General features: G+C 36.4%; 1 protein-coding gene across 4 annotated transcripts; it reads left to right on the top strand.

Moving 5' to 3' along the window:
- The first annotated feature begins 18,568 nt into the window (after nt 1–18,568).
- On the top strand, nt 18,569–101,470 carry LOC144977189 (alanine aminotransferase 2-like). 4 transcript variants are annotated; one of them, XM_078922126.1, is made up of 15 exons: nt 18,651–18,720; nt 24,271–24,513; nt 33,094–33,183; nt 43,802–43,910; nt 51,425–51,555; nt 52,436–52,552; nt 72,508–72,637; nt 75,070–75,149; nt 80,163–80,296; nt 82,893–83,001; nt 83,321–83,386; nt 89,270–89,425; nt 90,526–90,638; nt 97,643–97,698; nt 101,257–101,327. In XM_078922126.1, the coding sequence occupies exons 2-14, from the start codon at nt 24,322–24,324 to the stop codon at nt 97,677–97,679; spliced, it is 1,464 nt and encodes a 487-aa protein (XP_078778252.1). In that variant the 5' UTR covers nt 18,651–18,720; nt 24,271–24,321; the 3' UTR covers nt 97,680–97,698; nt 101,257–101,327. The 4 variants fall into 4 exon arrangements, with proteins under 4 accessions (XP_078778250.1, XP_078778252.1, XP_078778249.1 ...); XM_078922124.1 differs by lacking the exons at nt 18,651–18,720; nt 97,643–97,698 and adding an exon at nt 18,569–18,645 and having other exon boundaries at nt 101,257–101,470; XM_078922123.1 differs by lacking the exon at nt 97,643–97,698 and having other exon boundaries at nt 101,257–101,470.
- The last annotated feature ends 16,595 nt before the right edge of the window (nt 101,471–118,065 follow it).

The following is a 118,065-nucleotide window of genomic DNA, read 5'->3' as shown; positions in this document are numbered from 1 at the left end:
CCCCCCCCCCCCCCCCCCCCCCCCCCCCACAGACTATGGAGCAGACCACACAACAGCCACTTTTTAGTGGCTAATCGTCCCTGGTTGCAAACTATTGCATAACATAAAAAAGAAATGGCGGCGCTCGACCTCTAGTGTTCAGATTCTTTGAGTTCCCTATATGGCCATGTCAATCGTGTAGACATCCTTTGATGTCTGCAGTCGCCTTTTCGTTTTCTACGGTCACTCATGGCTAAACAGCCGTCAACAATGAACTGAACCATCGTTGAAACACTGGAGGACGCTCATGGCATAGTTGCGTCACAATCACCACGTTGCTGAATATATTATCCAGGCACGGTTGATAGGTAAAAAAGACAAATTATGTTCTAGTTACATTTGAAACAAACAAAGTATATCACTGATCTCGTCTCATTGAGATATAAACAATGATATAAAAATCAAGAAAATCGGCCGATAAATAAAAAAGTTGCTAAAAAAGCTAAAATAAACAAAAGCAATTTTTAAAATCAAATTTATTCGTAAAACAGTTGGTTTTCAACCGATTTTTTCTGAAATAAGGACCAATGTTCTTCTTTTTTCAAGCTGATTTCAACAATGTGACTTTCAAATTCCTCAGAATTATATTTTTTACTTTTAGATTTTAGCTTTTAGGCCTACTCAAAAAGGTGTTATATTCCTTGCGTAACAATAGCGTAATACATCGACGGTGAGATTCACAATTCTACACGAATGGACGGTGGCGGCATATCAAAGAGGTGTACCAAATTTATTTACCAACTACTTTTCTTAGTGCTAAAATTACAAAGTAATAATTTCGCGTCAGAAAAAATAACTCTCAAGTTCCTATCTCTTTAATACAATAAAATTGATACCACGAATGACAAAATCGCCCCACAAATAAGGGAGTTATAAATTATTCATAATTTTTTTTAAAAGTTATTAATATAAACCCGATCATTGGAGCCAAGTCTAAATGTACAAGTAAAAGTGTAGTTTAATATGTCTAATTTGGTTTATCATCATAAACCTGGCCTTTTTTTTCTATTTTCCGTCCACAAATCAAGGCTAATCGAGCTCAGTCAAAGACATTCGTATAGAGATTAAATTGCACAGCGTCCCTGGTTTCATATAAAAGAAAATGGCGGCCCTCGACCTCTCACTAGCCACTTTTGATGACGTTTTCCTACCTGTTGTCCCCTCTCGTCCTGTATCCTCTATGCCCCCCCCCCGCCCCCCTTATTTTTTTTCTTTTCTTTCACTATCCTTGTCCTTTGGCTTGTAGGGCTGGTCTATTGTTCATTGTCTATCATGTCTTGTAAAACTATAATTTTTTGACTGGTATCCCATTTCTTCCTTTCTGCTCGCCCTATCGATCTCTCTCTCTCTCTCTCTCTCTCTCTCTCTCTCTCTCTCTCTCTCTCTCTCTCTCTCTCTCTCTCTCTCTCTCTCTCTCTCTCTCTGATGCTCCTTCAAACATATTCAGGACTCTATAACTATAAAGTTGTTCTTTCTTTCTTTTTTCTTTTTTTTTTGTTTGTTTGTTTGTTTTTGCTTTTGTGTTGTTTGTTCGCTTTTGTTTCGTTTTTCTCCTGACTCATATTGTTACGTACAAGGAATGCACAAAACAATAAGTTTTGACGTCTCATTGTGTTCTAGATTAAAATAATAATATTAAAAGTGAGTAAAAGTAAATAAATAAAAAATGTTAAATGTCGTTCAAACGTCTCAAGTCACATGGAGCGGGACTATGGTAGTCTCAGACTATAGCAAAGTCTGAGACTTTGTAGTCTAAGACTTTGGGAAGTCAGAGACTACGGAAGGTAAGCTATTCATGGAGTCAGACTTCGTCTCTGACTACGCTTGCGAAGTCTCAGACTACAGAGGTCAATCTATTTTTAACTGGGGATTCCTCGGAAACGTACCACATTACGTCATAGAAATGTGTTACTTTTCCAGCTGCGCATGCGTCATACGAAGTGGCACAGAACTCATATCTATTTCTTCTTCGTGTTTGTTTTGATCGTTTTTTTTTTTTGTTTGTTTTGTTGTTGTTTTTTCCCCACAAATAAAAATAGTGTGAGCCAAGTTTAGGGGTGTAAAAATTGTTTGAGAATGTGTGTGTGTGTGTAATGTTTTTAGTAAATATAAATAACGATGGCACTTAAATGATTCTTATCCACTGTGTAGCATTGTTCTAAGTAGATAGCGGTGGGCGCTGCCTGAAGCATGGGGTTCCGAAAATACTAACGAAAGAGTGATGATGGAGAGGAATCGGTGGAAACAATACAGACAATGGGCGTTTCGGGTACAAACCCTTCGTCGGCAAAACAATAAACAAATAAACGTTGAAAACAAATAAGATGAAATGCAGTATAAATTGCATCGTCTGTACTCAACGATGGTTGGAGTGTGAACGAATCGTTAGCGCGGTGTGATAAAAATGATAAGGCCAGTGAGAGACCTGAAATGTCTAGAAAATAATGGACGATAAAAGACATAAAAGAAATGTAGTAGTTGTAGTAGTAGTAGTAGTAGTAGTAGTAGTAGTAGTAGTAGTAGTAGTAGTAGTAGTAGTAGTAGTAGTAGTAGTATGGTAGTAGTTGTAATAGTAGAGTAGTAGTAGTAGTAGTAGTAGTAGTAGTAGTAGTAGTAGTGAACCTAGTAGTAGTGCTAGTAGTCAGCAGTAGTAGTAGTAGTAGTAGTAGTAGTAGTAGAAGTAGTAGTAGTGGTAGTAGTAGTTGTAGTAGTAGTAGGAGTAATGATAATAGTGAAAGTAGCAGCAGCAACAGTAGTAGTAGTAGTAGTAGTAGTAGTAGTAGTAGTAGTAGTAGTAGTAGTAGTAGTAGAAGTAGTAGTAGTAGTAGTAGTAGTAGTAGTAGTAGTAGTAGTAGTAGTAGTATAGTAGTAGTAGTAGTAGTAGTAGTAGTAGTAGTAGTAGTAGTAGTTGTTGTTGTTGTTGTAGAAGTTGTAGTAGTAGTAGCAGCAGTAGTAGTAGTAGTAGTAGAAGTAGTAGTAGTGGTAGTAGTAGTTGTAGTAGTAGTAGGAGTAATGATAATAGTGAAAGTAGCAGCAGCAACAGTAGTAGTAGTAGTGGTAGTAGTAGTAGTAGTAGTAGTAGTAGTAGTAGTAGTAGTAGTAGTAGTAGTAGTAGTAGTAGTAATAGTAGTAGTAGTAGTAGGAGGAGGAGGAGGAGGAGGAGGAGGTAGTTACTATGAAACTGTGTGTTGGGGGGGGGGGGGGGGGGGGGGAGGAGGAGTCCCTGCAGAGTGTTTTGAATGGGCAAGATGAGGAGTGTATGTGCGATTGTCGAATCTTCGAGAAAAGGAAAGAAAATAAAATAAACAAAACCAAAAAATAAATAAATAAACAAATAAATAGATAAATATAAAATCAAAAACTGTCGGGTATTCTTGTTCTAATCGCTGTACAATTACTTCCCTCAGCGTAGAGGACATATTAGGCCCTATGATTTTGAAATTTAGTCTCAGCTACGATATTTACACCTGCTAAATCGCGGGTGTAAATTTCACCCGTTTAGTCCCTCGTTTAGTCTAAGACTTCGCGTAGTCCGGCTTCATGAATATCTTACAACGCCTTTTAGTCTGAGACAACGGATTTAGTCTAGGACTATCGTCGTAGTCCTGCTCCATGAATCAGAGCCCACAGGGCTCTAATTCATGGAGCGGGACTATGACGATAGTCTAGACTAATCGGAGTCTCTGACTAAAGGCGTAGTAAGTATTCATGAAGCCGGACTACGCGAAGTCTGAGACTAAACGATGGACTAAACGGTGAAATTTACACCGCGATTTAGCGGTGTAAATATCGTAGTCTGAGACTAAATTTCAAAATCATATGTCCCACGCTGGGGAAGTAATTGTACAGCGATTAGAACAAGAATACCCGACAGTTTTTTATTTTATTTATTTATTATTTATTATTTATTTATTTATTTATTTATTTATTTATTTTATTGGTTTTGTTCATTTTCTTTTCTTTACTTTTCTCGAAGATTCGACAATCGCACATACACTCCTCATCTTGCCCATTCAAAACACTCTGCAGGGACTCCTCCCCCCCCCCCCCCCCCAACACACAGTTTCATAGTAACTTCCTCCTCCTCCTCCTCCTCCTCCTACTACTACTACTACTACTACTACTACTACTACTACTACTACTACAACTACTACTACTACTACTACTGTTGCTGCTGCTACTTTCACTATTATCATTACTCCTACTACTACTACAACTACTACTACTACCACTACTACTACTTCTACTACTATTACTACTACTACTACTACTACTACTACTACTACTACTACTACTACTACTACTACTACTACTACTACTACTACTACTACTGCTGCTGCTGCTGCTGCTATTACAACTACAACTTCTACAACAACAACAAAAACTACTACTACTACTACTACTACTACTACTACTACTACTACTACTACTACTACTACTACTACTACTACTACTACTACTACTACTACTACTACTTCTAGTACTACTACTACTACTACTACTACTACTACTAACTACTACTACTACTACTACTACTACTATACTACTATACTAACTACTACTTTACTAATACTACTATTACAACTACTACCTACTACTACTACTACTACTATACTACTACTACTACTCTACTACTACTACTACTACTACTACTATACTATACTACTACTACTACTACATACTACTACTACTACTACTACTACTACTACTACTACTACTATACATTTCTTTTTATGTCTTTTAAGGTCCATTATTTTCTAGAAATTTCACGTCTCTCACTGGCCTTATCATTTCTATCACACCGCGCTAACGATTCGTTCACACTCTAACCATCGTTGAGTACAGACGATGCAATTTATACTGCATTGTCATCATAAGGCGCTGGCTTCCGGCGACAACAGACGTGTTGTGAATGTTTACATATTTTCTACACATATTTTTATTCATTTATCATTCAATCGTCGGAATTTAAGCCTAATTTTTTATTCAAAATGGATGTGAAGTATATATTGTTCCTGATTTTTATATTTATTAGTATATTTATAAGCATAAATGGTGTTTTAGCCTGTGATTTTGCTGCCAAAATAAGCCTATCGATAACTTATACTCCAGAGACTCTCCGATCCCTCCAACCCGTGTCACCCCCACCACCCACTATTGACACATCGTTATTAAAGTAAGAAAGAGGGGGAGAAAAGGAGGAATAAAAACAAAATTTAACAGACGGCCTTTTCGTCCATTTTTACCCTGTGTTGTGACAGGTAATGTAAGATCACTGAAAAATAAAATTGATGAACTGTTTTCACTGTGTCGTTTTAATAGTGACTATCGTCAAGCCTCCATAATAGCGTTAACAGAGACTTGGCTATCTCCTCACATACCATCATCATGTTTTAATATTGAACAATATTCGCTATTTCGAGGAGATCGGACTAATGTAAATAAACGAACTGGGGGTGGGGTGTGCACATATATTAACAACAAATGGTGCCACCCCAATAACTGTCAGATAAAGAAAATGTATTGTGACGATTATATTGAATTTATTACTGTTTCGTCACGACCATATTATCTACCCGGGAATATACTCATGTCATCATCATCAACGTCTACATTCCACCATCATCAGACAACACCACAGCGAAAATATTTTGAGGAAAGAAATACAGGACATTCAAATTAAGTCACCCGATGCCGTATTGATGGTCACTGGCGATTTTAACCAATGTAACGATTTTACTCTCCCGGGACTTCATCAATACGTGGACTGCGAGACAAGGGACAAAAAAACATTAGATTTATTCCTGTGTAATATTAAAAATAGTTATAAATGTTTACCCCGTGCCCCATTAGGTTTATCTGACCACTGCATGCTCTTGCTACTCCCCACCTACCGCCCTGTTTTTAAACGTGTAAAACCAGTAAAGAAAAGTGTACAGATCTGGAACGGAAGTGTGTGTGAAGATTTGCGTGGTTGTTTTGAATGCACTGACTGGAATGTTTTTATCGAATCATGTGATAGTGTGGATGAGCTGAATGGCTGTGTGAGTGAGTATTTAAAATTCTGTGAACAGCTAGTGTCTTGTAAAAAAGAAATAAAATATTATCCTAACAACAAGCCTTGGGTAACAAAAGATCTAAAACTTTTATTGAACCAAAAGAAAACTCTCTATACTAGTGGAAACAAAAAAGATCTGAAAACAAAACAAAAGAGATAAAGAGGGTAATATATAGTTGTAGAGACAAGTACAAAAATAAAATTGAAAAATGCTTTTCTTCTGGGGATATACGGGACACGTGGCGGGGGCTTAAAACTGCTGTGAACTATAATCCAAAGCCCACGATTATATCAGAAGATATCGAAATTGAAACTTTAAATAAATTTTATTCACTTTTGACACAGCAAACAAATTTGATATTGAAAATGAAAAACATAAATTAGACAGGGCTTTGGAAGATGAAATGACTATTGAGGTCAGTGAAGAGGAAACGAGATTCGTATTTTCGAAACTAAACGAGAGGAAGGCTGCTGGGCCGGATGGATTGAAAGGAAAACTATTAAAAGAATGTGCCCAACAGCTTTCCCCATTTATACACATATTTTTAACTGGTCCCTCCAATGCGTTTCGATCCCTGAAATTTGGAAAACTTCAAAAATTATTCCTGTTCCAAAAAAAGAAAAACTTGAAACTATGAACGATCTCAGACCTGTTGCACTGACTTCAATAGTCATGAAATCTTTAGAAAAACTTGTTCTTGTTAAAATTAGGAATCAGTTTATGCCATTGAGTGATAGTCATCAATTTGCTTACAAACCAGGACGTGGCGTAGAAGATGCCATTTTGCTGTTTACAAACAACATCTTACAGGCATCTAGATCACGCTAGGAGCTATTGCAGATTGCTTTTTGCAGATTTTTCTTCAGCGTTCAATACAATGCAACCTCAGTTGGTTGTTCAAAAATTGACTAGTCTGAATTTAAACAAGTATATAATTGCTTGGGTGCTCGAATTTCTTACGGAGAGAGCACAATTGTTCAATTAGGACAAAACAAATCTTCCTGTATAAATACAAATACTGGTGCTCCTCAAGGTTGTGTATTGTCCCTGTATTATTCACAATATACACGAATGACTGTAGAAGTCAAAACCTGAGTGTACCTTTAATAAAGTTTGCAGATGACACCGCTCTTCAAGTAAGGCCTCATAACAAATGGCAACGAAGTGGCTTATAGGCAAGAAATTGATAGATTTGTGTCTTGGTGTGATGCCCACCACCTAGAGCTTAACATAAGCAAGACAAAGGAGCTAGTGATTGACATTAGGAGAGTGAAGGAACCGATAGAACCGTTAAAATTAAAGGACCAATTCGTCCAGCGAGTTCCTCACTACAAATACCTTGGTGTAACGATTGATGAATGGCTCAAGTGGGATGAAGACTTGAAAATAATTAGGCATAAGATGTGCAGACGTACATATATTTTATCAAAACTCTCTCAGTTTAGAATAGATAAAACCCTCTGCACATTATTTTATAGAGCAGTAATCGAAAGTGTTTTGTCATTTTGTATAACAGCTTGGGAGGCGATTGCTTAGCAGTGGAAAGGAACAAATAAATTCAAATATTAAAAAATCCATTAAACGCTATATAAATGATGTTGACGATGTAGATCTTTTATACGAGAAATATTGTATAAATAAAATAACTAAAATATTAAATGACCAGTATCATCCACTAAGACCATCAATTATTATGTCAGAAAGAAGTGGTCGTCCTTCTCTATTTCAACGAAAACAGAGAGACACCGAAAATCTTTTCTGCCGTCCAGTATTAGGCTTTATAACAACAAGCAATAATCATTTTATATAATTATTTCTCATTTTTACTTTAAAAAAATATAAATATTAATTTATTAATTTATTTGTTTTGCAATCTTTTCAATTTTCAATTTATAGTGACAGTTTAACTATTTTACAGTGTTGAAATTATTCATATCATAAAGCGCAGCTCTGGTTATAGAGCTGCTCCTTTTTTATATATATACATCCTATTTCCATTGTATTTTATCTTATGTGTAAATTATAACACGTCTGTACAAAAAAAATCCTTTTTGGGATGCAATAAAGTATTATTATTATTATTATTATTATTATTATTATTATTATTATTATTATTATTATTATTATTATTATTATTATTATTATTATTATTATTATTATTTGTTTTCAACGTTTATTTGTTATTGTTGTGCCGACGAAGGGTTTGTACCCGAAACGCCCATTGTCTGTATTGTTTCCACCGATTCCTCTCCATCATCACTCTTTCGTTAGTATTTTCGGGACCCCATGCTTCAGGCAGCGCCCACCGCTCTCTACTTAGAACAATGCTACACCGTGGATAAGAATCATTTAAGTGCCATTGTTATTTATATTTACTAAAAACATTACACAAACACACATTCTCAAACAATTTCTACACCCCTAAACTTGTCTCACACTATTTTTATTTGTGGGGAAAAAAACAACAACAAAACAAACAACAAACAAAACGATCAAAACAAACACGAAGAAGAAATAGATATGATTTCTGTGCCACTTCGTATGACGCATGCGCAGCTGGAAAAGTAACACATTTCTATGACGTTTTGTGATACGTTTCCGAGGAATCCTCAGTTAAAAATAGATTGACCTCTGTAATCTGAGACTTCGCAAGCGTAGTCAGAGACTTGATAGTCAGGGACGAAGTCTGACTCCATGAATAGCTTACTTTCCGTAGTCTCTGACTTCCCAAAGTCTTAGACTACAAAGTCTCAGACTTTGCTATAGTCTGAGACTACCATAGTCCCGCTCCATGAATCAGACCCCAGACGAATTGCATTGGCCAAGAGTAAATTTTCAAAAATGCATTCCCTAATCACATCCCACGACCTATCACTTACCACAAAAACACGTCTGGCAAAATGCTACATTTGGTCAACACTACTATATGGATGTGAAACATGGTCTCTGACAAAGACACTAGAAAAAAGACTCAGAGCATTTGAGATGTGGACCTATAGAAGAATTGCAAGGGTATCCTGGAAGGAAAAGAAAACAAATCAAGTACTCCAAACTTTAGGAATAACATCAACAACGATCATTTCAACAATTAGAAAGAGGATAACCCGATATTTCGGCCACATCAGAAGGCACGACTCACTACAGAAGACCATTGCAGAGGGAAAGATAGAAGGCAAGCGTGGTCGAGGACGAAGAAGGACAAGCTGGCTTGGAAATGTCGCAGCGTACGTAGGAAGCCCCATAAATCAATGTGCGAATCTCGCAGATGAGAGAGAGAGAGCTGGCGAACCATGATCTCCAACGTCGTGTCCGACATGGAACATCGGTAAAGGTAAATATGTGCTATACGCTGGTGGGAGTAATTGTACTGCGATTAGAACAAGGCTACCCGACAGTTTTTGATTTTATTTTGATTGATTGATTGATTTATTTATTTTTTTGTATTTTTTTTGGTTTTGTTTTATTTTATTTTATTTTCTCGAAGATTCAACAATCGCACATACACTCCTCATCTTGTCCATTCCAAACACTTTCCAGGTACACATACTGTTTCATAGTAACTTACTACTACTACTACTACTACTACTACTACTACTACTACTACTACTACTACTACTACTACTACTACTACTACTACTACTACTACTACTACTACTACTACTACTTCTACTACTACTACTACTACTTTCACTATTATCACTACCGCTACTACTACTACTACTACTACTACTACTACTACTACTACTACTACTACTACTACTACTACTACTACTACTACTACTACTACTACTACTACTACTACTACTACTACTACTACTACTACTACTACTACTACTACTACTACTACTACTACATTTCTATTATGTCTTTTATCGTCCATTATTTTCTAGAAATTTCACGTCTCTCACTGGCCTCATCATTTCTATCACACCACGCTAACGATTCGTTCACACTCCAACCATCATTGAGTACAGACGATGCAATTTATACTGCATTTCTTCTTATTTGTTTTCAACGTTTATTTGTTTATTGTTGTCCCGACGAAGGGTTTGTACCCGAAACGCCCATTGACTCTATTGTTTCCACCGATTCCTATCCATCTTCACTCTTTATAGTATTTTCGGGACACCATGCTTCAGGCAGCGCCCACCACTCTCTACTTAGAACAATGCTACACCGTTGATAAGAATCATTTAAGTGCCATCGTTATTTATATTTACTAAAAACATTACACACACACACATTCTCAAACAAGTTTTACACCTCTAAACTTGTCTCACACCATTTTTATTTGTGGGGCAAAAAAAACAAAACAACAACAACAAAAAAAAAAACAACGATCAAAACAAACACGAAGAAGAAATAGATATGATTTCTTTGCCACTTCGTATGACGCATGCGCAGCTTGAAAAGTAACACATTTCTATGACGTTTTGTTCAGAAAAGTGAGTGGAGCAGGCACTTATGTTGGTAACAACAAGATATGAAGTGAGTAGAAAAGTGCCAGAAGACAATAGAGAATAAAAAATTTTTTATTCTCTATTGTCTTCTGGCACTTTTCTACTCACTTCATATCTTGTTGTTACCAACATAAGTGCCTGCTCCACTCACTTTTCTGAATTAAAAATTCACCCCATACACCGGAGCATACTCAATGTCTCAATCGTTTCTATGTTATATGTTTGTGATGAGAATATTGGCTATTAAGCTTAACTGCTGGTCAAAATTACTTCGCGATGATGGCGAACGAATCGGCGATCTCAAGAAGTGGGTGAGAGAGGGATCTAGAAATGACTTTGGGTTTGAAACGAATATTTTTGTGTTCGTGGATAGCTCACACGGTAGAGCCACGCTCTCACCTGCCAGGCGGAGTTGTCGTACCAATAAGGTCGCAGGTTCAAACCCCACCACCGCCGCGAAAAATTTTTTATTCTCTATTGTCTTCTGGCACTTTTCTACTCACTTCATATCTTGTTGTTACCAACATAAGTGCCTGCTCCACTCACTTTTCTGAATTAAAAATTCACCCCATACACCGGAGCATACTCAATGTCTCAATCGTTTCTATGTTATATGTTTGTGATGAGAATATTGGCTATTAAGCTTAACTGCTGGTCAAAATTACTTCGCGATGATGGCGAACGAATCGGCGATCTCAAGAAGTGGGTGAGAGAGGGATCTAGAAATGACTTTGGGTTTGAAACGAATATTTTTGTGTTCGTGGATAGCTCACACGGTAGAGCCACGCTCTCACCTGCCAGGCGGAGTTGTCGTACCAATAAGGTCGCAGGTTCAAACCCCACCACCGCCGCGAAAAAAATTTTTTATTCTCTATTGTCTTCTGGCACTTTTCTACTCACTTCATATCTTGTTGTTACCAACATAAGTGCCTGCTCCACTCACTTTTCTGAATTAAAAATTCACCCCATACACCGGAGCATACTCAATGTCTCAATCGTTTCTATGTTATATGTTTGTGATGAGAATATTGGCTATTAAGCTTAACTGCTGGTCAAAATTACTTCGCGATGATGGCGAACGAATCGGCGATCTCAAGAAGTGGGTGAGAGAGGGATCTAGAAATGACTTTGGGTTTGAAACGAATATTTTTGTGTTCGTGGATAGCTCACACGGTAGAGCCACGCTCTCACCTGCCAGGCGGAGTTGTCGTACCAATAAGGTCGCAGGTTCAAACCCCACCACCGCCGCGAAAAAATTTTTTATTCTCTATTGTCTTCTGGCACTTTTCTACTCACTTCATATCTTGTTGTTACCAACATAAGTGCCTGCTCCACTCACTTTTCTGAATTAAAAATTCACCCCATACACCGGAGCATACTCAATGTCTCAATCGTTTCTATGTTATATGTTTGTGATGAGAATATTGGCTATTAAGCTTAACTGCTGGTCAAAATTACTTCGCGATGATGGCGAACGAATCGGCGATCTCAAGAAGTGGGTGAGAGAGGGATCTAGAAATGACTTTGGGTTTGAAACGAATATTTTTGTGTTCGTGGATAGCTCACACGGTAGAGCCACGCTCTCACCTGCCAGGCGGAGTTGTCGTACCAATAAGGTCGCAGGTTCAAACCCCACCACCGCCGCGAAAAAATTTTTTATTCTCTATTGTCTTCTGGCACTTTTCTACTCACTTCATATCTTGTTATGACGTTTTGTGATACGTTTCCGAGGAATCCCAGTTAAAAATAGATTGACCTCTGTAGTCTGAGACTTCGCAAGCGTAGTCAGTGACTTGATAGTCAGGGACGAAGTCTGACTCCATGAATAGCTTACTTTCCGTAGTCTCTGACTTCCCAAAGTCTTAGACCACAAAGTCTCAGACTTTGCTATAGTCTGAGACTACCATAGTCTCGCTCCATGAATCAGACCCCAGGGCTCTAATTCATGGAGCGGGACTACGACGATAGTCCTAGACTAAATCCGTAGTCTCAGACTAAAAGGCGTTGTAAGCTATTCATGAAGCCGGACTACGCGAAGTCTTAAAGGCTCCATAGACGCAAGGTTTTGATCGTGTTTCGGGCGCCGATCAGGCAAACTGGGGTGAAAATGCAATGTGTGTGGCCAAATACCTGGCCGATAAGCAGAGGGACGTCGATCGCTCGCAAAGCCCGCCTTGCTTAATATTTTTCGAGGCGATCGGCGATCGGGGGCGTGGCAGTATAAAAAATTGGACAATTTTTTTTCGGATTTTCGCTGTTTTGACGTCAGATTCGTGATCACCGTCAAATTTACAATAGGTTTGATACCAAGAACTATGTTTTTACTCCAAAAATTGATGAAATTAGAAATAAATTTTAATTAATATTGAGGCTATGTGGCCGACAGAACAGTGCCCCTCCCTGTTTTGTGATGGATCAAGTGGTATGACTCTCGCTTTCGGATCGGAAGGTTCAGGTTTCGAGACCCGCTCTGAGTGGCGCAGAGTTGAGTCCTTGGAAAAGGCTCTTTACTCACATTCTCTCACCGTCCTCAGGTGTAAAATGAGTACATGGCCGTTCGTTGTCTTTGTTGGGAGAAATTGTCACATCTCCTGACAGGCGTCATGACTCGTCTTTCAAGTTTAATATTGCTGTTGCCTTGGGACCCCTTGTAAAGCGCTTTTAGCACGTGGATATTGCGCCAAATAACTGCTGTGTTATTATTTTTTTAAATAATATTTTTATAAATGTTGCGCCAGGAAGAGGTAGATGGCAAAAGTTTCGTTCTTGATCATCGTAAAATTTATAAAGGATTTCATACAAAATAAAAAATAGTTTTCATAATTATCAATGTAATGATATAATAATATGGCAATCACGGTCGACCTTGACACAGACATTTGGGATTGGCAGATGCCAAAAAGCCTTGACTACGTGATGACAGGGGTGGGCATTGTAACCTTGAATTATAATCTACAAACAACGCCCCCCCCCTCAAAAAAAAAAAAAGAGCTGTGTGCATGTGTGTGGTGGTGGGGGGGGGGGGGGGGTGGGGGGGGGGGGTGCAAATGCGAGTAGTCCCGAGGAGTACCCGTTTAACCTTCCACGGGAGCGCAGTCGATTTGTTTTATAAATAATAATAATAATAATAATGATAATGATAATAATAATAATAATAATAATAATAATAATAATAATAATAATAATAATAATAATAATAATAATAATAATAATAATAATAATAATAATGACGATAAATAACAAATCTTTATTGTCCACAAAATGGAAAAATTTCGGTGGTCTACGTTGCTTTTAAACTTAAATCGGATTGCAAATGTATTGATGTTATGCGTATTGGAAAAATACTCACGACACCTCCATCGGGGTATAACATATTATTAACACACAAAACTGCAAACTCGAACGTTCATAGTCTGATTGATATAACTTAGTGATAAGTTAATTATAAAAATGGCAATAACAACGGGTTGACTAACGTCAAATTAATTCCTTCTATTGATGCTCTGTGTTAAATTAAAATACTCACAAAGTCCGCCAGCCAGAAATATCACTTCTGCCCAAAAATCTACATGGAACCTTGAACGTTATAGTCTGATATATTTTAATGACAACTTATCATAAAAATGGGTGTCTAAAAACAATTACGATGAGATGAGTGACATCAATTTGGTTCCTTCTATAAATATCCAAGAAGTTTACTCACTCCATCCGCTCTCTCCTCCTTCAATACATATGAATCTATTCTCTCATCACTTTTTTGTGCGGCTATGCATGTGGTCTTGTGAAATGACACTCGCCTTTGGATCGGACGGTACTGGATTCGAGTCCCACTCTGAGGGGCGCATAATTGAGTCCTTGGAAAAGGCTCTTTACTCGCATTCTCTCACCTTGTTCACTGTTAAAATGAGTACCTCGCTGTTTACAGCGTCGTCTCTGTCGGGAAACAATTGCAATATTGCTTAACAGTCATGTCACGTCTAACATGTTTTTATGTTGGCCAAGGACCCTTATAAAGTCATTTGAGCACCTTTATTGAATATAGCGGTATAAATAGCGCAAGTAAATTGTTCTCTCTCTCTCTCTCTCTCTCTCTCTCTCTCTCTCTCTCTCTATCTCTCTCTCTCTCTCTCTCTCTCTCTCCCTCCTCTCTCCTCTCTCTCTCTCTCTCTCTCTCTCTCTCTCTCTCTCTCTCTCTCTCCCCTCTCTCTCTCTCTCTCTCTCTCTCTCTCTCTCTCTCTCTCGACATGTTAGATTATTATAGCTATTGCTACATATGATGCGAATATCTTGGACGGTTATTGATGTTATGAGTTTAGGTAAAATGCTCACAACATCCACCAGTCGTAAATAACGTACCGTCACTAAAAACTACGAGTGACCTTGAACGTTAAAAGTCTGATTGATATAATTTAGTGAGAACTAATTACCAAAATGACTGCCTTAATACAATAACCAAGAGTGGAATGATGTCAATTTCGTTCCTTCAACGGTCTAATTGATATAATTTAGTGAGAAGTAATCACTATTGTGCGCAAGACGAAAGATGGAATAACAGACAATAACTGGGATCGGTTCTGTCGGCCACATAGCCTCACTATTAATTAAAATTTATTTCTAATTTCACCCATTTTTTGGAGTAAACACACAGTTCTTAGTATCAAACCTAATGTAAATTTGACGCTGATCACGAATCCGACGTGAAAACAGCGATAATCCGGGGGAAAAAATTTCCACTTTTTTTATACTGCCACGCCCCCGATCGCCGATCGCCTCAAAAAATATCTCCCCGTGTTTGGGCAAAAATCATCTGCGATTAACGCAGGATCGGGTCACAGCGACTCAGCAATGCCTGTTCGGCGATCATCCCGCGATGAGATCTCTCCGTCTATGGGGGGCTTTAGACTAAACGAGGGACTAAACGGGTGAAATTTACACTATTATTTGGTTTATCGTCATACACCTGGCCTTTTTTTTCTATTTTCCGTCCTCAAATCAAGGTTAATCGAGCTCAGTCAAAGTCATTCATATAGAGATTAAATCGCACAGAGTCCCTGGTTGCATACAAAAGAAAATGGCGGCGCTCGGCCTCTCACTAGCCAATTTTGATGACGTTTTCTTACCTGTTGTCATATCTAGTCCTGTATTCTCTATGACGCAGACGGCTCTCTTTTTCTTGTTCCAACGAGAATTGAGATGACATGCGACAATGAGGTTAGGGTGGGGTATGGGGGCTCCCTATGAGCGAACAGTCAAATGACCGTCCTACTATTTTAAATGCTCCATACACGCACAGTTCTCATCGGGGGATGGATCGCCGATCAGGGAAACCGGAGTGAAAACGCAATGTGTGTGGCCAAATACCTGGCCGACGAGCAGAGGGACGGTCGATCGCTCGCAAAGCCCGCCTTGCTTAATATTTTTCGAGGCGATCGGCGATCGGGGGCGTGGCAGTATAAAAAATTGGACAATTTTTTTTCGGATTTTCGCTGTTTTGACGTCGGATTCGTGATCAGCGTCAAATTTACAATAGGTTTGATACCAAGAACTATGTTTTTACTCCAAAAATTGATGAAATTAGAAATGAATTTTAATTAATTGAGAGGCTATGTGGTCGACAGAACAGTGCCCCTCCCTGTTCTGTGATGGGGTCTAGTGGTATGACTCTCGCTTTCGGATCGGAAGGTCCAGGTTTCAAGACCCGCTCTGAGTGGCGCAGAGTTGAGTCTTTGGAAAAGGCTCTTTACTCACATTTTCTCACCGTACTCATTTGTAATATCGCCTGACAGGCGTCATGTCTCGTCCTTCATATCAGTATTGCTGTTGGCTCGGGACCCCTTGTAAAGCGCTTTGAGCACGTCTAGTGGATATTCCGCCAAATATATGCTGTGTTATTATTTTAAAAAAATAATATTTTTATAAATTTTGAGTCAGGAAGAGGTAGATGAACAAAAGGTTTCGTTCTTGATCACCGTAAAATTTATAATAGATTTCATACAAAATAAAACAGTTTTCCGACTTTCGTAATTTCCAATGTAATTTCATAATATTATGACAGTTATTATCATTATTAACCTTTTTATTTTTAATTTTTTTTTTGGTTGTACTTCTTTTTTTTTTTTTTTTATAGATCCGATGCTGCATACCGCTTGAGAGTCTTCACTATCCAGATCTCGTTCATGGTCACGTGAGAAGGCTATATCCGTTCGGGTTCGGCGTTCGGCGTCTCGTTCGGCCCGATTTCGTTAAAAGCCTAATTATTCGTGGCTCGGCGCTCGAGCGTTGTTCACTACCATAGAAATCGAAAGGACGTGGACTCACACAGTTCTGTAAAAGTGGCCCTCGCATGGGACCGGACACGGCAATGATGAAGTGGTTAGAAAGCAACGGGCATGCCTAGTGATTACCTGCGCGTGCAGTAGCGCGCAATAAGAATTTAAGTAATTATGTTCGTCATTGGCTTTATTTATGAGTTATTATCAGTGTAATTGCCAGAGCAGAAGAATTCGCTATATAATACCCAATGTGAAATATTTACAATTAATAAATTGATATTACTATAAACCTTCATTAATAAGTGTCCGTTTGGAGTAACTGAAAACTTTGCACTTTACAAACATTACCCAATTTGAATGTTTTTTTTTCTTCTGAATTTTCAGAACTTTAATCAGCCAAATTCGACTCAGCTGTAAATGTGTACTTAGCACAACGTAGTGACGCTATTCTAAGAATGCTACATGATGATTTACAAAAAGGTGTTAGACGGGAAACGTCTATCTCCATATCTGTCTATCTATTCATCCATTTATCCACCCATCTATCTATCCGTCAATCCATCCATCTATCTATCTATTTATATTATATTATATTATATTATATTATATTATATTATATTATATTATATTATATTATATTATATTATATTATATATATATTATATATATATATATATATATATATATATATATATATATATATATATATATATATATATATATATATATATATGTGTGTGTATACGTAGTGTTTTATATATATTATTTTAATATTTACCACAATGTTGGAGTCAGTCAAACTGACTCCAACATTGTGGTAAATATTACAATAATAATTCGCTCCATTGCTACATGTCGAGCACTGTTCGTACCATATTTGTATCCAACACGATTCAATATATATATATATATATATATATATATATATATATATATATATATATATATATATATATATATATATATATATTTGTGTGTGTATGCGTTTGTGTGTGTATGAGTGTATGTGTGTGTTAAGTTTCATGTCTACTTATAATCTCTTTTAAAATGCTTAGTTATTGCATGAAAAAAAGTAATACGGTATACACTGTTAAAAACAACTTATTGACATTTTTTTCCTCTCAAATATCAAATGTAAGCCTTTTTGTATATTTTGATATTAATAATTGTAATTTTTTAAAAGGATTAATATTAGCCATACCTTTGATCAACACAATGATTATACAAAAAATAAATAAATAAATAAACAAACAAAAAACAACGAATTATTTTGTACAGGCAGTAGTGAGCGCGGATGCACTTTGTGCCCTCTTGACGAACGTAGCGCCTGTTGCTCTATTGCAGCCACATTCAAGAAGACCATCTTATATCCAGGGTTGCCAGTTTGGCATTTTAAATGCCAGATTCCAAAAATCTGGCATTTTTGAAAACCGTTTGGCATTAGAAAAATCATTTGGCATTTGGCATTTTCATTTGGCATTTTCTTTTCTTGTATATTATACTTCAAATGACACCTTTTCTTAATAAAAAAATTACCCCAACAGGAAATTTAGTATAATTCAAAAAAAAAAGAAAAAAAAAGAAAAGAAAACACGCAAGCCACCAGGATATGATAGTAAATTGTCTATCAAAAGTGAGTAGTTTTCTTAGTGGGGGTGGGAGTCAACAGACTTTGGCATTTTTTTTGAGTATTTTGGCATTTTTTGAGTCTTCCCCTGGCATTTTGTTGAAAAATAATCTGGCAACCCTGCTTATATCTTGTTTTCACATATCGTTGGTAGCTACTCATAAGGACACTGAAACTGAAAGTTATTGGTAAGCAATTTTTTGTTGACACTCGTTTTGCTACCTGGTTGCATCATTACAAAGACTGCCTTTACAGTTTCAGTTGTAAGACTATCTACAAAATCCAGTATTCGAAATATTATTCGTAGACATTTCAGATACACGTTCGATAAACAAATTTTTCGTTGACTCGAAATAAACAATGACAATATTTTTCTTTGAAGAATTATAATTAGAATTGCTTCACTAACAGACTTTCTTAATTTAGAACTCACCTTGGCCTAGACGACTAGAGATCTAAGACATCTGGCCTCGACGATTTTGGGTAATATCTAAATATTATAAAAATAAAAGTTACCAAACAAACTTAGCTCGGGCTCAGGCGCTCGATACAACTCCACCATTTTATTAGGGTAATTATTCTTTGATTTTGATTTTTAAAGTTGTTATTTATGTAAAGAGTTGTAAGTGCTATAGATCTCCACTTAATTTTATAAGTATTGATTCTCAAAGGCTTAACTATTTTGCTTTTGAAATATGAACAAAACTTCTTCACTTTTTTTTTTTGGACAATATTCAATGAAAAAATATTTTTTGCCCCAAAACTATTCAATAAAAACAAAATCAAAGTAGCCAACTATTTGTGTAGTAGGGACTAGTCTAACATATTAATATCAATATCATCTACTATTTTAGTTCCAAATTTCAAAGCTCAAGTCTAGCATTAAAATGTTAAAAATGGTCAAGTCCCAATAAATGTTTACGGTGAGGAGAAAAACGCAATATTTATTAGATTTTTAGCCCAATATCTTTGGGTAGGGGTTTTTAATAGCATTTTTTGATTTTTTTAAACAATTCATTCAGCAAATTTATGGGTTGAAATGAAATAAGTAAATAAGGAATTAATATATTGAGCAAAAACAGTCACTTCCAAAAATTGTTAATTTTCACCCAAACTGACCCCAATCGCGAGCCCCCTGAACTTGGCTTTGTACAAGTTGTGCCTATCATCTCTCGGGAGGACTTCTGTAGTTTCACAGCACTTTTATTATAGTCTGCGGCTATTCAGACTCGAGTCTGAATAGTCTCCCATGGCTATTTGGACTCAAATTCCAATGCGCATGTACAATCAAACGATTATTCAGACTCAGTCTGAATAGTCTCCCTTGGCAGTATAGTTAAACAATTTTTATTATTATTATTATTATTTTTTGTCTGTTTCTTTTTTGTTTAAAAAAAAAAAAAATTTGATTATTGATAATTAAATAAAATACTACATAAGATTAACGCAAATCAAAATTACGATTTTAGTAACTATCAACTGGTAATCTAATCCGCTATATTTCACGAGAAAGACAAAATCAAAGATTAATTGAGTCCAGATAGAAATTAAAAAGAAAAGAGTTAAAACTCTTCAAAAGTAACAACAAAAGTCAATCAAAGTAACCGTGGTATAAATGAAAAGCTTTTCTAAAGACATAACACGATGTCCAAATAAAATCAGGACCAAGAAAAACATTGTGATTGTGTGAGACAAGCAACAATCCTTCTACAGTCCAAAGTAGGGGTATGAGCTGAGTCAGTGTGATATGGGTAAAACAGGATTTAAGTCCACAGCTATAAGATTGATATATAAGTAATCCGTACCCTCATTCACACAGTATTTTCCGCTAAATATGATTCGAAGTGTTGATCATGATAGCATGCCTAGTTCTGAGTGATAACTGAGAGAAAGGCAGAGTTTACGTGTATTTTTATTAAATCTAAAAATGCTTGGAGCTGAGTCCATCCCAGAAGCCAGTGATATTCCTGGATTTGTTGGTTCCAGATTTTTACTGGTCATCTAGTCGGATCTAATCACATGTCAATTTTTTTAATGCAAGTCCTGGCTGGTCGGTCAGGTAATAAATGACGGCGTCATGTGTAATTTTAGGATAATTTTACTGCCGCCTTGATCTAGGCTTGCCATCAACAGGTATTAATTATGCCGGCATCTGGCGCCATTCTCGTCTCTCAGCTGGTCGTTAAATAATTCAGTGTTTTACATCAGCGTCCTTGTAATTGGGTAGGTTGTCAAATTATGTAGGGGATGCTGGGGTTATAAAATTATGTAGGCAATGCTGTGGTGAGCAAAATATGTATGAGTTATTTAAAATCCTGAGAAACTTCGGAGGAATTTTGAAATAAATCACTACACTGAGTTTGAATTCAGAGTTGTCTCTCTCCTAAATTGACTGCCTGTCATGGCTCACGAGCTACCCGGGATGCATCTCTTTCAATTAGTATATTCACCGTGGATCTTTTGCCAGGTGTTTATTTATTCAATTTGTCAAAAAAGCATTTCTTGGGACGAAATTGTTTTTATTATATGTGTTGGAATTGTGAACTTACGGATGATAATTTCTTGTGAATGTACAGGGTTGTTTTTTAAAATATTGTTGTAAAATTACTGCTGTTTTGTTGGAATGTACTGTTCTGTGGAGAAGTTGGAAGTGTTTTTCTTTCTGCCTACTCTCCAGTGTTTTCCACTGCAACAATTTCAGGGCCTCAGTAACACATCCTGGTTCACGCAAGTAATTGTTGGTGACAAACCTTGAAGCTACCCTTTGAACTTGTTCGATTTTCTTGATGTGATCTTGCTGATAAGGATCCCTTGCGTATTCTAATACAGGTCTGACTAAATCATTGTATGCCTGTTCTTTCACCTTTGGGGTGCAGTGGTACAGGTTCTGCCTCAGGAAGCCAAGGGTACGATTTGCTTTTGCCACAATGTTATCAATATGTTGGTCCCATTTCAGAGATTTGTTTAGTTGGATTCCAAGTAGGTTATTGTGTCCGCGTGTTTTAATAACTGACCACTTAAATGGTAGTCATAATTAATTTGCTGTTTTTAGTTTGTTATTGACATTACAAAGCATTTCTCAGGGTGGAATTTCATCTGCCAGGTTTATGCCCATGATAGATGTGAGTCAAGATTATTCTGTAATATGTCTGCGTTGTTCTGGATGTCATTGACTCCAAATAAGAGGCTGTCATCTGTGAAAAGTTTGATCGTATTAAGAGTTGATATGTTTCTTCCAAAGTCGTTAATGAATGTTGGAAAGCAGACAGTTTCTTGAGGTACCCCCGATAAAACGTTGCATTTCTTACTTCTACTTCTATGTACATCCAGGACCACTTCCTGAGTTCTATTGCAGAGCCAGTCTTCAAGCCAATGAAGTAGCTCTTGTTCCTTCTGTTTTGAGTCGTTGTCTTCATCAATGGTGTTCCAGTTTTCTGAGGATTCGTCAATGTGGCACACATCAAATGTCTTCAAAAATTCTAAAACAAGTTGATCTATTTGTTTTCTACTGTCTAATGCCTTTCCTATTTCTTCTATGGTGTTTACGAACTGGCTTTCACAAGATCTATGTTTTCGGTACCCATGTTGGTAATCAACTAGCACATAATGTCTTTTTTAGTGCTCCATTATTGAATGAAACACAATGTGCTCAAGTACTCAACATGTGACAGACGTCAGCAACACTGGTTTATAGATCGAAGCATTAACTCGTTTCCCTTTTTTGTATGTGAACAATGCATGCTTCCAGTCTTTGGGCTCATGGCCTGTATCGAGTAACTGTTGGAAAATAATGCATAAATAGGGAGCTATTTCTTTTGCGCATTCTTTGGGGATCCTGGTGGGTATCTGATCTGGGCCACTTGCTTTGGGAGGATTTAGACTCTGGAGCTGTGCGGTTATGCCGGTTTGGGTAATGGTTATACTTGAGGAATGTTGTTTCCGTTTATAGTAGGCAACCTCGTGTTTTCTTTTGTGAATGTGTTTTTGTACTGACTGTGTGTTAAGGATGTTTGCTTTCTCTGTGGTGTCAGTAATTTCCATTCCATCTGGTTTTTGTAAAACTGCTATGCCTGATGTATCCCTGCTTTTAAATTTGATGTATTTCCAGAAGCGATTTGTGAAGCCACTGTTTAGGTTTATATTAGAATTGGAGTCAGCTTTGAGCATGTCAGTGATGTATTATTCATGCTCTTTTTTAAGTTGTGTGTTTATTTCCTTATTATGAAGAGCTCTAAATTTGTCCCAGTCCTGTTTTTTGTTGGACCATTTTGCTAAGTTGTAGCGACGTTGTTTTTGTCGAATTAGTCGCTTGATGTTTCGTGTCATCCAAGGCAAGTGTTGTTTTCTAGTTAAGATTTTGCTCGGGATGTGCCTATTGACTGATTCCATGATGGTTGTCTGGAAACTCTCCCAATTTTTATTTTATATTATTTAAATTTGCTTGGTTCTCACTTCAAAGTTGTCTTTAAGGTCATTCATTATCTCGTTCATGTTTCCTTTTGAGTATACGAATGCTTTTCTTGATGGTTTTCATCTTATTTGTAGTCATGGTCACTCATTCCTGGAAGAACTTGTATGTTTTGGATGCAGTCAGGATGTGTGCTGAGGATGATGTCATGTGTGTTACTATTTGGATCATGTTGAATCCTGGATGATTTGAAGTGTCTTTACTTATTTTTGTTTGCCATATTGTGGATTTGGTTTGATGCTTAGGTTTTCCCAGTTGATATCAGGGAGGTTGAAGTCTCCAGCAAGTACTATATGTGGTGAAGTTTTCGTATAGTTGTTCCATTACAGTTATTCTGCTGGACAATTGTCTATAAAAGCCATTGAAGAGGATTTCTCCTCCAGACAATGAAATCTTTGTCCAGATAATTTCGCAATTATTGTCAGCATTTCACTCAACCGATGTTATATTACTTTCCACCACTGTTAAGACGTCTCCTTCACCTAGTCTACAGTCCTTTGGTAGGGTGGTGGGTCGAGGTAGTTGTCATTAAATATGGACTTGATGTCAATATCAATATCTTTGTTAAAGTGTGTTTCTGTTGTAATTAGAACACTGAGACGGTGGGTTTGTATTAGTTGTTCCAGTTTAAACTTTTTACTTAAGCTTATTAAAATACAACAATTCAGGTTAATAACCATGATTGTGTTTCTTGTATTTGTTCCTCTACTTTGATTGCTGGGCTGATCTCAATTGTCTGTGTGTTTATTTAATTGTGTGTTCATAGCCATCATTTCTGTAGGCTGGCACAATCGTTTTAATTTATGATTAATTATGGATGTAAGAAAATGGCGACGTTTATTAGTGAGTTGTGATCGACATAATTTGGGATTAGGTTTCAATTTTGTCACGTCGTGAACATTGGTAAGCACTTTTACGTGGCGAATAATAATAATAATAAATATTACGTTCTGATGATGTAAGGTTGGCATTTAGTAGGTTCCCAAAATAGCTGATAAAATGTTGTAAAATAAATTGTATCCATTGTGTTGAAATGTAAAAAGTCATAATATACTAAAAAATCTAATTTTTAAAATTATTATAAATTGCATGAGGAGATTCTACAGACAATCACACACAAGTTGATATAAAATTCCAGTGATAAAACAAGGGATAAACACATAAAAATCACAATAATATCCAGAGCTCACGACAGCAGTCTTAAAAAAAAAAAAGGAGGGGGGGGGGGTGGAGTTCAGGGTCTCCCCCTGTTAACTGATAAAAAATCCCCTCTTTAGATATGCTGTGAAACTACGGTAGTCCTTCCCTTCTTTCATTCTCATCCAATCTCTTTAAATGTTTGCAGAGTTATTTTGCAAAGGTTAAGACTAAGTCGAGAACAGAAGTGCCAGCCACCATGTTTAAAGGCCTGAGGAAAACCTTGAGTTCAACTCATAACATTTGTAGAAGTGTTACATGCAGAGAACCAATAAAAAGATGCAAGGTCTTGACATTGGATTCCATGAATCCTCATGTGCGCAATATTGAGTATGCTGTCCGTGGACCCATAGTGATTCGAGCTGGTGAAATTGAGAGGGAGCTAAAAGAGGTTGGTGAACTGATTGAGAACTCTATTTCCAATGTTATACTATACTTATGCGAGCGACTGGGTCCATGTATAATGAATAAGAGATAACCTTATTAGTACCTGGGCTTAATAATTTGAATCATAGACATATATGCAGTGATGCCAAAACTCCGGTCTGGAGCAAAAAATTCCGGGTTCCGGGCAACTTCCGTCAAATTCCGGGTGAGGTCAAGTTGTTCCAAGGATACCCCCCATCCAACCACCACATCATCATCACTGCCACTAGTATTACAACCACCACCACCACATCATCATCAGTACCACAACTACTACTACAACCACCACCATGCGGGTGGTTGGATGGGAGCATCACCCTTGAATCATATACCTATGATGTTCGCATGGGTGTACGATCCGATAGTGATGTCGTTTCTTCTTCTCTTTACTAGCCTATCCTGCTTCTTTGGTTTGTGATTGTATTTTTGACAGTTGATATTTTTTTTTTTCTGTAAATCTTCTGCCTGTTTGTTCTTGGTTATTTATAATTTAGCTTATGATATCTTATGGTTATGATTTTGATTTACATTTGTACTATTTTTGTTAGATTGCTTGTTTTTTTGTTTCAGCGGTCTCTCATATAACCTCAATTGTGTTGGAAGAGACCTAAAGCAACAAACAAACAAACAAACAACCACCACCGTCACATCATCAGCACTACCACTACCACAACTACCATCACTATTAAAACCACCACCACCACCACATCATCACTACCACTACTACTACAACCACCACCACATCATCATCACTACCATGACTATTACAACCACGACACCACATTATCACTACCATTACAACTACACCACCACCACCACATCATCATCACTACCACTACTACTACAACTACCACCACCACATCATCATCACTACTACTACAACCATCGCAACCACATCGTCATCACTACCACTACTACTGCAACCACCACTACCACATCATCATCATCAATACCACTACTACTACAACCACCAGCATCACATCATCACTACCACTACTACTACAACCACCACTACATCACCATCAGGACCTCTACTACTACAACCACCACCACATCATCATCACTACCACTACTACTACTACCACCACCACATCATCATTACCACTAAAACTACTACAACCACCACCACATCGTCATCACTACCACTACTACTACAACCACCACCACCACCACCACATCATCATTACCACTACTACTACAACCACCACCACATCATCATCACTACCACTAAAACTAGTACAACCACCACCACATCATCACTACCACTACTACTACAACCACCACTACCACATCATCATCACTACCACTGCTACTACAACCACCACCACCACATCATCATAACTACCACTACTACTACAACCACCATCACCACAACTACTACTACTACTACTACAACAACCACCACTACAACATCATCATCATCATCACTACCATTACTACTACAACCATCAGCACCACATCATCATCACGACCACTACTACTACAACCACTACCACCACATCATCACTACAACAACCACCACCACCACCACCACCACATCTTCATCACTACTACTACTACAACCACCACTACAACATCATCATCACTACCATTTGTACTACAACCACCATCACCACCACATCAATAACACTACCAGCTATACTATAGCAATGACTATGGAAAATGTTTTTTTCTCTTTTTGAGGAAAATTTTTGTCTGAAATCAAAGCCCTATCTCCACTGAGTAAAATTGTTTTTGAATTTTGAAAATCCATTCATAAATAAACAAGTTATGCAGTTTCAAAGGTGTCATTTATTTGGATGACCTGCAAAGAGGAAAAAAACGCGAAATTATGCGACACTTTCGGCATTTTTTTCGACCTTTGGGCGTATCTTGCTTAATACGTGGATTAAAAGATTGAAATTTGGAAATTTTTTGGCAAATTTGATAGAGAAAATGATGAAAACATTAGAAGAGTTCTAACTTATACAATTTTAGAGCTGGATGGTATATAACACACACACACACACACACACAGAGCGAGAGAGAGAGAGAGAGAGAGAGAGAGAGAGAGAGAGAGAGAGAGAGAGAGAGAGAGAGATTAGTATAACACACACACACAGAAATATATTAAGAAATGAGTGTATAACACACACACACACACACACACACACAGAGAGACACACACAGAGAGAGAGAGAGAGAGAGAGAGAGAGAGAGAGAGATAAGTATAACACACACACACAGAAATATATTAAGAAATGAGTGTATAACACACACACACACACACACACACACACACACAGAGGAAGAGAGAGAGAGAGAGAGAGAGATTGCGTACATAAACGAAAGAAATATAGAAGGAAAAGAGAAATTGGACAAGGGGACAAAGGTTACTGGTGGAACGTGACTTGGAACACAATAATTAAACCCATGCTGAGATTGTAGATCATATTGCAATAGAAAACTTTTAACATTATAATTTCTTAAATTTTTGTAAATTAAACAGTCAAATTATCAGCTGTTTATTGAACCCAAACGCAATGGCAGATGATAAACACCCCTCTGCCAGTGAGACCGTGCAGACATTTTGACTAGTCATGAACTTTAAAACGAGGTCAACCAATCAGAAAGCGCTTTGCCACGACGCGCTCAGCTGTCAGTTTGGTGCCAAATCGTTTTAAACTTGTGATTCGGGCTGTAGGGGGCAAAATGGCTTTGTCTTTTATGAATGAAGAGCAAATTAGGATGGTGTTTTGTAAATTACGGGAAAAATACTCGTCATATTCATATGAAATTTTACAACCAAAAAGAAGAAATGTTCATGTATCACCTTAGCGACAAAACCTACACGCCCGGTAGTTTTAGAAATATTTTACTCCAAATAGTAAAAATCTATTTTTAACGGTCTTCTGGTAATCGCACGAGTTTTGCCGCTTGACATAATAATCTAAAATGACCTTTTTTCTAACTGTGTGCCAACTTTCAGTCATATTTATCGATAAACAGCGTCGTAATTAATTTTTAAAAATAGCATATACGAAATGGCTTCGTCCCATATTTTGTCGCGAATTTGGGCACTTCGTGAGCGAAAAAGAGGCCCAAAGATTTGTGCGGGATAGTCATTGCTATATACTACAACCACCACCACATTATTATCATCACGACCACAACTACTACAACCACTATACCACCACCACATCATCATCACTACAACTACTACTTCAACCACCACCACCATCATATCATCATCACTACCAATACTACAACAACAACAACCACTATCACATCTTCATCATCACTAGTACTGTTACTACAACCACCAACACCACATCATCCTCACTACCACCAGTACTACAATCTCTATCATTAGGTTTTGGCGCTTTACTTCATTTGAAATAAGGAAACTTTGGGATTGTATTTGGCAATGTGTTTATGTATCATAATATAATTCTAATCAGTTATCTATTTAGAACTATATAATATGTAAACACAATGTCAATTACCATTCCAATTCCTTTTTCTTTTGTGCGGAAATTCCTCTTTCAGCATTGAAATTCCTCCGAGTGGTGTCTGAAACTCCTGTGAGCCAAATTTAAAGCTGGCGTCTCTGTATATATGGCTTATTCTTCCGGTATTGTTTACGCTAGTACAGACTGTTTTCAAATGACAAATACACAAAGCCAAAATCAAATTTTATAATTCAATGTATGCAATTGTATAGCAAAAATGATTTAAAAACTCAGTTGGGCTTGGCATACTGATTGAATGCTTTATGCACACATTTCTGGATCCTGAAACTGAAAGCTTATAATGAGGCAATTTTCTCCTGTTTTCATAACACAAAAATATGGTAGACTCCAAGCAAGCAAAGAAAGACACAAAAGAAAAGAACATTTATTCATTACTTGGTGCTGATGAATTGTGTGAAATAACATTAATAAAGAGAAAGAGGAGAATTGATTATTCAGCTCTTTGTGTAAGGAACATTACTGCCTTTCGTCCACATTTAATGCTATTTTCAAAAGCAAAATAACAACAAACTAGAAATTTTATAAACAGATGGAAACAAAACATGTTCCATGTTGATGAAGCAATAGAAGTAGAAGTGATATAATGCTGTAACAAAGAGTTTAATTTGTGCCCGAGTCACACCTTTGAAAGATTTGTCCATTTTTAAACGTTCCTAATGAATTAGTTACTTTCATGTCATTTAACTTTTTCACTTCGCATTCTGTATTTGTTTTTATCTGTATCACCACCTTCCGATTTTCACTCCAACTTTTCATTTCGCATCATGGCCTCAGCTGGATCAAATGTGAAACCGAGTTTGTCCACTGAGAAATATGATGAAACGAATTTTGTCAGAGGTAACGTTACTTACAACAAATTTGCATTTTTTCACTTGTTACGATTCTTTGAAGTATCTTTAAAAATTCTATTATGATGTTAAGTTAGAAAATTGCAAACAAAGGTATTCAAAAAGAATCTTATTTCGTTTTTGGAGTAATGAAGAGAGCTGTTTTGGGATGATTTTGTTGAGTTCTGACGAAATTTATTTTATTTGTCCATGGTAACAATCTTCACATGCTTTTGTTAATGGAAATAAATGTGTGAGGAGTTTGTTTGTGTTTTATTATCTTTGTGATTCTTTGATAGTCAATGTGTTTATTGCAGCATAATTTTTTTATATTTGGTTTGATTTTATTTTGGGGTTCGTCCTTCCAGTGCTTTATACTTTGGATATTCATTATGATTTAATCAATGTTTTCTTTATTTGAGGGTTACGTTTGAATTATTGTTGTCCTGTAACATTCCTCACGTTTATGTTACTGAATAAACATTTTTATATGATAAGTTGACACTTATGAGCAGCTCATAATGCAATGCTCAGTAATTTTTGGGCTTTAAAATAACCTTTTTGGTTTTTCGTAACATTCCTTTCCATCACTACCTAACAGACTTTAATGATCAACAATCAAAAACTGAGAAGTGCCTTAGGTCTGGAATTTCCCAAGATGATGTAGTATGCTTTGCTCCACCTTTGGAGCAAATTTAATTTGTTTGTGATTATTTTGTAATTTTAAGCCCAATGTTATATATTGTAAACAATACTGGGAGAATGAATCATATCTTTTAAATATTCTTGTATCGATTTACAATTCAAAATATTCATCAAAGGCTCTTCATCAATACGTCAAATGTATTTAGATAATTAAATATGTGAAGTAAGCAGTCAATGTATGGAATAAGTAAATTGGTTCATCGTGAGCCACAGAATTGGATAATCATTGTTATGTTGGTTATAATTATTTTCAATCGAAGATTGAATAATTATTAATAAGCTATGTTTAGATCTCTGATTGTTATGCTTGGATGTCATATTTTATAGTGACCCGATGTTTAGGTCAGAGTTTCCCCTTCAACCTTATTATTAAACGCTTGTCAAATGGCACAACATAGACCTCTGATTCAAAAAGGAAAGGTCAATTTTCTTTTAAAAACAAAAAAAAAACAAAAAACTTATTAAAAGTCATGCATTGGAAGAGAATAGACCAAGAAATTAACCTCCAGGCTAATGTTATTTCCAGTACCAAACATATCTGTCAATAAGAGATTTTCTAATTTACAGACACCTTCCCAGATGAATTGTACACAAAATACCAAACAAGTCATGGGAAAAAGCCTAAGGATCTGGAAAATTGTCAATTGCATTTGTGCAAAACAGTAAAAATTATGATTTTTTTAAATTTAAGAAAAAAAATGAGATTTCAAATCCATTTGTTTTCATGCCAAATGAAATTAAAAAATAGCTTCAGTAAAATCCTAATCTATCTTTTTGGTATGTAATTTAGCACTAAAAACGTCTAACTGGCATTTCTGCCTTTTTCCAATCATTTAAGAGATTGTTATCAGTCTGTTGTTTACCCAATGTTGAACATTGTCTGCAATGTCTCTACTCCCGATTGGTGGAAAAATGGACAAATTTCCATATACACTTCAATGACTGTTAGTAAATTAACTTAGTTGCTCACCTTTTATTTATCCAAAGAAAGAAACAAGTTGACCTCTATCAAGCCACTAAAACAAGTTTTCATTGTTTTCATGGTTGAAAATTTTTCAGTTGAGCAAAAGTTGTGCTGTCATTTGGCTAGTTATCAGCTGTGCCCTGAGTCCCGGCATTCCAACTTTAACAAAATCAAGATTGATTGTAGACGCAAAATTTACTTATTTTTAATCTTACCAGTCCAGTTTCTTTATATAAATAAAACTTTAATTTGAACTCCAGGTGAGCAACTCAGTATATTTTCTAAATAGTTGTTGAAGTGGTGTATGCGTATGGAATTTCTTCTGGAAATATATTCAGCAGATATATTAAGTTAACTGATATTTAGATCTGTTGTATAGACAAGTGGATTAGACTGTTAAGTTTTTTATTTCCACTATTTTGCTACATGGGTTCAAACCCACCACGCCATTACGTTTCATTTACTTTTTCTTTTATGAACACGTGTTATGTTTACGAGAATTTGGGTTTCTTTTTCTGTTTATTTTTTCTGGTCTATTTAAATTTGTTCTGTTTTCTGTGTAGAATTTGTTTTGGCTATGACTATCTGTTCTGCTTTTTTGTTTGTTTTTGTTTTGGGTTGTAAATACAGTGCAACCCCTGGATAATGACCTCGCGTGGGACTGGAAAATTATGTCGCTATAGGGAATGAGATTAGCGGAAGAGTAGCGTCACTTGATTGGACGTCTTCTTACAGAGAGAACGTCAATTTGATTTTGCGCATGCGTCTCTCTCGTCCTCGCTTTCGGTGAAGTGTCTCAAGCCGCTTTCACCGGAAGCGAGGACAAGAGATGCACGCGCACAACCAACATGACTTTCTCTCTCTAATAACTTTTCCGCCGGTGACGTCCAATCAAGGGACGCTACTCTTCCGCTAATCTCATTCCCTATCCAGGAGTGTCGTTATTCTGGAGTTTTCAAGTTGGCGGAAAATTCATGGACCAGTGCTTTTATAAGAGACACTTACAGACTTATAGAACGTGTATTTTCCACTTCACAGACAATAGTAGCATCAACTGTAGACTTGTCACAGGTTACTTTAAAGACAATGCCGTAAGGCTGTTTAAATCTATCAAGCCAATTATTGCTCCCTTGAAAATCGGCCACTCCAAGATTGTGCACATTGATTTACATCTGTTTACGGATGATGGGGCCAGAAGTCGGTGCATTTATAGCTCTTGTTTGCTTAAATGAACCACGTCAGCTCAGCTTTGTCGATCACAGCATTAGTTTCAAGTCAAGGTTTCTTCCTTTGTGGTCTATGGCTGTTCATTTTGACTTTGTCCTGGTGCTTGACTATTGTTGAAAAACTGTTTTGGGGAATCCCCTACTTCGCTATGATTTTTTTTCTTTGTCATCATCTTTTTGTCGATATCTTTTTAAATTAGTTCTTTAGTCAGTCGGAAATGGGGTGATTTATTTGGCTAGAGTTTTTTTTATCAAGGCGTTGGTGTCAACTGCCTATTATCGCTATATCGATGTTGATAAACAGGGGTTTTACTAGAATGTATGTTTCTATTTGGAGTTCTTATTACTAATGATATATAGCACAAAATTCAGGACCAGAGGTCAATGTCACAATCCAGGAGTTGTTGTTATTCATGGATGTCATTATCCAGAGGTTGCACTGTATTTGTTTTGTTTCCGAGAGAGATTTTTTTTTACTCTGAATATTTATGTCCCATGTGAGTTTTATTTTCTCTGAGTATTTTGTTTAGGAAGGAGACTTTTTTTTTCCTTTCTTTTTTATAAAGCTCTAATTATTTGTCATGTTCAAAATGAGATTTATAAAAAAAGAACTTAAGAAAATCTTTTCAAGTTTCTAAACTTCGATATTCATATCAATACGTTTGTTAATCAAGCTAACAAGACAATTGGCATTATTTATAGAAGTTTTGTCACTCTTGATATTATTATTTTCTTGTTTTTGTTTAACTTGTTCAACTCATTCTTGAGTATGGCAAGACGATTTGTTCCCTATATTCAAAGACAGTCAAATATATAAACACATATACTTTTCAATATTTGATTTATACATTCATAAATGACATAAGAGATGATTTTCAAGGAGAAAAAAATCACTGCAACATTATACACTCTATAACTGTCTTTTATGAGATAAAATAATTTTGCACTGATTTTATTTTTCGTTTCTTTTTGGCTGAAATCGAAACACAATGACTGACCATCTCCTGTGTAGTGCATTCTGGGACAAAACTTTCGACGTCACTTACTGTACATGGACTGAGTTGTTTAGTACACAAAGGGTGATTGGAAATCCTGAGTTGGGGATCACAGCATTTCATAGGAGAAAAACCACTATTATCATGCATTTAAAAAAATAAATTAATATGCATTGAGCATGATGTGATCAAGATGCAGCACTAAACAAATGTTCACATTCAATTTGCAATAGTTTTCATATTTACGAAATGCATGTGATCTTATTGACTATTTCTTGTTTCTCACAAAATCATTTCATACTTTTTCTCAAATCAGGGTGCCAAGAAAGACTTCTCTGCTGTTATTCGTGCCAATATTGGTGACTGTCATGCCGTTGGCCAAGAACCCTTGACTTTTTTAAGACAGGTGATGTGATAGAAATAAATGGACTCACTTTTTTAAACTCTTAATTAGAGTAACTTCTAATATTTATCAAAGACTTAACCATTTTTTCTAAAAGAAAACAGTAATTCTGGTTTCCTAGTAAGTATATTCAGTTTATGTGAAAATGGTTGGATAATATTAAAAGCATGTAAAATCGAAATCAAGCCCCAACTGTAAAAATTTAGGAATTGGATTAGAGGGAATAAATATGTACTAATCTATGTGTTCTTTTTTTCAAATCTGATATACAAACAAGTTAATTGATCATGGATTTAGTAATTGTTTTATGAGTAATTTATTGTGCTGTATTAGAGATTTTCCAATAGATCTACAACAATGAGATGATAATTTGGGTAATCAGATGTAAGTCATAAAAGATGAACAGATGAATAGATAGGTTACTTCCTCCTCTTTGGTGACTTCTGTCTTCCGCCAGGTTCTGAACCTCACCCCCAGGTCCAACTGAAGGATGTCATTTCTCTTTCCACCGATCTTCTCCAAGTCCCAATTGGTCTTCCCCTTTTGCGATTACCTTTCGGTGTCCATCTGAGCGCTGTTTTCGGGATTGCTCCCTCCTTCATCCAACAAACATGGCCAATCCATCCCCATCTTCTTGATTTGAATGTTTCAGAAATAGGGGTCATGTCAGGTTTTTGTAGATGTTCATAAGTTGTTATTTTGTTGGGCCAAAAAATGTTGGAAGATTTTCTCGGACATATGTTTTGGAAAATATCTAATTTGCAGCAAACTGTTTTTGTTGGTTCCCTAGATTCTGCTCCTTATAAAAGATCTGATATGTGCATCTTTGTTTTTGTCGAAATTTTCTTTGCATTCCAAAGTTTGTTTAGGGTGCCAAAATTTTTACAGGCTTTTCAGACATTTTAGCTCCAGATAGCAAAAATCGTCCAAGTTTTCTATCTCATCTCGCAATGGTTTGATGGGTCCTTTTTGTTTTGCATATATTCTCATTGTTTTTGTTTTGGCTATGTTTATCTTTAAGCTTACTTTCAGGGCTTTGCGGTTGATCCTCTGTGATTTTGTTTCCATGTCCTGAAATTTTTGTGACAATAGAACATTGTCATCTGCAAAATCCAGATCCATCAACATCTTGAAAAAGTCCATCTGATTCCTGTTTTGGTCCCATTCATCGATTCTTTCATCACCCAATTGAATGCCAATAGGAAGAGAAATGGAGATAACTCACAGCCCTGTTTTCCACCAGTCTCTCTGGGTGGGGATCCTGACCTCCCATAGCGGGCAGGGAGGTACATTCTGTGTCTTCTATCCCCTCATATCTTATCCAACAAGCTTTCTGTCTTGGAATGAGATTAGGGTACTTGGTTATTTCCTGGCCCTCGTCGGAGTCCTGGCTGAGAGGGAAACAGTCAAATGCATAGTTATTGTTTTGGGAGATGATATATTTTTCCTTGTAAATCATCTCTCTGTTATGTATTATAATATTTGTTATTTTTAATGTATAATGTAAGCATTTGAGTGTATTCCTCTTTGTTGGATTTTGTGCTTATGTCCGGATGAGACTTATGGGTGATCTCAAACTAAGTACATTGGTGGTATGCTCTTGGAATCTACATCTGATCCCTATCTGTTCCCATTCCCCTTTGTCTTACTTTCTCTTGGGTGCTTTAATTGTAATTCTAGAACTTTTTACTATCCCATTTTCTTCCTTTTTACTGGCGCTGATATAACCTAAATGTGTTGCAAGCGCTGTAAAACCCTTAAGAACAGACCACCAGTCTCTATTTGAAAGTTTTCTGAGAGTCCTAGTTTGCAAATTACTTTTGCCTTGAAGTCAGTATATAGCATTTTTACAATGTTTACTATCTTTGGGGCAGACCCCTGTGTCTCATGATGTTCCATAAAGCCTGGTGATGAATGCTGTCAAATGCTTTTTTCAAAGTCTAAGAAATTTGCATATAAAAGATTGTGTTCCACACGGTGGAAAATAGCTTGCATTTTAGTTGTAGAGTACATTGCTCTCACCGACAGTCGGTCACGAGGTCATACTACCTGGTGAGCAGGGGTCAACGAGCTACTGCCAGTACCGTCAAAATTCCATCAAAATGATCAAATGTAATCATTTGTAATTCATTTGCGTTATAATCTTTAACTATTGTTATGTATTATATTATTTCTCTGACACTTCATCTTTATTCTCATATGATTTCTGTTTCTATGGGATAGATGTACGTCATGTTACAATGAAAACAAAAGACCTCATATTTCAAATACTCATAAGTACACATAGACCAAATTGAATCAAGAAATAATACATTTATACAAACACCACCCCCCTCTAAATCCATACATAATACAGGGATAATACTGAACTTTTCACCCAACAAAAATCTTCAGTGCGATTTTTCTGAAACTCATGCAATGTGGTTTTGATTAACAACTTGTCAGGTCAAATTCCCCACCAACCAGTAGAATAACAAGTCTCTTCACAGTGCTGACCACTGTTATCATACTAAAATCTGAGAAAGTCATCAAGTAATCATCACGATACTTCACGCTGTTGGTAACAACACAAATAATACGATGCAGGCAATGTTATAGCCATATTTCTGTCATACTCTGAAAAAAATGCCATTTTAACAAATTTGGCCAGAAAACTTGTCCTTCAAATATTGATCAACTAAAATAACCCTCACGTTGTCAAAAACTCAAAACCTGAGACTTCCTTGCGGTTTTAAGTTTGAGAGTTTTAGTTAAGATGAAGTCTCAGGTTTTAGAGTTTTTGACAAGATGAGGATCATTTTATCCGATTGATATTCATTGAAGAACGAGTTTTCTGGCCAAAATTTAATTATTTTTCACAGAGTACAGAAGAGTTGAAGAGATGCAAACATTAAGAACATCGTGGGATTGAGATCCATTTATATCGTAATACAGTATGTGTATTCACACAACCAATGACCAGTACAATGTAGTAATGATAATATAATAGTATAGTGCAGTCGAATGCTAGTACAGGGACTATAATAATATTATAGTATTATAATATTATGTGTGGCCAACTTTCATGACCAGCCCAGTTTATACAGACATTTTTCACTCTCTGATTTTAGCCAGTTTTTTCTTAATGTGAGGATAGTTTTAATGTGGTGGATAGCGACATTTTGGTTGACGGTAGATGATGCTGGCGGTGGTGATAGCAATAACGTATGTGATGCTGGTGGTTTAGGGACGGTAGCAGTACTGGTGCTGCTGAAAATTATGGTGATGCTGTCGTCGGGGCTAATACTTGTGACCATTATCATCTATTAGAGATGTTAATGCTTGTGACGTATTCGGAAAAACCCCCGACACGTTTCATTTTTTTAAATTTGGCCAGAAAACTCGTCCTTTAAGTATCGATCATTTAATTAATGACCCTGTTCAATCCAACTTCAGGTTAGAGAGTTTTTGATGTGATGAGAACACGTTTTCTGGCCAAATTTTTAAAAATGTGTGTGTGTTTTTTTAATGTACGGGCTGTGTGATCGTGTTGTTGACGTATGGTGTAGTGTATGGGTTGGAGCGATAGTGACGTCAGTAGTAGTAGTGATAGAGGCACGGGGATTGGGGGTGGTGATGGTGACGATACTAGTTGTACGGGGGATGGTGGTGCTGGTGGTGGTCATGATAAAGACGACAGTGGGCCTCAATAACACAGTGAGGTTAAATGATCGGGAACACCACATTGTGAATTTAAAGTACATTAGAACTAATGTATGTCCTTCAATCTTCATTTGATAATGACTGGTGTCAATGACTTTCTACTATATTAAAACAACTATATTCATGGCATCACCATTTAAAACCTATAATAATCGAAATCTTCAAACTTACTCATAATGAAGTTTATTATTTGTATGTAATCATACCACAATTTTTAAGCAAATTATCTTTGACGAACATTTCGCAGTAATTAAATTAAAAATTACGTATGCCAATCACTGGTACTCAGTCGAGCCACTCTACGAAACGAAACTAAACTATGTGTTATAATAATCGCATGACCTAGCAATTTTAACAGTTAATGGAGTTGTGGTTAGAATTTACAATTCTTTTTATTCTATGTCTGTGGGTATATTAGATGACGTGTAACAATGGAGAGAAAATGAGGGAAAAGAACAATCATAAGTCACTCATTACGTTTGTTCGCCGGCAGTGACTTTAACCTCGCTGACCCCTGGTCTGGCACTGTGCGGCGTGATGAATCACGCAGGTAGCATGAAAACTAAAAGGAACGATATGTGGTAAAACGAACAGCCGTGTCCATTCATTGATCTGTTCAATGATTTGCCTTAATGAGAAAATATGGTCAGAGCAAGACTGTCCTCAGGGATGCTACTTTTCCGGTTTTAGCTGGAAATCCGGCTTTTTGGCAATTTGACCGGTTCCTCTGGCTTCTCCAGTTGTAATGTATCCTTTGATAAAAATGCATACAATTAGAAAAGTGGCCAATCTATCCTCATGCTAGCATATGAGTTCACTTCGTACCATTTATAGAACTGGTAGAAATAAAAATTAAAATAATAATAATAATATTAATAATAATAATAATAATAATAATAATAATAATAATATTAATAATAATAATAATAATAATAATAATAATAATAATGATAATAATAATAATAGTAATAATAATAATATTATTATTAATAATAATAATATTATTATTAATAATAATAATATTATTATTAATAATAATAATATTAATAACAATAATAATAATAATAATAATAATAATAATAATAATAATAATAATAATAATAATAATAATAATAATAATAATAATAATAATAATAATAATAATAATAACAATAATAATAATAATATTAAATAATGGTTAAATTATTTGCATGAGTTCTCTATAATTTCCAATTTTTAGACGTTTAGCTAAGTACTTTTTCCTTTGGAGATCTAAACACCAACTCATCTACCAGCAAACTTCTCCCCTTCCACCACTCCCATCACCAACTTTTACACACATGGCTCGCTGCCGGTCGCAAGACATTTGGTTGACATGACAAGCCCATTAATGGCAGGGGGTGATAGGATACTTGTGACATCGCCTGGTTGTAATAAAGTAAACGCATTTTTTAAAAATTCATTTTTTGGAGTAAACGCATTTTTAAAATATGCATTTACACCAAAAAAAAAAAAAGTTTTTCTGTTACCCTATTCATATTGTTTAAATATGGACTAAATTGTGGAAAATACTCTGGAATTCAGGAATTTTCAAATGATATCCTATACCACCCTTTCTCATTAAATCGAAATGGACTCGCCCAGTTTCTAAGAATTGGATTGATACTATTGATCACAATCATCTCCTCAAACGTCTTGAAATTACTTATGGCGTGTCAGGTGCAGCACTTGATTGGTTTAGGTCATATTTGTTAAATCATAAACAGATTATTACGGTGGATAAATATAGATCTGAGGAAATCATTTTTGATTGTGGGGTTCCCCAGGGTTCACTACTTGGACCCGTTCTTTTTGTTCTGTACATTGGCCCTCTGTCTAAAATCATCAGAAGTTTCGGTCTGTCTTACCATCAATACGCAATTGTACTGCGTGTCCGATACGAGAAATTTACAAGTATCAGCTGATAGTAAAAATTGTATCCAAAGTGTTAAGAAATCAGTGATGATACTTTTCCGCGGATCCGCGGAAATCCGCGGTTTTCTTTCCTTTCCTCGGTTTTCCTCCTCAGATCCTCGATCCGCGGATATTTCCTTCATTTCCTCCTTTTACTTTTTTTTTTTATATAATAAATCTTTAAAAAATACCTCCCTTAAAAAAAATATATATATATATAAAATTTCCTCCTTTTACTGGACTCCGGGTGTTTTAAAATTGTACTCAAAAGAAGTCATGCTGCCTACTTTCCTGTGGTGCAAGAATGTTCTAGGTGAGTTTTTCGTTTTTCCGAGACTTTTCCTCCTTTTTGACTTTTTGTGAGTATCATCACTGAGAAATGGATGATTGAGAACAGACTGAAACTCAATGATGGTAAGACAGAGGTGCTGTATGTGGGGAACATGAAGTGGAAAAGTGAAACAGATTTGAAGCTGGGGGATGCCTCCATTCCAATTGTTGACAAAGTGAAAAACCTTGGCACATTCTTAAACCCTGGACTATCGATGGAGCATCAGGTTAATAATTTGGTTAGATCTCTCTTTTTCCAACTAAAAAAGATTGCTTCCATTAGACGGTTCATATCTGAGGATGTGACCAAACACCTGGTTGTTTCCCTCTTACTATCGAAATTGGATTATTGCAATGCTCTGTTGTTTGGCATTTTTCATTATAATCTGAGATGTCTTCAGATTGTCCAGAGCAGCGCTGCCAGACTAGTATTCATGAAGCTTAGGTGTGATTCTGCCAGACCTCTGCTTCATGACCTGCATTGCCTGCCTGTTGAGAAAAGGATTTAATTCAAAGCTTGTGCTTTAGTGTATCGTGTCTTGAAAGTACTGCCCCTTCCTACCTTTCAGAACTATTTGAAAGATATTCAAAACCCTGCCCCTTACGTGGGACCAGTGATTCCACTTAGCTAGTTGTCCCTCAAATATGGAAAAATGCTGGAATGAGATCCTTTTCTCATTTTGGACCCTCTGTTTGGAACACCTTACCAGAGAGCATTCGTGGAAAAGAATCTTTGTCTATTTTTAAACATACGCTTAAAACATATATATCGATTTTAGTAGATATGAGAAGTAAGATAGGTCTGGTTTGTGTTGTGTGTGTGTGTGTGTATGTGTGTGTGTGTGTGTGTGGTGTGTGTGTGTGTGTGCTTGTGTGTGTGTGTGAATGAGTATGTTTCAGCCAAAGTAATTTGTAATTTAAGCGCTTAGAGTCTGGTGTCTCGCTATATAAGTTTTCAGCATTATTATTCTTATTTATTCTTATTATTGTATGGGCATATTATTATTTAGTATTAACTTTGCAGTCTCCTCTGAAATGTTTTCCTACATCATTTTAGCTTGTTTATATTTCATTCAGCCCCCCCCCCCTCTCTCTCTCTCTCTCTCTCTCTCTCTCTCTCTCTCTCTCTCTCTCTCTCTCTCTCTCTCTCTCTCTCTCTCTCTCTCTCTCTCTTCATATTAATAATAATAATAATAATAATAATAATAATAATAATAATAATAATAATAATAATAATAATAATAATAATAATAATGCTGAAAATTTATATAGCGCTTGAATTACAAATTACTTTGGCTGAAACATACTCATTTGCACACACAAGCACACACATACACACACAATACAACAGAAACCAGATGCCTATCTTGCTTCTCATATCATCTACTAAAATCGAAACATATGTCTTTAGCGAACGTTTAAAAATAGCCAACGATTCTTTTTCATGAATGCTCTGTGGTAAGTCATTCCAAACAGAGGGTACGAATGAGAAAAGGATCTCATCCCAGCATTTTTGCGTATTTGAGGGACAACTAGTTTGGTGGAATCACTGACCGAATGTAAGGGGCAGCCTTTTGAATATTTTTCAATACGTTCTGAAAGGTAGGAAGGGGCAGTACTTTCAAGACAATGATACACTAAAACACACGCTTTGAATTTAATCCTTTTCTCAGCAGGCAGCAAATGCAGGTCATGAAGCAGAGGTCTGGCAGAATCACACCTACGCTTCATGAATTCTAGTCTGGCAGCGCTGTTCTGGACAATCTGAAGACGTCTCAGATTATATTGCGAAAGGCCAAACAACAGAGCATTACAATAATCCAATTTCGATAGCATGAGGGAAATAACCAGGTGTTTGGTCACATCCTCTGATATGAACTGTCACATGGAAGCAATCTTAATTAGTTGGAAAAAGAGATCTAACCAAATTATTAACCTGATGCTCCATCAACAGTCCAGATTCTAAGAATGTGCCAAGGTTTTTCACTTTGTCAACAATTTGAATGGAAGCATCCCCCAGCTTCAAAACTGTTTCACTTTTCCACTTCTTCTTCCTCACATACAGCACCTCCGTCTTATCATCATTCAGATTCAGTCTGTTCTCATTCATCAATTTCTTAACACTTTGGATACAATTCTCACTAATGTGTCTGATACTCCTTGTAAATTTCTCATACTGGAGTACAACTGTGTATCATCAGCGTATTGATGGTAAGACAGACTGAAACTGCTGATGATTTTTGACAGGGGGCCAATGTACAGAACGGAAAGAACGGGTCCAAGTACTGAACTCTGGGGGAACCCCAAAATCAAGAATGATTTCCTCAGATCTATATTCATCCACCGTAATAATCTGTTTACGATTAAACAAATGTGATCTAAACCAATCAAGCGCTGCACCAGACATGCCATAAGTATTTTCAAGACGTAAGAGAAGATTGTGATCGATAGTGTCAAAAGCGGGAGAAGATTGTGATCGATAATGTCAAAAGGGGATGAAAGGTCAAGCAAATTCAGCAAAGAACATGACCCATTGTCTATAACAGAGAGAAGAGGTCAAAAGTGAGACAAGGCAATTGATGGTCGAAAAGGAAAGGGTGGGGGAGTGGTAAATGAGACTTAGATTTTATTTGTAAGTTGGTCAAGAGTGGTAGTACAGTTATAGGTCCGTTTAAAAAGATGATTAGTATACCTTCCTCCTAATTAGAAATACAACCCCATCAATTAAACTACTCTCTTTCTCTCTCTCTCTCTATCTCTCTCTCTCTCTCTCTCTCTCTCTCTCTCTCTCTCTCTCTCTCTCTCTCTCTCTCTCTCTCTCTCTCTTTTCCTCTTTCTTTTTCACTCTCCCTGTTGTTCATTCTTTCTTTGTCCCTCTCTCTCTTTCTGTTTCTTTCTAAGGGCTTCTCTTTCTGTTTCTCTCTTTCTATCTTTCCCTTATCGATTTAGCTCTCTGAACCATCTATCAATCTTCATGATAACTTTATAAACGTCATCTGGTTATAAAGAGATGATATTAATCTGTTACAATTATAATGGGTGCACAAGTTGGATAGAGTTGTTTTGTATCATTAAGCTCCCGAAATACTTTAGATTCATTTTTGTTTCTGAAATAATCAATGTTAAAATTACCCATAAAAATATTGAGCTTTTTGTTTATGGATTGTATGGATATAAATTCACGAACTCTGATAAATAATCCATTGTTGATACTTTGTTTTGTTGGCTTGATGGTGGACGGTAAATACAGTGAAACGACTTTTAAAAATTATTTCCATGAATGGCAAATCCAGCATACTCAAAGCTTCTAAAATCCTCATGGTGGAATGATATCTTATCATAGAGTGACAAGTTGTAAATGATTTCAATTCCACCACCTTTCCTCCGTTTGCATGGAAATGATTTAACACTAAAACCTTCAGGTGTAATTGCTTTCGGAATGGCGTCATCATATGAATGGTCAAGCCATGTTTCCCAGATGACAAAAATAGACATTTTGTGTTCTTCAATCATGTCGATTATATCTTAAGTTTTATTATGGCGTGATATAACATTTAGAAATCCGATTTTTACTGTATGATTACTATGTGCCAGTTGTTGTTGTTGTTGTTATGAGTTGTCACAGTGGTCCTTTATTTCATACTGTCTGTCATGCACAGTGTTGACATTTGACAAAGAACAGTGAGGAGTATGTATTGAAGTGATTAAAGTGGATGGGGGATGAGTGTTGATTAATTTAAGTAAGGAATAGGGTCATGGGGTAGCTGGTGTGGGGTTGGCTGGTGACCAATGACAGTGGTGATAGGGTGTTGTTTTTGTCTACCCCCTCTGAGTCTGTTCATAAAATTAATATTATAAATAGATCTATGTACACGGTAGTTGTTAAAGTTGTAATATATAGCACAGTGAATAAAGTTTCCAATATGGCTGTAAACAAATAGCAGTTTTCAACTATGTTCGACTTTGGAAAATCCATACTTAAATTTTAAAATTTTAGAAAAATCCTCCGTTAGAAATCGTTAATGTGAATATCAATAAAACCACAAGAATATCACAGATTAGATGGCATTAAAATCCAGGTGTAATGTCACATAAATATCACTGAAATCATTTAACAGTTTTAAGTCAATATGTTGAAAAATAACTATAAAAATCATTAATTAATGTAAAATTTTATTGTTTGTATGTTATTTACATACTATGCTATACAATAACAGTATTCCACTTCGATATTTTGAAGCCTTAGTCACAGTGTGAGTCATACATTTACACAAGTTTTCAGGCTTTTAAAAATTTTGCCAGGTGGCATCCCTGTGTCCTTTCCAAAAGCCTCCAATTTCCTCATTCAGAAAGGTTGCCTTTTTTGGAAGTTTTACAATAAGACCTGTGCTCCAGTCAGCCGGATTTTTCAGTTTACTGATGTTTAAACTTCTTTGCTCTAGACAGTCCTTTCTTTGTGGGTCTCAATTTTAGTTTCAACTTACAAATCAAGAGTTCATGACCACTTCCAATATCTGCATTGAAGCACGCAAGCCCTTCGACTGCAACAAGGTCTTGATCCATTGGAGAGGTGAATAAATAAATTTAAATGTAAATTTTATAATTCTTGAAATTGCCACAAAAGATACAAACTGGCATTACATTTTTTTATTTTTAGGTTTTAGCTGTCTGTACATATTCCAAGCTTTTTGATGATCCTTCAATACCCGACGATGCCAAACAGAGGGCAGAAAGAATTCTTACATCTTGTGGAGGAAAAAGTGTTGGTATGTCCATCAATTCTTCGTCTTCTTTTTTACTCTTCATCTTCTTTCCTCCTCCTACTCTTCCTCCTCCTCCTACTCCTGTTACATTGTAACATCTTTAAAGGCAAGCGAAAGTACATCGGCACAGTTTCTATAGCATGATGTGAAGATTTTATCAGCAATATCTATCTTCTAACATTCACCAACCATGGATCAACACGCAAACCAAGACACTTGCTAAAAAGAAAAACAAACTGTATCCAAAGGCTAAAAAAAACAACTCGGAAGCTGCAAAGGAAGACTTCGAAAAGATAAAAGTGGAAACTTAAAGAGAATGCTGTAGAGCCCACAGGAAGTATGTTAACGAAATAATACAAGATGAGAGCAACAACAATAAAAAACTCTGATCATTATCAAAAGTTAAAATAGAGACAAAATGGAATTGGTACACTCAAAGACAACAACGGAACATTCCAATCCGACCCAAAATTAAGGCCAGTGTACTAAGGTCAGTGTACTGAATGACCAGTTTGCTTCAGTTTTCCAACAATCACAAAGAATTATAGAGCATATGATCAAGATAATTTGGATATGCCTATAATGAAGGACTCCCATAGTGGGCAGGAGGTCATTGCTGTGTACTTCTATCCCTCTATATCTGCTTTCTGAGTTGCTTTCTGTCTTGGTCTTGGAATAGGATTACTTGCTTTTGTTGTGGGCCTTGCCCAGGTCATTGGCTGAGAGGGAAACAGTCAAATGAAAAGTGTTAATTTTGGGAGGTGATATTTTTTTTCTTGTAAATCATTTCTCTATTATGCACTGATCGTTATATTTTTGTTATTGTAAATATTTGAGTGTCTTCCTCTTAGTGGGATCCTGTGTTGGTATCTGGATGAGACTTTTACAGGATGTCCATCAAGTTCATAAAGTCGATTTTTAAAAATCGTAGATTTGACGTATTGAATGTAAAGGTCTAAATTGTTGTAAATTTTCATCCATGGTCGTAAAAAAGATAGAATAATTGAATATTCAAAGAATTAATATCTTAAAAAGTTTGTTGAGGATTTAAGTCTGAGAAGACAAAATTACGAATCACAGGCACCAGTCAGCAATATGACCCTGGTGATGTGTATCAGTGGTCAGTTTTCTTCCTTACCGCTGATGTACGGAGCTCACTTGATCGAATCTCAGGGGAATTTTGACCCCATGTGAACTCAACACGATATTAAACCATAGCTAGCATCCCCAAGGACACATCCCATTCCCCCCCCCCCCCACACACACACACACACATTTATAATGATCTTACAGATACCACCACCATTGATACAATAAATACTACTACTGCTACTACTACTACTACTACTACTACTACTACTACTACTACTACTACTACTACTACTACTACTACTACTACTATTACTACAACTACAACTACAACTACTACTACTACTACTACTACAAATACAACAACCGCTAATACTACTTCACGACTACAACTACTAACCAAATCTACTAGCTATTATAACTTTGGGACCATAATGATCTGATTACCTGTTTGGAACTCAATAGCAATGTCGCACTACTCTTTGATTTAAGTGCAGCATTCAATATGGTCGACCAAACGTTACTCTTAGACTGTATGGTGGATTCTTTTGGAGTCACTGGCATAGCACTCAAGTGGTTTTTCAATATCCGCAATCTTTTAGATGAAGAAATTTGTAAGATGCTCACTTGGTGGGGATCCTGACCTCCCGTAATGGGCAAGGAGGCACTTACTGTATCATCTATCTCCCTATATCTGTTTTCCAACATGCTTTCTGTTTTTGCCTTGGAATGAGATTACTTGGTTTTGTCCTGGCCCTGGTTGGGAAGGAAACAGTCAAATGTATAGTTAGAGTTTTGGGAGATGATATTTTTTGTCTTGTAAATCATCTCTCTGTTATGCATTGTATTATGTTTAGTTAACATATTATATTATACGATTTGTAAACATTTGAGTGTGTTCCTCTTAGTTGGGACCTGTGCTTGACTCAGGATGAGGCATTTAGGTGACCTCAAACTAAGTACATGATGGTGTGTTCTTGGAATCTACATCTGTTTCCTATTTGAACCAGTTCCCCTTTGTCTTACTTTGTCTTGGTTGCTTTAATTGTAATTCTAGAACTTTTGACTATCCCATTTTCTTCCTTTATACTGGCACTTATATGATCTAAATGTGTTGCAAGTGCCATAAAAACCTTAATAACAAACAAACGTAAGATGCTCATTAATTCACTTGTTGCTAGCAGGCTAGACTATTATTGCACAGGATGTCCCAGGCAAGTCGGATAAGTCGGATTTTGGTTGGATGGCCGCTGGTTGGTAGGATAAGTTAGATTTAGTTCAGATAAATGGGTCTGTAAGTTAGATAAATAAAAATTTGGTTGGTAAAATTCACGCAGGTCAGCAGTTGCAAATATCAGGTTCTATATCATAGCATATAAGCCTGTTAACATTTGAAAGTGCTCGCTTTGCCTGAAGTAAAAAAATTAATTGTTAGTAAAACTCCAACTATCATATTTTACTAGCCATTTTTTGTGTGTGTAGTGCTTTGCATCAAACACTCACTTATTTTGGTGCCTCTATCTATGAGTCAGTTCGGTTTAACAGCAAAAGTATAATTTACATTACTGGGGGATAATGATGAACGGAGTCAGCTTGTGAAGATGAAACAAACAATGACGTAGTACATGGGAGTGACACTGGTGCTTGTGCAGGTGTTTTGTGCAGCTATGTGGTCTAGTGGTATGACACTCGCTTTTGGATCGGAAGGTCCTGGGTTCGAGCCTCGTGCTCGGCGCATAGTTGAGTCCTTGGAAAAGGCTCTTTACTCACATTCTCTCACTGTACTCGGGTGTAAAATGAGTACCTGGCCGTTAAGAGCGTTGTCTTTGTCAAAAAAATTGTGATATCACCTAACAGGCGTACTGTCCCGTCCTACATGTTAAATGTTGCTGTTGACCAGGGACCCCTTGTAAAGCGCTTTGAGCAGATTTAGTGGATATTGCACTATATAAAGCTCAAAGCTCAATTTTTTTAACCCCCTAACAGCGACGCTGATTTTTAAAAATGGAGAATAAACCATTTTTATCAGAAGAGCAGTAAGAGAATTGTGACTTGGGACTTTAATTATCTATAATTGCATTTCCATTTCTTTTCTTCTGATGAAAATGATGATATGGTGTTGGGTCAAAGTAAGATCAAATTTTGCCTTTAAAGGGATACATTATTTCTGGGTTTTGCTCTAAAAAACGATTTTTAAAATTCTTTTTCAACTCAGCATTGCTGATTGCTGCTTCTTATTTTTTATGATTGACAAGGATGCTGGACGGTGCGTGTCCACTCTTACAAAAATCACCACATCACCAACACCACTACTACTAAATCACCCACATCACCATCCCTACCTCCAATACTACACCAACCCTCACCACATCACCATCCTTACCACTACTACAACAACCACCACCACATTACCAATCCCTACCACCACTACTACAACCACCACATCACCATTTCCGATCTTGAAAAAATAATAGCTGATGGCACCAACTTAAAAGTATCTGAATACCGTGAAATTTATTGTTCAATCAAATGCATTGATATCTTCAGTTAAGTTGAAGAAAAGTGAACTTGAGGCCATTTTACTGCTGGGGAAGCATCGGTTAAGGATTTGAGTTGTCCCCCCACTAGCAGAAAAACTTCAAATGGATAAAAACCTGTTTTAATCCTTGAATTAAAAAAAAGAATTCACCTTGAAAGCTTCTTGAAAACTCCTTGAATTTCAAACCCTGTGTGAGAGTAAACTGTGTACTTTTTTTTACGTGCAGCTGTGTTGTTATTTTGCTGTGCAAGTTGTGTCTCTTTATTCAATTTTTACTGCATTTAAGACCACTGTGACACACCCTCACATGGTCATGACCAAACTCACAAAAAACAACGTGCTGTTTGTGAGCAGACTGCCACTGCCACTGATACTCAATAATATTATGATACATATTCGACATAACAGTAGTGTCACCCACGATGACAACATAACCACCTGTGTCAACCGCAACAAAGACAATATCATTATCATCAATAACAATGACAGTAACAATAATAATATTGATTGCAAGAGCAGCAGCATCAACAATAACATCTACAGCTTAGATGATGGTGACAACAATGGCTCTGACTGTAACAACAACAGTATTGATGGCAGCACACCAAAAACAATACTTAGAACTGCTGCAGTCCTGATGGTAACAATAGCAACAGCTACAGTAGACCCAAAAATGTCAGCAGCATTACCGACAATGTTGACAACCATGACAATTATGAGAACCAACTATTACAAATTGTGTTGCTTAATGCCTGGTCAATGCGAGATATTATTGAGAATGATTGTGATCTGCTTGTCATTAACTATTGCTGGCTGAAAGGTGAACCAAATACAGAACTCATACAAGAAGGGGAGTTAGTATACTGGCCATATTCATGAAGGGACTTGACGTCAAAATTATGCCATAAATTAAAAAATAATAATCAAATTTCATGATGGATATGTCTCAGTACATAACCATTGTGGTGCTTAGGTACTTGTGACAATATAAATTGTTAGATATAGCCATTCTTCAGAAAATTCGACCTGTTGGCATTGTTATATCCATCCTCTAAATTTTGACCCTATGTGGCAGAGTAGTCTTAACATCACACTTTCTTCTCTTCCACTTGCACACTGTGGAAGTGTGTATGTAACCAGTCCTTCAGAAGACTAATAATGAATTGGCTACATATGGAATCATAAGGTGGCATATCTTATTTTATTAGCACGATGTATAGGCAGATTCATAGGACTACAGTGGGTAAAAGAGTGAGGATGGATGATCTTTATTGGTGAATTGCATACATTTAGACTGGTAAATTAGATGCCATCACTCTGAAACCAGATGATCAATTACACAAGGTATTCAGTTCTCCGGAAGTTTGATTTTACACTTCCAATGAGATTGGAACCAGTTTTTTTTTTGACATCACACTTTTGTTCCCTATTATAAGGAGCATTGTGTTTGTAAAAATGTGGAGAAAAAAATTGAATGTCATTCTTACATCTCTCGATTGCGATTTGGGTCCTTTTGTATTGCTGGTGGAAACCATTGACATTGCACTTAATTCCGGAATAATCTGACAAAAATTATGATTATGGTAATGAAAAATTACTTTGATGTCATTGTTTGTATTTTATTTCCGTTATTTGTGGGCCACTTTTGTCACTCTTGGTATCAATCTTATTGTAATGATGAACTTTGAGCTTAATTTTTTCTGACTTGAAATTATTACTTCATATTATACAGCATTGAGAAGAACATTTAGAAAATAAAAATATCATCCTCTTTGTTCAACCGCTACATTATATTCTGGCTGACTCATATATTATATGCTATTATGTATAAAACTTGAAGCATTTCTATGTCAGCTTTAGTAAAAACTAAAACTACTAAATATCATTGTGAGGAATTTGAGAATCATATTGTTGAAATCGGCTTGAAAAATGAACAGTAGTCTTTGTTTCAGAAAAATTGATTGAAAAACAACCGTTTTACAAGTAAATTTGACTTTGAAAATTTCTTTTGCTTATTTTAGCTTCTTTTATATATTTTGGACAATTTTCTTGATTTTTATAGCATTTTTGAATCACAATGAGATGAGGTTGATGATATAATTTGTGTGTTTCAAATATAACTTATACAGAAATTGTTGGTTTTTTTTACCTCTATGCCTTGCCTCACTAATGAGAGTTTAACAATTTTGAGACTGTCATCTTGAAAGCTTAAGCACATATCCTATCCTCTCATAATATGAGGTGACAGCTGTTGACATGTAAGCTTTCAATTTCAAAACGACCAGTGATTGAAGGGTCAAGAATCTGAGGCACCAATTCTTCTTTGGTGAAAAATCTGAAGAACTCATGAAATCAAAATTTTGAAATATGGTGATGATCTCTGAAATTGTTCCTTGGCAGGGCTTTGTCATCAGTGACCGTTGTGCAGCTTAGACCATCAAAGATTGTCTTCATGATTGACATGGTCTTATATGAAACACGTTGTTTTCTTTCACCCACAATAAACTGAACATGAAAGGATGACCTTAAGGCAGTCCCAAGCCAGCAAACTGATAGTAGTAATGATTGAGCTTATCAGGAACAAAGAGAGAAGGGGACAAGAAAATGTTAGAAGGAAAGGCTAAAATAAAGTGTAATAACTAAAATGTTAAAAAACAAAAGCTACAAAACAAAGACAAACCAACTTACCGACCAACCAAAAAGCAAACACACAAACAAAAAATGCATAAAAACAGATTATTTTTTTTGTACACTATCAAGAAATAATATACATATAGAGATTTATTGTTAGCTGTGCGTCAACAAACAGAAAAGGTTTAGCACGTTTGTGGGCATGGATTTATAATCATGTGCTGTGCATTTTATGACCCTTCATGAAAAATGAAAACCTGTGTAAGACAGAAACATCAATCCCATTTGGTTCTGTCTTACACAGGTTGGACTCTAAATAGATAGATAGATATACTGTAAAGAGATAGATACATAAATAGATATAAATTATAAAAACAAAACCCATGAAATAATAGTGCTCAACTTTTTGATAAAAGGACTTATTTATAAAACATTTCAAGTATAATTATGATCAACTTCTACAATATTGTTTCAAGCACTAGCTCTCATCAGGATAGATGGATGGATATAAAAATAAATATATACTCGTATGTATAATCATCTGTATAGCCTTCAAAAGAATATTTGTGTAAAAAGTAGACTGCAACTGTTATGTCCATAACATTTTATACCATGATTTAAGGATCTTCTTGGTGAAGATTGGAATGAATTTTGTATGTCCAGTATCATGGCAACTTTAACAATTGAATTCTTTGAATTTCAAACAATTCCATCGATCGTGGATTTATTTTTTATAGTGTACCTTTCATTAAGGTATAAGATAGATGCCATGTAAAAAAAAAGTTTAACAAAGGTATGCGTCTTATAAGAGAGGTTTTGAAGTTTAACTAGTTATGCAACACATCATACAAACGTGTAGTGCATGGTTGATTAAGGCAAAAAACGCAGGAATTCAAACTTTGAGCACATTTCACTTCAGTACTGATAACGGCATGGTACAATTAGTAAATTGTTGCTTTTACCATGGCAGTGCACTCCAGGGGATTATTAATCACACTAAATGAGCTTGGGTTGATGCTGTGTCCTGTCTTACCTCGTCCAAAATTTTAAGAGTTGCTGTTGGCAATTGACCCCAATATCCAAATTTGCTCAAATGTAAAGCGTTCGAATACATGTGGATATTGGGCTTTATAACATCTCATACTTTACAGCTGTTGCAGCAATAAATAGTGACTATTTTTCTTTATATATTTTCTGCAGACACAATGAAATTCTTAATTAGTTTAATCTACATTTGTTTGTGTTATTTTGCTAACAGGTGCTTACAGCGACAGTACAGGAATTCCTGCCTTGAGAGAAGACATTGCCAATTATATAGAACAGAGAGATGGATTTCCCTGTGACCCAGATGATGTGTTTGCTTGTGCTGGGGCCAGTGAGGGGATTCGGGTAAATTGGATGATTTAGCCTTATCTTCCTTATCATTTTTTTGAGTTGCAGTTTCGAGTCATTAAACATTTTGGTGGTGTTGGCATGGAAGATACCATGTCTGGACTTTATTTATCAACGTTTTATTGGCCAGTTGCATCTTTGGGTAAGACACTTCACACTCATTACTCCTTTGACTGTGGTGTAAATTACAGCCTCTATATATATGCAACATAGGATATGCCACAAACTTGTTGCACTATCAACCACACAAATGAGGTGAGAATTGTTCATCTCTCCTAGCTGGCAAAAAAAAAAAGAGTACCGACAACAAACAAGAGTGTAAATTCAATCACATTCTGTATATTTTTCCATTTTCTTCTTAAACATTTAAAATTATTTACTGGGTGGGATCTCCAACCTCCCTCAGTGGGCAGGGAGGTACTTGCTGTGTCTTCTATCCCCCTGTATCTGTTTTTCAATCGCTTTCTGTCTTTGTCTTGGAATGAGATTACTTGGTTTTGTTCTGACCCTGGCCGGAGTCCTTGGCTGCGAGGGAATCAGTCGCATGTATAGTTATAGTTTTGGGAGATGATTTATTTTCCCTTGTAAATCATATGTCTGTTATGTACTGTTATTTTTAAATTTTTAACATATGATTTGGAAACATTTGAGTGTATTCCTCTTAGTGGGAGCTTGTGCTGGTGTGAGACTTTTAGGTGATCTCAAACTAAGTACACTGATAGTGTGCTCTTGAAATCTACATCTGTTTCCTATTTGAAACATTTCCCCAATCTAAGTTCTTTTAATTGTATATCTAGAATGTTTTTACTATTCAATTTTCTTTCTTTTTATTGGTGCTGATAAGGCCTAAATAAACAAAAAAATTTATTTATTCTAGAATGTGATGAAACTGTTGATGACGGCAGAAGATGGTGACAATCGGGCAGGCGTGATGATACCCATCCCACAATACCCTCTGTATACAGCCACAATTGCAGAATACAATGCGTTCCCAGTAAGTGTCTTGTTTGAATACCATTACAATCTCTCATGACAGAAGTCACACAATTGTTCTATTCCAACTCAGTGTCATACAATTGTTCTCAATATTCAATGACCACAACATTTCTCAGGCCTGTAAATCGTTTTTTCCAAATTTGTCTGAAAATTTATTTTAACCACCGGTGACCTTGGGAGACATCCTGTTAGATGTATCAATCTAATATGCTTTTTATTAAAAGAAAAGTGTTAGTACTCACAAATCAAGTAGCCTGTCTGAGCATAAAGGGAGGGAATATTTGTCTAACTTCTGCTCTTTGGCAGTGGAGAATGAGGTAGCAGTAAAAGTTGAAGGGGCTTCAGATTTTGATTCTTCAGCTGGTCTTTTTCTTGACCTGGACATCCTGGAGGCAGCAGTCTGCATATGATAAGCAAGTGACGCATGTACTGGAGATCTGATGGCATCTTTCCTGTTGTAGAGCTCAACTGTGCTGATATTCAATGCCAAAAGATGGTACTTGGCAAACATGTAAGGTTCATACGTACTGACCAAGAGTGAGGACTGGTTTTTGGTGATGATATTATTCATCATACTGAAGGATTACTCAACTCTTAGCCCAGTGAATACTGACAGACAGGCACTCACAATTCTTTCAACTGAAGGATACTTTTTCAACTTGCACACCTTGCTCCACCAGACATTTAATTCAACATCTTCTGAGACAATGTCCAAATCAGACTGCATGGTCATTATTTCATAATGAAAATTATTAGGATGAACAGAAGGTGTGTACAATGGCAGCTGTCACTGCTTGTCCAAGAAGGAAAACATTCTCAATAATGAATTATTCAAAGCTTATATGGATTTCATGTAAACAGCTGTTAACATATAGGCTTGTAACATTGTGCCCCTGAAAGAATAAGCATCCTGTAGAGACATCTTAGAAAGTACTTCCGTAGAGCTTCCAACAAAAATGTTTTCTGCTGCAAGACAAATGCCTTCCTTGAAAGTGTCTAATTTGTATAATTGTTTTCCAGTTTCCCTGATAAATTCTGACTTGATAAAAAACTGAAGAAAACTCCTAAAAACTTCAATCTGTTTATCATAAAGAATACGTAATATTGGGAACTTTCGTTCAAAAAGTTTTTACTGGTCAATAAAATCGTATCCTCATGAGTTATTTTAACACATAATGACATAAATGATATCAGTTTACTGTTATGACCAACACAACTGTTTGAGAAGAACGGAAATGGTAATAAAAAATATACAGAACTAACAAAACCAAGAATAAATCAAGAAAATCAACTGCCAATATGATAATAATGCACAGGAACATAGATGCATATATGAAGAGTTTGTTTCCAAAGTGAGACATAAGGCAAATTCCTGTTTTGAGATATTTGACATTTAAATTTTTGACCAGTAGACAACGCAGATTACATAATTTGATTAATTGAAACAGTTATCCTCTTGCTCAACATCAGAACATAATTTTTTTTTAAAATCTATCTTTTTTTTAAATGTACTTTGTTATGATTTATAATTTCACTTTTTCTCCAAAATGAGACATATCCACCCAACAGATTTGTGCCAAAGTGAGACATATCCAATTTTGATCAAAATGGATATAGTCACTCTCAAGATGTTGGCGTAAGTAAGACAGAAATACAGATTTACACCCAAGCAGAGTATGTGCTATAAGCCTACACACTAATGGCAACTCTCAGTATTCTTGATGCCTTGGGGCAGACACCGAAGTTTCTTCTCTAACCAAAGAATGCAAGCTAAGCTATTTGATCATTAGATGAAATCTACTCTCATGACAGTGGTAAAGCAGCCATAGGAAATATGGGCAACAAAAATTGCTTATTGGCAAAAGATAGCGACAAAATATAAATTACTTGTCAGGGCTAAATTGGTCATCCTGGTTTGACACAGCATAGCATAGGTTTTTTTTCTGACCCTTGTCATTCTGGAGTCAGCAAATGGTTAGATGGATCTAATCCAGCAATTTGTACTCTACCATAGACTAGAGTCCTGGCTAAATGATAGCAAGCAATTTATGCTGTTAAGTTCCCTCTACAAGAAGAGGGAGGAAATTGTTTTGTTTTGGAATGTTTAACAGCGCTTGCAACACTCTTAAGTCCGATAAGCGCCAGGGCTTTGTAATATCAACAAAAGTCCTATCAAGAGCCAAGAAATGCCACAAAATCGTCTGATATAGCACAGAACAGCAAGATGGTAGCGATAGATCAGGGAGAAAAGAGGGCCTACCAGTAGCACCCGACCAACTCCCGCAGACTAGTTTCGATAACCATTTAAGTACAGTGACTGGATGAAAATTAACCCAAGACCAATCATAAACATACATATTGTAGTTAATTGTTCCATATTGCTCTAGGAAATTTAACCCACAAACTGTGAACTGTGAGGGCCAATTTCAAGTCGACCTAACGTACGACTGTTGTCAGGATATGACTGTCGGTTCCATCAAGAGATCAGTAACTGCGATGCGACTTGAGTTTCTGGAGAAGCTCAAGTCGCATCGTAGTCACTCTCACAGAAAGCGATGGAAACAGCAGTCATATCCTAACAGTTGCAATGCTTCCTACTCCCTTCAGTCATAAGCACCAGGGTACTTGTTAGGTTTTGAATGTTTAATGGGTACTGGCTCTTTCGGTCATAAGCGCCAGGGAAAAAGTAGGTGAATAGTAACACAATTTACTAGAAATAGAAAGACGAAACCTGTGCAAGGCCTCACAAAAGCCCAGACTCCTGGTTATAACTCTGTTGGGAGTCTACCAAAGTAATATAGCCAGCAGTCAATTAAATGCAAAGGAAGTTGATTAAGCTGAAAATACAACATACACTAACAGTAAATCCACTTACACTCCACTTAATATTAAGATACAGAAGGGTATAAATGAGAACACCAATGTAAGTTTCCTCTTCAGCATAAGCATTCTCTATTGCATAATGCAGTCACAAGACAATGTGCATGAAAAGAAAACAAAAATAACTCAAAAATATATTTTATAAATTTAATGACATCAAAACATTTGAAACAGATAAAAAACATGTCAAAGTCCACATCAACTACAGGATGGGGAAAATCAAACCAAAGTAAAAAAAAATAATCCTAATGAAAATTAAAAATGATACAATATCAAACGTGTTGAGTGGTACTTGCAAAAAATACGGGACTCCTCAAACAAAACCCCTGAACATCCCCCCCCCCCCCCAAAAAAAAAAATGTTAAGCAGAAAACATGACTACACATCCAAACCACTATTTAAAATAGAAAAGAGCCAAAAAATCCCTGCCTTCATGCAAATAAGGAAAAAGCAGTTCCATTGCCAGTAAGCTGAATTAAAACTGGGTGTATCAAAAGCTCAGCTTAAAGTTAAATAAGCAACAAAAAAATGTATGAATTCTAAGTCCAACAGTAAATAGACAATTCATGAAAGATGCGAAACTTTAGGGAATAAAAACTGATTGAAAAAAAAATACAATGTATGAACTATGCTAAATGCCCCCCCCCCAAAAAAAAAAATAAATAAAAACTCTAGAAAACAAAACTGATGGATTAATGAAATTTAAAACAATAGCCTGGTGTCAACAGCAATTTAAAAAAGGGAATGTAATTCAAAACCCAAAATTTTCGTGCTGATAAATTCACGTGTTGTTGAGGATAGCTAACTCTCAACATGCGCATGTGAGACTTGGGTGTCGAATAACCTGGTGAAAAGATACACCTGAGTTTCGGGTGTCGAATAGCAATCCATTAAAAAAAAAGACCTTCTGTCAATTCACAGAGAGGGACATAATCACAAGATTTAAGTATGTAGTCAGACAGGTCTGCTTTAAGTAGGCATTAAATGTATGAAATATGACAAAAATACCCAAAGGAAAACTTAAGCCAACCAAAACTGATTGAATAATTAAATGGTCTGGTGTAAACAGCCATTAAAAAAAAACACCATACAGGACACAAAGCATAAGACTCATAAAAACAATGGATATGGAAAAGGGAATAAAAAATTATATAAACACAGTAAATTTAATCTTCATCAGATTCTGGATCCTCTGTAACAGAAGTTGATAGGAGCCAACTATCATACTGTGCCCTGACATCATTACTGACACCAAGACTGTCCAATAAATTGCAATCATCCTTCTTCTTTTCTTCTTTCACACAAGAAATATCTCCAATCACCTCAGGGACAAAGTCAACCCAACGCTTCCCCTTCTTCAGAATAGAATGTTCACAAAATGGTCCCTCATACACTGACTTAAAGCCAACTTTATCATTGTTAAATTGTAACACCCTGGCATCACTCACTCTGAAGCCCTTTTGAGTCTTTAAAAACGACGCCACTTCTTTTTTATAGTCCTTCACACACCAATCCTTTCCATACTGAAAAACAGTGCCATGTCTTTTTAAGATGTCAATGTATTCGGATGGCAGCAAAATAAGAGCTTTTTTCCTGATGTCCTGCTCAATACGTCCGAATACCCTGTCAGCTGGCAGATAACTGTGGCCACGAATTGGAAAAAAATATTGAATAATACTATTTGGAATATGTTGTTTCCTGAATGAGTGCAACATTGACACCATACTGAAATTTTTGTTTTGTCCAAAACACGAGTCAGAAAATAATCTGACTTTCCTGCCCTGAAAGCTTTCACCGAAACCAGTTAAAGCATGCTCAACTGCGGATGCAATGACATTTGAGTCTTTTTTATTCTGTGTCTCCATCCACGTATAAAGGAAAACATTCCTTAATGGAACAGACTGTCCTCGTCCTTCATGACGCACGACAGCAAAAACATACATATATAGCTGACGTGAATAATACGCCTGTCCAATCGAAGTTTTAGGGAGAACAAGGTTCTCCATTACATCAAAACATAGTGTTAATGAATCGTCAACGTTGTCCATTAAGTCATAAAATTTCCTGGCACGTCGCCTATGAAGCAAAAAAGCGACTGCCTTTGCTTGCTTTTGTGCTTCAGTAAATCTTGGCGCAACTGAATCCGGAATCGCAGACAATCACTGCATATGTCCTTGGCCGGGTGCCCAAAAGCCAGATTGAACCGAAGCAAAAATATTGAATAATATAAAGCATAGGAAGCCTGTCGATGATTCTGCTCATTAAAGAGTTGGCGCATCTTGGCAACATTCATGTCACTGGGTAGATACTTCCATCCAGGAGCTCCACGACGTGCATAATGGCGGGCTCTGCACGTGAATGTTTCAATATGAGAAACGATTGACTCTTTAAACTCAACCATCTCTGGGTTTGTCTGCTGCCACCGCGACGCTCTTTTCTCGTGCGCCTTCCTTAAGGAAATTATTTGCAAGACGACTGAGACGATCCTTCTTGACATCTGTAAGGATATAAAAAATAGAGGAAAGATGTAATAATAATAATAATAATAATAATAATAATAATAATAATAATAATAATAATAATAATACTTTATTGCATCCCAAAAAGGAAATTTTTTGTACAGACGTGTTATAATTTACACAATAAGATAAGAATACAATAGAAATAGGATGTATATATAAAAAAAAATAAAAATAAAAAGGAGCAGCTCTATAACCAGAGCTGCACTTTATGATATGAATAATTTCAACACTGTATAATAGTTAAAACTGTCACTATAAATTGAAAATTGAAAAGATTGTAAAACAAATAAATTAATAGATTAATATTTATATTTTAAAAGTAAAAATGAGAAATAATTATATAAAATGATTATTGCTTGTTGTTAAAAGCCTAATACTGGACGGCAGAAAAGATTTTCGGTGTCTCTCTGTTTTCGTTGAAATAGAGAAAGGCGACCACTTCTTTCTGACATAATAAGTGATGGTCTTAGTGGATGATAGTGGTCATTTAATATTTTAGTTATTTTATTCATACAAAATTTCTCGTATAAAAGATCTACATCGTCAACATCATTTATATAGCGTTTAATGGATTTTTTAATATTTGAATTTATTTTGTTCCTTTCCACTGCTAAGCAATTGCCTCCCCAAGCTGTTATACAAAATGACAAAACACTTTCGATTACTGCTCTATAAAATAATGTGCAGAGGGTTTTATCTATTCTAAATTGAGAGAGTTTGATAAAAATATGTACGTCTGTCTGCACATCTTATGCCTAATTATTTTCAAGTGTTCATCCCACTTGAGCCTGTCATCAATCGTTACACCAAGGTATTTGTAGTGAGGAACTCGCTGGACGAATTGGTCCTTTAATTTTAACGGTTCTGTCGGTTCCTTCACTCTCCTAAAGTCAATCACTAGCTCCTTTGTCTTGTTTATGTTAAGCTCTAGGTGGTGGGCATCACACCAAGACACAAATCTATCAATTTCTTGCCTATAAGCCACTTCGTTGCCATTTGTTATGAGGCCTTGAAGAGCGGTGTCATCTGCAAACTTTATTAAAGGTACACTCAGGTTTTGACTTCTACAGTCATTCGTGTATATGTGAATAATACAGGGACAATACACAACCTTTAGGAGCACCAGTATTTGTAGTTATACAGAAGATTTGTTTTGTCCTAATTGAACATATTGTGCTCTCTCCGTAAGAAATTCGAGCACCCAAGCAATTATATACTTGTTTAAATTCAGACTAGTCAATTTTTGAACAACCAACTGAGGTTGCATTGTATTGAACGCTGAAGAAAAATCTGCAAAAAGCAATCTGCAATAGCTCCTAGCGTGATCTAGATGCCTGTAGATGTTGTTTGTAAACAGCAAAATGGCATCCTCTACGCCACGTCCTGGTTTGTAAGCAAATTGATGACTATCACTCAATGGCATAAACTGATTCCTAATTTTAACAAGAACAAGTTTTTCTAAAGATTTCATAACTATTGAAGTCAATGCAACAGGTCTGAGATCGTTCATAGTTTCAAGTTTTTCTTTTTTTGGAACAGGAATAATTTTTGAAGTTTTCCAAATTTCAGGATCGAAACGCATTGGAGGGACCAGTTAAAAATATGTGTATAAATGGGGGAAAGCTGATGGGCACATTCTTTTAATAATTTTCCTTTTAATCCATCCGCCCAGCAGCCTTCCTCTCGTTTAGTTTCGAAAATACGAATCTCGTTTCCTCTTCACTGACCTCAATAGTCATTTCATCTTCCAAAGCCCTGTCTAATTTATGTTTTTCATTTTCAATATCAAATTTGTTTGCTGTGTCGAAACGTGAATAAAATTTATTTAGAGTTTCAATTTCGATATCTTCTGATATAATCGTGGGCTTTGGATTATAGTTAACAGCAGTTTTAAGCCCCCGCCATGTGTCCCGTATATCCCCAGAAGAAAAGCAATTTTCAATTTTATTTTTGTACTTGTCTCTACAACTAGATATTACTCTCTTTATCTCTTTTTGTTTTGTTTTCAGATCTTTTTTGTTTCCACTAGTAAAGAGAGTTTTCTTTTGGTTCAATAAAAGTTACATTGAGATAAAGGGGTATATGAAGAAAGTATCAAGCAAGAGAAATTATAATGTTATAGATGCATACACACACAAGCTTCAATCCCCCACAACTTTTCCTTAGACACGAATAATAAAATCAAAATTCAACACAGAAAAAGGATTTTAAAATCTAGCTTGTGAGAACAAAAAAAAGTAAACAATAAAAAAAAAGACAATAACAAACGACTAAAACCACAGATAGGTAGTAAACCAATGAACTATGAGATGATGGATTGCGCCACGGGGCTGCAGAAACTTTGAGGCAGTGAAAATTAAATTAGGTACTCATTTACTGTAAAGACACCCCCCCCCCCAAGCAGCCTCCTTAAGCTGTATGCCAATTGTGAGGGGAATTTTAATTAAGTTAGGGATAAGCTATTGTGTTCCCTCAAATCTTCATGCAATATGGCACACATGCTACCTTCCTTAAATGTGTGTCTATCTTTATACTTTATTATGAAAAAAAATGGCGACTTTTAGAAAAATAAACAATTTTTTACTTCACAATAACCTCTCAAAAGCTTTTTTAATAGCTTTGTCAATGCTCTTTAATCATAGAGCTGTGAGCGCTTATTTCATTCTGACTACAATCTCAACGTTAGTCACAATACGACTGTCGTTTCCATCGCTTTCTGCATAGTGTTGCGGTCTCTGATCGTCGCTCCACTATTTTATTTCTGGTTGTCTCTCCTCGACATCATTTCTTTAATTTATTAGCAAAACGTGCTGTTTAATTTTTGTCCGCAATTTGTAACAAATTTTTAAAAAGTAATCCTAAATTTGTTACCAGTTATTACCTTGAAAACTGTAGCATCATGAAAACATTAAGACTATTACTATTAGCACTTCATTTTTGTTAACAAAATCTTTATCTACTACTATTACTATTACGAACATGATTCTTCTTCATATCAGTGGTCCAAACTACACAAGGTGAGATATAAAAATAAATATTCATTCATGCCACGTGGTGTGAATGTCCACTCACAACAGCAATAAAAAAGTATACCCCCCCCCCTACCATGAAATGATTTTTATGGTATTTTATAGATAGAATGCGCTTGGCCAAGGAGTTCACAACATTGCCATCCGAAGTATAACGGACCAACACACAAACTCTGTGTAACCATGAACTTTTATAGTCTGGTTAATACAGTTTAGTGAGAACAACTCACAAACGCGGATGGCAAAAACAATAACAAAGGCCTGAGTGACGTCATCTGCATACTATCTATAAACAATGCACTCATCTCGAGGGCAGGACTTAGTACTCACCTCCCTACATTACATGGCTTTACTCTATGTTCATTATAAATAATGAAGACGTTACCATGTCCTAAGCTCTATTTAATTTTCTTTCTACTTTCACTTTAACTAAGACTAAGTCTAAGTGATCAATACGAAAATAGCGTAATCATTATCATAACATAAATAGTGATGCGCTAGGCAATAAATCAGCAAAAAGAATAATTAAAACAGTGGTTTGAACCTGTGACCTTATTGGTACGACAACTCCGCCTGGCCGGTGAGAGCGTGACTCTACCGTATGAGCTATCCACGAACACAAAAATATTCGTATCAAACTCAGGTCATTTTTAGAGCTCTCTCTCACCGACTTCTGGAGACCGCGAGTTCGCCACACAACCATCGCGAAGTTACCAGGCCAGCAGTTAAGCTTAATAGCCAATATTCTCACACAAACATATAACATAGAAACGATTGAGACATTGAGTATGCTCCGGTATATGGGGTGAATTTTTAATTAGAAAAGTGAGTGGAGCAGGCACTTATGTTGGTAACAACAAGAGATGAAGTGAGTAGAAAAGTGCCAGAAGACAATAGAGAATAAAAAATTTTCTAGGCGGTGGTGGGGTTTGAACCTGCGACCTTTTGGTACGACAACTCCGCCTGGCCGGTGAGAGCGTGACTCTACCGTATGAGCTATCCACGAACACAAAAATATTCGTATCAAACTCAGGTCATTTTTAGAGCTCTCTCTCACCGACTTCTGGAGACCGCGGGTTCGCCACACAACCATCGCGAAGTTACCAGGCCAGCAGTTAAGCTTAATAGCCAATATTCTCAACACAAACATATAACATAGAAACGATTGAGACATTGAGTATGCTCCGGTATATGGGGTGAATTTTTAATTAGAAAAGTGAGTGAGCAGGCACTTATGATGGTAACAACAAGAGATGAAGTGAGTAGAAAAGTGCCAGAAGACAATAGAGAATAAAAAATTTTCTAGGCGTGGTGGGGTTTGAACCTGCGACCTTTTGGTACGACAACTCCGCCTGGCCGGTGAGAGCGTGACTCTACCGTATGAGCTATCCACGAACACAAAAATATTCGTATCAAACTCAGTCATTTTTAGAGCTCTCTCTCACCGACTTCTGGAGACCGCGGGTTCGCCACACAACCATTGCGAAGTTACCAGGCCAGCAGTTAAGCTTAATAGCCAATATTCTCAACACAAACATATAACATAGAAACGATTGAGACATTGAGTATGCTCCGGTATATGGGGTGAATTTTTAATTCAGAAAATTATGTTACTCTCTTGGTAAATAAATGAATTCAATAAGTTGTATGTTATGAATAAGTGATACGTTGTACTTCTGATTTTGATTTAAGCACCAGGGCACATGTGTACTTGGTACCGATGACGTAGTCTGTGACCTTTTGACACCAAAGCAAAATGGCGTTGTGAAGGCGGCAAGTTTCATCACCACCATTAATTTTTACACAATTTAAATTGCTGATATCTCTCAGCTGTTGGAGTAATGAGAAAGTGGTTCTATATCACAATTTAAACATGCTTTCATCACTAATTTGCCCAATTCAGGAGTTTTGTGTCCCTAATTCCCCTAGCTAATAAGAGCAGTCCTATTTAGATGCAAAAAGGAGGAGGACTTAAACCAAACTTAACATCATTAATGTAGTATAAAGTATAATAACTGATGGTAGTAACTTTATCAAAGAAGATATGTCCACCCTTTGCCATCATCTTTAAATACCAAATTCTCAAAAAAGTCAAAGCATACTACTAGCTTGAAATTCTAGGTCTACAATGACGATATAATGTGGTGCCCTCATAGTCATACATAAAAAGGTTCGCATTTCTTTTTTAATTGTGAAACAAAATTCTAAAAATACAGTTAAATGAAATTTGTATTTCAGATTGAAAAAATAGTCTTACCTGCAACCAAAACATTTGGGGCAGCACATCAAGGAAAATAAGTTCATAAAGAAATTTAGACCAGAGTCCATTTTCAAACCAGACAAATTATATTTGCAACTTATCAGTAGAATACGATAAACACCATATCAAAACTTACAGTAGGAGCACAGTAAGAATGTTTTTTAGATTGAAGCCTACAAATACATACTACTACTACTACTACTACTACTAACTATACTACTACTACTACTACTACTACTACTACTACTACTACTACTACTACTACTACTACTACTACTACTACTACTACTACTACTACTACTACTACTACTACTACTACTACTACTACTACTACAAATACTACACTACTACTACTACTACTATACTACTACTATACTACTACTACTACTACTTACTACTACTACTACTACTACTACTTCTATAACTACTACTACTACTACTACTATACTACTACTACTACTACTACTACTACTACTACTACTACTACTACTACTACTACTACTACTACTACTACTACTACTAATAATAATAATAATAATAATAATAATAATAATAATGATGATGATGATGATGATTATTGAGGCATAGTTAAGTAAAATGAGCTTTGCCACAGTATTGGGACACTTGCTCTTAATTTCAGTATGAGGAGAAGAAAATAATGTCCCCAGTCTTTGCTATGGCTTTCATTCCCGTCCGTTTGCTCTTGGGGGGCCGGGGGGAGGGGGGGGGGGGGGGGGAGATATCCCCTGCCTATGACAATATTCAGGAACGAATCTAGAAGATGAAATTAGCTATATAAACTCCATTACAGAGGAAATCGTCCAGATTAGACTATATCCTTCCTTGCAAACATGAAAAGAATTTAAAACATTTTGCATACGTACTTTTCGCTTTTTTAAATGATGCTGGCACGGTCTGGTTTCTCTTGATGTCATTCCTCTTGGATAATGCGACTCTGAGTGTCTTGTGATGAAAATCAGTTCCTTTGAACGTTAATTTAATCTGGTTTTGCAGTATAGACAGTAATCTGTCCCAACAAAAGAAATTTTGCTGACATAATATAAAGAAATTCTCTGTTTCTAACCAAGTCGAGAGAGAGAGAGAGAGAGAGAGAGAGAGAGAGAGAGAGAGAGAGAGAGAGAGAGAGAGAGAGAGCCTGCACTTAAGAAAAAAAATTCTAATTATTGCCATTTTTATCTACAATGTGTTAAGCGTTTTACTGGAAGTATCATACAGAAATGTTTTATTATTTGTTTATTCCTTCCAAAATATCAGGTTACATAAATAAGAGACTACATATAATGGATCATTCACGGGATGTTCATTTAAACCACCTTGATAGACTGTGTAGGATATGTGCACAATTTTCCTTATCAACAAAAGAAAAAAAGTTCGGACGAAAAAATGTTTTGTGTGTGGGACATAGAGAAAATATTAATCTTGTTTTTGGTGTAGATGTGAGTGGTGATTGTGAAGATAGACACCCTAAAAATATTTGTAGAAAATGTATTGATTTAGTCAGATCAGTTAAAAAACGCAGCTCAGAGTCATTGCGTCAACGAGCTATTGACATTGGGAAACAAAATGGAACACTATGGTGCCCCTTTAATCCAGACATAATTATCGATGACTGTGTGGTCTGTAGTCACACTTTATCACTGGATGGACGCTTTAAAAAGTCCGAGGATACGATAGTATCCAATGACTCTATGGAAACGACCCAGTCAAACCATGTGGAATCTACATTAGAGGAAGATCACCATGAGCTATCAGAATGAGGAAATATTAGGATTAGAGTGTCAGCCTACATGCAGTCGATACTTGAACGATTAAGCCACTATTTGGAGGCCTTTCGAATCTTCTACTCCATCGAAAAAGACAAGTTATGCTGCGACCGCTATGACACCTCAAAAGTCCGATTCAAAGGCTGTTCCAAATGAAATCAATACATTGCCCAGAAAACGTAAGCATGAAGAGGACAATATCACCGAAGCTGAAAAGTGTTAAAAGCAATGTTTAAAATGAATCCTGTTGCCACGTTCAAACAAAGAGGGGGGAGATTTTCCGTAGTGCGAGTGAGTGTGCCTCGAAAAGAAAGTGAGAAGGCAAAGACACCGACCAAAAGAAAACGTGTCAAGCTTTTGGAAAGGATTAGAATGATGAGTCTATTAATGTACAGATGGCATCTGAATTAAAGAAATTACCCATCAAAAAGAGGCGGATTATCGCTGAGCTTGCTGGCATCAAGGACAAAGCATTCATTCCCCATGATGACACTTTGGCAATGAAGGAATGCATGGGATTATCCTGGAGACAAGTCAGGAAACAACGAAAGTTTCTGACAGGAAGGGGAATAAAGGTGGAAAATGAAGGAGCCAGTCGAAGTGCATCAAAAGAAATAACGGGGAGTATGGTGACTGTGGAAAGCATGAATTTTCTTGGAGACGAAGACTTGACAAACGAAAAACCATTTGCCTTCGTCAATGATATCAGTACTTTGTTAGAGGGTCTTTTAGATTCTTACAATAGTAAAGATCTCATTTCATCACACAGATGATGAAGTGTGGGTTAAGTTTGGTGGGGACCACAGAAAGGACTCGTTCAAATTGACCATGCAGCTTTTGAATGTAGGTAAACCAAATACAACAACACATACCCTAGTGATAGGACTGGCATATGTTAAGGACAGTTACGGAAATATAGAACTAATGATGGAGAAGATAGAGCCCCATATCAATGACTTTCAGAACAGCTTAAGATGGAGAAGTAAAACTACTGTTATTTTCATCAATGGTGATTATGAGTTTCTGACCAAAGTGTACGGTCTGTCAGGTCCCCAAGGCACCTTTCCATGTCTGTGGTGTACCAAAACTAGAAGGGATAAAGGAAGACGCCTCATGCTTGATGGAGAAGCATAATGGAGATAAAAAACACACACCCAAGTTCAACAATTGCTTGAGATGGCCATTGATAAACATTGAACTTACACACGCAGTACCTCCATACCTTCACATAATGTTAGGGATAGTCATCAAGCACCATAGACTTTTAGAACAGGCAGTAGACAAGTTAGACATGAGAATTATCATGGATGATAACAGGAATCTATCGCAAAGAGGGACAGGCTTGAAAATATTTGGCGTCATAGAAGGGATTTGAAAAAACAACTGAAAGACGCAAAAACGTGCTTGATCCTTTGTCGTACAGAAAGGGACAGACATAGATTCGAACTATTGTACAAAATTGAAAAGAAGGTATAATGCATTAGGATTTGAAACCCTCAGTTCAAGATCTGGCCCAATCTGCTCGAGTCTGGATGCGATTTTAGCCAGACACAAGATAACACCCCAAGCCTTTCATAGTAGGGCCTTTGTCGGCAAACACTGTCACAATTAGTTGACTGCTGAAGTCAGAGGGGCCTTATTAGAAGCTGTTGTGGAAGAAACATGCAACCACACATGCAATTTATTAACAATTGACTTGGCTGGGGAAATCAAAGCTAAATTCACACAACTGAACACCCTTTACCAAATTGTCCATGATAGCATTTCGCATTCCAGGCCTATAGACAGAACCCAGTTAAACAAGACACAAGAAAACATTGATAATTATCTCCACTTTTTAGAACACACTTCACAAACATGATCATTCCAAAACAACACATACTGGAGCACCATTGCGTTCCATTCATGGCCAGATTTGGGTTTGGTCTTGGGCTCCATGGAGAGCAAGGCACTGAAGCCAGTCACCAAATCATAGGAAATGAAGCTAGCTTCAGTAAACCTCTATGCAGACTTTCAAAAAATTCAGTAATGGGATATAGATAACTACTTCAAAGCATTTTTTGGATTAACTATGAACGTCGCAAGAGAAATTGAAGGTGAGTTATACTTGTAATAGTTTTAAGAGTAATATAAAACAAAAAAATCAGATGTCCATGGATTCATTGTCTTGTAATCAACACTTTAATTGAAAAGTGTTAATGATAATCTGTTTAAAAAATGACCCACATTTGTTTCGTTCTATCTATCATTCCATCATTCATAGACAAATGAAACTTGTCATGTCATAACCATACATCATTACTAACAGTTTCCAACCTACATGCTTTCAATGGCATGTTTTGATTTAACGGGAATGCCCAACTGTTGATTGCATACAATTACTATAACATGCATGTCCAGCAAGCGCGCCATTCGTTTTCTCGCCGAAACTGGGTCAGTCATCACCTGGCACATCTGGCATTGCTTAACAGCGGTAGGGCTGTGGGGAGGCTGCGGTATTAAAGTATTGCAATTTGGACACTGTGGTGAGAGCTATTGTTTCTCATCACGGCTAATCTCTTACAAATATTGAGAACAAAAGAGTGAAGGTTAATCTAACCTGAATAAGATGTCGGCTTGCATCAAAGCTGCTTTTGCATGTCAAAATCTACCTTTAGGGCTGTCATATATGGTTTTTATTTCAAACAAATTGGTGTCTATGGTGGACAAATAACAATGTTTACAACAGCTGGTTTTAGTTTACCATACATGTGTAAAATGTTGCAACAGTGGACAGGAAACTCAACTTTGGTTAATCGCAACATTTTCACTGATCCCAAGGTGTTGCGATTATCCAAAGTGGGCTGTATCAGTGATGATAATTTTCCGCGGATTTCCGGGATTTGGGGATCTTCTTTGAAATGTTCCGCTGTTTTTGCAGTGTCAAACGTTTTTCTATGAAAAGCACTCAGGTGGCTCCGCGGCAGAATGATGAAAAAATCGCCATCATATCTTGTGTCAAATTTTGACACCTGTGCTGATTTTCATGAATTTTGATGACACTCGCATTTTTATGACGTCAGCCTAGATGGGGTCTCACCAAATGTCAAAAGTAATACAGGGCCAGTGGTGTCCTTGGATTAATAGATGTTGGGTAGGGGTTGGAAAGAAAAAAAAAAATAAAAAATCAATTCATAACTTCTCTCTCTCTCTCTCTCTCTCTCTCTCTCTCTCTCTCTCTCTCTCTCTCTCTCTCTCTCTCTCTCTCTCTCTCTCTCTCTCTCTCTCTTTTTTTTCTGTCACAACCTCTTCCCCCCCCTATCTTCTCTCTTTCTCTCTCTCTCTCTCTCTCTCTCTCTCTCTCTCTCTCTCTCTCTCTCTCTCTCTCTCTCTCTCTCTCTCTCTCTCTCTCTCTCTCTCTCTCCTTTTTTTTCTGTCACAACCTCTTCCCCCCCCCCCACTATCTTTCTCTCTTTCTCTCTCTTTTTCTCTCTCTCTCTCTCTCTCTCTCTCTCTCTCTCTCTCTCTCTCTCTCTCTCTCTCTCTCTCTCTCTCTCTCTTACCCATATTTCTCTCTCAATCACTCTTATATCTTCATTTTATGTTTTTAGATGTCATCTTATCATAGAAAGATAGGTAAAATATTACAATAAACAAGGGTGATAATAATAATAATAATAATAATAATAATAATAATAATAATAATAATAATACTTTATTGCATCCCAAAAAGGAAATTTTTTGTACAGACGTGTTATAATTTACACAATAAGATAAAAATACAATGGAAATAGGATGTTATATATATAAAAAAAGGAGCAGCTCTATAACCAGAGCTGCGCTTTATAATATGAATAATTTCAACATGTAAAATAGTTAAAACTGTCACTATAAATTGAAAATTGAAAAGATTGCAAAACAAATAAATTAATAAATTAATATTTATATTTTAAAAAAGTAAAAATGAGAAATAATTATATAAAATGATTATTGCTTGTTGTTATAAAGCCTAATACTAGACGGCAGAAAAGATTTTCTGTGTCTCTCTGTTTTCGTTGAAATAGAGAAAGGGCGACCACTTCTTTCTGACATAATAATTTATGGTCTTAGTGGATGATACTGGTCATTTAATATTTTAGTTATTTTATTTATACAAAATTTCTCGTATAAAAGATCTACATCGTCAACATCATTTATATAGCGTTTAATGGATTTTTTAATATTTGAATTTATTTTGTTCCTTTCCACTGCTAAGCAATTGCCTCCCCAAGCTGTTATACAAAATGACAAAACACTTTCGATTACTGCTCTATAAAATAATGTGCAGAGGGTTTTATCTATTCTAAACTGAGAGAGTTTTGATAAAAAATATGTACGTCTGCACATCTTATGCCTAGTTATTTTCAAGTGTTCATCCCACTTGAGCCTGTCATCAATCGTTACACCAAGGTATTTGTAGTGAGGAACTCGCTGGACGAATTGGTCCTTTAATTTTAATGGTTCTATCGGTTCCTTCACTCTCCTAAGTCAATCACTAGCTCCTTTGTCTTGCTTATGTTAAGCTCTAGGTGGTGGGCATCACACCAAGACACAAATCTATCAATTTCTTGCCTATAAGCCACTTCGTTGCCATTTGTTATGAGGCCTTGAAGAGCGGTGTCATCTGCAAACTTTATTAAAGGCACACTCAGGTTTTGACTTCTACAGTCATTCGTGTATATTGTGAATAATACAGGGGACAATACACAACCTTGAGGAGCACCAGTATTTGTAGTTATACAGGAAGATTTGTTTTGTCCTAATTGAACATATTGTGCTCTCTCCGTAAGAAATTCGAGCACCCAAGCAATTATATACTTGTTTAAATTCAGACTAGTCAATTTTTGAACAACCAACTGAGGTTGCATTGTATTGAACGCTGAAGAAAAATCTGCAAAAAGCAATCTGCAATAGCTCCTAGCGTGATCTAGATGCCTGTAGATGTTGTTTGTAAACAGCAAAATGGCATCTCTTACGCCACGTCCTGGTTTGTAAGCAAATTGATGACTATCACTCAATGGCATAAACTGATTCCTAATTTTAACAAGAACAAGTTTTTCTAAAGATTTCATGACTATTGAAGTCAGTGCAACAGGTCTGAGATCGTTCATAGTTTCAAGTTTTTCTTTTTTTGGAACAGGAATAATTTTTGAAGTTTTCCAAATTTCAGGGATCGAAACGCATTGGAGGGACCAGTTAAAAATATGTGTATAAATGGGGGAAAGCTGATGGGCACATTCTTTTAATAATTTTCCTTTCAATCCATCCGGCCCAGCAGCCTTCCTCTCGTTTAGTTTCGAAAATACGAATCTCGTTTCCTCTTCACTGACCTCAATAGTCATTTCATCTTCCAAAGCCCTGTCTAATTTATGTTTTTCATTTTCAATATCAAATTTGTTTGCTGTGTCGAAACGTGAATAAAATTTATTTAAATTTCAATTTCGATATCTTCTGAATAATCGTGGGCTTTGGATTATAGTTAACAGCAGTTTTAAGCCCCCGCCACGTGTCCCGTATATCCCCAGAAGAAAAGCATTTTTCAATTTTATTTTTGTACTTGTCTCGACAACTAGATATTACCCTCTTTATCTCTTTTTGTTTTGTTTTCAGATCTTTTTTGTTTCCACTAGTATAGAGAGTTTTCTTTTGGTTCAATAAAAGTTTTAGATCTTTTGTTATCCAAGGCTTGTTGTTAGGATAATATTTTATTTCTTTTTTACAAGACACTAGCTGTTCACAGAATTTTAAATACTCACTCACACAGTCATTCAGCTCATCCACACTATCACATGATTCGATAAAAACATTCCAGTCAGTGCGTTCAAAACAACCACGCAAATCTTCACACACACTTCCGTTCCAGATCTGTACACTTTTCTTTCCTGGTTTTACACGTTTAAAAACAGGGCGGTAAGTGGGGAGTAGCAAGAGCATGCAGTGGTCAGATAAACCTAATGGGGCACGGGGTAATCATTTATAACATTTTTAATATTACACAGGAATAAATCTAATGTTTTTTTGTCCCTTGTCTCAGCAGTCCACGTATTGATGAAGTCCCGGGAGAGTAAAATCGTTACATTGGTTAAAATCGCCAGTGACCATCAATACGGCATCGGGTGACTTAATTTGAATGTCCTGTATTTCTTTCCTCAAAATATTTTTCACTGTGGTGTTGTCTGATGATGATGGAATGTAGACGTTGATGATGATGACATGAGTATATTCCCGGGGTAGATAATATGGTCGTGACGAAACAGTAATAAATTCAATATAATCGTCACAATACATTTTCTTTATCTGACAGTTATTGGGGTGGCACCATTTGTTGTTAATATATGTGCACACCCCACCCCCAGTTCGTTTATTTACATTAGTCCGATCTCCTCGAAATAGTGAATGTTGTTCAATATTAAAACATGATTGGTATGTGAGGAGATAGCCAAGTCTCTGTTAACGCTGTTATGGAGGCTTGACGATAGTCACTATTAAAACGACACAGTGAAAACAGTTCATCAATTTTATTTTTAGTGATCTTACATTACCTGTCACTACACAGGGTAAAAATGGACGAAAAGGCCGTCTGTTAAATTTTGTTTTTATTCCTCCTTTTCTCCCCTCTTTCTTACTTTAATAAACGATGTGTCAATAGTGGGTGGTGGGGGTGACACGGGTTGGAGGGATCGGAGGGTCTCTGGAGTATAAGTTATCGATAGGCTTTTGGCAGCAAAATTACAGACTAAAACACCATTTATGCTTATAAATATACTAATAGATATAAAAATCAGGAACAATATATACTTCACATCCATTTTGAATAAAAATTAGACGTAAATTCCGACGATTGAATGATAAATGAATAAAAATATGTGTAGAAAATAGGTAAACATTCACAACACGTCTGTTGTCGCCGGAAGCCAGCGCCTATGATCGACTCGTAAAGCATTTGTTCAAATTATTTTTAATTTACTATTTTTCCGTTGTGTAGATTGATGATTTGCAAGTTGTTAGATATTCATAACTCTAAACTGCATAACCACTAGGTCACAGGAACAAAGGTATTATAGTGTGCTTTGTAAAGTTAAAAACAAATATTTTCTAGCCTTGGGACCAAAAATTTATATTCTCTTGATGTAGATGACGGTATTGTGAGCCTTTAAAATTATTTTCTGGAAAGGACAATTAATTATATTTACAAAAGAAGTATATTATGTAATATCACGTAAATATCATATTGTAATTTTTGCATTTCGGCTTGAGTTTGCCTGATGGACTGATACATTTTCCTCCTTTTTAACAAACTGCCATTATCATCCCTGCTGTATAATAAGAAATGCCATAACAAGAAATGGTCGTTTATACATAAAAAATAAGTCAAATTATTTCATGTTAAAGTTTCATTTATTCAAATTTTATTTCAATATTGTTGCAAGTTTGTCTAATCATTGAATCCATATTTCCAGATCAGTTACTTTTTGAATGAAGAAGACAAATGGTCACTGACCTTGGATGAGTTGAGGAGGGCAATCAGAGAGGCAAAGAGTCATTGTAGACCCAGGGGTATTGTGATCATTAACCCTGGAAATCCCACTGGTAGGTGTATCATCATCATCATCATCATCATTATTATTATTGTTATTATTATTATTATTATTATTATTATTATTATTATTATTATTATTATTATTATTATTATTAGCAGGTTATTCACATCAGTTACGTTTTAAATAAATTTTTGTGTATTTGATTTTATTTTTTAGTTATTTATTATTATTTACTCTAAATTTTCGTTGAGCAAGAGGAGAAATTATTTTTCTTCAAATAGTAAATGCTTAACTTGTTTCAAATAATTGATATTAAATATATAAATTTTACATGCCAATGAAAAAGGTATAATACCATAGCTTTTTATATGGTGTCATGTAAATTACATGAAAAACGCCCTGTCTTTTAATTACCTCTTAAAAAGACCACCCAGCTAGCATTCACTTGTTTTTTTCATGGTGTAGACATTGTTTTTAGTATTTTACCATGCAACCCACTTATAATCATATGTTTTAAATCGAATGTAGCTATGTCCAATAAATTGCATAAGATAAAGATGAGGTGAAGGTAAAATCATATTTGCCACTTTTCTGGACTACCCCTGATATCCGGGATAACAGATTCCATGATATGTCAAGACACTGAAAAAAAGTTAACATGTTGTCGAAAATGCGATTCGGATCCTTTTTTATTTGCTGGTGGAAACCATTGAAATTGCACTTAATTCGGGGAATGTTGGACAAATATTCAACACATATGAATATTACCTGACATGGCAGTTTTTTTTCATCACTTGAGGCAGCATAAAACACAAAATTCCCTGATTTGCATTGCGACCGCACAATCTGCAGCTTTTGGCAATTTCTTGCAATTTTTCCACATTTTATTTAGAGTGCACAGAAAAAGATAATTAATAGAACTGTCTTATATTTTCCAGGCTTGTACACAAAAGAAAATTGAAGTAGCTTCTGTCAGCTAAGCTGTTTCCCGTTTGTTTATTTGTTTTTGAAAGGAAATTTTTACACTGCAACAAGAGAAACAATTGCACAGCAATCTTTTTACAGTAATGTTATTATCGAAAAGAGCTCTATAATTGCCATAGGCTGTTTTCAACTGTACTGTAATGGATTACTCATTTTGTGATTGGAAGATAAAGAGGTGGAGCCCTCTTGATATTTCAATAAAACAAAACAAAAATAATGTGCTGATTGACCTGGGGACCCTGATTGGTTAGCACCAGTGAGGATTGAACCAGGGACTATATGAGGTGAAGATTATACCTAGGATAATGGGAGATCAATATTCAAGGTTGCCAATTTTCCGTATATTTACAGAATTAAGTATGCTATAAATCTTCAGTATATTTTCCAGTTGGAAAGAAGTAAAAACATAATGTGTTTTTACTGGAGTTCAACACTCAGAAAGCTGTCAGTCAAGGTATTTGTGTAAAAGTAAATTTTTACCTCCTGAATTGGCAACCCTGAATATTAGAGGGGAGGGAACAGAGAGACCTGCGGATGTCGACAGTAGTGGGGAATAAACTTGAGAATATGAATGAGAAATGAATCCGGGTGCAACTGTGACTATGGAATATTATAAAGTAAACCCGGGACTCTAGGATGTGAACACCGGTGGGGAGTTCACCTGGGACTATGGGCCGGTACACCAGTGGGGAGTGAACTAAAGGCTGCAAGATATAACACAAGTGAGAGGTGAACAAGAGAAGAATGTACACATTTTTTGAGATGGACACTTAGTAGATAGCAGTAGGGAGTGAACCCGAACTATGTAAGGTGGATATTAATTTAAATTCATTATGCCCTTCCTCCATGACATAATAAGATATCGTCACCTAGGCATTCTATGAAGGAATATAGATAATTCATCAAACAGGATGTCTGATGTCAACAGGAATCACCCATGTTGTCCAAGTGAGCAAATTGGGAATTCATAATCTTGCTCAAGGAAAAAAACGAATGTGCCTGAAGCAGGGCTCGAACATGGGACCTCCCGGTTCACAGTGCAATGCCTTAACCACTCTGCCACTTCACCCCCTAAGGTGGCAATAGCAGGGAATAAATATCGGACTATTTGATATAAACACCAGTGGGGAATAAACCTGTGACTGTGGGAGGTCAAAACCACCGGAGAGTAAACCCAGGACTGTGAGATATGGACAACAAAGGAGAGTGAATCTGGGACTATGGGAGGTAAGCATCAGTGGGAAGGGTATTATCCAAAATAACACCCAACTAAAAGCAATATTATAATAAAATTATGAATATGATTAAATAGTTAATAGCTCATAACCTTATGTAACAGATTGCCAAACTATTTGGCATAGTTTAAAAAAATCTTTAGTTCTCCTCCCCCATGAGGTGAAAAATGATAGCTATTTTGGTCAGTTGTTGGTTTTGTAATCAGCCTTATTTATTGGTTGATGGAGATGATGATTCATTGCTTATGATTTCTTCCTACAGGACAAGTGTTAACACGACAGAATGTTGAAGATATTATCAAGTTTGCCAAAGAGGAGAATCTTTTTATTTTAGCTGATGAGGTAAAAGTTTCCATGTGAATAAGACTTTCTCATACTGAGAACGCAATATCACTGCGGGTGTAAACAGGGTCTCCACAAGGTCATTTTCTTCCTTTTTCGTGGTGCTTATATGACCTTAATGTGTTGCAAGCGCTGTAAAACCCTTAAAAACAAAACAATAAAACAAAAATCGCTGTAAAGATTTTTGTAGTGTGAAAAGTTCAGTATTATCTCTGTATTATGTGTGAATATAGAGGGGGTGGCTTTCGGGGAAATGTAATATTTCTTGATTCACTTTAGTCTATGTATGAGTATTTTAGATATGAGGTCTTTTTGTTCTCATTGTATTTTGACGTTCATATATCCCATTGTAACAGAAATCATATGTGTATAAAAATGAAATGTCAAGTACATGATATAGTACATATTGACTTACTTGACTTATGCCTCTTGGCTCCTGGCAAAGCATAGGGCCTCAACAGCACTTTTCCATCTTCTTTTGTCCTTGGCATAGACCTTTGCCTCACTCCACATAAGATTGGAGACTCACAAATCTTGGTGAAGGCTTCTAGTCCAAGTCTGTTGGACAGCCCCATTTCCTCTTGCCCTGTGGGTTTCATTCGAGAGCCTGCTTGGTTATATTACATGGCTCTTTCTGCAGGGTATGGCCAATCCATCGCCACTTTCTGCGTCTGACCTGGACATCCATTTACTCTTGGTTTGTTCTTGTCCAAAGGTAAGCATTTGGCACTTGTCAAACCATTTCAATTTGAGGATTTGTCGACGACAGCGATTGACAAAAGTTTGTATCTAGGCTGATGTGGTCAAAAAGGTTGTTCCCCAAGTCTCTGACCCATAGAACAGGATTGTTTTAACTTTAGTGTTAAATATTTTAAGCTTGGTGTTTGTGGATATGCTGGAAGCTTTCCATATTGGTCTCAATATTGCAAAGGCCTGGCGCGCTTTCTTGATTCTAGCTATGATGTCTTCATCAGTTCCACCCGACTGACTGGTTGTGCTGCCAAGGTATGTAAATTCCCTGACATTCTCTATTGCTGTTCCAGAGATGGTGATTTGTGATTCTTGTTTGGCAGTTATGTGCAGTAGTTTTGTTTTCTCTTCACTAATCTTGAGACCAACTCGCTGAGCTGTTTCTTCCAGGATGTGACTTTGATGTGCATGTCTTGTATGAGGGCAAGTGTGAGAGGAGGGCAAGGTCATCTGCAAATTTGAGGTCTTCGAGTCTTTTTGAAAATGTCCATTGAATTGTTGGAGTTGCCATATGCTGTCTTTGTCATTCAATGCCACAAGAAATAGAAGCGGGGACAGTAAACAGCCTCGCCTAACTTCTGAGGCAATATCAAAATCCTCTGAGAGTCGACCATTATGGATAACTTGGCAGGAAAACCCATCATAAAGTCGTTTGATGATGTTAAAAACTTTTCTGGCACCCCGTAGTGGAGAAGGATGCTCCAGATGCTTTCCCTATTTACGCTGTCATATGCTTTCTCAAAGTGTATAAAGCACACATAAAGGGATGATTGCCACTCAATTCTTAGATTTGCAATTTGGTTTGTGCATGAGCGTTCTTTTCTGAAGCCTGTCTGCTCATCTTGTAGTGCTTTGTCCAGAGTACTTTCATCCTGTCAAGCATGATTCTTGTGAACACTTTACTTGGTAGGGACAACAAGGTGATTCCTCTCCACTTACCACACTGGGACAGATCGCCATGTTTGGGTAATTTAACTAGCAGGCCCTTCTTCCAATCAGTTCTCATTTGCCCAGATCAAGTTGAACAGGTGGTGGAGTTGATCCATGATTATGTTTCCACCCTCTTTCAAGGCTTCATCAGGTATGTTATCGGTGCCAGCATCTTTTCCATTTTTCAGACTACCAAGTGCGAGATCTCTGTCTTTGTGATTTCACCTGTATTGATATTGAGGGGTTCTCCAGGGTTCAGATGTGGTCTTCGGACCAGGGGTGGTCTGTTGAGCACTTCATGTAAGTGTTCTTGCCATCATGTGAGTCGTTGTTCTAATGACGTGATTAGTTTCCCATCTGTGTCTCTGACAGGTCTATTTGAGTTGTTGAGTTGTTTTTTTCAACCACTCAACAATCTAGTGGTGGCGTCGAGGGTCTTAAGATCTCCTTTCCCTGCATGCAGCTTCCTCTGCTTTATCAGCAATTTCATTTATGTCGGACTGTTTGTCTGCCCGCAGCTGTTTCTTCACTTCATTGGCGACTAGTGTATCTGGTCGCTGCCATTTGCTTCTAGAATCTAGTTTTCGCATTGTTCATTGCATGTTTCACCCTTCTCCTTTCTTCTAATTTCTGCCATTTCTAATCTCTGATCCATGGTTTCTTTTTAGGTTGTGGTCTTCCAAGCACTTCTTCAGATGTCCCTGTGATAACTTCTTTCAGAATTGTCCATGCTGTATCTGTTTCCTCGGGCTTGTGTGTTTGAAACACTTCAAAGCGGTTTTGGAATAAAATCTTAGTGCATATAACAAAGGTTAAAGATTATACCGCAAATGAATAACAAATGATTACAGTTGGTCATTTTAATGGAATTGTGGCAGTAACTTTATGACCCCTGCTTGCCAGGTAGCATGACTTCGCGATCTACTGCACTTGAAATTTAATTCATGGAAATCTTTGGATTATGTCTACTTCGAACTTGAGCACGCTTTGGCATTAAGCACGCCTAAGCCTCCTCCCGGTGACCATGATAAAAGGCACCATTAATTGTATTACAATTACTACTACCAAAACAACTGCTATTACTACTGCTACTATTATTGTAATTATTATTATTATTATTATTATTATTATTATTATTATTATTATTATTATTATTGTTATTGTTATTGTTATTATATTATTAATTATTATTATTATTATTATTATTATTATTATTATTATTATTATTATTATTTTTGTTATTTGTTGTTGTTGTTTATTGTTTTTGATGTTACAGTCCACTCCGGATAATCACAACACCTTGGGATCATCAAAAATGTTGCGATTAATCCAATTTGTGATTAATTGAAGTTGAGTTTCCTGTCCACTTTTGTAACATGTACACATGCATGGGATCATCCATGGCTGCAGTATCTTTGGTCGATTTCAGATAAAAAGTTTTCACTACCACTTGTCAGTTTTTAAGGCAATTTGATTGACCACTGATCAGATTCATACCATTTATAGTAAATCCAAACCAGTTGTTGTAAACATTGTTCGTAGTCCACCACAGACTGAGTAATTTGATCTCAGGTCCTCAAAATCCTTCAAATTAAAAAAACTAATCTTAAACGTATTGGCGATAGATCATTCAGTAAAGTAGGCCCTATCACTTGGAATTCACTCCCACTGTCAGTCGGACTTGAAAGCAGCGTTGATAAATTCAAAAATAAACTGAAAACCTATCTCTTTGGGAAGTATTTCAATTAGATTATGCCATGAATTATTGCAAAGCGCGTACGTAAGTGTGCACGCACGTGTGTGTGTGTGTGTGTAATACATTTTTATGTACAGTGTGTATGTGGATGTGTTTGTATAATTGGATGCGTGTGAACTTTTGTTCGTATGTCCGAATCTGCAGTATGTAATGTTTTTTTACTGATGGTCATTGTGAAGCGCTTCGAAACTTCGGCATAAGCGCTATATAAATGTACATTTATTATTATTATTATTATTATTATTATTATTATTATTATTATTATTATTATTATTATTATTATTATTATTATTATTATTATTATTATTATTATTATTATTATTATTAAACAAAAACGATACAATACAGCTTATAGACTGGTGACATACTACTGTAGTAGCACTAAATCCCACCCACTCTCGATTCTCCAACCTGTCATGATTTCATGGATAATGAAATTTAATCATGAGATTTTGTTTGATTGATTTCTTAAAAGTGCTACTTTTTGGGGTCGAAATTTTGTTGCGATTAACTGAAGTTTGTTGCAATTAATCAGTAACTTTTATATAGAATTAATTCTGTTTCTTGGAAAATGTTGTGATTAACTGAAAGGTGAAATTAACTTAAAATAACATAACATAACATAACATAACATAACATAACATAACATAACATATGGTAGGGCAAAATAGGATAAAATCCCTTGTGTGCCCTTAATATTAATAGTAATGCTATAAATCTATTGATTAAAGATTACAATAATGATACACGTGGTAAAGATAGTATTTCAACTTAAATGTACTCATGTATATGTGATGTACAAACATATATCTTTAACCGTGACATGCAAAGCACACACACACACACACACACACACACACACACACACATGCACGCATATAGAAGATAACCATAATAAGGTAACAATGCATAATATATACATACAAGATTGAAAGCCATGTCAACAGCTGTGCAAACAAGTATTATTCGTCATATATAAATCTCCCATCATATAATTCCCTGTCTACTAACACCTTGATAGATCAAGAGATTTTGCATTCTTTGTTTCAAATTTCAAATTGTTCCATTTCTGGACAATAGGAATACCGAACCAGTTTTGTCTTATGTTTGTTTTGCATCTAGTGACAAAAATCCTAACCTTGTCCCCTCCAGTAAAAGTAATATTAGAATATGAAAAAAAATCAGAAAAGTCTATCCTATCCAGACCATGTACCAATTTATAAACCTGAATTAAATCCCCACAAATTCTTCTATATTTCAAACTTGGTAAGTCAAGAAATTCTAACCTTTCCTTATAAGATAAATACTGTATTGCATAAATCTTTTTGGTAGCTCTCCTCTGTACACTTTCAATACTAATAGATTGTCTTTTATATAATGGGCTATCTGGAGTGGACTTTATTATTATTATTATTATTATTATTATTATTATTATTATTATTATTATTATTATTATTATATTATTATTATTATTATTATTATTATTATTATTATTATTGTTGTTGTTGTTTTTATTAAAATTGGATTACAAAAGTTTTACTTTATTGTGAATGTTCTTCTTTCATTTCAAATCCCAGGTTTACCAATTCAATGTGTATGCCAAAGGCAGCCAGTTCCATTCCTTTAAGAAAGTTGTACGAGAGATGGGATCAGATTACAATGATATTGAAGTTGCTTCCTTCATGAGCATCTCGAAGGGGTTCATGGGAGAGTAAGTTTGTAATTTGATTGATAATATTAAAAAAGGAGATGTTTATTATGTATGTAAAAATAGAATACAAGAATTTCAAGTTTATTTATAGTCTTGTGCCACCAGCAGTTACAGGAAGAACATTTCGTATAACAAATAAATATATAAAGTCTGGGTGGGGTTCCTGACCTCCCATAGTGGGCAGGGAGGTACTTGCTGTGTCTTCTATCCCCTTAAATGTTTTCCAACTTGCTTTCTGTCTTTGTCTTGGAATGAGGTTACGTGGTTTTGTCCAGGCCCTGGCCAGATACCCTAGCTGAGAGGGAGACAGCCAAGTGTATAGTTAGACTTTTGGGAGACGATATTTTTTTCCTTGTAAATCATGTCCTGTATTATGTTTTGTTTACGTATTATATATGATTTGTAAACATTTGAGTGTATTCCTCGTAGTGGAGACCTGTGATTGTGTCTGGGTGAGTCATTTAGGTGATCTCAAACTAAGTACTTTGATAATGTGCTTTTGGAATGTATATCTGTTTCCTATTTGAACCAATTCCTCTTTGTCTTACCTTTTCTTAAGTGCTTTAATTGTAATTCTAGAACTTTTTACTATCCAATTTTCTTCATTTTTACTAGCATTGATATGACCTTAATCTGTTGCAATCGCCGTAAAACCCTTAAAAACAAACAAACAAAATGATATATATAGTGCCTTTTCTGCCAAATAGAAAAATCCAATGTTTCTAAGGAAATTTGAATGACTCTCTAGGCCTTGAAAAATTCCTAAAATTACCAATTCTGACTGTTTCCTTGTTTAGCAGATATACAACTAATTGCTTTTTTAATCGTTGGAGTAGTGATTGTACAAGAATATGGAATATTTTTCGAATGCACTACTAATATGTGACCCTATGCCTAAAGCGGTATTAAGTCAGGATTTGGAAAACAAAGAAAATCGGTTTTAAAGTGAAAATGGTCAAAATAATCAAATTTCAGTTTTTGGTAATTTCAGAAACTGCAATCATTTTTCTAGATAAAGAGAGAGAGAAAGAGAGAGAGAAAGAGAGAGAGAGAGAGAGATGTTCGTTTTATCGTGTTTGCATCGAATAATGGAGGGAGGGGGGGGGTTAAAACAATCCACAATGTAGAACGCTACAAAAAGGGGGGAGGAGAATTAAATAGCTGACAATTGACCACAAGGGGTGATGATAACTTGTGACATGTCCTAAACAGCTGGAGAATGCAGCACAAAGAAGAAGGTACAATTACATGACTTCATGCTGGTCATTATAAAATAAGCCCCACCCTTTCCTCCCCAAGCTGTCAACTGACTCAAAATGGAAACAGTGTAATAAAACATTTGACCAGTCCATTTGTTTCAAATGCAATCTCATTGGTCAATATGTTTCCAATTGATTGACTTTGATTTCTCATAAAACAAAGGTCTTTCTATAACTTTCCCTACCAATTCTTTGCTCCGCCTCCCCTCCTCCCCTTTCTTTATATCTACCTCTTTCTTCCCTGTGTGTTTCTTTCACATATACAAACACACACACACACATCTTTACTCTTTTCCTCTCCTGCCCTCTTTAATGCACAAGCGGTTCTCTCTCTCTCTCTCTCTCTCTCTCTCTCTCTCTCTCTCTCTCTCTCTCTCTGACTCTTTCTCTCTCATGTGTGTGTGTGTGTTTGTCTGTGCCAGTTTCTTTTCCTTCCTCTCTCATCCTCTTTCTTGATATTTCTCTCTCTTTCCACCCAGCTTCACGTTGTTTCAAAACTGTACAGAAAATATTAGCTGTTCTTTAACTTTTGACATTTTGAAATCGTATTTCCTCTATTTAATCAAACAAAATTGTCACATTTATTATTCTTATTTCGTTGATTGTTTAATTAAATGTCAAAAGCCCGTCAAAGAGTGAACAATTTCATAAAGTTGCAGGCGTTTATTAGTGTGTTTATTAATTTAAGTGCATCTTATATAATAATAAATAACTACAAAATTTACAATTGGATTATTGCAAAATTTTTTGTGCATATTGTTAAATGTTTTTGTATTTGTAGCTCATGTCAAATTTTATTACTCTCGTTAAATTTTCAATTCCTGTATCCAAGGAGTTACCTTTGCCCATTGATTTGACTGTGTGTGAAACAAGTGCCTCAACTTCAAAGTCGATTTCCTCGAAACTTGGTTTTTACACTCTCCCTACTTCAATTGGTCATATCTCGGCAATGAATGATCAGAATTTTATAAATTTGGTATCAAAATTTTGGGCATAAAATAAGCTTTGATTGGGTATTGAAAATCCTGACTTAATACCGTTTCGAGGCGGAGGGCCACATATAATGTGAGAGTTTAGGTGTGAAGTCATGACTCCAACCTGGCATTTATTTTACATATCTATCTAGCACCTTTACCAATTTTCATCCAACTCGTTTAGTCTGATCCACCAATTTTCATCAAAGAAAAGCAGGCTCTGAAATTGATCATATTGTTTCTTGTAAGTTCATTTAAAGTTACATTACTGCATAGCATGACTCGTATTGTTACATAAATTATCTTTTTAAATAATATTGACTCACGACTTTATATATACCAAATTTTACAATTTATTCATAGATGTGGACTACGAGGCGGTTACACAGAGGTCATCAACCTTGACCCAGATGTCAAGGCCATGTTCAAGAAAGCTTTATCTGCCAAACTCTGTCCCACTGTGGTAGGACAGGTGAGGAAATGAACTTTGCCAATTATCACTCAGACAAGATTCCACCCTGTCATTTATTACGCATGTAATAATACCATGATTAATGTCATTAAAATCTTTTGTTTATTTTCCATCAAGCCATTTGAAATCACATTCTTACTCAAACTGTACAAATTGAATAGTTTCCATTTTTACATGAGAGGAGATGGCTAAAGTTTTATATCCTGGCTCCTTAATCTATATTTTCGATGATTTTTATGGTATTGACATATTGATATCTCAGTTAATTTTCTTTTTCTTTTCCATTCTGTATTTATTAAAATTGACATGTATTTTTCAGGCTGCCATGGATGTAATAGCCAATCCACCCAAGCCTGGTGAGCCATCCTATCAACTGTTTAAGAAGGTCAGTATTAAACGATTCTTTCTTGCTCCGTATCAACATAAACAAAAATAAATCTTCATTTATTTCGCACATTTCAAGAGTTTTCTGGAGTCCTGCCAATAGTACACCTTTGTTGGAAGGGGGAGAGAGTAATTTTTTTTCTCCTCCAAACGTATTTTTTTAATCGATAATTTTATTGGAAAAATGATAATGATGTTGTTATAATAGCACTGCTGAATAGATATGCATAGCTGCCAACCCTCCCGCAAATTGCGGGAGTCTCCCGTATTTATCACCAATCTCCCGCTCTCCCGCAGTTTTTTAGTATCTCCAGAAATCTCCCGGAAATTTATCAATTTGAATATTGAGTGTGATGAGTTGCTGGTTCTCTAGACAATCAATTGTCAACTTTTTTTTTGGCTGGTCGATGCTATGAAAGCAACAGAATCGATACCAGTAATGTGGCAATAGATTATATAGAACAGTAAAGGAAGGTGCCCCAAACGTAAACAAAGGTCGAGAAGCACGTGGCAAACCACATGTTCCTGTCTTGACAGCTCACGTTCCAATGTAAATAATAGAAAAAAATAACCTTTAAAATTTGGCTGTTAGGTGGCAAAAGAAACACATATTCATAAATACTCGATCATGCATCAAATAATGTCTAGATATGGATATTTTATGGAACAAAAGGTAAAATTTTCTAAAATTTATCAAAGTTACAGTCTATCTATTTTTAGACCAGAGCAAATTACTCCGCTGGTGTGAACAAAACGAGAATTATTCGGAGCCTGATTTTCATAATAATTTAGCCTTATAATATTATTTCTGCAACTGTTAGATTTTATGTAAACATATTTTCAATACTGAAAGTGTATTGCCTACAACTCAAACTACAAAATTGGGAGACCTATATTGTGCGTAAATTTTTCCGGTCCCTAACGGAAATCACTAGCAACTTGTTATTGTTTACGTTTCGGGCACCTTCCTTTACTGTTCTATAGGATTGTAAAAGAATATATTGTGGTATCGATATTTTCAATTGAGAATAATTTGCTTTTGCTTATGCCCTGCCTTAAGTCTTCATCAATTTTCAAAATTTCCTAACCACAACGTGTTTCAATTGCTGAGGACGGTTTCTTTCTAATTGGGAGTAATTTGTATTTGCCTTTTATACTGCCTAAAGACTTTGTTGATTTTTAAAATGTCTAAACGACAAATTGTTTCAAGTTCTGAGGACGGTTGTGCTAAGAAAAAGAAATATTCAACTTCATTCAAAGCTGAGTATAGTGTTGAATTTCCCTGTATAGTTAAAGGAAAAGACGCCTCATTCGCCATGTGCAAAATGTGTCATTCAGAGTTTAGTGTTATGTATGGTGGACGTGACGATGTCAAGAGGCATGTTAATTCTAAGAAACATTTGATTAATGCCAAAGCTTCAACTAGTGGCAAACCAATTACATCCTTCTTTTCTTCAAATTCCAAATCAACGCCAGTGGATGAAGCTGTGATTAGGGCAGAGACTTTATTTACTTCTTTTTTATTGGAGCACAACATTCCTTTAGCATCCTCTGACCATGCTTCTAAGCTTTTCAAAGCAATGTTTTTGGTAGATAGTGTACAACCTGAAGAGATTATTAAAAGATACAGCTGTGCACGCACAAAGACAACGGCAATTGTTAAAGAGTTGGCTATGGATGCAAGACAGTCTCTGATTGAGAAGTGCAAGACCTCTCCCTTTAATATTGCCACTGATGGGAGTAATGATAAAACAGACAAACTCTACCCTTTGATTGTTGTTTCTGCTGATGAGTCAGTCAAATATGAGCTGTTAAGCTTACTCGAGCTAAAAGACAAGTCAACAGGAGCCAATATTGCAAAATTAATTCTGGATGAGTTGTGTAGGTTGGGGATCCCTTTTAGCAACTGCATGAGTTTGTGTACTGACAATGCTCGTTCCATGATTGGAGAAGGGAAAGGGTTGTATGGTGTGTTGCTGAAGGAAAATGCAGGATTATTTGCCACTGGTTGTCCGTGTCATCGCCTCCACCTGGCTGCAGAATGGGCATCAAAAGAACTCTCATTCAACCCGGAGCCATTCTTTTTAGATATTTATTACTATGTTGAGAAAAGCGCCAACAGGTTCCAAACGTTTCAGGAATGCCAGAATAGCTGTGGTACTGCAGAGACGAATATCCCTAAACATGTTCCAACCAGGTGGTTATCTTTGGGGAAAATTACAAAATGGGTGCTGGATCAGTGGGAGCCCCTAAGAAAATTTTTCAAAGATGAATGTGACTCTGATAAAAAAGAAGGAAGCAAGACTAGTGACAGAAAGAGAAATGCTCTTGCAAATCTAGATTCTCGAGTTACAAAACTGACTTTGCATTTCTTAAATTTCATGTTACCACTTTTTGACAAAACAAATTGTCAGTTGCAAGCGGAAACACCATTGATCCACAGGCAGCGCAGAATTTTGTGCAGGTTTATCAAAGACTTGATGGTTTTGATAGTGAAGCCTTGTGCTATGCTGTACAAGTGTGTGACTGATGTTGACCTGGATCAAGACTACAACCTCAAAGACCCTATGAACATCTCACTAGGAGAAGCTGCCACATCATTCATACAAGAATCAAAATTATCTGATGATAAAGTGAAGAAATTTAGAGTTTGTGCAAGAAACTTTGTCAAGGTGGCTATCAAGTACTGCCTTGCAAATTTGAAATTGACAGACCCCATCCTCTTGAATGCTGAAATTGCACATGTGAGCGTGCGCACAACTATGTCCTTCAAGAGCGTTCAGTATTTCCTCCAAAGATTTCCTCAAATTTTGCCATCTGTGGCGAGCATGGATGATCTTGAAAGGGAATTTTTGCAGTACCAGGTGGATGATTTGTTGCCAAAGATTCTTGAGATGGACAGAGCTGATTACCAGTGGCAAGAGATTAGTACTCTAAAGGATGAAATCGGTGACTTGAGATTTAAATTCTTGCCAAAAGTCATGTTGACCATATTGTCAATTCCCCATGGTAATGCCTCATGTGAGAGATTATTTTCCACTGTTCGCAAAAATAGAACAGACTTCAGGGGTAGTTTAAAGACTGAGACACTAGGAGACATCATTTTGGCAAAACAAAGTGGTACAGAGTGCTACAACAGGACTTTGTCTTCTGCTTTGCTAAAGAAGTGCAAATCGGCCACATGCAATGCACTGAGCGGACAAGGATGCTCAGCCGCAAAGTAGATCTCTGAAGCCCTGGTGTATTTGTAAAATAGTTGTAGATAGTGTCTTGCCAACTGTATATATTATTATTCTGGATTGAGTTTTATTATTTTATTTCTATTATCGTGTGGACTATTTGAAAAGATGGGAAATGTTTTATTTGTTAGGATATCAAATGGAGTTAAATTGAGACATGGCAGTCAGTTAAATTAACAAATGCAATTGGACATACCTCTGCATTCTGGTTCATTGTTGTGCATCACGAGGAGTAATCATGTGGCTTTTGAAGAACTAGCAGCGCGTCTTCACTTCAGGTCAGTAAAAATGTAATCTCCCTGATTTTTATCGAATCTCCCTGATTTTTGTTCCAAATCTCCCTCTTAATTGAATTACCGGGTTGGCAGCTATGGATATGTCACTCAATGGAACTATACTACATCAATTCTGAATCATTTTGAATTGATAATGTCTAGAAATTAAGGCGTACATTATCCATTTTCAGTTGATACAGATTTGTTTCTTGAAAAATTGATTTTGAATCAATGTACAGAATGTTTGTTTATTACCTGTAGCAGGTCTTTGTGCTTACCAAGAGTTCAATGACAGGCCATGCTAAAACCAAGCATTTACTCCATTCTATACAAATTATCTGTTCATGTCCCTTTTTTTTTGTATTTGTAGCTCTAATAATTGCAGTCACTTCCTTTTCAAGGACCATATTCACACACATGTTGTTATATGTTTTAAGTGTCTTACCAAAGAATACAACGTCAAAATTAGTTTCGTTATTGTCACTCATCAAGTCCCAGGCACTGCTCAACATTGCTTGACTCATTACAACACAAGACACTGTACCGTTCGAAACTTCATTTTAAATGCCCACTCTCATTCAAATGACAGTTCGATATACATTATAGACGAATAATTTTATTTTACCAAAAAAAAACCCCAAAAAACAACCAAAGAAACGAACATAAAACAAAAAGCAAACCTACTAAACATAAAAATCTGATAAAGTGTGTATGATAAAACAGAGATAAGTACAAAAAAACATGCTACATTTGAAGCAGGCTGACTTCTAAAAAATAAATTTTTCTTGTATTTTACTCTCTGCTTTGTCTAACACTGTTTCATAAAATAAATACACGTTTTCATATCTTTATCTTACACAAGTGCCTTCTCTCTAATTTATCACTGTGACTGTGATATTTCCAACTAAACATAATACACTTACATTTTCATTTCTGACATCCTGGACATTCAAACAATATTTGATCTTTTCAGACCTTTATTCTTTTGTATTAGTAATACTTACACCACCTAGCAGTGTTACATTGTCATTTCAAAGTAGTTTGAATATAAACAGGATTTTTTTTTCATTTGATAAATAAATTTGTTAAAGATGGAATCATAAAATCACCATATGAGATAGAGACCAACTGATTATCTTTAAAATATCTACCAATATTAATGCACCCTGGAGAAGTCACTCCAGTGCCGCTATTCTATCGACAGAGAGAGCAGATAAGTTCAGAGCATATTGGATGAATTGTAAGAGGAGTTGGAGACCACAATCAGAGCGATCCCTACCACAGATTGCCTTTACCTCTCTCTCTCTAGTCAGCTGATCCTGCGTAGGACTTTGCTTCCGGAACTTTCTTGCGAAACAGATTACGGTTTTCCGCCAGTCTACCTGCTTGAGTTGTTGTCATTCCCAGCCATTCACATATATCTTGTTCCCAGCTTCTTGTTGGTCTACCTCTTCCTCTCTTGCCGTCTACCCTTGTCTGCAGAATGTGCTTTTCTAATGATTCGTGGCGAGTCGTATGGCCAAAATAGTTAAGTTTCAATTTCTTTACAGTTTGAAGGAGAATTGGTGATTTTATTCCGATCCTTCTCAGGACTTCTTTGTTTGTTTGTTTTTCAGTCCATGATATTCTGAGTATTTTTCTGTAGCATGCCATTTCAAAATGCCTTTACCTACCTGCCAGAGGGCAGTAAAATCCCACATGCAGATTTAAAGCTTAAAATAAAAAAGTATGTCCAAAAGAAATGGGAACGATCCTGGAGTCGAGATGTTCAAAACAAATTAAAACAAATCAAAACTGACCCAAACCCAACTCTGGGCTAAAAAGAAGAGATGAGGTCAAAATAACTCATTTCCGGATCGGACATATTGCCCTCACTCACCGTTTCCGTCTAGAGAGGGATGAAAAGCCCCTCTGCAGAAGCTGTAACTGTGACGTCACAGTTCGACATATTTTGATGGAATGTACACAGTTAAAACAGATAAGATCACAATATTATGAAACCAGAGACTTGAAGTCTCTGTTCCAGTCAATCAATCCCCTTACAATTTTAAAGTATCTGCAGGAATGTGAACTCTTTCAGAAATTGTAAATAAACATTTTAAAATAACATACATGTAACTATTATGGTTTTATAAAATTTTATTACAACAGTATTAACACGATTGAGCAGCTATGGCCTCTCAAGGCTGATAAAAATTGATAAAAGCTAGAAACAGGCACTTAAATAACCTACATAGTGTTGAAAGCGCTGTTAAACATCTAAAAACAAACAAACAATACTGTGATAATCAAATTTGTCATCATTGTCATCATCATTGTTGTCATCATCATTATTCTTCACCATTACCCAAGTTCTATTTCATCTTCTAGCAAAAAGATGCTGTTTTGGGCCAACTTGCTGAGAAAGCCCAAATGGTCTCTGAGGCCTTCAACTCCATCCAAGGTATAACTTGCAACCCACTCCAGGGAGCCATGTATGCTTTCCCCAATATTGAATTGCCACAGAAAGCCATAGAGGCAGCCAAAGTAAGTTTAGGATGAGCTTAAGTCATATCACTGCGCTATGAATTGCAAGTCTCTCTACAATCTCAGGAAATTAAGTCAGAATGTTGATTGAGACTTATCATAAGAATATTTTCATTGTGATAAAGTTTAGCTTTGAAACAAACAAAAAAAGAAGACAACAAAATATGTATTAGGACACTACTTGTTCCATTTTAAAGCTGTTTTATCCAATTTTGTTCAATAATCTTACATTTCACAGCTTCATTTACCTTAACTTTGCTCTGTTTTTCTTTCTTTTAGTCAAGTAATTTCAACTTGCAATCAGTCCTTTAGTTGCCCATCCATTGCTAAAGTGTCAACTATATCGATTTCGCTAAACTGGGATTTTGCTAAAATGTATGTCGCTATTTGGGGTTTTTCATTACTAATACTATACAGCAAAAAAGTCGGGATCAGAGGTCAATTTTGCTTTCCAGTGATTGTCATTATTCAGGGGTGTCATTATCCAGAGGTTGCACTGTATTTCATTTTCTATGATGCTGCAGTGACCAGGGATCCATTAAAGTCTCAATTCTTTTGCTCTTTGATTTAATTTCATTAGCTCTGCAATAGCATGATTCAGATCTATTTGCATTGGGCCGTTTTATTTGGCCTTGGTGGTGTGGAGGTGTTGATTCCCTGATTATTTTTAGTCCTTCTTTGATTTTCAATGCCTTAGCTTCATAGTTGGTGCAGTCAGCTCCTGCTGTCTTCTACTTTTCTTGCATTTTTCCATTTGACCATTTAATGTAGATTCCAATCTTGAGGTCCGAAATACCTCTTTTGGTATCTTAACATACACTTCCTCTATAATGATCAAGTAGCTTTTTGTCAGCATTTATTCTTAAATCTCTTCAGATTCATAACCTACAAGCAATATCGAATTTTCCCATTTTTGTAAGTCCTTTGGATATAATATTTTATAGCAAAGCGCCCTCTTCCCGTAGCCAGATCCAGCTACCTAATCATTATAAGATGAACACTGAGTCTATCCAGGTTTGAAAGTGATCCATTTGTGTGTAAGTCAAGTACTCTACCATTTGAGTAATCAGTACCTGGTCATTGTTTTGTTGTTTCTTCAGGCCAAGGGCATGGAACCTGACGCGTTTTATTGTTTTGCCATGTTGGAAGAGACAGGCATATGTGTTGTTCCAGGTAGTGGATTTGGCCAAAGGGAGGGAACTTATCATTTTAGGTAAGTACTCTCTAAGTTCATATTTTACAAGTACTTACTAAATTATTTGATACCAAAGCGGGACAGATATTCTATTCAATTATGAAAGTGGATGGAGAATGCATTATGCAATGCAAAAGTTGTGGAATCAGTCATAGATTGAAAAGAGAATAAATTAGTAGTGCAGGAAATGAGAGAAGAAAACAGCTTACTACAAAAGTTTAAGCATGCAATCGAATTTAATCAGACACATCATGAGACTTTAAAAATTAGAATAGAGAATTTTGTCAACAGGAAAATGGAAAATTTGATTGAAAATGAAAGAGAGCCAGATGAAGACAAAGAGTAAAGTCACTCAACATATTGCCAAATTGGAAAAATACAGAAAACATAAATACTTTACTTGGACCAGGCAAGGAAAGACAAACTAGATAATAATAATAATGATAATGGTATAGATTTATAGTGCACCAAACATCCCTTCATCAGGAGGGCTCTGGGCGCATAACATAGATTAAGCCCTAACACAGTACACGACCAACGCTGATTATACACATAATCAAAAGAAAGCCTGTCGGAATAAGAATGTCCTCAATCGATGCTTGAATTCCTCTAGTGAAGATGAAGAATGTATCTCAAGTGGTAACAAATTCCACAACCTTGGACTAGAATGCTGAAAGGCGCATTCACCAGCCTTGACTCGACAGCGGGGTGTTTTCAATTTGAGGTCATTTGTTGATCGAAGTGATCGCTGTGGGTTATACTGTTGGTTATACTGTTCAATGAGGCTTGAGAGATATGCTGGTGACGAGCCTTCCAAGCATTTGAAAACAATAGTTGAAGATTTATATTTAATCCGCTGGTCCACTGGCAGCCAGTGCAGCTGCCGTAGTAATTCGGGAGCTGTGGTTTTCCTGTCTTTCTGCAGTACAACGCGGGCTGCCATGTTCTGTATTTTCTGGAGTTTGTTTATTTTGTCCTTTGTGAGACCAACAAACAGTGCATTGCAGTAGTCCATTTTCGGGAATATCAAAGATGTTACCAATTTGTTGCAGGTTTCCCAATTAATAAATGGTCTGATTGTTCTGATATTTCTTAGAATGCAGATAGCACTTGTTCTCACATTGTTAATATGTTTGTTCATAGACAGATCACTCTCTAAGCTGATGCCGGGTTTTTTTGCTGATGTTGTGAGTTGTATTTTATCATTATCTCATAATTGTTGATTGTCAGTGCCAGTGTAGATCTCATTATTGTTGATTGTCAGTGCCAGTGTAGATGGATCTGTCTTATTATTGGAACTAGCAATGAATAAGGTTCGGTCTTGTCTCCATTTAATTTTGATCTATTTGCAGACATCCATCTCATCACATGGTTGATGCATTGTTCGTAAACAGTTATCTTTGAAACAATATCAGATTGCAATCACATGCTATACATCTGGGTTTCGTCACTGTACATATGGTAAGAGAGAGAATGTTGCTCTAAGATTCTCACAACAGGGGAAGTGTAAAGTACAAAAAGGACTGGACCTAAAACAGATCCTTAAGGTATACCAAAATGAAGGTCACGCTCTGACGAAGTTACTTCCCCAATTAAAACTGATTGAGTTCTTTGAGTAAGATATGATGCAAACCAGTTTAGAGCAGTGCCTGATATGCCATAAGTAAGTTGTAGCCTTCGAAGTAGTATGGCATGGTCAATGGTGTCAAAGGCCGCTGAAAGATCAAGAAGACTAAGGATGGTGGTTTTTCCTTGATCAATAATTTGCAGCAAGTCATTTGTGATTCTCATCAATGCTGTTTCTGTGCTATGATTTTGCCGGTAGGCTGGTTGATAGCACTGGTCGAGGTTGTTACGTTTCATGTGACATGAAAGTTGTTTTAGAACAATCTTTTCTAGAATTTTGGAGATGAATGGTAGATTTGATACAGGCCTAAAGTTTTTAAAATTATCACTGTCAAGTCCCGCTTTCTTCAACAATGGCTTCACCAATGCTTTCTTGAAGCTTTTTGGAACCACTCTCACCCTTAATGATTGATTAATCAATTCAGTGATGTTCATCAATACACTCCTTCAAAAGCGATATTGGTAAAGGGTCGAGCCTACATGATTTGCTCGGACTAGAGAGAATCGTTTTCTCTGTGTCATTTATTGAAATTTCTTTGAAAGATGTTAAGGGTTCACAATAAAAATAGGTATATTCGTCAGTGTGGTGTGTTAGGCTTGTTTTGATTTCTTTGCCTAGAAGCTTATTTGAGATTTTATAAAACTACTTCGGATTTTTTATGTTATCAACCTTATCGAGATAGTAGATGTGCTTTGCCTTAATTGTCACCTCTTTGAGTCTTTGTTTGAATGATATGTAAGTTTCCTTATCAATCGTCAGGCCAGATTTTTTCCATTTCTTCTCCGGTTTTCTTTTCTCTTTCTTTATACGTTTTACCTCCAAATTGTACCATGGTGATTCTTTTCTGACGTTCACAGATCTTGTCGTGAGAGGTGCGTGGTTATCCATAACACTAATAATTGCTTTATCAAAATTGTCAACAGTCACTTCTTTCTCACAGTGTGTAGTTAGAGAGTGAGAGAGGTCAGCTTTAAATAATCCTATGTCAATTTTCTTAAAAATCTCTCGAAACAACTACTTTTTTTGTCTTTGTGTTCATTTAGTGTCCCCCCTCTGATGCCAAAAGATATTAAATGATGATCTGAAATACAAAGATCATCTACATTGATAGGTGTCGCTAGTTGCATGTCAACACTGGTCAATACCCAGTCAATAATGTGTCCACACATATGTGTCTTTTCATTGACATGCTGTGTCATGTGATGTGACGAAAGTAGTTTATTTATATTTCTTATATCCAGTGTGTCTCGATCAAAGTGCAAATTGAAATCTCCAACAATAATATTTTTCTTTGACTTCATGTCAGGGCAAAGAAGGAAGTCCTCGAATTCATCAATAAATAGTGATGTTTTTAATCTATTTTTTTGCACTGGGTGTGGTCTATATATTGAATGAAGCTTGACTGAGTCATATTTGAAATCAATGACCATTCCTACCGATTTGAATGCTGAAAAATTGTTGACATCATGATTAAATCTAATGGTCAAATTTGACCTATAGACCACTGCAATTCCTCCCCCTCTCCTTCCTTTTCTTGGAAATGACTGAGTCGTATGTGTGTATGGTGTTAAATCCGACACAATTGCTTCATTCCCATTTTCCTTTAACCATGTTTCAATTATTATTAGAATATCAATAGATCTCTCCTCAATCATATTTTTAATCTCTAATGTCTTATTACGGCTAGACTGGGCGTTTATTGTCACCACTTTTAAAATTGGAAGTGATTTCTTTTCACTCATAAGTGATATAATAGTCTGTGTGGTAGGTGGCCGTGGTGTTTTATTTTTAGGGGAGGGCAGATGGCCACACTGTTGGGATGGCCCTCTGTTTCCGTATTCCTCCTCGGTTCACTTGTTTCAACACAGTGTTTGTATTCGCTTTCATAATCATAAACAATAGCGATCACTTTCATGGTGTAAAATATGTTCAAGGCAATCGTTGCTTTTCGTAAGACTGGGTGGGGATCCTGACCTCCCATAGTGGGCAGGGAGGTACATGCTCTGTCTTCTATCCCCCCATACCCGTTTCCCAATTGTTTCCTGTCATTGTCTTGGAATGAGATTACTTAGTTTTGTCCTGATCCTTGCCGGAGCTCCTTGGCTGGGAGGGAAACAGTCGAATGTATAGTTATAGTTTTGGGAGATGATATTTTTTTCCTTGTAAATCATCTCTCTGTTATACATTGTATTATGTTTAGTTTACATATTATATTATATAATTGGTAAACATTTGAGTGTATTCCTCTTAGTTGGGACCTGTGCTTGTGTCTGGATGAGACTTTTAGGTGATCTCAAACTAAGTACATTGGTGGTGTGCTCTTGGAATCTACATCTGATCCCTATTTGTTCCCAGTTCCCCTATGTCTTACTTTTTCTTGGGTGCTTTAATTGTAATTCTATAACTCTTTACTATCCCATTTTCTTCCTTTTTACTGGTGCTGATATAACCTAAATGTGTTGCAAGCGCCGTAAAACCCTTAAAAACATAAAAACAAAAAACTTTTTTAAAGACTTGTCATTGCGGTAGACTGTATGGTGACGTGTGTTTCATTTTCTAGATTGAAAATACTGGGCATCGATGTTAGAGCACAGTGAACACTTGTAGTAAAATAAATAAACAACATTGTTCTGGATATATGTAATATAGTTTGGATAGGGTTGATGATAAAATGCTGCATTTCTTCTCTCTAGGGGGCAACGTGGCTTAGCGGTATGGTTTTTTTCGTACCCGAAAGGTACAGAGTTTGATCACCCGCCATTGCGCTGTGTGGCCTTGAGCAAGTCACCTCGCCCTAGCTCAATTTTCGGCACTGCACTGCGGCTGACGCCTGGGTTATTCCAGTCTTCCCTTGGAATAGACCTTAGAGACAGATGCGTGTTTACATCGAAGATGAAAGGGGTTTGCTAGTGATCTTATAAACCCAAGACGGCGGTCAGGCCTACATTTGAAGGCTTAGATAGAGTGTGAGGTGCTCTCTCATCTGCACTCTCATAAGCTATATGAAATCGATACAATTTTTTGTGATAAAAATTGTGTTGATTAAGGACTAAGCTAAAAACAACCTTTAAAAAATCACAGTTAATATCAAAAAGGTTTACATTTGAATGATTGAGAGAAAAAATGTTAATAAGTTGATTTAACATATATATGGCTTTTTTTTATTAGTAATTTAGCATTTTTAAAGAGATTATAAATGGTTATAGTAATTATGGCAAATCGTCAGTAAATCGGAATAACCTAAGACACACACACATACACCCACACACACACGCACATAGATATATTGATTGAGGAAAGTAACTCACTTGCATCTGATACAGCTTATTCAATGCTTGTTAGGCATCTCATCAGTCTGGCAGTCCTGCTTGGAGGATAATCCGTAGTATTCGTTTGGAGTACCTTGTGATGTGTGTCTTTATAATTTCTGTATTTGTATGGGTGCATTGCTTGCAGTGTGGTGTGTACATCCTTTGGAGGCCATGAGAAGTGGGGGGGGGGGGGGGGGGGGGGAGGGGGGAGGGAAAGGGAAGGGGCAGGGTGAGGAGGGAGGGGAGGGGGAGAGAGCATGGAGATGGAAAGTCGTAGAGAGAGAGAGGGTAGAGGGGGAGAAAGGGAGGGGGGGGGGGGGGGGGAAGGTATGAAAGGATGTGTGTGGTCTGGCTATTGGATCATGTGGGGATACAGAGGAAAGGAGATAATGGGGGGTGTTGGAGGGGGAGGGGAAGGGAGAGAAAAGTGACATAATTGTGTATGCAGACCAGTAAAACTTCTGACAATTGTCGGATTTCCGACAGTACGATTCTGCTCGATATATTCTGTTAACAGTGATGCCAAAACTTTGGTTTCACCGGGAAAAACTCGGATCTGGAGCAAAAAATTCCGGGTTACGGGCAACTTCCGTCAAATTCCGGCGAGATCAATTTGTTCCAAGGATATCCTCCAACCACATAATCATTACTGCCACTACAACAACCACCGCCACCGCATCATCATCACTACAACAACTACTACAACCACCACTACCACATCATCATCACTAGCACTACTACCACAACCACCACCAACACATCATCATTACTACCACTACCACCACTACATCATCATCATTACTACCACTACTACTACAAGCACCACCACATCATCATCACTACCACTACAACTACAACCACCACCACCACCACATCATCATCATCACTACCACTACTACTACAACAACCACTATCACATCATCATCACTACCACCACTACTGCAACCACCACCACCACACCATCATCACTAGCACTTCTACTACAACCACCATCACCACCACATCATCATCATGGCCACAAGTACTACAACCACCAACATTACGTCATCCTCACTTCCATCAGTACTACAATCACTACCATTATTTTTTGGGGTATTTACTTCATTTGAAATAAGGAAACTTTGGAACTGTGTTTGGCATTGTGTTTAAATATCATAATATAATTCTAATTAGTTATCTATTTAGAACTATACAATATGTAAACACAATGCCAAATACCATTCCAATTCCCTTTTCTTGTGTGTGGAAATTCCTCTTTCGGCATTGAAATTCCTATGAGTGGTGTCCAAAATTCCTGTGAGCCAAATTTAAAGTTGGCGTCTCTGTGTTAAGCGCTGACATTTAAAAGATAAAAGAAATTAAAAGTAAAAATAAAATTCGTAACATCAAAAAAGAGAACCAGCAAAAAATAAATTTAAAAAAGAGTTTAATTTTAATCAGTTTTTATTCCACTTCAAACGGCGACTTAAAAAATAACAAAAAAAAACTTTTTATTTGTCGCGTCAAAGACAAAACAAACTAGTCAGCTAGGTATATTATCATTCCACCTGCACGCTCCGCTAGACATGGATATATTCACTGCCTACTGCCTACTGTACCACAGACGAGAGAGAGGTTGGTGACTGCGAACACTTGCATAGTCAGTAATCAACTAACACGCACAGTGTGTGTCAGATCGGGCCATTTCTCTCTATTTTGCTACCGACACACAACTGGAAAAAAATAATGCAAAATAAATATTTTACCTCGAAAAGTGATTGGCTGCTCTCAGTGGAAGTTTTCTTTCCTTACGACTGTGTTTAAATTTTTCTCTTTTTCCTCCTTCACACGTGACCGCACCTCCTCCTCTTCTTCTTCTTCTTCTTCTTCTTCTTCTTCTTCTTCTTCTTCTTCTTCTTCTTCTTCTTTTTCTTCTTCTTCTTCTTCTTCTTCTTCTTCTTCTTCTTCTTCTTCTTCTTCTTCTTCTTCTTCTTCTTCTTCTTCTTCTTCTTCTTCTTCTTCTTCTATAAGAATTTATTCAAATAATCGAAAGAATCAGCTTAAAAATTTAACATTTAAAAAAATTTAATTTAACATAATTTAAGGAACGAAGATAAAGCAGCTTCTCATGTCAAGCACTAGATACACATCCTTCAAAAAGGTAGGAATTGTTCTCTTCCTTTCATTTTACAACTAACTCAGACCTGGGAACAGAAATGTGTGTACTCTCTCAAATAATTGGGATTTTCTTTTTCTCCATAAAATATGGACCTGCTTATTGTATTATAAATGAATTTGGAAAAGTGGCATGATTTGATGTGTCAATTGACGTGCCATATCTGTGTTGTGTTTATTACACACCCACGAATTACGTGCCTGGGCGAGCCTTTCCTCACGCTATAGGTCAGGTTGACCTCAGGGTCAAGCGGTCAATCCTGCAGGTAAAGCTGCATACAATGCATGCATTGCGTTCCAAAAACATATAAATTGAGTAACGACGTTTCCTGTTTTCAGTCTACTACTACACCTCTTTTAAATTCACAACATATTTTTCAAAGCTTGGATATAACTGCATCTTTCTTGTTTGATATTTGTGTCTGGGTTTCATTATTCTGCTGTGATTATTTCTTTAGTTATTTACACCTAAAAAACTCAATGAATAAAATCAATTACAGGAGCTGTTTATTTTTTGTAAAAATTAATATAAAATTTTTGACACGAAAAAAGTTGTATCGGCGCATTTAACACTCTCTGGGCTTTCTAATGATTAAAACCATTTTATGGACTTGTCTTTTAATATTTTATAATATTTTTTTTCTTGCAATGCATATACAGGTAAGATGATCACACTTTAGAGACCCACTTGAAATCTTTAAATGAACTTTGTAGAGTATGTGGCAATACAGTACTCACTCAAAAAGAAAAAAAACGTAATCGCAAAAGATTACGGTGTAATGATTTCAAATGTGAAATGTGAAGTGACATAATAGAGCAGGAGCTTGGATTCAACCCCTCCCTCTCCTGAGGATCATGTTTTCCCCCACTCCACAGAAATCACCACAGAAATCACAGTAGACAATGTTATAATGACAACCAGTCTTCTTCAAGTTTCCCCTGACTTACAGTCTCATGTACCAGAAAAGAAGATAAGATTAGAAAAGAACAACAGAAAATGATCAAGTAAATAATCAAAAAACAATACAGGACAGTTTACAACGTATTAGACAGGTAGAGACACCTAAACAATTTGAAATTATAATGTGACTTTTGGATTCAAACCCTCCCTCTCCTGAGAATCATGTTTTTCCCCCATTTTAGTCTCTTTCTCTCTCTCTCTTTCTCTCTCTCTCTCTCTCTCTCTCTCTCTCTCTCTCTCTCTCTCTCTCTCTCTCTCTCTCTCTCTCTCTCTCTCTCTCTCTCTCTCTCTCTCTCTCTCTCTCTCTCTCTCTCTCTCTCTCTTTCTTTCTCTCTATCTATTTATCTAGTTATCTCTCTCCCCCCACCTCCCTCTCTCTATGTCTTGAAAGAACGATGCTAATACCACTCAGATACACACATACACTCATGCCGACAGACAGTTGTGCAGTAAATACACATACACACATAAAGTCAGATAGATAATACACATAATTTACGCTTTGTACAAATAAATGTGCGACTGTGGCTTATGTTAAAAACCATCACAGAGTTTGGAATTATCTATGTTTTCTGTTATTCAAACTGTGAGAAAAGATTGTCTTCATTGTGTACTTCGGTGACTTATACGAAACAATTACGGTATCCCAAATATAAAAGGCTATTACTATGGAATGATTGACAAGTCCATTTAGAGACAACGTAAGTAAATTCTCTAAATGTTTTGTCTTTAAGTTGAACCAAGTTTTATTGCATTTGATTGTGTCGTTTTTTGGCAATTTGGGGGTAAAGTTAAAAGTAAGTTAATTATTTCACAAAATATGAGTAATTTATAATTAACAATAACTTCCTTTCAACTAACACTATGAAAATCAAATTTATATCATAATACCAATTATTTTCTAAATATTTTCTTTCTGTAAATTTCTTTGCAATCATGACCATATTAAACTTGGGATAGCAGATTAACAAAGTAAACAAACGCGCGTAATGACTGTGAGTAACAATTATTCAACAGGTAATTGTTACCGTGACCCCGAGGTCACGCCCCCCACAAAGGAGAAGGGGGCTGACTGGGTGGTAAGGCATGCGGTCAGGTTGAGTTCACTAAACAACTAAAGGCACGGCTTTTCGTTTCCGTGATTACATTTTTTCACCAACCATTTACAGGCCTGTGTATGGATTTGGGGAGGGGGTGTAGAATTAGGGCAGAGGAGATTTATTTTGTGCAATTGATTTGAATTCATTTGAGTGTCTGCACCTTGACATAAGTTCGGATCTTTTGTTTAGGTAGCTTTGTAAAAGTTATTTCTAATTTTTCAGTGAAGTACAGGTTGCACTTTCTTGATCCACATTGCAAGGGACTACTCTTTTTTTTTTATATATCAATCTCCCATGTTATTGTTGGCATTTTGTTTGCATTTATTTGTTCTCACCAGTAGTTGATGATTTTGTGCTCTTGGTTATCTATGTTATATTTTTTTTTTTGGTCAGTTGTTGAACCATAAAATTCTGGAATCTGTCTTGCTTTCTATGAGATATATAAAGACACATCTTTTATTGTCATATCATACATGCTGTTGTTGGAAGAAGCGACAGTATTATTAAGCCATGGAAAGGGTGGGTATCTGAAGGAAATTCAACTCTGGTTTTAAAAGTGTCACTTACGAGTCCATTTTTTACTTGAATTTATGTCACCTATAGCCAAAGTTTACATTGAATGGTTTATGTCTGAAATTATCAAAAACTTGACATTTGATAATTTTGGCCATTTCCATTTTAAACCAAATTTCTCTGGTTTCAAATCACATTTTTGGCTGATCTAAGGGGGGGGGGGACCCTCCAAAACTTTAGCATTTACATAATATGATATCCACTAAAGTGTTCAAAGCGCTTTACAAGGGGTCTGTCTCAAGCTAAAAGCAACACTTAACATGTAGGACAAGACATGAGGCTTGTTAGGCGATATTACAATTTTTTATTGGACGTAGACAATGCTGTTAACAGCCAGGTATTATTTTACACCCGAGTATGGTGAGAGAAACTGAGTAAAGAGCCTTTTAAAAGAACTTGAGTATATGCTGCTCAGGGTGGGACTCGACCCTGGACTTTCCAGTCCGAGAGCAAATTTCATGCCACTAAACCACATAAGGAAGACAGCTACAGAGCTGTGCAATGGTAGAAGGATGTTCAGGTGATCAGTGTTGGAGATTTCATCAGTAAAGAATAGACCAGGAGATAGAGAGAACCAATTTAGGTTGCCATGAAAAGAGTGTTTCATGAGCTTTCGCAAAGTGAGTTTTTACGAACTTACTGAGTGTGGTGAGGATGAGTTGAAGCAAACACATAACAGTCATGAGTCGAGGATCACAGCAATAGACCTTTCTCTTTGCCAATATTCAAATGAGCTATTTTTTAAAGTGGTCTTTTAAATGTTTTCATCTCATAAGACAGATTGCCTTTAATCATAGTCTCACTGATAGCATGATAGTCATTCTTGTTCTATGTCCTGTTGTGAAGTGAATGACTGCATAATTTTACCTTAATTTTAATCCCCTTATGTCTTTTTCTTTGGTAACAACAGAACCACCATCTTACCGCCAGTGGATCAAGTACGAGATATGCTGGGCAAGTTTGAAACATTTCACAAGACCTTTCTACAAAGATACTCATAATTTCCTGTTAGAGGACAACACTTGAGAGGCAGTGAGATCAAATAGACTCCATAAAAGCAAGATTTGATTTTTATTATATAGCAATGTTTCCATTTAGAGAGCAGTAAAGGGAAGTGTGATTGGTGGACCTCTAAGTGAAAATGTTCGTTTCTGTTGATATAATCAGATGAATTATAGGAGAAATTAAAAGCCTAGAGCTTAATGGAGCTTTTAATAATAATAATGATAATAATAATTATAATAATAATAATAATAATAATAATAATAATAATAATAATAATAATAATAATAATAATAATAATAATAATAATGATAATGATAATAATAATAATAATGATGATGATGATGATGATGATGATGATGATGATGATGATGATGATGATGATGATGATGATGATGATAATAAGAATAATAATAATAATAATGACATAAGTAATAGGAAAAATTGCTTCAACTCCAATTAATCCAATTTTGTGACTTTTGCAACTTTTTCATCATTTCGGACTGGAGAAGGACCCATTATTTTACATTAACAAAACAAAAAAAAAACAAAAACAAAGAAAGAAAACAAACGATATTCTAACAATGATTTGACCTTTGTTTTGGTTGGGGCAGGGATAAAGACAACACATGATCCTAGAAAAAAGTTCTTGAGAGGGAGGGAGGTACTTACCGTGTCTTCTATCCCCTTATAGCTGTTTTCCAATTTGCTTTCTGTCTTTGTCTTGGTATGAGATTGCTTGGTTTTATCCCGACCCTGGTCAGAGTCCTTAACTGGGAGGGAAACAGACAAATGCATAGTTATTGTTTTGGGAGATGATATTTTTCTTCCTTGTAAATCATCTCTCTGTTATTAATTATTATATTTGTTATTTTGAATGTATTATGAAATGTAAGCATTTGAGTGTATTCCTCTTTGTTGGATCTTGTGCTTGTGTCTGGGTGAGACTTATAGGTGATCTGAGACTAAGTATATTGATGGTATGCTCTTAGAATCTACATCTGATCCCTATTTGTTCCCAGTTCCCCTTTGTCTTACTTTCTCTTGTGTGCTTTAATTGTAATTCTAGAACTTTGTACTATCCCATTTTCTTCCTTTTTACGGCGCTGATATAACCTAAATGTGTTGCAAGTGCCGTAAAACCCTTAAAAACATAAAATATACAGATACCGTATGAATGAGTTCAGATCATATACCCACTTTGGCTATCAAATCTATGAAAACGAAATCACTCCAACGGTGTCACAAATTTAACACACGTCTTGATTGTCAACACATCAATTTGTATAAAAACATGTGGATATCTACACACAACAGGGTGGTTATTAAAAAAATATTTATTATGTGTGAGAGGAGGAAGAGGTGGGGAGGAGGAGGAGGTAGGCTGGTGAGATTTGGGAGAGGGAGATGAGGATGAGAGGGGGTGAGATATAGTTGTGGTGGCAGCGATGGGGTGGTGAATGGATGACGATGATGAGGGCAAATGTTCTCTGTAGCGGTCATAGTATAAAACAGCTGGAGGAAATGAATGCTTGTCATTAAGTTGATGATACAGATAGACATAGTGGACAGAGGGGAAATATAGATAAACGTAAAACCTGTGAAATTTGGGACCTTGCCAAGTAGGTAGTATAATGAAAACATTTATTTTGGATTAAATGGCAATGTTTTAATGTAACCATCCTCAAATAAAGAGCTTGTCTCATCAGGCAGAAGGTATTGATCTAGTTAATGAGTTAAGATGTAAATTGTCAATATGTTCAAAGGGGGTGGGGTTGATAGATAAACTTTGTTGGCCAGAGGCGTTTATCACTTTCAGTTTAGTTCGCCAGGTAAATCTAGCCAGTCCTTGACTGATACTAGAAGATGAGTCATAGCCTTACACTGAGAGAGGGAGACAATTTTTTCGCCATTTTGATTGATTTGTTTATGAATTTCAATTTAATGTAGTAATGTAGTTATTATGTGTAGCAAAAACATTTTTATACTACAATACGGTTTATTAACAGAGTTTTCATTGATTATATAATCATAATTATGTTGGTGTTAAAAAGCAAGAGGGATAACCCATGAAATTTATACATAAATTTAAGTAAATGAAATGTTTTAAAGAGAATATTTTAAAATGTTCAACGCTTTTGATTGTAAAACAAAAGTAATGGAAATGTTATTGACTATCTGTAGAATGTAGTTGGGTGGGGTTCCTGGCCTCCCATAGTGGGCCGGGAGGCACTTACTTCATCTTCTATCCCCCTTTATCTTCTTTCCAACATGCTTTCTGTCTTTGTCTTGGGATGAAATTGCTTGGTTTTGTCCTGGCACTAGTCGGATACCCTAGCTGGGAGGAAAACAGTCAAATGTATAGTTAGTTTTGGGAGATGATATTTTTTTCCTTGTAAATCATCTCTGTTATGCATCGTATTATGTTATATTTACATATTATATATGATTTGTAAACATTTGAGTGTATTCCTCTTAGTGGGGACCTGTGCTTGTGTCAGGATGAGACATTTAGGTAATCTCCAACGAAGTACACTGAAAGCGTGCTCTTGGAATCTACATCTGTTTCCTATTTGAACTAAATTCCCCTTTGTCTTCCCTTTTCTTGGGTGCTTTAATTGTAATTCTAGAACTTTTTACTATACCATTTTCTTCCTTTTTACTGGCGCTGATATGACCTTAATGTATTGCAAGCGCCGTAAAACCCTTAAAAAAAACAAGGAAGAATGTAGACAAAAATTCTGTGGTGTTAGATTGGGGCAATTTTGAGATATCAGTTCACCTGTACGTCAAAGTTGTGGATTTTGAGTAAGGTAAAAGTAAAATCCAATAACAACATTATCTTAATAGAAAGTTTAACATAAACGAGAAAAATAGCCAAAGGTAATGCACTTGTATTTATCCCAGAATCAACGAATGATAACAATTCCCATTTTAAAATTTTATAAAAGGACATTCATTTTAAGACAATCAAAACCACTAAGAAAATCATAAAGAGTAATAATTTGCATAACATTATTTTGAGAGATATGCATGTCCTTTACTTATTTTTCTTTTCTTGACCGGCGGAATCTTTCTTTCGTGGTCTGCCTCTCTTACATTGGGTGCCATATAGACTGCATATAGCACATTGGTCAAATAAAAGATTGGGATCATAGTCACACCATAAAGTATTGTTTCTTGCTCAGAGTTTTCTTGCAGAATCAAAGGTATCAATACCTGCATCATATTTCTTTAAATTATGTATCAGTGAGACACATTTCTCACTAATTGAAATATTGAAATATGTAAGAATTTAACATTTGTGATGTCTCACGGCAGTGTGGTCCGGAAGGTACATCTGGCTGAACTGAGAAAATGGTCATTATATCTGAAAAGTGACTAAAAAGGTCAAAATGCTTTTTTTCAATTTTTGACTTTTAAAGGTATTTTTCTATCATACAATCATACTTTTTTCATTAAAAACGGTCTTGAAGTATATAAAATTAATTTTAAAATAGAGTAAACCCTGTTTTCACCCATTGAAAGAGGGATTATTTTAATGTCCGTTGACGACTCTTTAAGCTCAGCAAAAGGATGCCAATCTGGTAATCTATAACTTTTTCTCAAAGGGGAACTACATTCTGACCTTCGCAATGCTATTTTTAACCCCTTGACCCCATCTTGTGGTCAAATTATATCCCCAAAAAGAGTGTACTCAAATTCCAGTTATGTAAACAGAAGTAGGCCATGCATAGTTACCAACGGAAACCCCTTGAATCCTTTTCTCTCATTGGTCCTCAGATCACATGGTCATAAGTTATGCAAAATGGCCGCTTACACTGCACGGTTGTTGTTTGAGTTGATGTTGCAAGAAATTCAAATATTTTGCTTCATTATAAACTGAATTTTATGAGATCTTTGACAAATGAGTAATTTAACTTATCAGATTCAGCCGATACTTGTATTGAGCATGTCAGAGGCGAGGAGATTGTGGTGTTGTGGGCATGGGCGTGACAGTGTGCTTGCCTCAAATGAATTGCTGAATGAGTGTTTACTGGACCTGGGAGGATGGAATGTGGGGATGAATAAAATAAAGAGCTAGTGGATAGACAGATAGATAGAGATGTTTCCCAGGACAGGGGGACAAGATAAAATGAAAAGATTGACTATGGAATTAAAAAGGGATTGGTGGAACAGGGAGGAGGCAGATAGAGAGATAGAGAACGAGTGGCAAGGGAGAAGGAATGAGAGACAGGGAGAGGGGGGGGGCGAGGAAGACTAAAAGAAAAGAGTTAATGAATAGACCGATAGATAGAGATAGCTATAGTGAATAGGACGAGGAGTGCACATCGAGTACACAAATGGTCAACAAAAGGAGATCAGCAAACCGACTGGTACTTGCACTTCAATCTACAAGTCAGAGGCAGATGCAATCCATGAAGCTGTTAAGCAAGTCCTCTCAGAAAATGAAAAGCCAAGACACATAGTGATTTTAACAGATGCTAAGAAAATTCTGGAGGATATAATGATGTCCTTTGCGGATGATATAGACGCCTTGGTGGAAGACTTCATGAAACTAAGCAAGTTTACCAACATTGTACTGCAGTGGATTCCAGGACACTGTGGGATACTTGGAAATCAGATCGCTGACCAACTGGCAAAGGCAGGCAGTCGCATGCAGCAACCCTCCCCAATGTACTCAACAGGAGAAATTAACAAAATGGCCAAAGTTATCCAGTCTCAGAGATGGAGAGAGAAGCACCCAGAATACAACATGAATGACCCAATCAAGGTGCTCGACAGAAAGGAACGGGTCATCATCTTCAGACTGAGAACTGGACACAACCAGTTAAAGGAACATATGTGGAGGATGTCCAGAGCAGGTGCCTCTGGACAATGTGACTGCGGACTTGAAAATGAAAATGGACATCATGTCCTAATGGAATGTCCAAGGTACAACCAGTTGAGAAGGAACTTCTGGCCTGACCCAACCCCATACTCAAAGAAGCTGTACGGCAGTGAGGATGACCTCAGGACCACTGTGGGCTTCATTCACCAGACCGGACTGACCATGTGACGTGACGGGAACGAAGAAGAAGAAGAAGAATAGGACGAGACAAAATAAAGAGAGTGGTTATGAAATGAAAAAGAGAATGATGGAGCAGGAAGTAGAGAGAGAGAGAGAGAGTGTGTGTGTTATGGGAAAGAAGGGAGGAAGAGGAGAGAGAGAGAGAGAGAGAGAGGGGGGGGGGTGGGAGGCATGGAGATGGATGATGAAAATGATGCGGAAAATGAAAGAAAAAAAACAAAACAAGTGGGTGGGGACCCTTCCCTTTCTGAGTGTAAAGAACTGTTACCACCCCTCCTCCCCCCACCCCCGGATAATAGCTCCATCAAATGAGTGGCAGTGAGGATGACCTCAGGACCACTGTGGGCTTCATTCACCAGACCGGACTGACCATGTGACGTGACGGGAACGAAGAAGAAGAAGAAGAATAGGACGAGACAAAATAAAGAGAGTGGTTATGAAATGAAAAAGAGAATGATGGAGCAGGAAGTAGAGAGAGAGAGAGAGAGAGAGAGAGAGAGAGAGAGAGAGAGAGAGAGAGAGAGTGTGTGTGTTATGGGAAAGAAGGGAGGAAGAGGAGAGAGAGAGAGAGAGAGAGAGGGGGGGGGGGTGGGAGGCATGGAGATGGATGATGAAAATGATGCGGAAAATGAAAGAAAAAAAAAAAAAACAAGTGGGTGGGGACCCTTCCCTTTCTGAGTGTAAAGAACTGTTACCACCCCTCCTCCCCCCACCCCCGGATAATAGCTCCATCAAATTTGAACACACCAATTGAGTAAGATAAATTATGGTTGAGCTGACACCATTTTCATTCCTTCGTTTCAAGTTTGAAGTGTTAGATTGTTTGACTGACTCACAACCTTTCACTTTTCAATCAATCGACCGTAATGCCTCAGCTACTTTCACCAGTTAATTTGTGAAGATTTCCAGAATTGCAGATCTTGTGAAATAGTGCCTATATATATAACTTTAAATAAACCTTGAAATGGATAAAAGTATATGTGCTGTTTGTTTGGTTTAGTTTTTCACTCGAGAGTCAATTCACAAAAATATCGTCATAAAAAACACGAGTGCTGTGTAAAAACTGATGGAGGGTATTAAAAATAAATTGACACAGATGTTAGTCGCATGCTATATACAAAGCATACCAAATTTCATTACGATAGCTCAAATATAACATGCCATTGCTATGGTGATGTGTGTAAAATTTCTCTGAATTTTGGATCTGAGATTTGCAGGAACCTCCCAATTTCAATCTTGTATAACTCAAAAATGATAGTACATCAATGAAACAGGCATCAAATTAAAGAGAAAAGAATGATCTATTCAGAAATACCAAATGGTAAAAATGTCCAAAAAGTGTCTTCCAGACCAAACTGTCGTGCGACGTCACATTTATAGTCAACTGTTGATAACGCCAAGGGTCTTTTAATCCTCTCAGCACGACCCTGTACTCTTTCACAACAAATTTGACACATGTCATTTGTACTGGTGTGATGACTGTCTTCAGTGTGTGTCTCCATAACCTGAACAAAACAAATAATTAAATATATAAATAGTAAATTTAAGAACTATTTAAAATATCAGCTTAAATTCAATGAAATTAAATGAAATAAATGGCTCTTATCATCACTCTCATCATTGGGTTTCTAAAATAAATATTCTCCTTGTTGTTGGTAACTAAAGTAATTAATGAGATTCCTTTACACACCCTTTATTCCTAAGTCTCTCTATCAAAATAATAAAAGTATATATCATATGAAAGATAATTTCATCTACTTTTCTCGGATACCTCACACTTGCTGGTAAAAACTGTTGGTTTAATTTTTTGAATTTTTAAATATTTCTTAAACTTATAATATTTATATTTTTTCATTAAAAAACTTTGATTATTCAAATAAGTAAAACACAAAACTTACCATTTAATGATATACACAAAAATAATTGCGTCTTGTTGAGGAAAATCTGGTCTTTCTATCCATATATATTTGAAAATTATTAAAAAGATGCTGCGTACACAATGGGCTGAGAAAAATTAGTATTTTGATGAAATTTTACTACTCTCTACCTGAGAGAAATTTGCAAGCGATTTACCTACAGACATAATTTATTACCCCTGCACCCAGTCTTGATAGCTTGTTATCACTTTCTTCACTGTGGCTGATGGTGGATTATTTACTTACTTAACCGTAGCCAATGAGGGAGGAAGTAACTTAAATGAAAGTTGGGCCCTATTTCAAAGGGTGTGTGGCCAAGAATCCAAATAAAAATCATTCCATCACTCCGAAACTCCATACAGATTCTCTTGAACCATTGTCATTTGTGCTCATAATTCTGTGATGTTTTGTTGTTTGTTTGTTATTTTTTTTTAAATTTTTTTTTGGGGGGGGGGGGGGGTGGTTGTCACTAAAATTAGGAACCTTGGAGTCATGTTATGATTTGGTCCTTTCAGTGAATGAACAAGTATGTCAATTAAAGAAGAAATTATCTGCCTCATTTCAGTACATGCTCGCACACTAGTCATCAAACTCAACGTGTCTTAATGATTTCCAATTTAACAATATCCGGCATCCTGTCCTATCTTACTATTTCTATATACCCCAGCTCAAGAAGTGTTTGAAAGAAACCATTATGACGAAGAGCTAGTGACAATCCTTAGGTACAAATGTGGTACAAAAAAGAATTTGGAAACTGTTCAGACACGTGCTCCGACGACATGAAAATATTTCAGCACGAACTTCAATGGACGATTACTTCAAACAAGGAGCCAAATACAGAAGACATATACCAACTTCACTTCCAACAACATTGAATCAAGATGTCAAAAAATATTAAATATATTTAGAAACAGCAACTGAAGAACTGATTTCAACAACACAAGTAATCATCCAATTGCCTCAGCACCTTAACATACATGATGACCTTCAAAATATAAAAACACTTGGATTGGACAGAGACTTATGGAAACAAATTTCAAACTGGATACCAAGCACAGACTGAAACACTCGGAAGTAACACACACATTGTTCACAGCAAGCGCCCATAGAGACAGCGCAACCATATTCATTCATTCCTTATGACAGTGATACAGAATAAATGGTAGATGTTAATTGTTTGTACTGGGCAAAATTCATCTTAATTCGTCGTCGACGGAATCGGCTCTATCTGGATTGCGATGGTGACTAAGTGGATAAATAAAGTGCAAAGTTTGCTGCTATGATTCTAAGCTTTCTTTTCATGTATAATTTATGCATCTGCTACAGTAAACAACCAAGCTATACCGAAATGAAACTTATTTATCAGCTCATCCTAATGATTAATTTCACTATTGTAGCAAATTAGGAGGAAGCTCAAGTATACGATAAAGATCTGTTTCATACACACATCTTTATCAAATTTCCACTACTTGATTGATTGTTGTTTTGAACATTTGTTACTAAGATATTCCTATTGATGTTGTTTATTTAAGGTTTTTTTTTGTTGGTCATGTAAAATATTTGAATTCAATTATGTGTGTCAAACCGTTTTTTTTTAATTGGATGGAAAATGATTTAATTGCTTTTTATTTCTGTGTTTGTACCAAAATGTATATATGCCTTTGAGAGCTAGAAGGTATGTGGTTTTATTCCAGAACAATAGTAGTTGCTTGCTACGCTTTCAATAGGACATTAGTATTTATAATAGTAAAAAATTATTTTTGTCTGTGTTTGGATTTAAAGAAAAATAGCAGTTCATGAAATTAAGAATAATTTCATTTCAATATGAATGTTGATGAGGAGAACCAAGAGTTATTTATATTTCATAAAGGACATCCTCGTGGCAAATTTCAAGTTTATCTTAATAAGCTGAAGGTGGGGGCTACCTGTAGAGTCTTCTATTCCCTTGATTTGCTGTCCCTTTTACTATGGCTTTCTGTCCTTGTCCTGGAGGGAAATGGATACTTGTATGTTTTTTTGTCAGATTATAATTATTCGCCTTGTAACCTTAGTCTGTCCCCGCGGAAAATTGCAAATGAAAACCCCAAAAATTGCATGCAGAAAAATGCAAAAATTGCAAGGAAAAATTGCAAACTTAAGACTTTGTTTTCAATAAACAGCGTACAATAATTTATTCTTGCTTTAATTCTATGACAAGCACAGTCCATCAATTTTAGTTGGTATGTATTACACAGTATTGTGTTCATAAATTACATTAAATTACATTAATATTGACAAGATATGAAGTGAATAGAAAAGTGCCAGAAGACAATAGAGAATAAAAATTTTTCGCGGCGGTGGTGGGGTTCGAACCTGCGACCTTATTGGTACGACAACTCCGCCTGGCAGGTGAGAGCGTGGCTCTACCGTGTGAGCTATCAACAAACACAAAAATATTCGTTTCAAACTCAAAGTCATTACTAGATCCCTCTCTCACCCACTTCTTGAGACCGCCGATTCGTTCGTACACCACCATCGCGAATAATTTTGACCAGCAGTTAAGCTTAATAGCCAATATTCTCAACACAAACATATAACATAGAAACGATTGAGACATTGAGTATGCTCCGGTGTATGGGGTGAATTTTTAATTCAGAAAAGTGAGTGGAGCAGGCACTTATGTTGGTAACAACAAGATATGAAGTGAATAGAAAAGTGCCAGAAGACAATAGAGAATAAAAATTTTTCGCGGCGGTGGTGGGGTTCGAACCTGCGACCTTATTGGTACGACAACTCCGCCTGGCAGGTGAGAGCGTGGCTCTACCGTGTGAGCTATCAACGAACACAAAAATATTCGTTTCAAACTCAAAGTCATTACTAGATCCCTCTCTCACCCACTTCTTGAGACCGCCGATTCGTTCGTACACCACCATCGCGAATAATTTTGACCAGCAGTTAAGCTTAATAGCCAATATTCTCAACACAAACATATAACATAGAAACGATTGAGACATTGAGTATGCTCCGGTGTATGGGGTGAATTTTTAATTCAGAAAAGTGAGTGGAGCAGGCACTTATGTTGGTAACAACAAGATATGAAGTGAATAGAAAAGTGCCAGAAGACAATAGAGAATAAAAATTTTTCGCGGCGGTGGTGGGGTTCGAACCTGCGACCTTATTGGTACGACATCTCCGCCTGGCAGGTGAGAGCGTGGCTCTACCGTGTGAGCTATCAACGAACACAAAAATATTCGTTTCAAACTCAAAGTCATTACTAGATCCCTCTCTCACCCACTAATATTAATATTGACATTGCATACACAGAAAAGAAATAATATGCCAGGTATATAGAGGGGATGCCACCAGGAGATTTTGAAAAAAAAAAAAAAAGCAACACTTTTACACAAATGCATGGATTCCTAACAATTATGTGGTAGAAAATGTCATAAATTAAAAAAAAAATTATTATTATTATTATTATTATTATTATTATTATTATTATTATTATTATTATTATTATTATTATTATTATTATTATATTTCCAAGTACATCTATACATCATAATAATACAGTGGAACTCGGGAATAACGAGATCGAGGGGACCGGCCATAAAAACTTTCTATTTCCGAGTTACATGAATCTATGTTTATGATAGTATCTCATCTCATGTAGTTCCATATCTGAAGCAGACGTCGGAGGTCATCTTCCGCCAAGCTGATCTATCTCTTGCCAATTCTATTAAAGCAGCGCCACCTTTCTCAGCTTCATCTGTCCAAGTTCTTATCCCTTTCAAATAAGTTATTCTTTGTCTTCCTCTTATTCTTTTTCCATTCATCTTTCCAGTCAAGGCGAGTACTTCCAAACCAGGGTGGCGGATAATGTGTCCTAAAAATTCCATTTGGCGTTTGATGATTTTTGTTATCAGTGATCTTTTTCTGTTTGCCATTTCTAAAATTTCTTCATTTCTTTTCCTTTCCACCCATGACACCCTCATCATTCTTCTGTAAAACCACATTTCCGCTGCCTCCAGTCTTTTAACCATGGTCTTGTTTATGGTCCAGCTCTCACAACCATATAGCAGCACAGACAGTACATAGCAATCCAGGACCTTGATTTTTGTTTTCATGCTAATATTCCTGTTTTTCATAATTGTATGCAGCTGGTTGAATGCATTCTTCGCCATACCTATTCTTTTCTTTATTTCACAATCTGATTTTCCATTGGATGTTACATTGAAGCCTAAATATTTGAAACATTCAACTTGTTGTATTGTTTGTCCTCTGCTTGTTATTACACAGGCTGGTGGGTTATTATTTTTAGATACCGTCATACATTCTGTTTTAGATATATTCAGTTCCAGTCCCATATTTTCACTACTCCTGACTACAACATCCAGTAATTCTTGTAGTTCATGTTCAGATTCTGCCAGTAGAACCGTATCATCTGCATACCTCAGATTTTTTACATTCTTTCCTCCAATACACACCCCCTTCTTATGTTCGATATCTCTTAATATCATTTCACTATAGAGGTACAATGATCCAAATAGAAATGAACCACCACTGAAATTCAAAGAACCATTAAGTGGACCAAACATCACCAAAAGTGAAATTGAACATGCCATGGAACGAATGAGGGATGGTAAAGCAACAGGCCATGATGAAATATCTGTAGAGGTATTAAAAAGCCTAGGAGATCTAGCAATTGATGAACTTCACATATTATTCAACAATATATACAACACTGGGAAAATTCCAGAAGATCTCTGTAACTCTATTTTCATAGCAATACCAAAGAAAGCAGGTGCAGTCAGATGCGAAAATTTTAGAACTATAAGTTTAATAAGCCACATCAACAAAATACTGTTGCGTATAATTATCAACAGGCTAAGGAATAAGATTAGCCCCGAAATCGCAGAAGAACAATATGGATTCCAACCTGACAGAGGGACAAGGAACGCAATATACCTCCTCCGTGTTTTAAGTGAAAGAGCTATACAGGTTCAGACCCCACTATACCTCTGTTTTGTCGACTACAAAAAAGCTTGATAGAGTACGCCACGAAGAAATACTAAAACAACTGCACTCCATTGGCGCTGATGAGAAAGACCTCAGACTCATGCAAACATTATACTACACCCAGCAGGCATCTATCAAAATCGGAAACTCTACAGGAAATTCCATTCCTATTAAGAAAGGAGTCCGTCAAGGGTGTGTTGCCTCACCAGATCTGTTTAATCTATACCAAGAAACAATCATGAGGGGCATAACTAATATGGAGGGAATAAAAGTAGGAGGTCACAACATAAATAATATAAGATACGCAGACGATACCGTACTCATTGCAACATCAGAAATCCAACTTCAAAAGATTGTTGACAAATTGGTAGTAGATAGTGAAGCCAAGGGAATGGAAGTGAATATCACCAAAACGGAATGCATGGTAATACAGAAAAACCCCAAAAACAACAACACCTGCAATATAACGCTTCACGGCGAGCAACTTACCAACGTAGAAAGTTTTAAATACCTAGGTTCAATAGTGACAACAGATGGAAGATGTAACCGAGACATACGAGCAAGAATAACTCAAGCCAAACAGGCCTTCATGGACCTGGGAAACATTTTGAAAAACAAACAGATGTCGTTCGGGATTAGATTCCGAGTCTTGAAGTGCTACGTGTGGCCAATCTTGTTATACGGATGCGAAAGCTGGACTACAAATGCAGAAACACAAAAGAACATTGAAGCTTTTGAAATGTGGTGCTTGAGAAGGATGCAGAGAATATCGTATACTGCACACAAAACGAACGAAGAAGTGCTAAAACAAACATACCAACAAAGGAAACTAATGCCCTTAATAGCGGATCGACAACTATCCTTTTTCGGACACATAGTAAGGAAAGATAAGAATGAATACCTGGCAAGTTGTGGAAAAATACCTGGTAAACGCGCCCGGGGGAGACAAAGAAAAACACTCATGGACCAACTGAAGGGCTTCACCAACCTAACAATCCAAGAGCTGTTTGAAAAAGCAAGAGACAGGGAGGAATGGAGAGAGATAATTCATGCAGTATCCGAAGCCTGGACCAGGAATGGAACCTAGAAGAAGAAGATAGAGGTTGAATAAATCTGGAGACAAAACACACCCCTGCCTAACTCCGCTTCTAATAGGTGTAAAACTGCTTAGCTCGTTGTCAACACGCATTGCTGCTTCTTGTTCCCAGTACAAATTCCGTAATATGATAGTATATCAATATTAAACACCCATAATAATAATTAACAGCTTAGTGACTGTATCTATGTGATCCATCTGAGTATCTTGCTGTAAAGGATCCTATGTCTTCGTTTGTGTGAGATTTTGGGTGGCCTTAGTTTGGCAAAAGGGTAGGTTGCAACTAGTTGTCTTTGTCAATCTTTTTCTCAGGCGCCTGTCCTAGAAAGTCGCAGGCTCTTTATCTGCCTGTCCTTATGTGTTGTGAGCAGAAAATGAACTCTCTGGGTGGGGTTCCTGACCTCCCATAGTGGGCAGGAAGGCACTTATTGTGTCTTCTGTCCCCCTATATCTGTTTTCCAATATGCTTTCTGTCTTTGTCATGGGATGAGATTACTTGGTTTTGTCCTCTCCCTAGCTGGTCGGATGCCTGGCTGAGAGGAGACAGTCAAATGTATAGTTAGTTTTTGGGAGATGATATTTTTTTCCTTGTAAATCATCTCTCTGTTATGCACTGTATTATGTTTTGTTTATGTTATATATGATTTGTAAACATTTGAGTGTATTCCTGGGGATCTGTGCTTGTGTCAAGATGAGACTTTTAGTGATCTCAAACTAAGTACATTGATAGTGTTCACACCTGTTTTTATTTGAACCAATTCCCCTTTGTCTTACCTTTTCTTTGGTGCTTTAATTGTTATTCTGGAACTTTGTACTATCCCATTTGCTTCCTTTTTACTGGCGCTGATATTACCTCAATGTGTTGCAAGCGCAACTATTCCATTTTCTTCCTGATATGACCTTAATAAGGCTGTGTTGCAAGTGTCGTAAAACCCTTAAAAACTTTGCTTTCATTTTGTCATTGCTTTCTGATAGGCAGATGAATGGTCATTATTATTTGTTGTTTATGATATTTGTTTATCATTATGGCTGAGGATATTATCATTGTTGGAACCATTTTCAATAGACTGACCAAGACTGAGATTATAATGTCGCCAATATGCCATTTTCATTTGGATATTGTTGAAATACACAGCTTGTGTTTTTCTGTGATTGTACATAAACGAATATATAGTTTGGAAATAAAAAAAAAACAAAAACACTTGTCACAAACAATAGAAATAGCGAATTACACAAAAACCCACCAACGTGCCCAGTCTTTCACTTGATAATCTTACACCACCACCCCTCCCTGAAAGTAAGGCATGAACATTTGGTCATACAGTGCGGTATAAATGTATTGATATAACATCAAAGTCATGAGTTTTTGCTTCATAAATAATGATTCTGTCAGTAATTCTGTTTTTAATGTAATCTTGATTCATAAAGTTTATTTGGGGAAGGAGGGGGATTAAAAACGTTATTATTGTTTCTCACTGTTTTTTAGTTGATGCATGTTGGTTCATTTGTTTAGTATTTTTAAAACCATTTTGATCATTAGTAACATTTGATTTTATTTACTTTACCTTATTTTGAGACTTTTGCATTGAGTATTAGCATCATTGTGCCATAGAATTCTGTACTTGTTTATATTTAAATATTATTTTATCAAACTCTTATGATTCCTGATATACATTTTGATTTCATGTAGCTGGGTGGGGATCCTGACCTCCCATAGTGGGCAGGGAGGTACATACTGTGTCTTCTATCCCCTTATATCTGTTTTCCAACATGCTTTCTGTCCTTGTCTTGGAATGAGGTTACTTGGTTTTGTCCTGGCCCTGGTTGGAGTCCTGGCTGGGAGGGAAACAGTCAAATGCATAGTTATTGTTTTGGGAGATGATATTTTTTTCCTTGTAAATCATCTCTCTGTTATGTATTATTATATTTGTCATTTTTAATGTATAGTGTAAGTATTTGAGTGTGTTCCTCTTTGTTGGATTTTGTGCTTGTGTCCAGATGAGACTTATAGGTGATCTCAAACTAAGTACATGATAGTGCGCTCTTGGAATCTACATCTGATCCCTATTTGTTCCTAGTTCCCCTTTGTCTTACTTTTTCTTGGGTGCTTTAATTGTAATTCTAGAACTTTTTACTATCCCATTTTCTTCCTTTTTACTGGCGCTGATATGACCTTAATGTGTTGCAAGCGCCGTAAAACCCTTAAAAACAAAAAACAAAAACAAACGATTTCATGTAGTAAAGAACATGTTACATCATTGTCATTTGATTTCAAAAACAACTAATCCGACAGCTAGTGTGTCTACGGGTATCACATATTTGTTGCCTATAAGTGGATTTCTGACCTTCTCCTGGAATAAGACAACTGTTTTGCTTGGGCCATGTTTGGCATTCCATTCCATGCCATTACTATTTTTTATGTCAACAAGTGGAGAACCCACAGTATGTGTGAGGAAATAAAGGCTATTACGAACAGGCACTCATATATTTTGATTATTGTATTGTGGAAATTAATATATGTAGGTCGAGATGAATCTTTTGAGACATCAGCGATTAAAATCGGTCCGGTAATAAAGTCTGCAAATGAATGTCAAATGGCCTATCATTATGGATTTAATTAATTATGGCCTAGCAGATTTTATAAATCGAGGGCGTCCGACGCTACCCGTGCAAGTGCGGTGTGGGTTGTTTTGAGGAAAATGAAAAAAACTAAATAGCTTGAAAATGGAAACTCATAAATCTGTCAACAGATGCATGACTAGTGCCCAACACGCTACTTGCTGGGTGGTGTCGGCAGATACACGGATAGCGTGATACGTATTTATCACCCACAATAATCGTTTGGGGCGTGAAAGTCATGTTTTAGATTAAAATTCAATTTTATTAAGGAATATCTGTACAACGCAAAAAAAAAAAAAAGTATTAATTACGTATGAATAATGGTCTTTCCTCAATACGCTTCAATAGTCGTAACATCACTTTCCTCGTAATAACTCATGGTAACTTAGTAACTGGCTCTAAACTATCGGAACAATGGTGGACGCCCTTATGAAATATTTCTCCGACGAGCATAAAAGCGTATCCAGAGGGAAAAAAAAAACCATTATAAAACTGATCATGTTTTGACTTTTACACATTCTGATTACAAGACATTTGAAAAGTTCTAGCCAGAATGAAGAATAAAAAGTACAGATTTTCTTTGTTTAGAACCACGATGGCCGCCGTTACTGGGCGATGTGATATCAGACTATTGAATCCAATTGGCGATAAAATTGTTTTTACAATACAATCAAGATTTTTTAAAAAAACATTACATTTTTTTATGTATCAAAAATATTTTTATAACATAAAATCAGAATAAAAAATAAAACTAAAGTAATTTAGTTGAAACTATATTCGGAGTGGCTATTCGTCAGTACTGACCCCCAGGCGCTGGCACCTGCGGGTCAGTACTGACGAACAGGCACCGGCGTCTGGGGGTCAGTACTGACTAATACTATTACTATTACTAGTACTGATGCCAATTGGTCAGTTCTGACCTGACCACGGGCGTTGACGGTACCAAAATTATGGAAAAATGCCATTTTTAAAAATAACTTGCTCTACGACAAATAAATCAGCATTTCCTGTCCCATA

This window comes from Berghia stephanieae, chromosome 7 (assembly GCF_034508935.2).
Source record: "Berghia stephanieae isolate SIO BIC M18660-M18661 chromosome 7, UCSD_Bste_1.3, whole genome shotgun sequence".
Taxonomy (NCBI): domain Eukaryota; kingdom Metazoa; phylum Mollusca; class Gastropoda; order Nudibranchia; family Aeolidiidae; genus Berghia; species Berghia stephanieae.
The sequence above is the reverse complement of the archived record's forward strand: the minus strand, read 5'-3'. Positions and strand labels throughout refer to the sequence as shown.

Coding starts and splice junctions, on each gene's coding strand:
- LOC144977189 (XM_078922124.1), top strand. CDS start 24,322: ATGTTTAAAGGCCTGAGGAAAACCTTGAGTTCAACTCATAACATTTGT. Junction 43,911..51,424: donor TTGTGGAGGAAAAAGTGTTG/GTATGTCCATCA, acceptor TTTTGCTAACAG/GTGCTTACAGCGACAGTACA. Junction 80,297..82,892: donor TCGAAGGGGTTCATGGGAGA/GTAAGTTTGTAA, acceptor ATTTATTCATAG/ATGTGGACTACGAGGCGGTT.